At 37.3% G+C, this 144179-nt stretch overlaps 11 protein-coding genes across 15 annotated transcripts in view; 4 read left to right on the plus strand and 7 right to left on the minus strand.

Annotated features, from left to right (window-relative positions):
• The first annotated feature begins 1867 nt into the window (after positions 1 to 1867).
• Positions 1868 to 6395, plus strand: LOC141831735 (trihelix transcription factor GTL1-like). 3 transcript variants are annotated; one of them, XM_074719141.1, is made up of 4 exons: positions 1868 to 1907; positions 2383 to 2953; positions 3922 to 5473; positions 5559 to 6395. In XM_074719141.1, the coding sequence occupies exons 1-4, from the start codon at positions 1883 to 1885 to the stop codon at positions 5823 to 5825; spliced, it is 2415 nt and encodes an 804-aa protein (XP_074575242.1). In that variant the 5' UTR covers positions 1868 to 1882; the 3' UTR covers positions 5826 to 6395. The 3 variants fall into 3 exon arrangements, with proteins under 3 accessions (XP_074575242.1, XP_074575245.1, XP_074575251.1); XM_074719144.1 differs by having other exon boundaries at positions 5563 to 5710; XM_074719150.1 differs by having other exon boundaries at positions 5566 to 5701.
• A 3868-nt stretch (positions 6396 to 10263) lies between these two features.
• Positions 10264 to 29458, minus strand: LOC141827934 (uncharacterized). Its single transcript, XM_074715283.1, has 10 exons — positions 28773 to 29458; positions 28592 to 28671; positions 27167 to 27354; positions 22639 to 23545; positions 22437 to 22564; positions 17948 to 18007; positions 17809 to 17859; positions 17637 to 17707; positions 13593 to 13738; positions 10264 to 13489 (listed from the first exon to the last, which is right to left on the minus strand). The coding sequence occupies exons 1-10, from the start codon at positions 29276 to 29278 to the stop codon at positions 10512 to 10514; spliced, it is 5115 nt and encodes a 1704-aa protein (XP_074571384.1). The 5' UTR covers positions 29279 to 29458; the 3' UTR covers positions 10264 to 10511.
• An 861-nt stretch (positions 29459 to 30319) lies between these two features.
• On the minus strand, positions 30320 to 37012 carry LOC141847656 (hsp70-Hsp90 organizing protein 1-like). The gene is made up of 7 exons (XM_074735718.1): positions 36094 to 37012; positions 31644 to 31932; positions 31409 to 31494; positions 31028 to 31251; positions 30820 to 30886; positions 30691 to 30750; positions 30320 to 30606 (listed from the first exon to the last, which is right to left on the minus strand). Exons 1-7 carry the CDS (start codon positions 36979 to 36981, stop codon positions 30493 to 30495), a joined length of 1728 nt encoding a protein of 575 aa, XP_074591819.1. The 5' UTR covers positions 36982 to 37012; the 3' UTR covers positions 30320 to 30492.
• Positions 37013 to 51553: 14541 nt separating this feature from the next.
• On the plus strand, positions 51554 to 53548 carry LOC141836786 (axial regulator YABBY 1). The gene is made up of 7 exons (XM_074724298.1): positions 51554 to 51655; positions 51839 to 52000; positions 52104 to 52314; positions 52814 to 52862; positions 52940 to 53015; positions 53126 to 53203; positions 53459 to 53548. The coding sequence occupies exons 1-7, from the start codon at positions 51554 to 51556 to the stop codon at positions 53546 to 53548; spliced, it is 768 nt and encodes a 255-aa protein (XP_074580399.1).
• Positions 53549 to 63734: 10186 nt separating this feature from the next.
• Positions 63735 to 65538, minus strand: LOC141842406 (protein GRAVITROPIC IN THE LIGHT 1-like). Its single transcript, XM_074730616.1, has one exon. It carries the CDS (start codon positions 65412 to 65414, stop codon positions 64062 to 64064), a length of 1353 nt encoding a protein of 450 aa, XP_074586717.1. The 5' UTR covers positions 65415 to 65538; the 3' UTR covers positions 63735 to 64061.
• A 3012-nt stretch (positions 65539 to 68550) lies between these two features.
• LOC141826187 (uncharacterized) lies at positions 68551 to 70689 on the minus strand. The gene is made up of 3 exons (XM_074713437.1): positions 69967 to 70689; positions 68721 to 69300; positions 68551 to 68624 (listed from the first exon to the last, which is right to left on the minus strand). Exons 1-3 carry the CDS (start codon positions 70687 to 70689, stop codon positions 68551 to 68553), a joined length of 1377 nt encoding a protein of 458 aa, XP_074569538.1.
• Positions 70690 to 85562: 14873 nt separating this feature from the next.
• On the plus strand, positions 85563 to 90955 carry LOC141837807 (uncharacterized). 3 transcript variants are annotated; one of them, XM_074725184.1, is made up of 9 exons: positions 85563 to 85646; positions 85715 to 86013; positions 87178 to 87351; positions 87636 to 87694; positions 87903 to 89355; positions 89450 to 89509; positions 89580 to 89725; positions 89807 to 89996; positions 90076 to 90955. In XM_074725184.1, exons 3-9 carry the CDS (start codon positions 87201 to 87203, stop codon positions 90687 to 90689), a joined length of 2673 nt encoding a protein of 890 aa, XP_074581285.1. In that variant the 5' UTR covers positions 85563 to 85646; positions 85715 to 86013; positions 87178 to 87200; the 3' UTR covers positions 90690 to 90955. The 3 variants fall into 3 exon arrangements, with proteins under 3 accessions (XP_074581285.1, XP_074581290.1, XP_074581294.1); XM_074725189.1 differs by having other exon boundaries at positions 89583 to 89725; XM_074725193.1 differs by having other exon boundaries at positions 89592 to 89725.
• Positions 90956 to 93097: 2142 nt separating this feature from the next.
• On the minus strand, positions 93098 to 95467 carry LOC141811599 (subtilisin-like protease 3). Its single transcript, XM_074699621.1, has one exon. It carries the CDS (start codon positions 95465 to 95467, stop codon positions 93098 to 93100), a length of 2370 nt encoding a protein of 789 aa, XP_074555722.1.
• Positions 95468 to 96242: 775 nt separating this feature from the next.
• Positions 96243 to 103564, minus strand: LOC141841150 (uncharacterized). Its single transcript, XM_074729278.1, has 9 exons — positions 103233 to 103564; positions 100503 to 101734; positions 100237 to 100355; positions 100021 to 100145; positions 99368 to 99467; positions 99217 to 99294; positions 97193 to 97276; positions 96990 to 97075; positions 96243 to 96802 (listed from the first exon to the last, which is right to left on the minus strand). Exons 2-9 carry the CDS (start codon positions 101719 to 101721, stop codon positions 96628 to 96630), a joined length of 1986 nt encoding a protein of 661 aa, XP_074585379.1. The 5' UTR covers positions 101722 to 101734; positions 103233 to 103564; the 3' UTR covers positions 96243 to 96627.
• Positions 103565 to 105611: 2047 nt separating this feature from the next.
• Positions 105612 to 106602, plus strand: LOC141826198 (16 kDa phloem protein 1). Its single transcript, XM_074713445.1, has 5 exons — positions 105612 to 105678; positions 105774 to 105845; positions 105923 to 106055; positions 106171 to 106306; positions 106432 to 106602. Exons 1-5 carry the CDS (start codon positions 105612 to 105614, stop codon positions 106600 to 106602), a joined length of 579 nt encoding a protein of 192 aa, XP_074569546.1.
• A 202-nt stretch (positions 106603 to 106804) lies between these two features.
• Positions 106805 to 144179, minus strand: part of LOC141830986 (tripeptidyl-peptidase 2) — a 39159-nt gene continuing 1784 nt past the window's right edge. The window contains exons 7-25 of the mRNA XM_074718440.1: positions 142323 to 142477; positions 138508 to 138686; positions 133371 to 133483; positions 133133 to 133303; positions 129039 to 129167; positions 128815 to 128915; positions 123953 to 124070; positions 120070 to 120149; positions 119832 to 119904; positions 117219 to 117304; positions 117098 to 117149; positions 116882 to 117013; positions 116715 to 116783; positions 116221 to 116313; positions 111546 to 111641; positions 111311 to 111409; positions 110494 to 110586; positions 108207 to 108368; positions 106805 to 107142 (exon numbers count right to left, since the gene is read on the minus strand). Of these exons, the coding sequence (XP_074574541.1) occupies positions 106984 to 107142; positions 108207 to 108368; positions 110494 to 110586; positions 111311 to 111409; positions 111546 to 111641; positions 116221 to 116313; positions 116715 to 116783; positions 116882 to 117013; positions 117098 to 117149; positions 117219 to 117304; positions 119832 to 119904; positions 120070 to 120149; positions 123953 to 124070; positions 128815 to 128915; positions 129039 to 129167; positions 133133 to 133303; positions 133371 to 133483; positions 138508 to 138686; positions 142323 to 142477 (2160 nt within the window). The 3' untranslated portion in view covers positions 106805 to 106983. The remainder of the gene's footprint in view (positions 107143 to 108206; positions 108369 to 110493; positions 110587 to 111310; positions 111410 to 111545; positions 111642 to 116220; positions 116314 to 116714; positions 116784 to 116881; positions 117014 to 117097; positions 117150 to 117218; positions 117305 to 119831; positions 119905 to 120069; positions 120150 to 123952; positions 124071 to 128814; positions 128916 to 129038; positions 129168 to 133132; positions 133304 to 133370; positions 133484 to 138507; positions 138687 to 142322; positions 142478 to 144179) is intronic.

Here is a 144179-nt window from a genome sequence, read left to right on the forward strand (position 1 = left end):
ATGGCAACATATATATATATACAATGCATCGATCATCTTAAATGCCAAAATTAACCCACAATACTTGAAAATTTTGTAAAAGCAAGTCCAATCATAATAGGTCCCTCATAAATGCCTAAATTAATAATCAATCACATATCATAAAGGAAACCATTTGTGATGGTTGTTACTCATAATGTAACTTGAAACTATAGTAAATGTCATTGTAACTTGCCACTATAGATGCCTTTTTTTTTTAATGTCAGTGGTTGATTTGCCCATGCTCTGCAGCATTTTAACTAATCATTTGTCCAATTTGATTGTTGGTGCTCAATCCTCTCAGTTAAGCTTGTTAATTGATTTGACTAGCTCTCGAGACATGATTAAATTGGTTATTACATAATAAATTTATTGAAGTAAACAAAGGTCGAATCTCGACGAAACCGAGATAATATAATGTCCTTCCCATAGTAGTCAACTGTAACTTTCCCAATTTACTTGATCTTCACAGATGACCATGGGATCGATCGTGTAAAGCACTGGGATGATGAATTTCACATTTTACTTTTACTAAAGTTAATTAGTTTGACTAACTCATCTCACTAATTAATTAATTAGTTTGCCTACTTCAGTCCTATCATACATACTAAAATATATAATTTGTTGATATATGTTATATTTGATATATGAAATAAATGGCTCTTTAGAATGAATCTTTTCACAAATTTCATTTTGTTCCACCCTACCAAATGCACCCTAATTAATTAAATTGTCCATTAAATCATTCTCCTTTTCCCATTTTAGGACAACTACTTTCGATTATATATTTATTATTAGATTAGACTACAATCATTAAGAGTCATTGGTATTTTTTTCAAAAAAAAAAAGAATATCAATTATTTTACTTAAAAATAAAATATTAAACTTTTTTTAAAAAATATAAATCCATTTCCTCACACAAATCATCATGTCAAATGCTGGACGCCCGTCGGTAGAAAAATAAATAAATTTCCTTTTAATTTTCTTCTCTCCCAAAAAGGAATAAAAATAAGAAAAAGAAAAAAGAAAAAAAAAACAAAGCGGAGGAGGTAGAGCAGACAGGTGCCGTGGGGTCCCTCCGACCCCACCGTAATAACTCCATCCGTCTTCCTCTTCTTCTTCTTCTTCCTCCTCCTCACAACCTTTCTCATATTCAACCAAATCACCAATTATATATATTATTATCATTAACCCAACGTTACGGTGAGCTCTCATGCATCTCCCATTCTATTACGGCCTAATCGTGATTACAAGTCGTGATCAGTCGCTGTCGTCGTGGGGAAGAGGGAGTCGTGTGGCACATGAACAACAGATTCCTCTGCTTAACTGGATTCCACTGTTCCCATTATTCTTTATATGTCATGCACGGTAATCTTCAGCACCCTCATTAGCTCAAGATCGTCGCCATTTCCCTCTCTCGCAAGCAATTAAAGCCTAAATTCGGTGGAAGTTGGGGGAGAGAGAAAGAGCTGGGTATTTTGTTTTTGTTTAATTTTTTAAAATAAAATTCAATAGTTATATGGCACTGTGGGATCCGCGATAATCGCCCGTCACGTTCTACCCTACTCCGGTGGGGGCCCCTTCACGCCTGTCACAATGTGTTCTTGTCCCCCCTAATCTACTTCTTTTGTCTTTTCCCTTTCCCTGCAGGTAATAATAATACATGCGAGATTAAACTGGGTGAATTACGGGCGAGTCGTCTAGAACACTGTCTGGTGTATTTGCGTGCCCAAGGGATTCAATAATTCAGGGGATAAGTTAAGTGGGGAGGGGGAGGGAGAGGGAGAGGTGGTCGAGGTTCCAATATTCTGAAAGAGAGGAGCTAGGAAAAGAAGGAAATTCCGAAACTATACTTGAATTCTCCATGAAGCTGAAGCTCATCCATGGAGGTAGGGGAGGCCCCCTTGCGCCCTATTTCAAACTGTTAGCTGAGGGAATCAATAAGCGGCAAATAAATTGGACAACTCTCGCTTAATTGTCCAATTATTAATGCTGTTAACCACGGGTCAAGCTAGCTTTATGTGGTTGGACAGCGAGACCTGTAATTTATTTACTCGAAGATATTTGCAACGCCTGCCTGCCTGCCTGTCTGCCTGTACTGTTATTATTAATCTTCCTTCTCTCTCTCTCTCTGTCTCTCTCTCCAACTCATCCATTTGATCTGGTTTTCCACTTAATTGAGTTGCATACGCACACGGTAGAGATGGATAGATCTAATTAATATTGTGAAAAATAATTTTAATTAGTTTTTTTTTTGCCAGCATATATACTTTCTCTCTTTCCAGTTGTCCATGCTCCCAACTTTTTTATTCTTTCTTTTATTTTTCACTCCATGTACTGATTTCCTAGCTTTTACGATTTCAGATTGCTCCAATCCCCATTCGATCGGCCACCTCTCTCTCTCTCTCTTTCTCTCTCTCGCGCTCTCTCTCTCTCTCTCTTTCTCTTTCTCTCCCCCTACTCAGCGCAAGGGGAGGGGAGGAAGGAGGAACAGGAGGGGAGAATTCATCAATCCCGCTCCTTTTGTTGGTCGCCGAGATCGCCGAGGCAGGCGCGCGGCCACCATGCAGCAGAAGTCAGGAGAAGGCCTACAATTCCAGGCGGAGATGGCGGGTGCTCGACCTCCGGGGTTGGTCGACCCCGCACAGCCGCCGCCGCCGGCGGCGGCGGCGGCGGAGTCCCCCTCGCCGATCAGCTCCCGGCCTCCGCCGCCGCCGCCGGCGGCACCTCCGGGCGTGGTCAATTTCGACGAGCTGGGCTCGGCCGTAGCCGGAGCTGTGGGGTTCCTGGACGACGAGGAGGCGGAGCGCGGCGGGCCGTCCGGCAGCCGGTGGCCGAAGCAGGAGACGCTGGCGCTGCTCAAGATCAGGTCGGAGATGGACGCCGCCTTCCGGGACGCCACCTTCAAGGGCCCTCTCTGGGAGGAAATCTCCAGGTAGTTAATTAAGCCACACCCACATTACTCCCATCAAATTCTTCGCACGCAAAAAATGCGCAGCTCCGAAAACCTCCTCTTTCTCCCCCTGCTATCTCCTTCTTCCTCCCTCGCCGTAATAATTCTCCTTCCTCTGCTGCCATAATTGTGGTGTGAGAGAGACTCTTTAACGGTTTCCTTGGTATCTACTTCAAACAGCTGTGTTTACGCATGTAAAGAAAAACCAAACGACTTTGAGAATTTCTCAGAAAAACAGGTAGCAGCTGTGCGCCGATCTATGCTTGAATTCGTACCACGGAGTCCACAGCAGCGCCTGTAGCAGTGCGAGTAGAGCTTCAAACAGATCCCGAAAGCAGAAAGAAAAAAGCCATATTTATTATATATAAATTAAACGCGAAACACAGAGAGAGAGAGAAAGGAGGAGTAGCAGGAGGAGGAGGAAGAAGAAGAGGAGGGAGAATGTCCTTTTTCCCTTGCCGCTCCGCTGATAGCTCATCTATTATTGCCCCCTCTCCCAATGCTTTTTCATCCTTCAAGTTCATTTATTTTCTTCCCTGAATTCCATGGAACAGCTTCATCAATCCCAACCAAACTACAGTGGGAGAGATTTTCGGACGGACACGGAGGAGAAACAGTAATACAAAACGCATGCATACTCCTGATTAATGCACCTATCGAGGTGAATTTATTTTATGCTTAGTTTGCTTCCCCACCTTTCTCTCACCACTAGTCCTGAGTTTGTTTATTGTTTGAGGTCATAATCGACATATGATTCAGGTAGGTGCTCTTTGTCTGGATATATGCTCGGCATCACAGTCTCATCAAATTCTCTCTCTATCTCTCTTTCTCTCTCGCTCTCTCCTTCTTCTTCTTGCTAGCTAGTTCTCTGTTTAATGAGATTTGATAGTCTTTAATTTGTTCTTCTCATCGTGTAATTGAGGTTGGTTGTTGGCGGTGGTGGTGACCAGGAAGCTGGCAGAGTTGGGATACAAGAGGAGCGCAAAGAAGTGCAAGGAGAAATTTGAGAACGTGCACAAGTACTACAAGCGCACTAAAGAAGGCCGCGCCGGCCGCCAGGACGGGAAGACCTACCGCTTCTTCACCCAGCTCGAGGCTCTCCATGGCAGAAGTGGGGGAGGCGACGCCGCCACGGCCACCGCCATCGCCGCGCCGCCTATAACTGCCGAACCGCCGGCCACATTTAGCTTTACTACGCCCCTCATGTCGGCTCCGCCGCCAGCTGCTACAAGAATTCAACCATTTCCCTTCTCAGCCGCCGCCCCTCCGCTTGTCGCCACGCCGACCAGACTCGTCCCCGAGATTGGCCAGCAGCGACTCTCGAGCTCGGCCGGAATTAGCTTCTCGTCCAACTCTTCCTTCTCTTCTTCGTCGGACTCCGACTCGGAGGAGGAGATGGCGGAGGCCGGCGGCAACGCCGAGGAACGGAAGAGGAAGCGGGGAAGTATTGGCCGACCAGCCCGGCGGCAAATGAGGGCTTTCTTCGAGGGATTGATGAGACAGGTAATGGAGCGGCAGGAGGCCATGCAACAGCGCTTCCTGGAGGCGATCGAGAAAAGAGAACATGAAAGAATGAAGCGAGAAGAGGCATGGCTCCTGCAGGAGATGGCGCGGCTCAGCCGCGAGCAGGAGCTGCTGGTTCAGGAGCGCGCCATGGCGGCGTCTCGCGACGCGGCGGTTATATCCTACCTTCAGAAGATCACCGGCCAGCCCATTACGCTTCCCACCATGCCGTCGGCGCCGACCCTTCCGCTGGTCACCTCCGTGGTACCTCTAACTTCTCTCCCTTCACATAATCCTCCTCCGGCACCGCCTCCGCCATCGAATCCGCCACAGCCACCGCCATCTTTGCAGAAACATGAAGCGGCGCAGCGTCCTACTCCAATCACCATTCAGACCTCCCCGGCATCGCAGCTTACCCCCATTAGCTCTGAGCCGCAAGAGGGCCGCGGGCCAGGAAGCGGTGGCTTTGACGCGCCGTCATCGTCGTCGAGGTGGCCCAAGGCGGAGGTCCATGCGCTGATCAAGCTCCGGAGTGAGCTCGAATCGAGGTACCAAGAGGCCGGACCAAAAGGCCCTCTCTGGGAAGAGATCTCCGCCTCAATGCAGCGCCTCGGCTACAACCGCAACTCCAAGAGATGCAAGGAGAAGTGGGAGAACATCAACAAGTACTTCAAGAAGGTGAAGGAGAGCAACAAGAAGCGGCAGGAGGACTCTAAGACCTGCCCTTACTTCGACCAATTGGACGCTCTTTACCGCCGGAAGCAGATCGGCAGTGCTGCCGGCAGCAGCAGAAGCTTGGCAGCTCAACAGCAGCAGGAGCATTTGGATACCAATCCCACAAAAGAACACTCACCCCTACAATTACACTCTCCGGCGCCTCAGGATCACGGAAAGAATGAGAAAACAAACGATGGAAATTCAGACACCGGAGGAGCAGTACAAATTCCAACTAGTAATGGCGGGCACACACCCAGCTTCATCGAGGAAGGAATGAAGAAGGTAAGCAACTGCTTCACGGCCGCTTAATCATATATTTCTAAAATATATATACGCATATGATGCATTTAGATTCTTCCATTTGAAGCCAGAAGACATTGTGAAAGAGCTAATCATGGAGCAAAGGCAGCATCCAGGGATGGTGGATGTGGACTACGATAAGATGGACGACGACGAGACTGACAGTGAAAATCTTGACCAAGCTGACGACGACGACGACGACGAAGACGACGAGGACAGTAAGAAGCAGTACAAGATACAGTTTCAGCGTCCCAACGGCGGAAGCGGGACTGCGGCAACCACGACGACGACGACGGCGGCCGCAGCAAGTTCCTTCTTGGCTATGGTTCAGTAAATTTGGTACCTTCAACCAGTTCCCTTCCCCCATGTTACCCTCACTGTAGCATAAACTATACGTTTTCTTGCCCCAAACCCCAATCCATTCTTGCCTCACGACCTTGACTCTCGCGCTTGCATCTTCGTCCTTGATCGAAGCCAATATCCATCCTTTGCTATTCATTCATTTGTTATGTGCACGGAATAAGAATCCCCATTGAGCCAACGAAAGACGGCGGCGAACGTGGGTCAAACTGATGCATGCAATAAGCTCACAACATTTTCTCTCATCCCTTACAAACGGAAGCAGAAACAGAGAGACGCAAAGTGAACAGGTGAATACAGTGCGAGCACTCAAATCTGTTTTCTCAATCCGTAAGTACTCTGCTTTACAGAATGACGTTTGGTCTGGTGTTCTCATTCTGTTTCGCTACTTGTTCTTTCTGTTTCAATCAAATCGTCACAATCCACATTCCGGTCAGTGTATATCGTGGACGATGATATCAGTCTACATGTGTTCTCTGTTAAGCTGTACAAACCTCGCTCGCTCACATTTCTTGTTATTTATTTTCTTCCAGTGTTCTTTGCATCTGCGTCCTCTACCTTTTCTCTTTACTTTACTGCTCTCCTGTAAGCAGCAGATTGTGAAGTCAGCAAAGTATAAATCTGGGCAAGCGAGGCGAGACAGGCACGACGGTGAAGGAAGGCATGATTCCAACATGACCTCACTCACAGCCAGACACTGATGGCCATTAAATGGCGTGTTTTTCTTTCATGTTGGAGACCGTGAAGTGCAGGTCAGGGAGTGGGATGCCGATGGCAATGGCCAATTACGGATCGAGCCTTTTGCTTTCTTTTTGTGGGAATGAATATATTAATCTTGCTCTGAGAGCTTTGCTTTCTGTCATCGGCTGCGACCTGCAAGCTGCATGCTGCATCATGGCATATAAAATGAGGCGACAGGGAAATGGGGGGCGAATAAAGAAAAGAAATGGTGAAAAGCGACTGCGACAGAGACGTATGGCAATCGTTTCAGTGCCAGCACGTTGCCGGCGCTCCAGAGTTGCTCTCTTTCTTTCTTTCTTTCGTTCCAAATGCAGCGCCCTCGTCTCTCGTTTCCTCCTCCTTCGACCTCGTTCGTAATGAGGCTCCGTGGCTGCTCTCGCCTTGGTCTTTGACGTTGACCGATGAATTAATGGCTTAGGAATATCATTGAGAAAAAGTCAGTTTGGTCAAAATCAGCGTTGGACTTCTTGCTCTCTCCTCTTCTCTTCTCGAAGCAATTGTAGAGGGCATAAGGATGGCCTGTGCAGGGGCTTAAAGGGGTCCTGCATATTTCGACCAACGTAGCTACATGGTTTAATTTTGTGGGGCTTTTTAGGGTTTTATGGTGCTCGTGTTCTGGGGTTGTTCCCTTTGATTCTCAGATTGGCTCGGAGCAATTTTTAAGTTGATAAATCACACTTACTTTTTTAAGTTGATAAATCACACTTACTTCAACAATAAGGTGGTATCTGTCACCTCAACGGTCTTACACGATCAGTTCCATGATTATTTGTGAAGAGATAAATCGAGAAATTGCAATTGATCACGACGAAGGAAGATATTGTCTTGGCTTCGTCTGAGATTCAATCCTTATCCACTTCAGCAACTCTGTTTTGTCGTAACTAACTCAATTATGTCCCGAGGATGAATAAATCACACTTACACCTTTAGGGGTAGATCAACACGTACGTTGCTATTTTTGAGATTTCTAAAAGCAAATGCTTAATTCTGGGAGCTCTCTACTCCCAGTTCTCTATTCCAAACTTAATTACTCAAGTTCTTTAATTACTTGGAGCTCAATTTCGTAAGAGCCTCCACAATGTGTCAAATATAAGGAGCTCCGACTAGTAATGAGAGGGAGCTCCTTTCGGAAGCGGCTCTATTTTTTTATGTTTTTTTTTAAAAAAATTGATAATGAATAAATTAAATATAAAATATATTATGTACATTTCTTCCGTTAAAAAATTTGAAAGGTGATCTAAACCTTGACCACCTAGTCAAATCACACTGCCCACTTCGTTGACTATGATCATTCCATAGGTCAACGTTCACATTGATTCCATGAAGACGAACATAGCAGACAGGGATCCAAATCAAATTCTTCATCCTAAGAGACAGCTGACTTTTTTATTTTTTTTATTTTTTTAAAAAAAAAATCTCTAGAATTGTACAAGGAGCTAGTGGATGTGTTTTGCCGTGCAATAATAATTATGAGCTAAGGCGCCATCAATCTGAGTCAAATTGTCATGCTACAATTTAATTTAATTAGTGACAATTTTATTTTAATTTTTTCAAAAAAAATTATGTGGATTTTACACAATGACTTACATGTCAAAGTAGGTAAATGTATTTATATGAACTTGTATGAATGGCTTTCGTGCACGCAATAATATAATTAATTAATGATGAAGTTTGGAAGGCCATAATTTTTACAAATTAGGTTTCTTATTTGACCGGTTTAGTCGCAATATGAGCGATGTATTTCATGCATCTTAGCGTTGTAGGTCAAGTTATATTATAGTTTATTCGGGCGATCGAATCATATAGATGAGAGTTTGATTCGAGTCTTTTTTTGAATTGAGGCATTCGAGTTTGAGTTAGTTGTTGAAGCATCGATAAATAAATGAAGGTGTTGGCTTAGTTTGACAAATTCCGAGTGGATTCATGAAATCAAGTAGCAAGGGACTAAGTTAGGGGGCTTCATCTACAAATAAAGTCTTCCACAAGGTTAAGATAATCAAAAGTACAAACGAAAATGTTGAAATATACTGCAAAACAAGACAAAAGAAACCTTACGATCTTTGTTTTTAGTAAGTGATTTTATTGAACATTATTGCATCACATGAATATTAATTAATCCCAAAGGTTTCATTAGCACGCATCTAAAAGTTTTCTTTGTACTAAGCATCATAGTATATCAATAAATTGAATATTTATATGATACAATTCTCATCCATAAAATCACTTATGAGAAAGATCAAACTAATTGATTAAGCTAAGTTAAGCTAAGACAACCAAACAGGTCGATTACAGTATTCATTGTAGGAGTGTTTGATTGTTGCATATATGTCAATCATTAAGTGTTGATTGAAGTGGGAGAAGATAAGATCGAAAAGCCACAGGAAAACTTTGATGGGTGCAGCAATAAGACATTTGATGGATTGAGGGAGCATCATGGTTGAATAATTAATAAACATATGTAGTTCTACAGTAGGAGGAGGGTTGTGGAGGTCGGCCGTTTATCGCACTGTCATAAACGCTTTCGGAATTATCCGATGGAAGAATTAGAGGAGGATCATCCACCTTCAGAAATAATATCTGAATTTAAAAAAAATAATGTGCTTGGGAAGTTAATTCTTTATAAGAAGGTCGTTTTCATATAATTTGTTTAAGAAAAAAAAACAAAGGGGGAAAAATTCTTCAATGATGGGAATTTTTTTTTAAAAATATTAGTTATGTGCTAGGCCAAGGGGTATCTATATATATAGAAGGTATACTAAGATCACATGGATCTATAAAGGAAAGATTGGCTAAAAGAAAAGCCTAGCAAGTTAGAGTATTAAGCTCCTCACTTAATCATAGCAATGGAATCCAAGGCACACACTATTCCTTCTATTATGATGTTCTTCTAACAAATCCCTATATATCTTAATGTAAGGAGAATAATCTTTCCAAACTAATAATACATGAAAGTTTTTTTTAATATTGGATGTACCTATAGGGATGAAATGCACCAATTGAATTCTAACATTAGAATTATGTATATTCAATCCATCGAGAGCTATATCACCTGAATTGTTTTTAATTTAGAACATTCAAAACAAAGGTATATATGATCTCTTACAATGTTTTTGGCACTAAGAAATAACAAAAGTTGAAGCTAATTGTCCTCCCCATTTATCTGACTTTGCTCAACCTAATTGGTAAGCTTAATCAACTAACCTCACTAGATCCGTCTAGCTACCTTGACCCTTTTGTCTCTTTCCATCTAGTAGTTCTATATGATTTGCCCAATTTGTAACATTCAACCTACTCAACCCATTAATGACAATGGATAATTCAACTCATCTAATCTATCTACTTTGCATAATCTTACTTAGCTCATTTGACTCGCTAGACCTAATCGATCAGCCTATTCCACTCAATCAGTGTATTTTGCTTTAGCTCACCCAATTTGCTCAATTCATCAATCTCTTCGAATAAACCTAGCCTAGTCACTCAAACAGTCTAGTCCATTTGATTGACTTAAATCAACTTACCTAAAATGTCTATTCTTTGAAACAATAGAATAAGCTCAAACAATAGAATAATGCAGCAACTAAGGTGTTGTTGAAACCTAGGAATAGGATGACGAGTTGTGGATCGACCAACAAGGCAGAAAATTAAGACCCGCAAGTCATCCTGTTGGTTGGTCGTCATAACAAGAAGTTAAAATTATAGTGATCGTCTACAACATAAACAGAACATGGCTAGCTCATCCTAATCATGTGCCTAGCCAGCTAGATTACAAAGATCCAATACTCATATTGAACAGCTGCTGCTTCAAGAACTACTCTGGAAATTGAACTTGGTACGAGCAAGACTTTTGATGGTATACACCAGCATAGCGCCATTAGTTTAACTGTACAAAAACTGGAATGACAAGGTGGGAAGCAAAATTTTACTCTCCTGGATGCAGGTAATTGCACAATGCACCCTTCTTGCAATGCCCACTCTCATAGAACTTGCACACCCCTCTCTGCCCTTGTCCTCTCAGAGGTCGTACAGGCCCTCCAGCTCCACCAAAATAATTCCGAGTTTGTGAATTATATCTGCCACCATAACCTGAATCACTGCCTTCATGGTATCTATCCCCAACATATCTTTTCTGAAGGTCCACATTCTCATGGTATATGTTTGCTGAACTCCAGCTAGCACTCTTGCTTCCTTGTGACGTTCCCCAACTAGAGTTGGCATTTTCATTCTGGTTTATATATCCTGTTGCTGGCAGTACCCAGATAGATTCTGCACCAGAGCTTATCTTCATGGTTGGTTCCCACCCAGGATTGGTTTTTTGAGTTGCTCCCCAGCCAGTATTGATGTTTAGGTTGCCTTGAGTATTCAAGGTTTCTCTTGCATCCCTCATTGTCATTTTTTCCCGACGTGTACTTGTATCAGCAGCATTTTCCATTGTGGGCATAGTCCAACCTGTTTCAGTGCTTGTTTGTTCTGCAGTTCCCCAAGCCACGTTGGTTTTCTCTTGAACTATCACTCCACTGGCCACCATGCTAGGTCCAGCTCCATGAGTTGCTGCTCCAATTCTTGGGCACTGTGGGGCTATCTCCCAACTGTTGTCAGCAGAATCATCAGCCATCTCACAAACAGTGTTTCTTGATGACTTAGGTTCAGCAAACATATCTGTTATAGTTGGAGATAGTGGAGGAAGAAAATCAACCGAAGAAACCAATATGTCACTTTGGTTCTTCCCAGAGGCAGAATCAACAGCAGCATTCCATTCATATGGTCCAGAAGTTGGTGATGCCAACTCAATGCCCTTTGTATCAATATGGGCAAGGCCAGAGAAGTATTCTGGATTTCCAGTTTCCGTTTGATCCAATTTATTCCCTGAAAATGTAACATCTGTGCCAAAATAATCAAGATTATCCTGGTCTTTTCTCACTTCAGGTGCTAGTTTGGGATCTGTCAATGCTTCTGATTTCTGAACTGAATCATTGTCTAATGCATCAGGTTTATATCCAGTCGTAATTGGAGTGAGGTTTTGCACCTTGTCATCTGTCTGTGCAAGAGAAGGCTGTTTGTTCTCTGACTCACAAGACAGGGAAGCCAACCTTTCAATCTCAGTAATCTTATCTGTCATTTCAGCCTGGGATTTCATCGAGGCTTGTATGCCATCGACCTCAGCAGAAGGGCAAGGAGAAATTATATTTAATGATCCCGATGCAGGAACAGTAGTGACAGGACTCTGTACATCTGTATCTTCTGAGAGTCCATCCAAGACCTTGTGAGAATCAGAGTCATCTATTGGAAAAGAAGAGCCATGTTCCTCACTACTTGGAGTTGGGCTAGGACATGAACTTTCAAAAAATTGGCTGTTTTTCCTAAATGAAGCACTTGAAGAAATTGGATGAGATAAAGGCTTTTTCTGCTGATTGGCCAGTGATGAATTACTCAAATTATCCATTTTGCCAAAATCCAGGTTGGTATCAGCAGCTGATATTGCTGTAGCAGACTCTGAAACCCAGCCTTTGGGTTCTGCATATTGATCAAGGGCATTCGGTGATGACTTTGGACTCCATCCACCAACATCATCCACTAATGGAACACTAACCTTGGTGTCCATAGTGTTAGTGCCTAATTGATGCAACTGAGCACTTGGTATAGCATTCCAGCTATAGCGTACTGTATGAATAGAAGCAACAGATGCAGAAGGTGGCGTAGTATGTGCTTGATGACTTGTCCAGCTCATACTACTTGGCTGCAGAGTGGGAGTAGGTGGACTGTATCCATCATTTTCCCATTGACTTCTAGAATTATTGGGTGATTGAATTTGTTGGTAGAGTTGAGAAACCTGATGGGATTGTTGGCTTAAAGGGCTCTGACTAGGATATTGACCTTCATAACCCTGACCAGTAGGTATTATGGGCCTAGACCTAATTGAATTCCAGGAACTCCTGTTGTCCTGGTTCCTGCTCCATCTCACAGCATTTTCTACTTGCATTCCTATGCCTTGATAGGCTGGAGAATTGTATGAACTTCTACTTAAGGGAGGAGCAGAAAAACTTGGTTTTGGGTCTTGGATATTATAACTTGCATGTTGGTCAAACCAAGTATTTATACCTGCTGAAGATTCCCAGACACGTGTAGAGGCTCCGACCCTTCCTTGAGTAATGAGTTCCCTGTTTTGCTCACTGTAATTAGATACCTGAAGAACCTGTTTATCAACGTTTGTCACATTGTACCCAGCAGCAGATACAGATACAGTCGCATCATTCTGATTTGCATTCGAATGGTGATCATTTTGCTTGATATCTGCAAGTGGTGGATTATTATTGTCTCTCAAACCCATCTCCCAGTTATGTCCAGTATTAGCTGCACCTGAAAAACTTGGAGACTGGGTAAGATTAGCAGTTTGAGAATTTTGTTGTGAACAAGTCTGGAATTTCAGCAGTGCGTCAGTCAATAACATGGATTCTTGATTTTTGGATGCTAGCCATACCCTCAGATCTGGTGGGAAAAACCCAGTGGAGCTCCATTTGCGCAACTGCAAAATCGAAAAGGGTCCCTGGATTTTTCCAGATGGATCTTGATAATGCCACACTTTGTCGTGCTCACTGCCATATTGTGTCACAGAAACACCTGAAGATCTGATCACAGTTTCAGATGCAGCGTTATAAGAGTTTTCTACTTTAGTTTCAAGTTGGGTATTGTTCCAAACAGTGGCATCATGTTTCACTGCATGATTATATGCAATCTTATCTCCTGCATCTTCTGGTCTATGATTTTTGTTTGATATCCGATCCGTGCTTAAGGTTCTTGTCGCCTCATTCAATTGGTAACTTGAAATTGATTCTCTACCAGGAGATAATAAATTCCTTCCTCTCTTAAGAGATAAAGGAACACCTGACCTGTTAAAACTATCTGCATAATGGGCACATCAACAAATACTGAGGAATGTTATTGACCTAGCAGTTTAATAGGCTAAAAGCTGGTAAAAGTTCACCAATAATGCAGGAGAAAATACCTTCTTTCTTATCATCTGTTTCTTCAGGAGATTCATAAGTAGGATCCATATGTGGATCAGCATGTATTTCTGAAATTTCACCAAGTCGACGCTGGTGTTCCTCAGGTGTATCCAAAATCTGCAACTTCTCAATGCACTCTCTGAGCGTACAAATAGTTATGGATATTTCAACAAAATAATTGAAGGTGACTTTAGCAATGTAGTTTACGTTGACAAATATATCAACAACAATAAGATATTCCAAAGCAGAGGAGGAAATAATGACTAGGTCCATTTCTTCTTTTGAGAAAACCTCAAAAGCCAACCCCATTGTATATTTGAATTACTGTAGTGAGAAAAATATCTTATGTAGCAAAGAGATACCCTACCTCCAAGAAGGACTGTAAACCAAATGTTCCTTGCCAAGAACTTGTTTATCTTTGTTCAACATGCACAATATTAATTAAATGAACAAGCTAAAACATTTTACTAAGCAAATGAAGAATCTTGAATATATATATGTTCAACTCATTAATGCTTGTGAGAGGATATTGTGAACTATTTGTGAACATGTCCACGAGCAAAACTTGTTAATCATGTTCATCAACAAATTTCTTATAAAATAAATATACCTATAAATAAACAACGAACCTCTCACAAGCTTGTAATATGAAGCTCACTGACCAACTGAACATGCTTAACAATGTAATAATTTAACCAAGCTCAAATTAAGAGCTCGATAGCATCTAAATGAACCAAGTTTGAAATTAATAAAAATAAAACAAGTCAAACTTGAACAACTATTTCAACAGCTGGACAAATTTTAGACTTGACTCGACTCAGTTAGCTTACCAAACAATCTTGAGGAACAAACACAAAGCTTGGTTTGGCTTGACTCATTTACAACCCTACCTCCGAGCACCGTGGGCCTCGGGAAGAAATGGAACAAAGTTACTCAACACCAAACCATAAGAATGGGCCACATGACAAGCAAGGTTCAGAAGTAGTCATATATCCGTACCACCCTCAGTTACAAATCATGCCTAAGTACCAGATCAACAGACCCTACACTGATCCATGAAGACATAATAGATTGCCTCAGCCAAAATAAGAAGGTAGATATAACACCAATAAGAACTCATAACAACTAGACAGCCTCAGAACCAAAGGGTTTTAAAAGTCAGCCAGCATACTACTTCAAGTAGCCTCCATCCAACACCACACATCAGATGGTAGGTCATCAATGGCCTCCCAATCAACAAGTAGTTCAGCACCACCTCATCAAGTTGCAACTAGTGAGATTGGCACTCCACCTTAGGATCCTAGGGCAAGACCCAATTTGCATCGCTTCTTCGACCCTCATTGTTAGAACAGTTGAAAAAATGGCAAGATGGCTAAACAGTAAAAATAACTATCCGAATTGAAGTATCAAAGAAGTCACATGTCAGAGTAGTCTAAGTGTCAAAGCGAGTCAAGTTGTCCAAGGAGGCATAAAGGGGAATTGTCAATGCCTATCGAGTTGTTGGGTATGACACCCAAAGATGGTTGAATCTTGGACAACATCCCTCAAAATTCTATAGCCATCGTTGATTCTTTTCAGAAGCCCAATCACCACCATGAATTCCTCGCTCCTTGCCAAGCCCTACTAGCATTGTCAACCCCTCACCACCGCAAATACCTCGCACTTCTCCAAACCCTATCATCAACACCGCAAACTGATGTAAACCCCTCTCCCTCTCGTTATTGAGTTATATTTTAGCTGAGAGAAGATGTAGCAGCAATGATTCCCACTTTCAGTCTGTCTGTTCACTGAAATGTGTCCCAAGCTTCAGCATGATTCGTCAAGTCTCTAATTTGTTGGGTCCAGCATAATTCCTTCATGTAGTTGCAACCTTTGGATCTAGTAAATTCATTCTTACCATTCTAATTGATGATTTCTGATGTTTTGTATTAAAGGTAGGTTGACTATTGATGAAACTTTCTTACTTGACTTTGATTACCCCAAATGAATAGACTTTTGCTTTCATCATAATTTGATTGGATCCTAACCCAGAATTTGATACTCATAACTCATTTTTCTTTTGTTTATATTGATATTGAATTCTTGGTCTAGAAAATGCAATCCAATGAAAAGTTTTATGAGACCTAAATTTTTGGAAGGGTTCTAGTTTCGGAAAGTGAGGTTTGTCCATATAGTGCAGAGTGGATCCAGTTCATGACATTTATTGATCAAGATTAGTCCCCTTTTGCGTACATATATCCTCTCATTATCATTTACATTTAATCTCCATGATTTGTATATTTACAAATAAATACACAAATTGGTCCCTAACAAACTCTAATTGATTCACGATTTCTAACTATAGAACCTAATCATCTACTTTGAACATGTTCACGACATCTCTATCTATTTTTTTTTCATTTTATCATTATTAAAATAGCACTCAATTATTCTCGAATGTTAGTGTTTATTATTTTATCCTATGTAAGGACTTCACCATTCATCTAAGCATTTTTATCTATATTACATTAACCTTTTGCATATGTCACTTTTAATCTTCCAATACTCAATCCATAAAGTATGTCGTGTGACCTGGAAGTCACGGATTCGAGTCTTAGAAACAGCCTCTTGCAAAGCAGGTAAGACGCGTACAATCGACTCTTTCCCGAGACCCCACATTAGCAAGAGCTTCGTGCACTGGACTGCCCTTTATCTAGGGACGTCACCATCCACCTAAGCATTTTTATCTATATTACATTAACCTTTTGCAGATGTCTCCAATACTCGATCCATAAAGTATGGTAAATCATACCAGAGTATAATAAAATTTTCCTTAGCCTAAAAGGACAATGATCAACCAAAACATCAAATGAAAGGTTAGATACAAATACAACAAAAATAACATACTAAAAGTAGTTCAGAAACTAATGAGCTAAAATAAAATTAAACTAAAAGGGAGAATCAAATTGCAAGCTAAACCAAGCGAGCATGTACAAGGCGTTTGTAGCTACACCATAGAGCATAAACAAAAAATGATGTTACTGTCTTTATGCACAAGTTTATTTTGTTTTTTGGAAGAGACAAGTAGAAAGGCAATGAAAATAGCTTATCATCACTAACAATGAGAATGCTACATCAATCACATGATTCCACAAAAGCAAGAATCATATAGTACCACAAGACAAGAATCATGTAGTCCGATGAATATGTGCAATGCTGCAAGAAGCTGATGACACAGTCAAGAATATATTGGTGGTGGAGGCAACACTGCACAATAAATTATAGCTTAGAGGGCTATATGTGAATGACCTATGAAAGAAGCATAAGACACAAGAAGGAAAGAGGGGAGAGAGGGAAGGGTTATAAGAAAACAGGGCTTTTACATGGTTTTTATTTCAGTTGTCCCCAGTCACCAATTAATATTCCATCGTGAATCACAAATGAATGATCATTGACAATAAAGCACAAACTACTATATACCTCATATTTCACCTCTGTGAGTCATATTAAAGATATAATCTCCAAGCAATCAAATTACATATACAAGCAGAACCATTCTCATCATTGATTGGTGAGAAAAAATAATTCATAAATACAAAATTGAGTATAAGAGCAAGAACAAGCAAGCAGGTCATCAAAAAGAATCGCTTGCATAAAAAAAATATTGTTCACGGACTGAAATCACCAAAATTCAACATAGTTGAAACAAGAAATTCTAGCAAATAGTTCAACACAAAAGAATATAAAAATTGGTAAATTTCAGTTAATCTAGCAAAACCTTATCAGAACAACAACAACCACCACCACCATCAAGCCTAATCTTATTAGGTGGGGTCGGTTATATGGATCTTTCTACGCCATTAGACTCCATCCCCTACTATATCATCATCTATATTTAAATAAATTTTATCTTGTTTTATTGTTGCTAACAAATTTTTTTTTTATCTTCTTCTTCCTCGTTCGATATGTATATTTGTTATAGTTTCACATTACCTAACTAAAGCAAAAACTTATTAGGAGAGTAAAAATCCAAAACACCAAAAACATTTGATCTAAAAGGATATTCTTTTCTCCTGCCCAAATCACTTGCTCGATCACGAAGATGACTGAGTCGCAGTTTCTCACTTGCTAACCACTGCAGAACAACAATAAGATTCATGAACCATGCAAGTGCTCAGGAATCATCAACAGAAAACTATCAGTTAATATTTTTTTTTTTTTTGCTGATTTACCCACATCTTTAACTCTCACTTCTTGTATAGCTTCGGCTTTTGTTAAAAGATCCCCCTTTAGCATTGAAAATGGAAAAGACATTCAGAAATTGTATTCGGAAACCAAATGATCCTGAACTAATAGCCTAAATGACACATCTTACCACAGTCAATCTTCTAATCAAGCCACATTTTATGCTCTGCCTCAAACGTCTGCATTCCTCCTGAAAACATAAGAATACCATGAGAGTTTTAGAAGAAAAAATATCAAATTATGAACAGTAAATGACAAATGACTTTCGCAAGCTAAATGCATTATTCACCCTGATTACTCATTGCTCGATTTACAGAGGGAAAGGGCAGTATGTTTAGCATTACAATATGAAATAAAGCATCACCAAAAGAGATTCAAGACATTTCATATCACCAGATAGATAGATGTAGGGTTGATGAAATTTAACACAATCCATTTACATGATGGTTCAAAACACAACCTGCAAGACCATTTATGCCTTTTGCATATCTGCATAATATCTTTATTCATCTGATACCAACAATTTTAATATTATTAATTATTTAATTTACCTAAATACCTCTTGATTTCCTCAATCCTCAATTGCTTTGTGAATTAAGTGATAGAAATTGCTCACTTGCAGTTTCTTGTCCATTTCAAACTTGAGCAGAACAAAGGACACTATAAAAATGACTAAAATGTAAATGTAGCAGATAGAAAACATTTTGTCTCCCTACCCTCAGTAGTACTAGAACACCAAGACATTTCCTAGTCCTCAAAAGTAAATAGTTGTTAATTTGACCTTTTTTTAGGAAAACAATTTCAACAGGAGTGAGTTGTAAAACTAGTTATTTTTTATTCTAGAATCGCCTCATCAATAAATTTTCTCACTAATCATTGATGATTACAAATGAATTTTATTAACAATTACGTTTTTCACACCATCTTTTTGTGAATTAAGTGATATAAATTGCTCCTTGCAGTTTCTTGTCCATTTCAAACTTGAGCAGAACAAAGGACACTATAAAAATGACTAAAATGTAAATGTAGCAGATAGAATACATTTTGTCTCCCTACCCTCAGTAGTACTAGAACACCGAGACATTTCCTAGTCCTCAAAAGTAAATAGTTGTTAATTTGACCTTTTTTTAGGAAAACAATTTCAACAGGAGTGAGTTGTAAAACTAGTTATTTTTTATTCTAGAATCGCCTCATCAATAAATTTTCTCACTAATCATTGATGATTACAAATGAATTTTATTAACAATTATGTTTTTCACGCCATCTTTTTCACTTTATCAACTTTAGCATTGCCTGTCATAATTAAATCGATATAATGTGTTAAACATAGTGACTAGAACAATGTTTGATGTTCCTACACCATCAACTCTCTATCCCTCTTTAACTTGACACTGTTGTCAATATCCACCTGCACTATGTCTTCTGTACTTCTCTCAAACTACACTATCTGTTATGTTAAATATGTAAGATACATCATAATATTTTGCAATTGCATCAAAAGATTATAAAATATTAACTTTCTATTGCAGTATAATAGAAAGTTAATGATCCTTATCCGTGTTAGTCTTGTCAAGTTATTGCACATTAGCATAAGCCTTATATATGCTCCATTGCTTCTAACATCATAAGATGTCTTGATCTGCTCCACTTGTTCATCTAGATATGGACTAGAAATTTCATACACACTTAGGCGATGGATACCAAAACTAGACTTGAATATTGGACATCATGCTACGATGGTACATATTATTTGTTGCATTAGATGTAATTCAATTGAACTAGAAAAAATGAAGTAATGCTTTGAACAACGTGAATGATGGATTTCTTCTTCTTCTTTGTGTAAGCATCATTAATCTTGGTCAGCTTACTAGTCTAGTCTGAAGGTCATCAGATCAATAATCAATATCGACAATATTCCCATGACTCCTTCCCATAGAAGGAAAGAGATGCCCAATGTCACATTGCAGTGCAAGAACATGAACGCTTGCACTCCTCTCCGATATTAATGCGACAGCTGAACAAGTTCCACTAACACTCCTTGTGTCATAACTATGCTATATTTGTTACATTGTGTCTTAACTCAGAAGGTGCAAAGAGCAACTAGATATTATGATCATCTATGATATCATTGTCATATCCTTCAAATTCATAAGCTTGTCTATTAAACTTTTCATCTTGTTATTATTGTTTGCAATTGACATCTCTTTTGACATTAAATTCCTCCATTGCATGATAGATTTCTTAAAGGACTTTTGAACACATTGAAGCATCCAAGTATCCACTAGTAAAATATTGATTACGGCATGACTCCACTGTTGCATTCAATCGTGATATAATCATTGCTAGTGCCATTGATTCTTAAGGTGGTGTGCATGTCTCCAAGTAAGATAATAAGATCGTTGTGTAATTATATATCCACACATCATTTAAGAAACCAAATAATTAAGAAAAATAAATAAAGCTTCATTGTTTAATACAACCTATAATACCATTTGTACTAAGTAAACACACCAACAATTCTATTAGTTTAGAGGATAAACTGCAGCAAGATAAGTGATTTTCTTGCAGTAAACAATGTTGATTATAATTTTAATGTTGGAAAAATTCCATTTAAACAAAGCCAGAGCAAATTTTGCAGAGTGAAGCACCAGAAAGCTGATCAGTAGGCAGAACAGATTCTGATCTGATTTGTCTTCTGACTCAAGGATGATTCTGCAGAAAACAGATTCTGCGGAAAACAGATTTCTCTAAGCAAGTCGGTAGAAACTGATTCTGTTTTCAAGGAGAAACACAGTAGATTTCTGTACAGAGCTTCTGGATCAGTTCTGAACACATGAAATAAAAAAGGAAACAGAAATAAATTCTGCATATTTCTGGGAAACGCAGCAGATATTGGAAGTAAATGTGAGAAGCAGATTTGAGAATCTAGGAAAGATCCAGAACACATCTGAATCTGGAGATGCTTGAAATCTGGAAATCTTTTCATGGAAAACAGCTGGATTCTGTGGGGAAAGGATGAAATCCAGAAGAAAAGCTGCAGGAGATCAGCAGGTTGGGGATTTGTTCAGTAGCGGCAACCGAGAAAAAGGGCACGAGAAATCTGGAGAGAAGGAACAAGCAACGAAAACAACTTTCTGTTACAACGCCAAGAACATAGAGGCACATGTAATGAAGAAGAATGCAGTGAGTGGACCACATATCTAGAAGATGAACCCATGCACACAATCCCACTCGGATACCATTTTAAAGGGGGAAACTTGTCAGGATTCTTTGCCTAAAAAGAAGCTACTCCTCAGTAGATAGATTTATAATTAATCCTATTCTATTTGAAATTTGTTTTGCATCAAATTGAATGCGTTTAAACCTTGAAAGCATTGATACAAAAATCAGACCTGAAATTGAACCAGAAAAACTTTGGGTCATTGGCTCACTAGTTGAGCCAGTGGGCTAATTGATCAAACTGCATGTTGAACCAGGAATGGACCCAGGCAAGCTAACTGGTCAAACTGCCCCTGATTAACTGGTCCAATTGCATAATTTATTACAATAAATCCTAAATTTTAATAAAAGAAATCATGTCTAATACATTGATCAATATAAATAACTAATTTATTAGGAGTTAAGAACAAGTATTGATTAAAAAAACTAGAATAACCAAATTATAACAAAGGTCGCCAGAGATGGAGACATCTAGCCATTAAGGACTCAGGATCGGGAGTAGACAGAAGATGACTTACAACTGTAAAAACTAGGGATTTTTTTTTTTTTTTTTGTTTTTACTGATGTTGTGTTAGTGTTAGATTAAAATTGTAAAGTGAACTCTTTGCCTATCTAATATTATAGTAGATAAATGGATATTTTACGAATTTTAAGGGGAACGAAAACAATCATTCCAGTTCTCTCAGATTAGTGAAACTTGGCTGGTTGCCTAGTTTAACGGGTTTTTACTCAGGTAAATTGTAAATCCAATCTTATTACATACTAGGACCTCTGGTCCAATTTTTTCTGATTTGGCTGACCTGATCCAGTTTTTATAATGGTGCTTGAAAGTGTCTGCATCAAAGAGACAAACATCTTATCCATGTGGTCAATATTTACATCAAGTACCAGGAAAACTCCCATGCCAAGAAAATCATTTTTAAAAAAATTCAAGTATAGACCCAAATGATGCAGTAGTTTAGTTCTATTAACTTAAACAATCAGATATGTCACTATCCATACATTGAATTTGAATTGATACTATAAGGAACCAATTCACAGATGCACATATCATAAACCTAATAACAAGCCTTATTTTTTATAGCTGAGTAAATAACAACATTTTAAAAGTTTTATCTTTAATCCCTTTGTAAGCAATCCAAAACTCGAAAAGTAAATCAAAACTTTAGACCATAGCATAGGTCCTCTAGTGAAGTCTTCCTTTAAGAAATGGTATTTGTTGATGACAAATTTGCAATTTGTACAAACAACAAAACATAAAAAAGTTTTTATGAGTTCTTGAATGATGAATATAGCATAAAAAGGCTACTTCAAAATGCATATTTAGGCAAGCATAAAAAAGAAAATCAACTAGAAATAAGGAAAATCCAGGGAAATGTAGTTTTTTTTAAACTTCCAACCTCCGTAAAATCCTGGTTTGAGATGGCATCAATGGATGAAGACTCCATCTTGTCTAAATTTAAAATATCCAATGCGATGTCTGTTGATTTCTTGCCCACTTTGTATTTTTCAGAAACTAAATGTGTGCCTGTATATAGAAAACATGATTCTAAGGATAGAAGACTTTGAACTGAATGGAAGCTTTTGATCAATAAACGTTACCAGTAACTTGAACAAGCCTATACATCTCCTGCTTTTGACCTGCAGCTGAAATCCTTATTCTAACAAAAGAGCCAACAACCTTCTCAGTGAATTTGGCATCATCAATTAAATCCTCCATCAAATTTCGACGTAGATAAACAAGATTGATGTTATGGACATCTATTGCTGCATAATCATCAAGATTGGACTGATGTTCTCTCTCTCCAAATCTTCTACGGTTTTTCTGTCGTTTATCAGAACCAATATTTGTTAGATTACTGTATTCATCATCCATTTGACCACAATCAGAATCCATAACTCCTTGGTTGTCATCAGTACCAATCTGGTGAACCTCTTTAATTAAAAAGTGGGACTCCAAAAGCTTTAACATCTCAAAGTGTCCAACACGTTCTTTACCAAACAAATGTTTTAGTCTTTCATCACAAACAATTTGACTTTTTTTTCGAGGATCACGAAGGTTATTTTGCTTTATGTATTTCAGTAAAAGGGCTTGAACATCAAATTGAGAAAGAACAGAATCGTCACCATCCTTCATGTGTGCTACAAATTCTAAGAGTGCTGGCGAAGCCCATCTATTGTCTTCAGAAAAAGATTTCTTCTCCCTCTCAATGCCTTTGGCAGGATGGTCTTTATCGATGGACCTTTTAGAACCTCTCCCAACTCTTTTCCTTGGAGAAATGTTTTGGCAATGTTTGGAAGAGCCATCAGAGCAGGCTTCTTGGTCACCATTAGCATCATATAATTCGACAGATGTTTCATCTTTACACAAACAAGTACCAGATCCTTTCCATGAACTTCTAGCATTACTTAGCTCTTCTATTGTGAGTGATACTTTTCCTTTGAGAGTTAACCAATACACTTTGAACAAATATTCCCAGCTACTCTTGTCATCAAAGTCTACCCTGATCTGCCACAAAATAAAGAAAATACTTTAAACAAAATACTGGAGTAAAGAGATGATGTTTTCCACAAGTGCTCTAAATCATCGCTTTAAATGGCTGTAAAAACCGGTGCACATGTTTCATAACGTCATGTCATTGGCACAAGTTTTGTTCAGGATAATAACTTAAAGGAAATGAGCATTAACATTAGAATCTAAATGCAAATGATCCTAATTGTCTATATTGGAACCATTTTTGATATATAAGATGAGCTGCAGATTTGTTTCCATCTATCAAATATCCCTAAAAGAGTGATCTTCACATGGGATCATAGCTATGCATCCAAACCTATGATCCATAGTGCAACTTTGATCTGAGGTCATCCACACAGACAGGGCCTCAATCATTAGCCTAATCATCCAGATCACACATCCTTGTAGTCCAAATAATGGATATCCTAAGCTTCTCCGACCTAAGATCCTGACAACAAAAGGCCAATAGCACTCACCTCCCAATTTGTTTTCCTCCCCGTCTCATACATCATAAGCTTCCAATTGCCCAGGAAAATTTACTGGCTACACCTGCTAATGAAAACTGGCCCCATTATATCACTCAGACACAACTTTGATTTAATCATCCTTGCTCAACCACAGTACAACCAATCTGCCTCTCTGCACGGCCAAGCCAATGCACATTTCCTTGTCTCCACTTGCTTATTCCTAGAACTTCAAACCACCCCTGAAAAAGATGGTCTTAAACCTGACACAATGTGAAATGGTATTTGATTATCCTAGGAGAGTTGAAATTCCAACCCAGTGGAAAAATGGTATACTATGGGACCGTGACGCCACATTTTAGTCCCACTGGGACTCTTACTAATTCAAGCTTATGCATTTTTGAGCAGTTGTTAAGCCTAACAAAATTAATGGGTTAATTCTCTCAATTCGGTGGGTTGTTGAAATTTATTTTAATAAGGCCTAATATCCAAGGCAGGTGCAATGTTTAAAAAATATTGCCAATGTGACAACGAAACAATTACATACTACTGATTTTCACATCTTGCTGATTAGTGATGATTTAGGGTTGTTAGTTGGATTTGAATATTGACAAATGTCAAGAGGGGAAGATTCTAAGATCTTTTAGTAGGAGAAATTGTGACACCCTAGCTTCACATAAAGAATTGTGGGGTAATAAAAGAACTTTATAAGCTTAGATGAGTTAACTACTATTGTTTAATTTAGGCTAAATAATGCTCCTAAGATATCTAGTATTGGAACTAATTTATCCACATGTTCATAAATATATTTTGGTCAATCATTGAGAGTTAGAATTGAATTGAAATAATTGAAACAAACTCAATATAAGTACATCATAGTATAGGATATGGATACATTTTGATATAAGTATCCTTTGGTCAATCATTGAGAATTAGACTTGAATTGAAACAAACTCAACATACTTACACGATAGTAAAGGATATGGATACATTTTGATTTTTTCAATTTTGATATAGAGTTGGCAATATCATACATAATCCAATAAGATGATATGGCCAGAATTAACCCAAAATACAAAGAAAAAATCTAAAAGTGGAAGTGACATGACATAAATATATAAATTAATGACACAAATTGGCCTTTTACAACGTAAGCTATTTTTAAAAAATCCTCATTAAAAGTTTAATTAATCATAGACTATAAAATGAATTTTAAAAAATATGTAATTAGTTTTGTGTTGCCTTTTATATTTTTATATTGGCACAAGTTGCACAACCTATTTACGACACGAACTGTCACCTTACTTTGGCGTCATGTTACCCTTACTTTGGAGTCAGACCTCTTAGTTGCTATTTCTTCTCTTTTTCTTACTAGTTTTTTTATAGTATTTTATCTCCTACCCTAAATAGTAGACAAAAATCAAGGATGATATATGAAGAAAATTTTCTCATCTCGACATGTCATGGGTGGAACCATCCAAGACAGGCTATGCAGTGGTTAATACCATAAAAAATGTGACAGCAATGCTAATTGCAACAGCAAGGTGGATTGCCATAAAGTCCGTTGGGCTGCAACAAATTAAACAAAGATTAGGGACCTATAAAGACACTTCTTCTCATGTGACTCAGATTATATCTAATTAGTGATTAGCCCACTTGTCTTTGTTGGAATATACAATTAGCCTACATGAGATGGGAAAAATTCTTGATAAGGTATTGTTTTTTTTTTAAAGAAAACAGATTAAGTAAAAACATATCCAATTTAGACTAAGCAAGCAATAGAATATTGGCCTTTAAATTTGATTTTGTTTGTCACTAAGAAAAGAAAACATAGTTATATAAAGCATTCCATGTAAACAAAGACAAACTATTCTAAAAAATCCAAACCAAACTAAACTGATTTAGATAAGTTAGATTTTTTTGGTTTGGACCCAATATAATAGACACCAATATTTGTTGAACAACCACATGAGTTTGTCGTTCAAAAGAAATAATATGATGTGAAGATTAGAAAAGAACTTATAATGATTAGATACTCCTGTTAGGCATAGCTTGGTAGATTTAGAAAGCCACTCCATAGGGTCAGAGTGGCACAAATCACTTCTTTGGCCATCGACTTTCTAACTTTCTAAATCAGATTGAATTGTTTAATGGTGAAGAAGTCAGATGATATTTCACTAATTGATCATGACATGAATGTGGATAGCATTATGCAATTAAACCACAAATGCATTACCAATTACAAATCAGGACTTCGCACAGCCTAGCATGACACCCTCCCCATGAATTGGGTCAATCAAACACCACACTTCTATAACAAGTTTCATATTAATTATCACACGCAACGACAGGAGCATGATACATCGTACAAAAAGTAATGTACATATAGATTAGGAAGATGGTTGGCCCATCCATGAGCTTCAGCATTATTAGATTTGTGAATATTGATGCCTATTGTTAATTTGTACCAGTGATAGACCACTTTTGTGTTGTCTTAAACATTTCTCATATGGACTGGTAATGTTGTAATCTTCAATGTATATATCTAGTGCAAAATAGTTTTTTTTTTTCTGACTCAACGCCTTTCATAGAACAGCACCAAATACTCAAGAAATAAAGGGTGGTCTTTAGATTCAAAAGGAACTTGGAACACATAATGCTTTAGTAAATTAGATTAAGTTCACATGTATAGTCATCAACTGTATTGGTGAACAAACAAGATAAATCTAGCCATCATTTGTGTGCATGATATTGGTGCTGCACTAACAGCACATGGTGAGATTCCTATGCATTGAGGAACCAAGTAAAAGTTTCCTCCTTTAACTACCATATAATTTATTCTTTTTTCTTCGTGATCTAGTTTTCTGTATCCTTTCATACTAAAAACAAGATATTGCTCCAACATCAATATTCAACTGAAATCATCACGTTGTACAATCTTTAGAAAACTAACAATGCAAACCACTATCCCATACAACCTCAAGCCCAAACAACATTCGACATAATTGAAGATAAGGAGGAACAATCATGTTCCATAAACATCAGCCTGTGACCTGATGATTGCATCTAATTTGACTTAAAAACCGTAATATTGTTCACAAATTCAAACTCCAAAACGAAAAGAATGTGTGAGTGACGAAAGAAGGCAAACCTTTTCCTCATTAGCTTCTTCATTTGATTCTATTAGCATTATAGTCTTGTAGCAGGTCTCACAGAATCCCTTTTGGCCCCGAACACTAAAAAAATTAGCTCGAGTAATGCAAGCTTTGCAGACAGAATACGTGCAGGTATAGCACATGTAAGTGACAGCCTTTTGACAGATGCTGCATATATGCCACCCTACAAACCAAAAAAAGATCCAACAAGTTGTCAGAAGCAAGGAATTAATATTGCATATGGTAGTTACTGGAAAAGGTTCCATTACTTCAGGGAACTAACAAGAAATCTAGAACAATGAGGGCAACAAACAATCTCCCAAATATAAGAGATCAAACTTTTGATATGTAACAACCAGCATGGTGTGGGTTTAGCTTAATGGAATCCTCAACAATCAGAGGTATAAGTTAGCCATAAATAGAGCAATAAGTTGAAATTATGACATAAATAATGATCGCATAACCAAGGTTAGGTTCACCCTAAACTGATAGCAGAACTTATTAAAGTTTTGATTGTACTGCCAAAACTAAGGTGAGGTTCAACCTAAACTGATAGCAGAAACTTATTCGGCCTCAAATCAAATATTAACATTAGTGATAAATTAAAGATTGCCTATGTTCACTCACACCTTTGGTATAGTATTTATGAAGTCATTTGTCCCCGGGGCTATGGTGCCGCGGTAGGACAAGTTGTCACCCAACGCTCGATCCCCAGCTAGTGTATATCAAATGGAGATCGAAGCCAATCAAATAGTGATCCAATGTGTCATGGGTTCATAACAACCTAAAGTGTATATCAAACGAAGCCAATCAAAAGTGATCCAATGTGTCATGGGTTCAACGCCTATCAAAGAATAATGATCCTGAACACTGCCAAAAATTTTCACAAAAGCTACAAGCACAATTTCCTATCCCAAATTGCCACGTTCATGTTGGCATCCCCCTTGGTGAGAGAGTTGATTTACCTTGTTTTAGCATAAAGTTCGTTAGAAACAATAAACTCATAAGAATGTGGTATCAGAACTAAGCAGAGGTCTAGTGGTAGATACTCAACTTAGGTGAGTTCCTATAAGCACAAATAGCAGATCAACTTGGCACAATGACTTGTCAATGTTTGGGTGGTATATCGTTGATGGTGCAATCTGTTTCATTCAAGCATATATCTGCTACTGAAAAATTCAGTAAAGGTGGAAAAAACTTGAAATACAAAAAACAATGAGTTGAAGGTGAAGAAAATAAAGAACAAGAAACTGAATTGATGATATAAAGTGATAAAAGCGTGCTTGTCTAGAGTGATTTTAAATACTTATAAATCAAGGTGAAACCATAATGGAATGCCATCTTTCTAACAAGAAACACTTAGGAACTGAAAAGGAATATTCCACCTCCTGCATAACTTAACAGCACGCATGTAAACATACCACAATTCCAACGACTCCGTGGACGAAAGAAGGACTCATCCCGGTGGATGCAGGCGGGATGATATACTTTAGGACAGCCCCTAGTATAAAAGGAGTAATTCAGATCAAATAATAAGAACAACAACAAAACTTGAAGAATTTAGATAAAACACCAAGAGAGAGGATAACCAGGTAAACCCACCTACGATCACAGACCACGAGGTTACCACCATCAAAGCATATAAAACACACTTCCTCCTCGTCCTTCTTCTTTGGCACCGTAGCCTTCCTCCCGCCGCCGTGAACCTTCGGCGGACGCCCGCGCTTCCGCTTCACGGGAGCCGGAGCGGCGGCCGCCTCAACTCCCAACCCCACCGTGCCCTGATGGATCGGCTCAACCGAATCCACCGGCTCGAAAGCAGAAGCTTGCTCGACTGCAGAGCCATCGAGGTCAGGGGCCGTCTCTGCGCTGGTCGGCAGGGCATCTTCCCCATCGAAGGCGTCACAGCTCAACTCAGTCAGCTCGAAGGCGGGCGTACGGTTGAAGAGAGAGCCCAATAGGTGGGATTCGACCGTGTCATAGGCGTCGGAAGGCACCGCATCGCCACAGTCATCGCCCGGCACCAGTAGTGGGCGGCGCGGTGACAGTTCGTGGTGCTCGGGATCGAGGACTTCGGAGGCTGGGGCATCGCCGACCCCTGGCTCCATGGATGGAGACCGAGAGTTCGGGCGAGCCCTAACTGAGATTGCTTCGGTTGCTATGTCCGAGGGGGGAAGGGAGGACAAGTAGTTCGGATCATTGGGCGCCCAGAGACCGGAGATGAACCGAGCGGTGACTGTGGCGAGGTTAGATGAGTCTCCTCTCTCTCTCTCTCTCTCTCTCTCTCTCTCTCTCATACACACAGTTGATTTGTTAGTTTCGTCTGAGAAGTGCGAACTGTAACTTAACAAAGTGCGTACAAACCAAGCCCGCACCAGGCCCAGTTGTAGCCCATTTACCTGAAATATCTATATTATAGTTCATCTTTGCAAAAGAAAATTAAATAAATAAATAATATCGGTTCGACCTATTAGTTGTGTGAATGTTGGTCAGCGAAATTGAATTTTAAAAAATTATTTTATTCAGTATTTTAATCTACCTTAATAATAATATGTCTAAAACATTAAAAAAATTAAAATATAACTATAAGAAAATTGTTTTAAGTTTTATATCAATCTATTTCACGTGCATTTATATCAAATTGTTTACTGGTATTTTTTTTTCAACTGAGTTTGTTTAATTAAGTTTTTTAGTATAATGCACTATGTCAAATCCATTTTAAAAACCCATTTTCACTTCAATTTTTATAACTATGACTAGAATACTAGAGAATGACAAATTTTCTGGCTTTCTCAACTTCAACTCTCTGAAAATGTATTTCAGTCCAATCTCTTGTGTCCTTGATAATTTTGACCCTCGCTAGGAAATCTTTCGATGGATCTCGACTTCTATTGTTTGTCAACAACACTCTTCAAATAGCCAAAAAGATCATATGGCAATGCCTTTATATACAACTCATTACCTGAGAGTTTCATGCCGCCTATAAACTTTAGCTAAATTCATTTAGATGTTATCGAATGATCTTAATTTGAGTGTTTAGAACTTTTACATTTTTAAAGCATGATATTCTACTCAGTTTTTTAATTCAACACCTTGCATGCTTTCCGCTAAAGATCGTCGACACCATTTGTCTAAAAAAACAACTAAAACATTCCCAAGATAAATGAAATTAGATCACGAAAAATCACGACAGGCAGTAGCAGAAACAATAACTTGAAGGGGACCAAAAGCACATGTGACATACTATGTTCGCTACTGAGAAGCTCATCAAGAACTTTCACATCCTGTTGAAGCCAGAACAGAGTTTGCTGAAACTTCACTTCTACTTCATCTGGACGATTCCTGCGCTCACAAGCTTTTGTATCTTGTGCATCACCTGAGGGTTCTTAAGGTGATCCTGTGCTGCCTTTGGATTCTCCTGGAAGTCAATCAAGACCTAAAAGGCAGACAATAATTTAATAATTCCACGTGGAACTAAAAATACAAATGGTATGAATTAAATTCTGGAACTAAAAGGTACCTGTCGCATAACAGGGTCTGTTAGAATGCTCTGTATTTCTGGGTCCTGCATAGCCTTTGCCTGGAAACAGATTCGAGTAAATAACATATACAAAAGTGAAACATTTACGGCAATAGGTGACGTACTAACCTGTCTCTCTTTCAATTCCTCTGGACTAATTTCCCCCCTGTTGGTCTTATTGATCTGTTCAACGCACCTGAAACAAGATTATGAATATTGCTAGTATCAAGCAGAACATAAAAATGCATAGCCGAAGTAAGAACTTTGCTAGTATCAAGAAGAACAAAAATAGGGTAGCCGAAGTAAGAAGTTTGCGATAGCAAATGAAGCTCCCTACCTCCTGATGCCATCCATCAACTCCTGATTGTTTGGGTCATGTTTCAAGCCCTCCTGATAGGTCTCTAAGGCTTTGTCATACTCTTTCATAAGGAATTGGATTGCACCTTTCCTTGTGTATCCTTTAGAAAATGATGGATCCAGTTCAATACACTTCTCGGCATCTTTAAGACCTTCAGGCAAAGCACCCAACTTTGTGTAACATGCTGCCCTATTGCTGTAAACCTTTAAAAGCACGAGTCATCAAATGTCAAAATTCTATGAAAAAAGATGAGTAGGAGTTAGAATTCCTATTAGCGAGTGGGCGTTTTTGATTGCACAAGACAGAATTTCCTAAACCCTAAACCCATCTTTTAAGAAGCAAGCTAGGTAGGAAAAGTACCCTTTGGTCCTTCGGGTTCCTCCTAAGAGCTTCAGTATAGTGTTTCACTGCCTCTGGATACTTTTGCAGCTTGAAAAGTTCATTGCCTGGACAGTAAAAATATCAATAGCACATTGTTATTAAGCCACTTTAATGCAAAATGGTATAAGTTCATCAAACTTATTTAAAAAAAAACAGACAATTGCTGCACAAAAGAAATGGACAAAGGATAAGGATCAAAAACACGACACAGTACCTTTCTCGCGTTCTTCATCTGCTAATTTGGGATCAAAGTATTCTTGCTGTTCTAATTCTTTCTTCATCCTTTCAGCATCATTTAGTTTTTTCAAAGTGTCAGGGTTACGGTGCTCAGTTAGAGCTTTCTGGAAAGTTTCAATAGCAGGTTCATAGTCTTTGGAGGTTTTGGCAAGTTTTGTGAGTGCAGTTGCCTTCCTAGTCAATGCTCTAGCAATCATTTTGAAGTCAGAATGGAGTTCTCTTCCACGCTCAACAGCTTTATCACAATCTTGTATGCATTCTTCATACTGCAGAAAACAGACAAATGTTGGAAGTCTATTGAATATTAAGCCAGCAATTTGATCTAACAGGCTATTGAAGTAATTATAAGACAAAAAAATTGCATAAACTCACGCCTTTATTGAAGAAAAAAAAATATGAAAGTTGTGTGGACATCACTATTGCCAAATATGTCCCAGTATTGCATACATGATATTTATTATTGCTCATCAGTTCAAACAGAAGATAAGATGATTTGTTGACTGTTAACAATGTCCAGAAAGAGAAGATAAAGGCATTAAGAAGTATATCTAAATAGCAAGAAAAAAATAAACAAATCAGTATTTATAAGAAAGGTACTACTTAGCCCTCATTTATAAGAAAACGAACATCAATGGTTCTCAGATTCAGTGGCATCTATTTGCAAGGATAACTATAAACAATTAGATTTGTTACATGCACCGTGAGATTGTTATTTTAAATGCTCAATAAGATACTATGGAATTTCCAATAAGAAGCATTGCTAATTGAAGCAACAGAAGCACTAATTGAAGCAACTCTGCTATGTACAAAATAACCAACCTCAATACTTAAATCATTCAAAACAAGATCTATTTGTCCACAGAAAAAAAAATCCATTAGCAAGCTTCAGTAATCAAAAGCTGTAAAGCAAGCACTGAGATCATCTTGCATTATTCTGTATGGAGCATAATATTAACACGAGCAACAATCTAACACTAGAAATCCTATCTTGACTACGAACTTGAAGAAAAACATTCAAACCATTCCTTTTCATTACATAATCCAATAACTTCAGGGCAACACTCTTCTTTTTCATTGAGAAAAGTTTCCACTCATTATTTTGTCTATGCGGGCAAAATACATGGATTCTTAACTTGTCATCAATGTTGTCGACCGGGAGAATTGACTCAGACGTGTAGCTACTCATGACCAGATACTTGTGTACCAAGTAAAAATGGTTGTGGACATGCAAACCAGAGTGAATTCATGTAGACTATCAAACATCTGCGCAAACTCAGGTTGACTCATGCACAGAACATGAGTCAACTCATGTTTCATTTCTTTCACGTACATTCATCATTTCCTTTTCAGTGTTCTAGTTGTTCAACAACCACAATCACAGTCTTCTTCTCTTGACTTCTGCTCAACCTGTTCTCTGATGACACTTTTCACCCAATCTTTCATCTTATAAGTTCTATCAGGAGATTCAGGACTGTTGTCTTCTTTTCACCACCTGTCATCGACTTGCTTTTGTCAAGTAGCTACTTCTCCATCCCTGTTTGTTTGAAGGAATATCCCAGTTCCCAACACCAAATGCATATAGAAAATATTTTGGAAACATACACTATGATGAGCATGTTGTATGCTCTTCCCTGTTTTTCCTTGGGTAAGGGAAAGACGAAGAGATCAAGAGGAAAATTCCCCTTAGCTCTTCCCCATTTGGTGCTACAACCCAAACAAAATTACCCTCGCCTCTTTTCCATTCAGTGCTACACCCAAGCCTCTTAGCCCCAATATTTACTATAGCCTTTGCACCAACCTCAATTAAGCTGGTTGTACCCTATGCCTTGATTCCAAGTCAAACTTGCCACTACCTCTGCCTCAACCTCAATCAAACTCACCATCACCTTTGTTTAAACCTTAACCACTGCCTCTGTCCCACCTCAATCAAGTTCACCAACACTCCAACTCACCTAGATCTACAAGCTTGTCAAGGTTTTCTTGACTTTTTTTTTTTGCCACTTCAATCCTTTGGTTTTGCACAATTATAGGCACACATGTTTGGGGACAAACTGATTTTCCCAGGGAAAATTTAATCACCTTGAAAACTATATGCGAAAACCATTTCTATTATGGGAGTAAACAAAACCTAAGGCTGTGATTACTTTAAACGAAAGGAGGGAGAGGAAGGGAATTTAAGGAGAGAAGGGGGAGGGAGGATAGGAAGGCACAAAGTTGATGACTTTGTAATGGGAACAGAAAAGGAATGGATGTGGGAAGGGGAGGAAGTACCAAATTACTCGTGTCTCCATTCAATTCTCCACCACAAACTCCTCGCTTCAAGCTAGTGCCCTCCATTTCCTCCCAACCATCACTAATCACAAAGTTGATGCCAGCATGACCAATCATACTTAAGCCAACCTACACCACAATGCCTTTACACCAAGCTTTCAACACTCACAATCTCTGTTGCAAGCTCTTCTTGTAGATCAACAGCTAGTAACGCCTCAAGAAGGTGTTGGTTACCCACACTGAGGACAAGGATTTTAATGTACTCTAGCTCATGCACTATGTGAACAAACTCAGGTAAGTAAGGAGGTAAAGATTTCATACTGCAAGAGAAATCTAGGAATGGGAGTCCAATGAGTTCAACTGCTATGCACTAGTTGTACAAACTCAGGTGAGGTATGGAGCTCTTAGACAACCGTGGCCTTTAGATTGTGATACTAGTAGAGAAGCTCAGGAATAGGAGTTTAACGAGTTCAACTGCTAGGCAAGGACAATGATGTGTCTTTACTTCTTTTGGATCTTTTTGTTTGTTTCATTTCTTCCCATATCTTGATGTCCCCATTTGATGATTACTCTGTCAACTTGAGACAGAAAAGGAGCCTATAGATATTTCCATAGGAAGAATTTAAGTCATTAGTTCATACTGAAGTAAAAATAACCCAAATCCTTTCATTAAATTATTTATGGGTTTCCATCCATTCACAATTCGCTTGAGTTAACCATAGAAGAGAGCATCTAATTTCCTCCTTTTCCATAAAATCATTCCCACCTTCAAAGTAACCTCAACAAAAAAGATGAAGTATACGAGAAATAGAGTGGAAGGTAAAAGATTTGAGGTTAACGAGGATAGTGGAATTAATAAAACTTGCATCCGATGATCTAGAAATGAAAATTGAGTATAGTGATGAGGATGCAATTGTTGAGGAAGATAAGAATGCTATGCGCATAGTAACTTAATTAATTATTTTCAAAAATCTTTTAGAATTTTGATGCTTTGTAATGGGTTGATAGTAAAGGACTTACAAATATAATTGATGCCAAAGATTTACCTTTTTTATTTGAAATAAGAAACTCTAGACCTTTGACCTAAACTCATAAGTTGATTTTCTATCTTTAAACTTTGAAGTTGAGCTTCCTACTTTTCATTTTAACTATGGGAATGATATCAAAACTCATTAAAGAATAGACTTACTATTCCACATTTAGAGTCTACAAACTAAATCCATGGACACTCATCAAGCTACATAAGAAAAAATGACCTAGTTCATGAAACTAGGTTTCAAAAGTTAGACCATGTTATCAATCTCGCATGAGATATGCTTATGTAATAAAGCCAATTTAAGTGCAAGACATGATGTTGATACTATCGGCCTCCCCTACATAGACTATGGCTCTGATATCAATTGTTAAAATCGATGGAAATCAACATATCTCCACAATGATATGATATTGCCCATTTTGGATCTAAACACTTATGGTTTTGTTTTTGAACTCTACCGAAAAAGTCTCATACCAATAGAGATACATTCCATCTTATAAACTCATGATATGTTCCATGTACTTTAATGTAAGACTTTGATTGTATCCCAACAAATATGACTATCTACTAATTGGAACATCATTAAATAGCAAAGGCATTCTAGAAACAACAAAGGATGGTACAACATTTAACAAGGTTGTGGATTCATATCCCATATACCTTAATTTTGGAGTTATACCCACGTTTTGCCGATGAACTAAGCACTGAGAATCAACTAGCCTATTTAGACTATGGGCAAGTTATCAAGCATGGAAACACAATAGCTTGTGATTGTTGATTGACCTTCTATAGTTCTACATGACATATTTTGAATTCACCATGCTACATTCTATGAATATCTTAGTGAATATGGAACAGCTTAAAAAAGACCTCTGTTCTAACTAGACAATTTCAAGTCAACTATCAACATTCCCTCTGATCTGACCACTTTAAATTCGTGCATTTTCATCTATCTACTGTTTGCTCAACGTGCATCAGAAGAAAAAGGTTTGATTACTAACATATGATGGAAATTCAATTTAAGGTAAGGACCACTAGTTTGACCAAGATATAGTTGATAAAGATCATATTTCCCTGTTCCACGGGACAACCAATTAAGTTAATACGGTATTAGAGGTACCTTTCCCATCTCCAAGTAGACTGCAGCTCTGTTAGTGACGTAGGAAATGTCACTGTCATCAAGCTCCATAGCTCGGGTATAATGCTGAATCGCAGTTTCAAAGTCCTTTTTCTTGTAAGCAGCATTCCCTGCTTCTTTCTCCTTCTGGGCCTCCGCCTTTCTTTGCTTGGCTTCCTTCTCCTCCTCCGATAACTCCATGGGCTCCGGCTGTGGCTCAGGTTCTGATGCCTCCTTTGCTGGTTCAGGACGAGATTTCGCTTGTTCAGGCTCGGGAGACTCAGTTGCCATCTCATCCATGGGGCCCTTCATCTTCACATTGAGGAGAACCCCAATCACTTGCATCATCCTCGGATCAGAGAGATACATGTTGAGATTGTTAGGGTTCTTCTGGATATCCTGGATCATCCTGAGAAAATCTGGTTGCTGGAGGTAACCCCTGGTTGTCGGATCCGCTGTCAGTTTTGTCCAAATCTCAGGACCCTGAAATATCTTACCGAATGGCGAGGCCCCTTGTGGCGGCGAGCCCCTGGCCCTGGCCGAGGCGGCGCGGGCATCAGCAAGGCCAGACTTCAGGGCCTCACTTGCAGGATCAAGCTCCAGACCCTTCTCGTACGCGGCGACTGCCTGTTCGGCGTCTCCAAGCCCAAGATATGCGGCGCCTAGGCGGCCATAGCCCTTGGCCCAGTCGGGCTTGAGATCGACGGTCTTACGGGCGTCTGAGAGCGCAGCATCGTATTTCTTGATGGAGGCATACGCCGCCGAGCGGTTGGAGTAGAGGACGTGGTTGCCGGTAGCGAGGTCGATGGCCTCGGAAAAGTGAGCGATGGCGTCGTCGAAGCGGCCTTCGGCGAAGGCCTTGTTGCCCTTGGCTTTGGCGTCGTCGGCCATGACGAGGGATCGATCTCGCAGTCGCAGGAGTGGATTCGCACAGCGATCGAACTGTGGGGGACGGGTGGGGCTTATGAAGGCGTCGCGACTTGGAAGATGGTTCATCCTGCTTCCGGAATGTTCCTGAACCGCACCAGAAAAAGCCCACTCGCCATTCCTGTTGAACCCAAGACTCGGTGACCTTGGCCCAATTAGATAGTTAAAGGCCGCTATTTCTTTCGCGTGAGGTGAGACGCTTGTTGCGCAAGTAAATTATTTTACAGGAATTTTTTTTAATGATCGGTATCCGATTTTTAGAATCCATTAAATTCTAGAAGGATCTGCTTGGTCTCATGAAAATTCCTTATTAATCATCAGCGTAAATCGAAAAATATACAGTTGTTCTGTCAAGAGCGACTCCAACATTCTAAATTTGTCATTCTAGTGAAAGAAAATCTCTACAATGTATCGTAATTGAGAATCGAATCGTAAATTCTTAGATGATCGTTAAAGTATTTGGCCCATCAAAGACCCAAAGTACATGAATTTTACAGTTCGTTTGGGAGGAGGTGAGAGAAAGTGAGAGAAGGGTAAGGAAGAAGAAAGAGAATCTGGATCTTTATTTGGGATGGAGTGAGTTAAGAAGAGGAAGGGGAGAGAAGGGTAAGCTTTCCCCTTGCCATGAATCGACATAATTCCTTACACCCCAAATCGGGGTGTAAGAAAGGAGAAACAAAACTTAAAAAATATTTATTTCAATTTTATTCTTATGTTAAAATATTAATTATTAAAATAACTCATCTATTAGATTTTTACACCATTGCTCCTCATTACATAACACAGCCGTCACAGGATCTCATCACTTGCACTACTCAACGTCAACCTTTATCGTAAATTTCTCCGAAGATTCTGTATAAAAATATATACAAAAATGTTGATTTATCCTTTGTCATATCAAAGTGTACAGATTTTATATTTCACATATTTATTATATGTCTACTTATTATTTCTTTAAATTTTTTTATTATTTAAGTCATAAATATTAATTTTTATTGGTCTCATGAGGTATATATATATTTTTCACATATAGATTTATTTTAAAAAGTAAGGATATTTTTATAATTTTATATATTTAACCTTCACTCTTTTTCCTTTCCTCCCAAACAAAGTAACACATGTTATGTTAATGAACCTTACTTTCCTCCCAAACAAGGAGAATATAAATACTTCTCTTCCCCTCCCTTCACATCCCTTCCCCTTCCGTTAATGAACCTTCTCTCACCCCATCCAAACAGACCATTAAAGACACCACGAGTGGAGAAAGTAATAAAAAAGCTCTAATTAAAGAGTAAAGAGTAGTGTGTAATGTTGGTTTTAAACCCCTTCATGCAAATAAATGACTGTATTTCCAAATAAACCAACGCTATAATATTTTAAAATTTTTAAATCATTTTGAGTATTGTTGGGAGAGTTTTAAAATAGTAAATAAGGATTTATTTTGACTCATATTCACTTAATAAATATATAGGAGTTAGAACGAGTCTAATCAAAACTCTCTAAATTTATTAATGAGTTTTGATCCAAATCTATTTATAGACCTATATAACTTAATTTTTTAAAATTTTATAATAAAAGAAAAAATAAGTATAATTTACACATACGTTTCTTGAAAATCAAACATTAATACTATCCCAGCAATAAAGATAGAGTGTTGTTGAGAAAAACTATTGAAAATTCATTCAAGTTTCCAGACTTGGTGACTTATTTAATACCATCCATAAACCATAGTAGTGTTAACTGAGAATAAGTTCGTGATGGAAAATGAATACTAGAATATATAAAGTTTATAACAATTTGACTAATATGATAAGCAAAAGCACGTTATCTTGGAATAGTATATTTATAACAGATATATAAATCGATCAACAATCACATAGGATGAAGTAAATCGAACACATCGTATCTCGATTCTGCTCATGACGCTTCCTCGAATTTTAATGATGATAGTTATGTTAGAACCGATGGAATCAAAATATCTCCACAATGGTATGATATTGTCCACTTTGGGCCTAAGCCCTTATGACTTTGTTCTTGGGCTCTCCCCAAAAGGCCTCATTTCAATGGAGATATTTTACATCCTTTTAATCGCATGATCTTTTCCATGTACTTTAGATGTGGGACTATGTTTGCATCCTTACAACCCAACAATCCCCCCCTCAAACAAAGGACAACAGGCCCCCCTCAACGTCATTTTTGATGTCTGAATCCTCGACCCATCAGGACTTTTTGCCCCTCGGTCCACCCGACCTACTAGGACTTCTCACCTAGCCGCAGCTAGGACTTCCCACCTAGTCGCAACTAGGAATTTTTGCCCCTCGGTCCACTCGACCTACTAGAACTTCCCACCTAGTCGCAACTAGGATTTTTTGCCCCTCGATTCACCCGACCTACTAGGACTTCTCACCTGCTGTCTGGTCCTCTTGATTCAGACACGGGAGCACCCACTTCCTTTTTTTTAAGGTTCAAACCACATGGTTAGATCTGGATCATGGCTCATCCGGCGGTTAGTCCGGTGAAGAGCGGTCTCGCTCTGATACCACTTGTTAGAACCGATGGAATCAAAATATCTCCACAATAGTATGATATTGTCCACTTTGGGCCTAAGCCATGATGGTTTTGTTCTTGGGCTCTCCCCAAAAAGCCTCATTTTAATGGAGATACTTTCCATCCTTTTAACCCCATGATCTTTTCTATGTACTTTAGATGTGGGATTATATTTGCACCCTTGCAACCCAACAAGTTAAAACCATAGTGGCACTGTGTGACTAGAACTAACATTGGTGCAGGTTTTAAAGACTATGATATTGGTTTTTAAAGATCAATACTACTATAATGTTGGTTTTCGAAAATCAACACCACAGTTTGTGCTAGTTTGCACGTCATAACTCCGTCTACGTATATTGATCATTATTGAACATCATATATACCTTCTACACACTCATATCTTTCATCTCATTAAAAAATTTTAAAAATTTAACTCGTTTAGGTTCATCAATGAGTTTCAGTCAAAACTCATTGATGGACTTAGAGAGCTCTAATCGAGTTTATTCTAACTCTTTTAGATTTTTACAGTGCTCTGGAGTCTAAGAGTACCCTCCGTTATCATCGTAAATAATTCCCAACATTACTCAAATATTTTGTTTGGGAGGAGGTGAGGGAAGGGGAAGGAAGGGTAAATAAAGAGAAGAAAACTTTGAACCTTGTTTGGAAAGGAGTGAGGGAAGAGGATGGAAGGGTAGGGAAGAATAAATTTTAATCTTCCTTACTCATAAAAAAGGAGATTTTCTTACACTTCAATTTGGGGTGTAAGAAAGGGAAGACAACTCTAAATATTATTTGTTTCAATTTTATCCCTATTTTAAAATATTAATTCTTAAATAATTTATTTAATCTAAAATTTTTAAATTTTTCTAAAATTGAAAGGTCATTAAAGATTAACTGTGATAATAAAGCCGCAGAACTTTATGCCAAGAACAATCGCAGTTCATCGAAGTCTAAGCACATCGACATCAAGTTTTTAGCGGTTAAAGAAAGAGTTCAAAGTCGTCAGGTGATGATAGAGCACATCAGTACAGATTCCATGTTGGCAAATCCACTCACCAAAGGCTTGGTGCCTAAGGTGTTTCATGAGCATATTGTGGATATGGGAGTTCTTCTTATGGAAGAAGAATTTATCTAATAGGATCTATTGTACATTTTATTGCTCTATAAAGATAAATATTTTGTTTTGATTATTGTACGTACTTAAAGTTCAAAACATTAATGAATATTTAAATGTTTGTTTGACACTTTGAAATAAAGTATCATGATTTACTACTACAGTTTAACATTTGATGTTTGTAAATATGATACAGATTGATTTTGAATAATAAAATTTAGATCATGATTTGCTATTGCAGGTTAGCATAAAGTATTTGCAAATATGATCAGACCCTTTTGGGTCATTTGGACCAATTGAAAATTGACATGTACTGATCACATTTCATGTAATTTTCATACTACATATCCACATGTTGATCTATGTCATTAATGATGAGCACGATCTTTTCACTCCTTTCTTACATCAGTAAATTTTTATAGAAATACTGATTTATCCTTTGTCGTACCAATGTATACAGATTCTATATTTCACATGCTTATTGTATGTCTACTCATTATTTTTTTAAATTTTTATTTATTTAAATTATAAATATTAATTTTAGTTGATCTCATAAGGTGATTTTGGTAAGAAAAATCTTAAATCGATTTAATGGTTATACATATTTTTTCACATATAGATTTATTTTAAGAAATAAGGGTTTTTTTATAATTTTATATATTTGACTTTTATTCCCTTTCCTTTCCTTCCAAACAAGGTAACACACATGTTAAGTTAATAAACCTTCCCTCCTTTTCCTTTCTGTTAATGAACCTTCTCTCATCCCATTCGAACATAGCGAAAAGGTTTAAAAAATATCAAACTTTATGTCAATCGCGACACAAACTTATAATTTCATATAAGAGACTCGGAATTAAGATTTCTCACCATATCTACCTTTAAATACTCCACATTCCAATCTCATTGTAAGTTTTTAGAAATCTAAGTCGTTTAGATCTATCAATAAATTTTGATCAAAATTCATTAATAGACTTAAAGAGTTTCGATCGGACCCATTTCAACTTCTACGTGTTTATTAGACAAACCTGAGTCTTAATAAGTCATCGCTTACTATTTTAAAGTCTTCTCAATAATACTTAAAATGATTTGAAATTTTCAAAATACTATATTGCTAATCTTCAAAAACTAACACTACAATGATGTTGGTATTTAAGTGGTGGTATTAATTTTTAAAAATCAACACAAAAGTAATTTTTTTATTATTTTTATTAATAAAATTAGATTTATTAATTTTATTTTTTATTATTTTTATTTATAATTAGATATTAAAAAATAAGGAAATTATTTTTAATATTTCATTAGCCCTCTTTTATATTATATATTTTTTATTAAAGTTTTAAAATTAAAATAAAATAAATCTAGGATGATGTATTATGATTAAAATTTAAATTTATTTAAAAGGAAAAAAAAGAAAGAGGAAATATAGTAGGTAGAGGAGAGAGGAAAAAATATATTAAATGTTGTATGCAAATGAGAAAAAGGAGAAAAGAAAAGTCAATAGTTATCAGAAGGTGAGATAGGTGAAACGGTAATCAAATGTGTCTTTTGAAAAATAAAATAAAATTTTGATATGTCTTCTAGATATTCTCAAACTTTAAGTGAGTTTTTTGAGAATTTATTAAATTTTAAATAGAATGAATATGTTAGAGATTAATATATAAATTATACTTTGAATTTATTTGAAGAAGACAGCCTATCTCCAAATTAATCCGGACATCTAGATGATTTACGTAAAAAAAAAAAAATAAAAGGATGATCGATCATAAGTGATTTGTTGAGTTGACATTGTATTAAGTGGATGCTAAAGTGATGTTTTAAAAGCAACTGAATGAAAAACTTTCGTTTACTTAAGAGAAGCCTAAGTTGACTTAAACTGAGATGGATGCAAATGTCTGAAGGAGGAGATTAAGGTAAGGCCGGCGTGCCGGCGTAAAGTAGATGCCTGATGTCAACCCTTCAATGACATCGCTGGCCACGTCGAAGGCTTGGAAGAGCTAGGGCGCTAGCTAGCTAGCTAGCTAGCCATAGCTGCTGCGCGTACTGCAATGTGTGTTCTCTTCCGCCGGCCACGGCCCATCCCTCTGATCGCAGCTGTACCGTACGGAGGTCGCACACAAGACAGGGACATGATCAGTTTCAAATGAGTAGTTGGAATTTACTCAGCAGATAGCCAACGAGTGAATGAAATGGGGCACGTAAAACAAATTGCATATACACATGCATGCATGTAACTCAGGCAGCTGCATGCGTGGTGTGTTCTATTATATCGAACAAAGGCGCACACACAATCACCATTTTCACCTGTCACTACCTTCGCCCACCTCCTCCTTCCTTCCTCCCTTAATTGCATTGATCTATCGACCATACGGACAGCCACAGGGGCTTCATAGCTATAGCTCGCCCATGTCCTCGCCTAGGCACTGCAGTTGGAGAGAGAGAGAGAGCGAGAAGCAAGTACAGAAATGGCGGAAAGCAGCAGAGTACGCAGGGTCGACGGGAGGGGGAGGGGGCTTGGGACGGCGAGAGAGAGGACGAGTTGCTAAATCCTCGTATGTCTCACTCATGATGCAACACTTCATTCAATAGTGCAACTGCCCTCGATCTCAGCAGCGGCAATTAATGATGGATTATTGAAGACTTGGGTGGGGGCATCTATTCTCTCGTCCCCACTGCTGCATCTTTCCAGCTGCCACTTGGAGAGAATTACTGCGATCTCAATGCTTAGAAATATTTTCTCTAAGAGAATTAAAATAGAATAGAATTAAATAAGAATATATATATATATATTCTCCTTTGCCCTATTGAAGAAGACTAAAAATATATATTCTTTATAAGAGAAATGACATCCCTATGAATATGCTCAATGCTTAGAAGAATCGAGCTTCCTGATTATAAGAAGGCAAAGGAGAGTGATGATGCCCTCTTTATTATTATTGGTCATAATTAGAATGTCATTAATTCATATAAATAAGAACACATCTATCACAGAAACATTTCTGCACTTGTATAAGAGAGATGAGTCAATCTCAGAGCTAGAGAGATCTTGGATGTGTAGCCAATTCAATAAATGATCAAATCATATGAATGAGGAGCTTATTGTGGTTGCTTAATTTATAAATATAGTTTCTCCTAAACGACCATGTAGAATCATGTATGAATTAAAAGTGTCATTGAAGTCAATATCTAATTTTTGAGAAAATTCTTTGACCACAAGAGATGCTTTCTGACATCTAAAAGAATTATTAGTTTGATATTTAAAGTAGAAGATCTATTTGGAGCCCACAATGTTTATGGAGGCATGCAGTACCAAGAACTAATTAAAGTTCATGTTTCTTGTCATAAGATCATTAAATTCCACACCAATTTAAATCTTTAATTGCTTGGGCAAAGCATGTCAGACTTAGTGGTTGTTAAAGAGGTTGCTGGAGAGGATATCAACTGACAAACTTATGGATTTCAAATATAAATGTTGCTTAGGGGAGCATGCATTGAGGGAGAAGGCCGACAAGGTGGAACATTAATGGATAATAAAGCAAGATTTATAAAATATACTCAATATAAGTTAGAACAGTTTCTATATATCACACGATAATACTTAATTTCTCTCTGCGGAATTATTTATCTCAAGAGTGTGAGAAGAAACGACTTAATGATAGAAGAGTAGTCAAAGATGATAACGAAGAACCTAATGCTCTAGCTCCTTAATTCCCCATCTAAGTGAAAGAGTTTTTTGAGTTTTAAACAAAAAGATTCAATTTATCTCTAGTAACTGCTTGCTTTTGTTATACAATTAATTATTGTTATTAGACATTAGGCATGATGAACACACATCAATCAATCGGAGCACGGTGAATTTCATTTCGTATGAAAGAATATGTGGTAGGGTAAATCAATCTCGCAGCGCAGGGGCGGATCTACCAAGTTTGTCATCACCCACTTCATTTCTCAAAACAATGAATGAGGTAATGACACGGGTGCGGCAATGCATGATGACCCAATAATAACTCACAACCAGCCGCTTCAAGGATTTAATGCGCCTTGGGACGGTCCCCCGATGGAGTTAGAGAATGTTGATTCTGAATTCATAGCAGAGCCATGCGAAGCTAGAGACCTGCCTAGGCTTCCTGCTTCTTCTCTAAGCAACGGTGAAAACGAGCAATTGAAGAAGCGCACGGTGACACTCAGAATCTCCATGCGCGCGCAGTAAGAAAGGAAGCTAAGGGAATCGGCGAGGGTGGGCGAGCAGATTAAAGTTAAAGAGGAAGGAAGGAAGGAGAGAGCTAGCTAGCTCTTGCATGCATGCACTGCAGACGAAGCTAGCAGCAGCGCGTGTGTGGGCTTGGAGCCGTGCAGGCTTTAGTGTAAATGGAGAAAGGAGGGGAGGCCACAGTTAAAAAAGTTGCAGCACGAGTAAGGAATTAAGGGATGCTGATCGGATCCCATGCGAGGTGCTTGATTAGTTTTGAAGTTTTTGGCTTTGGCTCTGGGCGCATCTGTGTCTGAGTCAGTCAGGAGGGAGGGTTTTGGTCGGATCATATATCCCAAGTCCTAGTTTCGCCTCGACGTCTGTGTCTGTGGCGGAGAAGGGCAATGCGATGGTATATTATTACGGTTGCAGGAGGATTCAAACAGGTTCAGAAAGGGCAAAGAAAAAGGAAAAGGGAGAGAAAAGAATTTGGGAAAAGGACAAAGGTGGCAATAAAGAAGAGAGAGATTGAGATCTGTCTTCTGCTGCTGTCTGTCTGCTCCTTTGTCACTGATCAGCGAGGCGAGGTGGAGGTGTGAGGTCAAATCATAAAAGTGCAAAGCTTTTGTTTTGTTTTCATATACGAATTACTCACTCAATTCTGTGTTCTTCTTTCGAGACTGCAGGGCGAAGGTAAAAAAAATTAAAGGAAAAACAAAGAAGAAGACAGAGCTAGGCAGCACCAACACCCTAAGGAGGCGGAGACGGAGGCGAATGGAGGGGGGCTACGGCCAGCTCTACAGTGGTGGTACCACTCGCTAGCTAATAAGAATAATAATGCGACTGCTGCTGCTGCTGCTTCTGCTGCTGCATGCTGCTGCTCTACATCTGATCTGAGTTATTGACCAGGAGTCAGAAGAGTGAATCCAGGGACCGGCAGAGCTAGCTGTGATCTCTCTCTTGCTGTTCATTTTAAAGTTTCTCCTCGCAATTAATTACTGCATGCGAAAACAACAGTAGACTTGGGAGTGACCTAAGAGGTCTCATGCAAACGTCCCTTTCTCGCACCTCTCGATCCCCCACCTCTGCCGCCCCTCTCTCTCTCTCTCTCTCTCTCTCTCCCTCCCTAGATGTCTCATTGGAAATGACGACCACTCAACGCTCTCTCTTTCTCTTTTCTACGTTGCAAGTGGGGAAGAGAGGGAGAGGGATCCCAGTTACTTACATGCGCCAGGAATTCTCTGCATGCAACTTTGGCTGTCTGAGAAAACGACGTCGTCGAGATAGTCCTTATCTGCCCGAATCATCGATCTGCCTTTCCCTTTGTGTGTTTTTTGCTTTCCATACGTAAGACAATTCTCTAATTAATTGACCTCGATCGCTCAAGCTCAATTATTATCTGATGCCAAATGACACCATTAATGATGTTACTGTCTGGTCTCGGAAAATCTTAGGTTACGTGCGTCAGGATGGAGATGATCGGGATGCATGCTTGTCATCGGTCTCGGAATATGCCGGCCGGCGCCGGCCAGATGTCGTCAGCCAATTGATGTGAACACGAGATTGGATGTACACTCACATCTATATATATAAACTTGACCTTGTGACACCTTTTCCCTATGACATTTAATATATATTATATGTATTATTGGGTTTCTAATTAAGCAAAAGGAAAACACTGTTCATTGAGAAATTGCACAGAGAATTTCTACTAGCTAGAACTTGAACAATATAATTAGAAGAGTAGAGTTTAAATTCATTTAATTAATTTAAAAGGATTACATGACACAGTTAATTGTTGATTTATTGCTTAATGAACAACAACATATGTTTGTATTAATGGAGGAGAGAAAAAAATAGATTAGATCAAATTATAATTTGATTATCTTTACTACAATTACAAGGCCTCTATATTTTGGTAATTAACTAGTGTTCTCTTCTTCTTAAATGAGGCATAACTTTCTATTTTGATTGTATCACGATTGTGCAAAAAAGTCTTATGCAAATTATATTTTTTGAAATAGAGATAATGGCACTTCGAAGACTAATTGAGCTTCTTTGAATGTCTGACTTTAAATTTCTGATTATCAACTTTAAAGGGTAATTTCTGAAATTGATTATCACGGTAGCTTTTTCAGATGAATATTGTGCAAGAGCAATCATTTCCAACAATATTTTTATTTGAAGATGGATAACTTTGCGTTTAAAGAATGGATTCATTATGATCTATTCATAAATTGGGTTTGATTTTGCTATATGCAAGACACTTACTTGAAGAATTGATCTCATTAATAGAGATTTTGCTATTTTTTTCTCACTCCTAGCCCTTTTCTTCTTACTTATCCACATAAATTAAATGTAAAACAATGTTACATCATGATCACCTATAAATAATCATATAAATTTTATGATTTGCTTCATTTAATTCCATGTCGACTTATGCCTAACATCCATACCCTATATATCCATCAATCACTTTGCTTTAGAAATGTATCCTAAATTTTACTCATCTGTCTAAGTACATTTCTCAACTTTCTTGCATTTTCATTCGTGTATGGAGGGATGGATCTTCTTAAGGGTTGTCAAGGGTTCTGGTCCAGTCGAAAGATTTTTTATTACTTATTGTAAAAAAGTTTTGTAAAAAAATTTCACTATTAGATTTATTACACATTAGTTTTTTTTGTAAAAAAAAGTTTCTACTTAGTCTATCCCTTTCACACCCAAAGCTCAGCCATCTCTTTTTTCTGGATCTGTCCCGATGTGTATATGCAACACCTTAAAGAGATTGCCATGGATATATTTAGGTTAGTAGTTTTGTTTTCGTGGGTCTACCTATTCACTCGTTAGGTTTAATGTAATTGTGTTCATTTGAGCAAAGAACACACAACGCATGGTTTAGGAGAAATAATTTATTTCTCCATTTCACATATGCACATTAATACTTAAATTGACAACTAGAGTGAAAAATGTAGCCCTTGTGTGTTAATTTAAAATTTTAGCACATAAAATTTTTATTAAGTAAAAAAACTTCTAGAAAACTCGAGCCCTTTTCACTAGTCCTCATAAACTCTATGTTGGTATTATCGACCTCTGGTCAAGGTTGATCAAGTTTGGGTTAACTTGAGTTATATTTCGGTGTTTGATTTTGATGTTTGATCAATTTGTTAAGTGGTCGAGGTTAACACACAAGGGAAATAAAATACACAACAAAAGAAAATATAAGCATAAAATAAATTTGTTGGGTTGCAAGGGTGCAAACATAGTCCCACATCTAAAGTACATGGAAAAGATCATGGGGTTAAAAGGATGGAAAGTATCTCCATTGGTATGAGGCCTTTTGGGGAGAGTCTAAGAACAAAATCATGAGGGCTTAGGCCCAAAGTGGACAATATCATACCATTGTGGAGATATTTTGATTCCATCGGTACTAACAAGTGGTATCAGAGCGAGACCGCTCTTCACCGGACTAACCGCCGGATGAGCCATGATCCAAATCTAACCATGTGGTTTGAACCTTAAACAAAGGAAATGGGTGCTCCCGTGTCTGAATCAAGAGGACCAGACACCAGGTGAGAAGTCCTAGTAGGTCGGGTGAACCGAGGGGCAAAAAGTCCTAGTTGCGACTAGGTGGGAAGTCCTAATAATAGGTCGGGTGGACCGAGAGGCAAAAAGTCATAACTGCGGCTAGGTGGGAAGTCCTAGTAGATCGGGTGGACCGAAGGGCAAAAAGTCATGGTGGGTTAAGAATTCAAACATCAAAAACAATGTTGAGGGGGGTCTGTGGTCCTTTGTTTGAGGGGGGGATTGTTGGGTTGCAAGGGTGCAAACATAGTCCCACATCTAAAGTACATGGAAAATATCATGGGGTTAAAAGGATGGAAAGTATCTCCATTGATATGATGTCTTTTAAAAGGGGGAGAGCCCAAGAACAAAGCCATGAGGGCTTTGGCCCAAAGTGAACAATATCATGCCATTATGGAGATATTTTGATTCATCAGTTTTAACATCTATGACTTACTACTTAGTGTCAATAAAATATGTTGAGACATGTAGCCACTTTCCTTAGTTGTATTTTTATATTTCTTACCTATGATGGAACATTTAGTTTCTTATGAGTAAACTAATCAAGTATCTAGCACATTTTTAGGGTAAAAATGTATCTCCTAAGTGGGTTCTACTTTCACTTGAGGTAAATTATATTTATCCCCCAAAATGTCTTTTGCAAAAAAAAAAAAAAAGAGAAAAATAAAAGATAAAACTCAACTATGCTAAAACACATGAAGCCAAATTGAATAGTTTCTTTATAGGTTATTCTTGAAAAAAAAGTTAAGGACATGAACTTTTGTGGTGAAAACCCTAGCAAGCCCCAATTATGAGGGAGTCATAGTAGACTCATTATGGTTTCTCACTATCATGTCAATAAATTGTGTTGAAATAAGTAGACACTTTCCTTTGTCACACTTGATATGTTTCACTAATTGTGGCAGGATATTAAATTCCCCAAAGGTAGCTGATCAGGTGCTTCTGCATGATTTTTTTTAATATCAATACTCAACAGCTAGGTTACATATCCATATATAGTGATGAAGAATGGTCATTTGATTTTAATCCCTTCTCTTCGAGCTATATTTATGCACTATTATTGCACTTAAACTTTGATAATACAACATTGAAGTGACATATCTTGTTATAAATCCATTTTTTCATGCTTGCAAAAACATGTGAAAATTGATATATTTTTTTACTTTATTTAGGAATGTCTAGCGAATCAACAACTATTTATCTTCGGTGTCTCCATGCACGATCTGATTGTTTATATTTTCATCAAACTATTAACTAAATAATGCTTTATCAAGGCAAGTGTTATCATTCATTCTTTAAAACATTGGTGATATTGTCTAATTTCAAGAGAGTTTGTTCTTCGTGAGGCTTTGAAGTACATCAATTGATATAGAACACATGCTTAACTCTAGACTTGACTAGTGGGTGGAACTTAAATTTCGATCATGAAGAACAAGGCAAGTGTTCTAAATCACCTGGTCGATATTCTTAGTAGAAGACATTCTATACTTAATACGATGCACGAAAGTAGTGACATAACTTTACAAAAAAAACGGTACTTATTTTTAGTAAGATTTGACTAGTATATGTTATAATATGGTCCTTCTCAAAACTCTTGATCAAGTGTTTGATATATCATTTTACAATATAAAACATATAATTTGGACTTACTAAACATTTTGACCAATATAAAACTTTTATCAATTATATATATTTTTATGGTGCAAATGTACCTAAAGATCTCATTTTTATAGTTAAGAAGCGTCTTTAAATACCACTTTATGTGCCTAATAATAGATCCATGTCTTTGTGTACCTAATAATAACAAAGGGTTGTGATGATCCATGTGGAAATTAAATGATAGGAACTAATAAGAGTATCAACATTACTTTGAGGCACAATAAAGAGGGTATAATGGCATGAATGTCGACTCACAAGTAGTGACCCAATCTCATCACTTGTTAGGGAGAAGATAAAGATACAACTCAACTCTTTGGATGATTCGACTCTTATTTGTTATATCATTCTCAAACATTGGATGATTCAACTCAAGTTTGTCTAGTAATTTATAAAAATCTTATAAATGTAAGAGGATATATATCATGTATCATGGTTATTTTAATTCATTTCTCAATAAATTCCTTTTAAGAAAAGCAAAACATTCTCCACAAAATTACTTGATTTCAATGTTGGCAGAGGGCGGAGATAGGCACCATAAATTGTTCCCCAACTCTCTATGGGCTCACCAACAATCCTTGGCGAATTAAGAGTAGTCATTAATTGTTAGCTAGGGCTACCAATTGCATATATAAATGCAAGTCTGATCTCAAAAATTAGGTTGTAGATCGATCACAAAGATATGGCCAATATATATGGATCCTTACTCGAGACATACAGGAACTGAAATTTGATTAGCCTACATTCTTTGGCTGAAACAGTGCTTCAAAGGAGACCATTCCTTAACACTCCATCCACATACCTGAGTGTTCTTTAAACAGTGGCTGTGGCTTGTTGTGCTGCGGTGGCTGTACTGTGTTCATTTGTGAGAGAGGAGAGAGGAGGAGAGGAGAGAGGAGAGAAGAAGGAGAGAGGGAGGGAGGGGGGGTCTAAGTCTTTGCCTTGGTTTCTTTGGGCATATATGTTACCACTCTGTCTGTGTCACGCAGGCCTGAGCCATCATCTCATCACCTCCAGCATTTCCTTTCTTCGTTCGGATCTCTTTCTTATCTCCTTTCTTCTCTTTCTTCTTTCCACCATCTTTCCATTCATTCCTGATCTCCACCTCTTTCTCTCACTCGGCTCGCCTGGCCGCCTTCTTCTCTCCTCCCATTTTTCAAATCGGGGAACTACAGATCCGAGGAAATATAGAATCATCCATCAATCAAAGCATCAAATCAAAGCATCAAATCAAGAATCATAGCGAAAGCAGTTAGGAGGAGAATCTTATTCCTTTCTGAGTTCGCTCCCCAGTCTAGCTCTCTCGGGCGACAAACACTACTACTACTACCACAACAGCACCCGCGGCGGCTGCAGGAGGGCGAAGGATTCCATCCCCTCGCCTCCCGTTCCATCGATCGCGTCGGTTGGCCACCCACCCGACCATCCACCACCCGTCAAATCCCACCACCATGTCATCCTCCTCAGCCGCCTTTTCCTTGGACCACCTCTCCCCACCCCCTTCCGAGCACCTCTGCTACGTCCACTGCAACTTTTGCGACACCGTCCTCGCGGTACATATCATATGCATATGCATATGCATCTGCCTATCCATCTCACTTTCTGATTTATTCCATTCCTTCCTACCACTAGATTTTTCCTGCCCTTTTCCTCTCCTTGCATATCTTAGCCCCCTCTTCGATTTGCTGAGTTCCAGGTAATTGATTTCTTCCTGCTGATCGATGATCTCCGTGCAGGTGAGCGTTCCGTACACGAGCTTGTTCAAGACGGTGACGGTGAGGTGCGGCCACTGCACCAATCTCCTCTCGGTCAACATGAGAGGCCTTCTTCTCCCCGCCGCCAACCAGCTCCACCACCTCAGCCATGCCTGCTTCAACCCACCTCATCAAAACCTCCTGGTATGTGATATGCTTCCATAAATGCGTCTCCGTCAGCTCTTCGTGTGCTCGTGATTGTTAATTTGGTTCGCTGGCTTCATCTACTGCGCGGTTAACGGATCAGGATGAGCTGCAGTGCCAGCCGCCGAGCTTGCTTCTGGATCCCTCCCTGCTATGCAATACTAACAACAGCAACAGCTGCAACAGCGGCGGCAACAACGGCAGCAGCCTCATCGGCAACAACGCCGGCGGCGTTAACAACGGCAACGCCATGGCGTCTGCGGTGAAAGGGGTGGAAGACGACCAGTTCCCACGCGCCCCAGTGGTCAACAGACGTGAGCTTCTTTCTCATCTTAAAAACGCTTCCCTTTCCCTCTAATTACGATCGATATGCGCATTACACTTGCACTTGTAGTAACTTGAAACCCTATATTTATCTGCCCCTCCCACCACCACCACCATCATCTTCCTCCAGCCTGCAGCAAAAGGAATAATTGCGAGGGAGGCATAAGACTGTGCAATCGAGTAGAATGCAAACAAAATAGCGAGAATGTGTTGCAGAAGCTCATTGCATCGCCACACAGGAGCTTGTCTTCTGGTCTCTGGTCTACCAGAGGAAAGCCATCTGCTGCAATTACTGCACTGCGTACCTCGCCTTCAAACTCTTCCCTGTAGCAATAGTGCCTTCCCAGTTCCCTCCTCACTCTCTTCTCCATTTCTGTTCCCTTCATCGTCACTCGCTCGTCGTAATTGCTGTAGATTTACATTACTACGCTCGCAATTTAAAATTAACGAAAGGTGCATGTGAACTGATCATACACTAAACTTGCGCAGCTCCGGAGAAGAGGCAGAGAGTTCCATCTGCGTACAATCGCTTCATCAAGTAAGTGATCAGTTCTTGGCTAAATTACAAGCTTATATATCCATTAATAATTCTTGAACATGAATGGTTAAATGCAGGGACGAAATCCAACGCATTAAGGCTGGGAACCCCGACATCACTCACAGGGAAGCCTTCAGCGCCGCAGCGAAGAACGTAAGCTTGCTAAAACCTGACTGTGCATACGATCGAACCTTCATGGATGTTGATGGATGTTAATTAGTAGAAGAGATGAGCTAATTAGTGACCAATATTTGCTGTTTCAGTGGGCCCACTTTCCGCACATCCATTTCGGCCTGATGCCCGATCAGGGTCTGAAGAAGGCCACCCTGCGCCAGCTTCCGGTAAACAAGCGAAACTATGTTTTCTTTTGCTCTAAAAACCTAAAGTTAATCTCTTCCAGAGCTTGTCGATCCCCTGGTCACATCTCTTCCTCTCCCTCTTTACTTTTTCTGGGTTTTAGCTCGAATACACATGCAATGTAGATCAGAGCAGAAGAATCTTACAAGCCACTACTCTACCACTAATTCTACTACTACTACTACTACGACTACACCCTCAACTTTTTCTTTTCCTCTCTTGTATCTTTAAATTTGCAGGAAGGGGCTGAGGATGTTCTTCCCAAGGAGGGTTTCTACCCCACAGCCGCTGCCGCTGCTGCTGCAAACACGGGAGTCACTCCTTTCTAAGCACCAAGGACGACACACACAAACAAACACACCTTCTCTCTCCATCTCCCTCTGCTGCTACTGCCGCTACTGTTGCTGCTGTTGTTGTTCTTAGGGTTACTACTACCACCCTTACTTTGGGTTATTTTCTCTTCCTTTTTTTTTTTAAATTTCTTCACTTCTTTTTCTTTTCTTTTTTCTTTTTCCGAGTTGTTGTACTTTAAATGGATGTCGAGTTTGGGCCGGCATGGCCGCGGAGGGTGCAAACGCCTGAGGGACAAGGTCGGTGTGTGCTCGCCCGTGGCTAGCCAGCCGTGCCTTAATTTGTCTACCAACGCGTGCTCTCTCTCTCTCTCTCTCTCGCTATGTGGAAAGACTTTGAACTGTTTGGCAAGTGCTATATTTCTACTATTCCTATTTGCTTTAAGATGCTTGTCGTTGGGCTTTGCTCTTCAATGTTCGCCACCAGGTATGCATGCATGCATGCATATCCAGGCTCAAAAAGATCCTTCAGGTTTTATCATCCCTGTACGTGGTTGCTTTTGACTCCTGGTTCATACACCTGAATTCATAATTCAGTCAGTAATTTAACTGTATATACATGTGTATATATGTATTATACTAGTTAGAAATGCTTTGGAGCTAGCTAGTTAGAATCAATGCTATTGGAGTTTGATTAAAAGAATTGAAGAACTTGAATAATTGTTGATGTTTCCATATTAATTAATTAGTGAATTGTGTAAAAAGAATATAAATCCACCCTAATTAAATCAATGGAGTAATTAAATTAAAACATTCTATGTTGATCAAAAGTAAATGTAAATTAGACAAATTGATGCTCACCTCTTTGGACACTTCTCTTGGATGCCAAATTAGAATTCTCACAAAGGGAAAAACACTCTTCTTTAATTATAAAACATCATGTAAACCATGCTAAACAACATTCACCTTGATTAATCAGGTTCGACATTCTCCACCTTGATAATATATTGCTCTCTTACTCTATCTAAAACCCTAATATGATATATATCTAAGGTGGTCCTATACCATACCAAAGTCATATACTTCACTATTGGTATCCACCAAGACTATGTATGCATGTGTGTAGTTGATTTGGTTGATGACATAACTTGACCTTGCAGGGAGGTCCCCTACATCCGTAATTTCGACCATAGATAACTAGCAAAAATATTGCTCTTTTAATTTGTCTATTTGGTGCAATGAAATTCATTGTTCAATTTGTACGTATTACCTATCTTATGTGTCTTTAGGTTATCCCTAGATAGACAGTTAAAAACATTCTAAGATCCAATTATGTAGATCCACCTACCAAAGTCACTTTGTACTTGTCTAGCTAAAGTTAATTCGGTGCATGAAACTTTTGTCATTACGGGGCTCAGAAAAGAGTTCAATCACATTAGATTTATTATATGCAATCTTATAATTCGTAACTACAAAATCATGCGACAACAACTTTACCATTGCACCCCTTCTAAGAAAGTTTCACTATATCAACTAAGTAAGAAAGTTGTCACAAAAGTATGAAACGACTCAAATAGTTAAGTAAGCATTGTCCAACCTTAGCCAATTCATCCACAAGGCCTTGAAATGTGTCTAGGTGTTTCTTTAAGCCTCAGACATCTACCATGTATAACATGTACAACCTTTTTTTTTCATATGGAACTAGTTAATCATGCTACTCACCATCTAGATATGGCTTAAACCTTCTTTTTATTAAATCAAGATATATGAGATCTTCAATTAAACTATGAGCTCAAGTTACGTACTAATATTGGCTGCAAGTGAAATGAAGAAATGGCTATGTATGAGGTAGCCTTTACTAGCAAGAGGACAGCTAAAACACTGAATTAATTGCCTCCGAGAAAGAGGAAGAGAGATGAAATCGTAGAGCCTAGTGTAGTGTTGTGTAGACTCTTCAGTAGAATTAATTCTCAGCTGTCATATCAGGAATAATGGGAACACTCAGATAATTTTGAAGAAGGTAATTGTTGTGTTTTTATTTGTTCAGGATGTAAAATTTTCACGTACAAAAGCCAAATTGAAAATTTATTATTTTAAAAACAATTAATTATTATACAACAATATATATAAAAAATCATCACATCCAAGCTTATTCAATAGTTCATTATTCCTCCAACCAACCAACGAGGGTCCATTGAGATCCCTCAACCTCTTCTTTTAAATATGCAAAAAATTTAAATATGATTTAAATTAGAGATAATTAGACAACAATCTAACATAAACACGTAATTGTTAATTAAATAGAAAGGAAAAAATTCACATATTTGGAGTGCTAATTTCAGTGAAACACTGTCCCAAACAATAGATGCGCGCAGGGAGAAGGAAAGAGACCTCCAGTGTCCCACCTGTTGTCTTCAATCATTTGCAGGAACAAAGTCTTTGCTCGATAGGTTTGGTTAGGGACTGAGACTCCACGAAAAGACTGTTGATACAGAAACAGGATGAGGCATGGGAGAACGATGGGCCGTGCAATAATTGATACATCCGATCGACCCCATGCATGAGAGGTTGCACTCGAACCTGTCCACAACCCACCAGATATGTATACATGATTAAAGGAGGAGAGAGATGAATGAATAAGAAGACATGGCAGATGTGTTTAAATGAATACTTTACGCAGAGGTGGATGGATGGAGATGTACTGATCAGTTGTGCTGTAGCCAACCATGAGGAAAAAGATGCATGGCCGGGGGATTCGATGGGCGACGTCGACGATGACATGGTGATGTGATTGATCCGCGGCATGCATGGATCCCTTTGCAAAAGTCTAATCACCGTGTCCGCCACCGGAGATACTCTCTCTCTCTCTCGCCTTTTCCATGATGCCTGCTCTGCTTGCGTTCTAGCTAGCTTCGGGCAGCTGTTACTGCCTGCATCCCTTCGGGTTTCATATTCTTTCCAATACCGTTTGTGATTTTCTAGTGTGATCGATCTCATGATCATTTATAAAAAAGTAAATCAAAAAGTTGTAATTGATCACTATTAAGAAGAACATTATCTTAATTTCATTAAAATTTAACTTTTGTCTACTTCAACAACACCACGTCACATGACTCTTGCTTTTGCTTTTGTGCATCTTGGCATGCCATAAACTAAAAGGGGTCTTGAGATCCATCAATTGATGATAATAAAATGGGTCTTGAGACCAGATTGAAAATAAGCACCAAAAGCTATATCTAAAAGAGATTAACATGCGTCCCGGGGCCATGGTGCCGTAGAACATTCGGGTTGTTACCCAGACACTCGCGGTTTGATCCCCAACTACGGCGTATTTACAGAAATTTTTCTCCAAATGGAGATCGCAAATCAAAGGATGCTGAGCATCTGGGTTGGCCGCTGTGCGCTTCCCGATTTACCCTGGTAGCCGATGGAAAACTTTCATGGGACCGAACCGATCACCCCCAGGAATTGAGTCAATGTGACTTAACTGAGATTATCATTTTTTAAAAAAGAGATTAACATGCTAATAATCTATGTCTTTTTATTGAGATTGTACATGCATATGTTAAAATCTTACTTATTTGTATTCTTAACTTTCATAATAATACTCAAAACCGTATATATAGTATATTCCTGAAATGCCCTTTTTTTTCTTTTACGCTATTAGTCAATTTCATTTGAAATTGACTGATGGACTTAAAATTTTAAACTATTTTAAATCAAAATTAATGTGCTCCTAGAAGTTTTCTTAATATATTTATGATCATGGATCTGAATTCAATAACGTAAATTAAAAATAATAAATTTTTAAATTTATAAAGGTTTGATAAAATTCATCACAAACTTATTATAAGGTCTAGGATAATACTCATTAACCAATATTACTATTAGATTCCTAATCAAACTTTTAAATTTTTAAATAGTGTAGATTGATCAGTCAATTTCAAATAAAATTAACTAATTGTTATATCTTGAAGTAATTAAAAAAGTCTTAGTTAAAATTTTTAAAACTTGTTGGACCTTTATGTAAAAATATAAATAAAGGGTCTTTAAAACTTCTCAAAACCCAAAATCCTAATGCACCCTCAAACTCCTCACATCCCCGCCGTCGTCCTTGCTCCCTGTCGTCGTCATCATCGCCACCGCATGTCATCACAACCGTCACACGTCATCGTCGCCGTTGCATGTCGTCGCAGCCATCACACATCATTACAACACTGTCAAATTTAATTGAGGTGGAGTTTTCTTACTTGACTTCTTTCAATTTCCTTCGTGCATGATTAAACCTATGCTTTAAGAGATAATAATCTGGATCTCTTTCTGCTTGATTTTTTTGTTATTTTTATTTGGTTTGACAATTCACAGCCATCAAGAATTTCATAGCTTGGATTTTCCTTCATCTTTGTATGTCAGGAATCCATTATATGCAGTGTACAATACTTGTTGTTATTTTTATTAAGATTTTATTTTAGTTGGTAATTACTACCATAGGTCTACATCGATCGGTTAGAAAACAAGAATGATCTTATCAATGTTAAATTATGGTATGGAATAGAAAATATTAATAATGAATTATTTAACGTTTATATTCTATATGGTAGAAGAAAAATAAAATACATGCTCGTATATACTTCTATTCGCTTGATCATATCTTTATACTTGGGTTGTCCTTTTTTATACTTATTGTTTATCAAAATTTTGCACCCTATCAGATCAATGCCATTTAGATTAGACAATTGAGAGATATGGGGAATTTGAGATAATTTTCTAAAAGAGAATTCAAACCTCATGAGAATTTGAAGTGAATAAATAATATAAATGATATTATTATCAAAAATTGAATAATACTAGAGAAAGCTTCGACTCGGTGCTCGTAAGAAGTTATATACTTTTTTAACTAAGTTAATAAAGAAGTGAATGTAACTCATATTATGAAACTTCAGTTCTATTAGTTATAAAAGATATGAGATTAATTATATCATAGTATTAAGGAAATATCTTTCTATAAATATAAAGCTCTTGGCTCCGTGGTTTGAAAAGAGCTTTCGAGTCTTTCTGCGCATGTATAAACTTTGACCAAATGGAGATAAATTTTTTCTTACGGGGTGGATTACAAGGTCGTTCACTCTATTATTATGTGAGGCATCGTTCACGGAATGGATTGCAGGTCGTCCATCCTATTTTCATGTGAGATATTTGTCAAGTGGATTGCAAGTTGGTCACATGAGCTATGTATGTATAGATGCATACTTACGATGCAATTTCGTTATAGGTGGATTGTAAGTCGTTCACTCTGTTATACGATGCATCTTTTTCAAGTGGGTTGCAGGTCGCTCACTTTGATATTTTTGTTCATGTATACGTGATGTGTTTGTATTAGGTGGAAGGCAGGGTGTTCACCTTTACTTAAACAACACTTTCTGGACGAGTATATTGTATGTTGTTCACACACTCAATAAATTATATTGAGTTGTCGAATAACATAAGAAAATAATGAAAATTTATGATATTGATTAAGAAGGGAATAAAAGACAAATGACATGAAAAAAAAAATGATAAATGATGTTATTGCCTCTTTAATACTATTTTTCATGCACGTCTATCGTATCTCCACTTTGCACTTTGTGCTCACTCTCATTTTTCTTTGACCCCAGGTTAATTATTGAGATACATACATAACACTAATGGAGTTATCCCAGAGTTATGCATGTAGTCAGGTTATTTAGTTTTATTCTATATTTTACTCTGACATTGTTACAGTTCATGCACGGCGAGCGAAGCTAGCATTGCGGTAAGTCTAGTTCGTGTGGGGTGTGACACTAATAGACCTAGAGAACTTGAATCACTTCAAACCAAAATATTATACTTGTGGAAGCCTTCTTAATTAATGTATCAATGGCCTCATATCTGAATTCAACGATATCAATTGGGAGCGATGAATTTTCACACTTACAAAGGCTCGATAAAATTTATTACAAGCTCATTATAAGATCTAGGATAATGATATTCACTAACCAATGGATTTTTAAGACGTTCTCAATTCAAAGAATATCAAACTTTTAATTTTTGAATGGTATAGATCAATTAAATCACTTTAAATCAGTTTCGACCTAGAGAACTCTAAATCACTTTAAATCAAAATTAATGAACTCTTGAAAATCTCCTTAATGTATTTATATCATCAGATCTAAATTTGATACCGTAAATTGAAAGTAGTAAAATTTTAAATAGGTAGATTAAAAATATAAAGAAATCCCATGATTATTTAGTAAAAGAAACTATCAAATTTAAATTTGTGAGCATAAATACATTAAAGAGATTTCCAGGAGCACATTAATTTTGATTTGAAATGATTCTGTTAAAAAAAAGGAAGCAGAACCATGTCAACAAGTCAAGATCATATGGATTACCCCTTTTTCTTGCGCTAAAGATCTTACCATTTCTAAAGGAACTAGAGCTCTATTCCTTTTCAATTTCCATTCAAGAGTTCTTATGTGTTTTCACGTCATTTTTTGAGACCTCGAAAAAGAAAATGGACAAATTCCTTTTCAAAAAATTCTCTAAATCGTCTCATGACATGAAAGAAAGATGAGAAGCTTTTCTTGAATATACTATGTGATTTGAATATTATGAAAATTAGGTATGCAAAATTAGAAGGGTTAAAACCCACGTTCACAGTTCACGATTCAATAAATTGCATAATAATCTACCTTAAAACTATACTAATATCTTGATTCTAAACTTCTTAATTCGCTTATTCACGTGCGCTCATGAATTCTTTTATTTTCTTATTATTCACCAATGTGCGTGTCATGCTACATTCATGCTAGCATTCTTCATGCTATAAAAATCATTACTCCTATCTTTAATGATTCATAGCATGAAAAATGCCAGCATGAATGCAACATAACACTCACAACTGTATACAGTGAGTCTCATACTACATTCATGCTAGCATTCTTCATGCTATGAATCATTACTCCTATTCTTTAATGATTCATAGCATGAAAAATGCCAGCATGAATGCAGCATGACACTCACAACTGCATACAATGTGGGACTCACTGCCAATGTGAGTGTCATGCTACATTCATGCTAGCATTCTTCATGCTATGAATCATTACTCCTATTATTTAATGATTCATAGCATGAAAAATGCCAGCATGAATGCAGCATGACACTCACAACTGCATACAGTGGATCCCACTGACATGCAGTGGGACCCACTGCCAATGTGAGTGTCATGCTACATTCATGCTAGCATTCTTCATGCTATGAATCATTACTCCTATTTTTTAACATTACTCCTATTCTTTAATGATTCATAGCATGAAAAATACCAGCATGACACTCACAACTACATACAGTGGATCCCACTGACATGCAGTGGGACCCACTGCCAATGTGAGTGTCATGCTACATTCATGCTAGCATTCTTCATGCTATGAATCATTACTCCTATTCTTTAATGATTCATAGTATGAAAAATGCCAGCATGAATACAGCATGACACTCATAACTGCATACAGTGGGTCCCACTGTCAATGTGAGTGTCATGCTACATTCATGCTATGAATCATTACTCTTATTTATATTAGCTCCATTCGATAAAAAAAATAAAGATAAAAATTAGAAAGACAACTTTTTTTTTTATTAAAATCATGTATCGAATTATCCCTTTTTAACGTATTGAAATCCTATTAATTAAGTGAATATCATATTATAATAATTATAAATCATAATTAATATAATATGTATATAAGTAAAATTCTATTCAATTCAAATCAGCACTAATCATCTAGTATAATATAAATATAAATATAAATATAATATATTATAATATTTATGAATCATAACTATTATAATATTATAGATGTATAAATAATTTAATTTTCATAATCGGATAAGGAGACAAACAGCACTGAGAATGCTCATAACGGTAGATTGACCCTTCAAATAAGCGTCAAACCATATCAGCATTGACCTCCTCTCTTTTCAAGACGTGAATGATAAAATAAGCAAATTTGACAGTCTATATTACACTTATATAATTTAGAAATGAAGTGGGAAAAAAAATGATAAAATGAGAATTAAATCTGGAACACTAGCTAGAATCTGTAAGATTGAGACAATGAACCTAAGGTCAACAATGAATGAACCTAATCTATTTTTAATTTTGTAGATATTAGAAAGATTATAATATAAAAACAAATATTTATCAAATTACTTTATATATTTGATGATTGAGATTTATACCTATAAAAGATTTAAAAGCATGAAAGATGCTATATCAAGAAAGATCCATTCGATATCACACCTTGGAATTAATTATAAATTCTGAAAAAAAAACATAAAATAATCATACCGAATGTGTTGTTACATGTATTTCGGTATTGGCATACAGGATTCAATCTCCCACCTTTAGCATTGTTAAAATTGCCTGCACAAGTAGATATAAGAAAATAAAAATGTTATCAAATTCAAGTTGTTCTTACATCAGATCTACTACTAATAACCAAAAGATGCATGCGTATCTCTTATTTTTGCTTTTCATATTGTAACAAAGGCCATTTACTAAACAATGTATTGAGTCATCAACATTAACCCATGTTGCATACTCTCACAATTTGAACGAAAACCATACTAATTTGCATCACACATTATGTGAAATGCTGAGAAATGGAAAGAACTACTGCATCAGTTGGGCGATCAGAGCAAAGGCAACAAATACACTAACATATTTCCAAATATTACTTCTAGTTCTATATGGGATGGGTTAACCAATTGCTGCTGAAGCACCAGTGGAATTGAATGCTTTAAATGCTTCATTTTAAACTGATATGATACACTACAAATTGCTCTTCTTGATTCCTAGTCAGACGGTTTCAGATGCTGCTCTCTTTGGACAAGGATTAAATATTACCATTTGGGTTGGATGTCATAAAATTCGATGTTAAAGAGGAATTTTCCTAGCTGAATGCAGTTTAGATTTACCACAAATCAAATCCAGAGTCTAATTACTAAATTTGTAGATACAATCTAGACCAAAATGTTCCATATATTCTTGTAGGGGTTGGAGGATGAATAGCATCAATGGTTATTTCATCATATCACAATCAACATGTAAACTAAAATACAATATATGCACAAGTAGTTACAGAAAACACATCTATGATTACACATGTTTAGTCACTGTGAATTATTCCCGTACTGATTAAGAAATCTATAAGCCATCAATGACAAAGCCAGGTTTGACTATAGCAGGTAGACCTAATTGGTAGGCACGTTCCATAATGGTCCTTAAAATAAGATATAAGGAATAGGTAAGTGTAAAGGACGTGCAAATTCATCCTGTTTCTGAGTCGAGACATACTCCTAATGTATTTCCTGAAATCAGGTTATTCACCAAAATATTCTGATAAAGTTGTCAAAGCATTTCCAACACGGAAAAGTAAAGAGCAATGGAGTAAGTAGGTTCCTCTCTCACTGGTGTATCTCAGATATTTGTTGAAAGTTAACCACTGTTCAAAATTACCTTCATGTAAACAACTTCTGAACTTAATTAACAACAGGGTTCACTTGTCATTTCAGAAAAGGTTTAAAAAGAAAACTCAAAACCATGAACCTTATTTCTGAGCATCATCCTCCAACTTCAAAACAGGATACCTGCTTCACCTACATCCTCCAACTTGGTATAAGAAAGGAATCTACCCTCAATCTCAGCAAGCTGCCTTTCAACAACCTTTCTCAAACAAAAAGAGAGAGAGAGAGAGAGAGGAAATACCTGCTCCACCTCCATGCTGGCAGGTATAAGAAAGGTTATCTGGCCTCAATCTCAGAAAGGTGCGTTTCAACAACCTGTCTCAAGCTGCAAACAATGAATAGACATTTCAAATAAGTCAATTAACAACAAAACAGATGGAGACAAACTGTAGCTGTCTTGTAACTTAAAATTTATCATAAATGCAACATAAATATTTTTTACAAATTCAAGCCATAAATATTGATCCTATCTGCATATTTATATACATGCAGGAATAGTAGAGCCATAGTTCTGAAATATCAAACTATCGAAGTCCAAGCATTGTAGACTTGAGCATACCTGTACATCAATGTTCTCATTAAGTACCAAAGGGTGAAATAAAAGAGAAATAAGTGAAAAGGAAAGGCTTGCTTAATATGCTTGCAAAAACCAGATAAATCTACATAGATGAACAGAGTGGTATTTGACGTTCACTAATTCTGCAAACAAGTATTTGATCAACAAAATCAGACTGATCTCATATGTATCTAAAAACTGGCTAATAACCTACCAACCAAGGTTTGAAAAATAAACTCCGCTCACAATAACTTGCGGCACCTCTTAAATTTCCAGATCATAGAAGTTCTTTTTATTTATGGTAGATTCCATCAAATTGACTAGAAACTGAGAAATACATACAATTGTGTTCAAAAGAAACCACTAATCCATCTATCCACTAAGCACAGAGGTGGAATAGCTGAAATTTGACAAGACCAACAAATAGGATTTCCATTAGCAAAGAATATGGAACTATAATATATGCTTTGTGCCATCCAGGTAAACCCTGGACTGGATCACTGTTTTGCCAACTCGAAAACCAGGAACAACAGTAAAGCCGACCTTTGGTCGAGTAGTCCTCTGGCCATCAACGCACATCATGTTTACCTTACGGATAATGCTCTCCATGAAAACCATAGAGAACTCAGTCCCCCGCGCAACCTGAAAGATTTCCACCACGGGGTCGTATGCCCAGGCCAACTTGTGAAGCGTCCACATGGAGCTGGCCATGGTCGCAAACGGCTCGTACAGGGGACTCGACTGGCTCAGCAAACCCAGTGATAAGTCTTTTTTAGTTGAATTCCTCAAAAGAGATGAATCAATGCCTGAGTGGATGAGCTTTGCATACTTCTTCTGGCAGAAGTTTGCAAAATCACAACCTGGGAAATCTCGCATTGTCTCCATTGGATCAAGAGCGGAATGATCGATGAATTGCTGCAAAGAATCATTTCTTCGAATGGTAACATCAATGTCCCTCAATTCAACTCCGGTTCCATCTTCGCAGAAGTCATAGGAGTCGAAGCCTCCAAACATCCCCAAGCAGATGTAGGAGAGGAGGGCGAACCGGAAATGTCTTGGCTTCGCGTAGTTGACGTCCGGGTAGATGCAATTCGCTGCAGCACGCAGATCCCAACCGGAACTCTTCATCGAATCCACCCAGATGCGGGCGAAACGATGAGTGACGCGGCAGGTGTCCCTGAGCACGGAATCGAAGACCCCAACCGTGAGCAGTGCCTCGACCTTATCCTCCGCCGGCATACAGGCGCGCTCGAGTCGGTGAGCGAGACGCGCACAGTCCGCGTTGAGGTCCGCGAGCGTCTTCTCAAGCGCGCCAGTCTCAGCGTCCTTGCCGTCGATGTCGGACTGGAGGCGATTGACGAGGGCCTCGAAGGCGCGGAGTAGATCCTGGTTCTCCTGCACCTGCGCCTCCAAGTGGGAGGAAAGGGGGAGGAATGGAGTCGATCCGAGTTCAAGATAAGTGCGCCTGAGCTCCAACAGGCGGCGGAGATGGGAGACGGCGGCGCGGTCTGCGGCGCGCAGGTCGTCGGGGAGGAAGGGCGACTGCGCGGTCTGGAGGAGGAGGTAGGCGTCATGAAAAGAGGAGAAAGTGGCGAGTGCAGCGGCGACGAGAGCTTGGGGCCCAGGGCGGGGGGCAGGGTCGGGCTTCAGGACGACGACGCGCTGGCCGGTGATAATCTCCTCCGACTCAGGGTCGGCCGCCGCCACCGCCGCTGCTGCAGCCTCCTCCTCGTCCTCCGCTTCCTCATCCTCGGCGAAGAATTCGATGGTCTTAGACTTGAAGGCCAAAGCAAACTTCTGAAGCATCTCTCTCTCTTCTTCTTCTTCTTCTTCTTCGTCTTCGTCGGTAGAAATCGAATTGGATTGTTGAATGAAGGCGAAGTGGTCGTCCAAAATGTCTCCTCTTTCCTTGTCTCTTTCGCCTTTCGGTTAGAAGCAAGGGATAAAATGATTTATTTGTTCAACTATCTTATTATTATTATTATTATTATTATTATTATTATTATTTTTCAATGATAATGAGAAATTGAGAAGGTTGGTAAAATGCCTTTGAATATATTTTTAAAAATAGGATGACAAAGAAGAAGATTATTAAGAAAAATAATTCCTATGTTCTTTTGAAGGGTAACCTAAATCAAAGATGTTCTCAAGAAATTAAAATTCAAAAGTTTTATAGACTAAGGGGAGGTAACTTAGATCGAGGAATAAGATAATATAGCCCAAATTGAGTAGGAGCTTGAAGGCCTCAAGGCCAAGTAACTCAATTTGAGGATACACTTGAATGATTTGAGAACAAGTATCTCAAATGGAGGAGGAGATCGAACGCCTCGAGGGTAAGTAGGTTGGATCAAAGAGGTGCTCAGATAACTCAATCATAGTCCAAATTGAAAAGGAATTGAAATTTCAAAGACTATGAATCCTATATTGTAATTATGGTATTATAATCTTAGATTTATTTTTAGACTTGTAGATTGTATTGATGTATACTTGTTTAGATAATGAGTGAGCTACTTAAGACTTGATTAGTTATCCAAGTTATGTATGTTGACTCTCTCAAGTTTTAGGTCTTATAGTGACCATAAAACAGGTTGTAAGTATACATGGAGAGTTGTCCAATCATTTTAGATGACTAGAAGCATGTTAATTTGCTAGCAAGGATTTGAAGTAGAGACTAGATGCATGGTTTAGATAAATATAATATTTTTGTTTGAGCATTGGTCGACTTTTGACTATAAGGGTCTTTAATTGAACAAAAGGTTGAGCATTGGAGTGAAAGATGATCCTCCTCAATTAATAATATAATTATTAGCATCTAATTGACAAGATTAAGATTTTTATCAAATGAAGTCATCCAATAAGTGAATATTAGAGGGCCCAAGTACATAAGATCTTGACCAATATTATGGTGTCCCTAGGGGTAGCCGAATTGATTCTCAGATGATATATTTATCGCATTAAGCACAAATTGAATTGTGAGGTTGACAATTGCAGAATGCCCTCCCACTTGGGGGCATGCTCGGCATTTGATTTACCTGCATATATATATCTTATTGTGGGACCGGCGATATTGGGTTGTTGAGGGTGAGCGAAATTATTTTTTTATCCCATTCAAGAACTTTAGGGTACTGAAAACTCATTATAAACCGCTAAGTTTCCTATGCTCATCAAGATTAGCCGCCCAAAGGAATCAAATAGCTTGTACAAAAGTTGAAAGCTTCTAAACAAATAGCTTGTACTTGTGTAGCCATGGTGCATCTGAACATGTATTGAGTCATACTTTGCTCCTGGGGCATAGCTGAGTTGGTTACAACGAAACACACTTGTAGAAGAGCCATACTTAGCACCTACAGATACAAATTATCTTTAGGTGCATCTTAGAAATTATATATTGAAGTGTGCAACGAGTATCGTAACATTAAATTCATCAAGGACAAGGAGAAACTCTTTCTATAGGACTAGGAACCTCTGAATGATTTTTTAATTTCTTTATTTTGAAGGCTTCTTCAGTTTCTTCTTTTTCTTTTCTTTTCTAGTTGTTAATTCTTTTGAATGAATTGTTTCAGGGCTCATCCTTGTGCTGCTGACAAAAGTCAAATAATTTTTGCTAGGAAATATGGCTTTTCAAGCCATTTCTAGAACCTTTTGCTCAAGCATGAAATTGCTCATATATATAACGAGATGAAGTCGGCGACGTCCCCCTTCGTCTCCTTCAGTTTCAGAGACGAAGTCGGCGACGCCTCCCTTCTGCCCCTTCATCTGCTGAACGCTCAAGGAAGTTTAACATCTCCCACTCGTCCAAGTCAATCCCTAAAGGTAAATGATCACAAAGATCATTCAGTCACCAAGACTAGTAAGAGCATCCTATTCATACTTCAGGGAAAATGGTTCGTGCGACAGCAAGCACACTGAGCAATTATCGCTAAGAAAGCTGTTACACTTAACTTAGCTGCTCACATGATGACACTCAGTCTCATAATGACACATAGTCTATCTGATTGCTCACAGCCATTATCCAGGGCACATAGCCGTTCTCCAGAAAAAATATTTAATCTCCCAGTGGCACACAACCATTAATTTGGAGATATTCATGTCTTGCTATTTACCCAGATTAAACAATCTCAATTTACATTGATATGAACATCTCTAATCCCTCATCATGACTATATGTCAAGAGCATGTTCCATATTCAATATTCACAATCATTTCTATACATAACAGAAATGGGTCGACCAGTGAATAATATCAAAGAATGTAAATTTATTTAATCTTCCTTTTTAGCTAGAATCTATTCATTCTAATCAGTCGCTTTCCTAGTTATGTTCCATAGACCGAATCAACCATAGCCAATAGGATACATGCTAAAGTAGCAGACACTGATTAGAAGTTCAAGGAGACAGCTAAATAGTCACTAAGGGCAAATTCTGAGATTAATATATAATCTCAAGGTCTCACATAGTAGAGAAGCAGGGATCCATTCTCCTACTACCCTTATTGTCGCCATAGCACATGTGGTATGAATCACATGCTACGATGTTTTTCTCTTTACCAAAAAGAGTGCATGTTTTCTCATAACATCGTACAGATTTCGATCTAGACATACCTAATGTCTAATCCTAAATTCAACTCATGAATTTTAATCTGGCCAATAGCAGGTTAAGTAAATAATGGGTACATTTACTTCGATCATTATCAATTCACAAATGATCTCATCTTGATACGAAATCAAGGCGACCCCAACTTACAGATATGCCTTCATTCACAACTACACAAGTTGTCCCATAAGTAATGGTCTTACTTCTATTTATACTAAACAAATAGAAACGATTGTCCATGTGAGTGGACCAATCTCAACCTGCCAACATGCTCATCGAGACTTTACTCAAATGTAACAAATACATATACACTGAATAGATCATGACATTTTATTTATCTTTACAATATGTTACATTCTTCGAAGTCCCAAAGACTTCACATGTCCTTGAAATGACTCTTTAGTCAATGGCTTAGTAAAGGGATCTGCAAGCATATGACGTGTAGGGATATACTCAAGAACTATCTTTTTCTTGTCAACAATATCCCTTACAAAATTATATTTAATTTCTATATGCTTGCCTTTGCTGTGATATTTAGGATCTTTGGAGAAAGCTATAGCAGCTTGACTGTCACAATACACTGTAACAGGACTCCCACTGTCCTCAGTAATTTTCAAATGCTTCAGAAACCTTCTTAACCAGACAGCCTCTTGCACAGCCGCTGCACAAGCCACATACTCGGCTTCCATAGTCGACAGCGCTACACAAGCCTGTTTCTTGCTATTCCATGAGATGGCGCCACCATTTAGCAAGAAGGTATAGCCAGATGTGGATTTTCTGTCATCAAGGTCTCCTGCCCAATCTGCATCTGTGTAGCCACTCAGGCTCATATCAGCTCCATGAAAACAAAGACAATAGTTTGCTGTTCCTTTAAGATATCTGAAGATCCTCTTCACTGCTTTCCAGTGTCTCGATCCTGGGTTTGACTGGAAACGACTAACTAAGCCAACAGCATAGCTTATATCAGGACGAGTACACAACATAGTGTACATCAAACTACCAATAGCACTGGCATATGGTTTTTTCTTCATATCGGCTATTTCTTCAGGAGTCTTGGGACACATACTTTTGCTCAGAACAGTACCTTTCGCTGTCGGAGTCTGTTCAATGTTGCAATCTGTCATATTAAAGAGTTGTAGCATCTTAGTAATATAAGCCTCTTGGGACAAACCCAAAAGTCTTTTTGATCTATCTCTTATGATCTTCACTCCTAAGATGTACTCAGCTTCTCCCATATCTATTATGTCAAATTGTGATGAAAGCCATGATTTGACTTCTATCACACATTCTGTATCACTTCCAGCTATTAGCATATCATCAACATATAATGATAAAATGACAATCTTTCCTTTTTCTTTTCTTAGGTAAACACAATGATCCTCATTGATCATTTCGAAACCATAAGACAAAATGACTTCATTAAATCTTATGTTCCATTGTCTTGACGCTTGCTTTAGCCCATATATAGACTTCTTTAGTCTACATACTTTATTCTCTTGGCCTTCAGCAATGTAACCTTCTGGCTGTGCCATATAGATTTCCTCGTCAAGATTACCATTAAGGAAAGCTGTTTTTACATCCATCTGATGTAATTCCATGTCATAATGTGCTACTATAGCTAGGATGACACGTATTGACACAAACTTCACCACTGGGGAGAATGTCTCTTCAAAATCAATACCCTCCAATTGGGTATATCCTTTTGCAACCAGTCGAGCTTTGTATCGATTAATCGATCCATCTGCTTTCCTCTTAATTTTGAGAACCCACTTATTCCCAATAGCCCTTCGGCCCAGAGGAAGATCGACTAAATCCCAAACTTGATTTTTCCTCATTGACTCCATTTCCTCATCCATTGCAATTTTCCAATTTTCTCTAACTGAGCATCTCAATGCTTCCTCAACAGTTCGAGGTTCATCATCGTCAATTGGGAGTGTCATTAATGCCTCATCGTCAAACCATTTCCTAGGTTTAATCTTACGAACACTTTTCCGTAAATTGGACTGATGAGAAGTCAACTCATGACTTGGCAAATTCCTCCCACTCGATTGACTAGATTCAGGTATCTCTTGTGATTCCTGATTTGTTGATAAAGGAACAGTATCCTTTTCCTCAAATAAAGGAATTGTTTTATCAATTTCACCTCTTGTTGGGAACTCAGTTTCGATAAAAGTTGCATCTCTTGACTCTATTTCAGAGAAGCCTCCATCTTGTTGCTCACCAATGAATACATAACCCTTAGAGGTTTCAGAATACCTTATAAAGATACACTTCCTACCTCTGGGCCCTAATTTTCCATATTTGTGAGTCTTATCATGAACGTAGGCAGCTGACCCCCAAGGTCTCAGATTACTCAAATCTGGTTTTCTGCCTGTCCAACGTTCATATGGAGTAGATGGAACAGATTTTGAAGGCACTCGGTTAAGTATATAGGTCGCAACTAATAAAGCATCTCCCCAATAGGAGATCGGCAAATTAGCTTGAGCCATCATAGACCTAACCATGTCTAGAAGAGTTCGATTTCTTCTTTCAGCAACCCCATTTTGCTGTGGAGTTCCAGGGATAGTTAACTGTCTAATAATCCCTTTTTCATTACACATTGTCTTGAACTGATCAGACAAATATTCACCTCCACGGTCAGTGCGTAAAGTCTTAATTTTACGTTCTGTTTGATTCTCAACTTCGTTCATATAACGAATGAAGCAATCCAATGCTTCAGATTTATGAGAAATCAAATACACATGACCGAAACGAGAGTAATCATCAATAAATGTAATGAAATAGAAACTTCCTTTTCTTGCCTTCACATTCATTGGACCACAAATATCCGAATGAATTAACTGCAATGGTGAGTCAGCTCTAATAGCCTTACCAAATGGTTTCCTTGTTGATTTTTGTAACGCCCGCCCTTACCAGAGCCTTGACGGACGTTACAGTTAAAACTTTTTTTTTTTCTTTCTTACTTAAGATATCACATACGAAAAATCTAAAACTTTAAGCGGAATGTAATAAAAATTTCATATGTTATCTCAGCATGCATAAATTGTCTAGAATTAAAAATTCTAATCTTAGCCATAGAATGTTATAAGTCTTGAACTGACAATAAGGAAATACATCTTCAAGCATGCAATAATAAAATTCATCGTTCTTTTGTTATGGCACCACATCGCACACATCTTCTTGTTCAGCTTTATCCTGCTGCCCTTCCATTTCAGTGTCCCCGGTTTGGCTCTGTAACATAAGGAAAAAGAAACTATAAGCCAGAGCTTAGTAAATTCCTTTCCTAATCACCAAAACCGATCATCAAGTAGGTATAGCATTTACTTCAAATCACATTAATCCTTTAGTAATGAGTACAAGCATATTTCTTACCTCATTGTTACAATCATATGCATACTATGCTATACATGCTTTTGAAAATATATTATCATAGTAGATGAAAATACATTCTTATCATTCATTTGGGATCCCGGCTTGTACCCATTCATTACTTGCGCGCCATCCCAAATAGTACGAGGTTGCAAGTCTCGACTAATGGTTTTCTAGGTCTTTTGCCTTTCGACCTAGGGCCTTCTTTAGGTGGCCATCCCTTGAACCCCTTTCGGAATTCGGTACAAGCCATTCATAATAAAATAACTTAATGCATAGACTTTCATTTCTTTTCGTTTATCATCATAGGCTCATCATAGGGAAACATTTGTTATCGTTTAAATCTATCGAGTAGATTTATCATTATTCCCTTGAGCACCTTATATGGTCTAGCCAACCTTGTGGTTAGAACCCTTAGGTTAGCTTAATCAATTGATTCCCTACATGGGTTGGTCGAACCCCATAGGTTTGAAACATTTAAGTTATGTGCTTTATGAATAGACGGCTCCCCGGGGCTCAATCTACTCATCAAGCACTTAACCAAGCATAAAGAAAACATTAAAAGGTGGAAGGATAAAAGGGAATTTTTATCCTATAAGTCAATCAAAGTCCACCATATTTGTTAGGGCTTGAAAGGTATCGTTCTTTTGGTTGCGTATTAGCAAGAGTTTATGTAATTGTTTAACTCTAATCGCATAGGACTCTAGACCTTTATGGGAGTGTATAATACTTCATTTTCAAGCTTTGGTTAAGTTGGAAACTCAACCAAATCCTTGAAATCCCAATCTGGCCGAATCTTGTATTTATCACAATTCATGAAAAAAATTCAACCAAAAGCTCCCTAAACATGCTATAACTTCATTTATACATTTAAGCATTCATTGGTTCAACAAAACCTAACTTTTAGGTTCTATATTTGGGTTGGCCGAACCTTAGAGCATGAATTCTAGGTTTTAAAACAAATGAATCCTTGATCTATCAATTTTTTTTTTAAAACATGCAACCAACATATACTCAAGATTTACTACATAGGAGCAAAAGTTAACATTCTTTAAAGGTAATACTATTGTTTTCATCTTAAGTTAGAAATCTTTTATCATGAAAACATAGGTTTGTATCACATGGAATTTACATCATCTTAAAACTTATTTCATAATATTTGTTTGCAAATAAACCTAAAACAAAAAAAAAACATCATCATGGTAAGAAAACATAAAAACTTAGGAAATCCTTTAGTTAAGTATAACCCTTCTTTTTTTCTTTATTTTTAAACATTCTCAACTAAAACATAGGCATGTGATAACATAACTTTCCTAAACTTTATTTTCAAGAAAACAAATAAAGATCTTTACATGTTATCATATGATACAACATAAACTATTAACCACATACTTTAAAACATCATGCCTTGAACTTCAACATTAAAACATTTTAAATAACCTTCTTCTTATGTTGTTTTAAAAATACTTTTTAAAACATAAGGAACATGAAAAACATTCAAAACTACTTATGTTACAGGGTGAAGGAAATTTACCCTTGTTGTTCTTACGGTTTCCTTAGAATTTTCTCACCACAAAGAAAGGAGAGAAGAAGCCTTGTCTTGCTTCTTCCTTGAGATCCTTCCTTCTTCCTTCAAAAACCTTCCCTAGTCCTTGGTTAGATCTCTTTACTTGACAAAGATCATGATAAACCTTCCTTTAGGTTTCGGCCAAGTAAAAATCAAAGGAGAACAAAACCAAAAACAAACAACTAACCTATAAATACTTACCCTTTCCCTTCCTTTAGCCTTTTTCTTAACCTTCACTTGCACACTTGATTAGGATGAACACCTTCAAAGGGTTTCGGCCACACAAGAGAGCACCAAAGGGGAGGAATGGAAACCTTTCGGCAAGAGCAAAGAGAGGGGAAGAGAGCAAAGGGAGAGAGAGCAAATGAGAGAGAAGTAAGGAACCCCCCCCCCCCCCCCCCCCCCCCCTCTTAATACCTCTAATGTAACCCCCTCACATTTAATTCCCTAAGGTAACCTCCTTCCTCCTCTTTAATGGGTTTCGGCCACATCATGAAATCACAAATAAAATTTGAATTTCAAATTTTAATTTTCGGTGACAAAGAAAAGAGAAGAAAAATAATGGAAGAGAATTCAAAATTCAAAACTCATGCTTTAACTTCCCCTTAATACCTTCCTTATTTGAAATCTCCCACTTGTAACCCCCATGCCACCTCATTATTTTCGAAATTCATCATCCAAATCTCTCATTTTCGTTGGAGGATAAATGCAAAAGAGAAAAAGTCAACCCCTTCCTTAAATAGCACCAAACATTCAATGAAATGTTATAACTTCGCATTTAAATTTATCTCCTTCATGTTTCTAACAAGAAACACTTGATTGCTCCTATGGTTAACTCATGGCTTGCTATACATTAGGTTCTAGGTTCAATCCCTAGCCCCTATATATATATATTTTTTTTCATAGCAAAGCCTATAAGCAATTAACCCCTCAAGAAGCATTCTTTTATGCCTATTAAAATTTATAAAATCTAAATTGATAATTATTAATCATCCTATTTAACATAATTTAATCTATCATTTTTACACACAATTATCCAGAATTATCACAGAAATTACGGGTATTACATCTGTGTTGCGTTGTAGAACCATCAACTGGCTCTTCCATGAACTGATTTACAGCTTCAAGAACTTCTTGTTCCTCAAGAACGTATTGTATCTTAAGGTGCCATATTTTGTAGTTATCCCCATTGAGTTTTTCGCCCTTGTTAAGTTCAGCTATGATATTCTTAGTTGCCATGATCTACCATAAATAAACATATTATTTAGTAATTCAGTGTAACTCATATGTATGCAATTTATAATTGACTCAATATTAATTTGAGCTGGTCTACAAAATCAAGCGATAACCTTGTTATCACTCATCATTTGTATGATCAAATCAGAAAAATATTGATCAATTCAATTACATACATTCTATTAAATGTACCAAAATATGAACTAATCACATTCTTATGAACCAATCATAAACATTTCTTAATAGATAACATTGTATGTACATAACAACAGTTTCTATTATTATTTAAGTTTAAAACGATTAAACTCTAATACATAAGATAAGCTAACACTACTCCCACTAGGACAGACACTAGTATAGTAGTAAGCAATATTTGTCCTATCTGTCTAGGCTCAACTAGTGCACTTTCTGCTAGAGCACTCTGAGGTGGACCAATTGCGGATTCCTGTACCGAATGCACAACATGATCCTCTACAGGTTCTTCCTCTGGATCTTCATCAGAATCTTCTTCTGGGAACTCCATGTGAAGCAGTTCTACACACAATTGTGCATATGAGATTCTCCCTTCGGAGAGCCCCCATATCTGGTGTGCCATCACCTTTGGATTTCCTGGCAATGAACGCATCAAAGCCCAGATCCTATAATTATCGAGGATAGGAAAATCTGTTTGCTCTAGTTTCCAGAATAGCCGATCGAGTCTTCCAATATGACCTCGAACTCCGAGAGCATAATCATACTCTATATACTGAATCTCCTCCCTTAATTGGTTTTGTCGCACTTCGCGACGAGTTAAGGTGGTGATCATCCTTGGCATCTGGAATTGAAAATAATAATGTCAGTACAAAACTGACAAACCAGTACAAAACTGGTTAAATTCAATTCATATCTAAGCAAGATATATTAAGTAATAAAGAAAAACAAATTTTCTTTATTCAAGGAGTTTCAGTCAACAGACAGATTAATTCCCATGTTTTTATTAGAACTAATCTAATTAGAGAGCCCATATCCAATTATAATAGACAACCCATTTAAAATGTAAATAAAACAAATTTATTTACACATATGTATTTGGGAACTAGTGGTTAGTTTTTATCTTTGATGATGTAGAGGTCATCAGTTCAAATCCATGTGCCAACAAACCCAACTTCTTATATTTCCTATTTTTTAAATTTTAATTGGGCTGAAGTTTTGACCCAATTAAAAATAGGCTAAATGGATCTGCCGAGCCCAAATTAACAATTGAGTTAAGCCCAAGTAAAAAAAACTAACCCAAATCATATGTCCAATTAACAGATATCATTGGTGGATGGGACAGCTCAATTAAATGGGTTAATTTACAAATGAAACAGATTCATTTGTGTAAGAAAGTCTGGATCCTATGGTTTGTCATGGAACATGTAACTTTGCATGCTCGGGTTCAAATCCCGACAGCTCCAAATTTTTTTTTTTTTTTTTCACTTGTGGTCAGATTAAAAAAGAAAAGCTAAAAACAAAAATCACGTGAGTTAAAGAATTGGATTGGAGTTAAAAGAAAAATTCTTTGCCCTAAAACCAACTGCGATCCTCGAGAACAATTTTTTTTCTTCCGTTCCCAAACAAAGGAAAAAAAACGCCGCCGGTGCACGAAGCACTAATCTTGCCAGCGCCGGCCTTGCCGCCTCCGGCGTCGGGCCTTGCCTGCCAGCGGCGTCGGCCTCGCCCTGCACCAGCTTTGCCGGCGTTGCAGCAACCTTAGGTAATCTTAGCTCTGATACCAATGTAGGATTTACCTTTGTAGCGTGCCCTCGCTGCTGGTTTACTTGCGTCGGAGGAGCGATCACAACCGGAAAGCTTCTCTGGTTTCTCCACCAACCAAATCCCTCAGATGCCCTCACTTGCTTTGACTTGGACGCCACAACCTCTGCTCCACTCTCGTACCCATTATATAGCAGAGAATAGGAGGACGAAGGGGTGGATTTGCCCCTTCGTCTCCTTCAGTTTCAGAGATGAAGTCGGCGACGTCCCCCTTCGTCTCCTTCAGTTTCAGAGACGAAGTCGGCGACGCCTCCCTTCTGCCCCTTCATCTGCTGAACGCTCAAGGAAGTTTAACATGAACCGCAAGTACCTGGATGACAACCTGGATGTCCTACCGCGACACCATTGCCCCGGGATGCCCCTAACTAACACTAAAATCAATATCACTGTAGTGTTGATATTTAAAAATCAACACCAACTGTGGTGCTGAATTTTGAAATCCAACACTACAGTTTGCGATATTTGAAAATCAATACCACAGTGGTGTTGGATTTCAAAAATCAACACAACTTATATATATATATATATATATATATATATATATATAATTTAATCGGGTATTCGAATTGAATACGGATATTATTTTATTCGATCGACCTCTATACTCGAATTCAAAATCTTTCATTCTCAATTATTTAATCAGGTCTAAATTTTTTTAACATATCTTCCTTCATTCAAATCTAATATCAATTGAATTCAAAGGAAATTATACTGAGTGAGTGCTTTTTGCTAGTAGAGACTCCAACCTATTTGTATTTTGGGATAGAATTTGAGTGAACTATGTAAAAGGGAAATTCTTAAGGGAATATAAGTTTGTAACCAGGTGGATTCAAAGGTGAATAACTTGCAACATAAAAAGGGTCAAGAGTTTCTAATGTTGTGGATTCTAGTTCGATAATTTAATGACTTATTATGAGATGAGCTCCAAGATAATTTAATGATTAAAAATTACTATTGAGGTTAACTTTAGAATAATTAATATTTTATTATTTTAGAATGAAAGTTTATAAAATTAAAGAATACTAATTTCTACAATCTTAGATTGATTTTAAATTTTTTTATTAATTTAAAATTTTAAAAACTAAAAATCATTGTAGAACATTAAAAATTAAAATTTTCTAACAATATTCAAAATATTAAAAATTCATAAATAAAATATTTTAAGTCTAGAAAATAAAAAGAATAAAAAATTTAAAAACTTCTAAAAAAACTCAAAATATCTCAAAAAGTATGTAAATTCATATTTTTTTAAAATCCAAAAAATAAACAAATATAATTTTAAATAAATTTCAAGTCAATTTTAAATTATTTTATTATTTTAAATTTCAAATTCATTATCTCAAATTTCAACTCATCGAAAATCCTTAATAAAATCCAGAATGGAATCCCAAATATAATTTTAAAAAATCTAAATAAAATTTTACGAAGACTATCAAATTCTCAAATTGCACCCATACTTTGAGAATGATCAAAGGACGCATAAATTATAGTGGACTTCCCGTTCTACCTTTCCTGCCAAGATTATCTTTCTAGTATGATAGTACATATCGATTTCCAATGGATCCGAGCCACATTTGAAACATTTAAATTTTAAAATAATTTCAGTGGTTTGGATGGATACAACCTCAACATCTCTCTCCTCTCTATGTGTGTGTGTCAATCTAATATCTTCTCTGTTAAGTCACCGAAGGTAAAAATTTGACACTAGTCTATTTTAGTCAATGAGATCGTCTCACACTAAAAATGTTCGCAAGTGTTTTCTTGTATCCCTTTCAGGCAGTGGCAACTCACTTAAGGGGCGTTTGGTTGAGGCTTATCATTGATAACCTTGATTATTTGTTGAAGGTTATCAACGATAACCTTATTTGGTTTAGATTATCAATGATTTTCGAGTAATACAACATTACTGCCACACTAGCAAAATACGTTATAACCCCGTAATCTGATTACCTTGGTAGTGTAAAGTTTTCCATGATTCCAGAGTTAACAATAATTTTTTTTTTCAAAATTACCCTTCAACTTTTACCTTTTAGGATATAAATATCCTTGAACTTTTTATAAAATTTCAATTCGTCCTGACCTCAGTTTAGCCGACTCCCTTCGCACAACACGTCATTTCCCCATCGCGTCTTCTCTAAAACCCTAGTTGACTCCCCTTCTCACATATGTTCTCCCCTCACCAACGTTGGTAGTAGGTCAAAGGCGACGGATTTCCTCTTTCAAACTTGTGTACGCACAGCCAAGGGAGGGATAACAGGAGCTTTTACAATTTAGGTGAGAGATTTGTTTGTTTGCTTTTCTTGAAACAAAGGTTTTTGGGGTGATTTTCGTTTGATTTATTGAGGCATTGAATGTGATGCTTTTTTCATCTCTTGTTTGGACTTGTTTTATGCGATTTAGGTTCCTCCTTAGTCACCTTCTCCTTGTTGTCACCCCTAACATTCTCCTTCCAACATCCCTCTCTCTTCCCGACATTTTCCCTCCCCTCTCCATCTTGCATCTCTCTTCGCAAGTGATCAGTAGTTTTGCTAATGTTGCGACATTAGTGTTCCTTTATATATTTCATAATAGTGAAATCCACACCCTCAAGCAACTACTCTCCATGTACATAGTTGATTCAAGAAGACTGCATGTTTTAACTCTATTTATTCGAGTGTTAACTGGGTTATAACTAAGGAGGTACTTGGTAGGCGGGTTTAGGAGAAGGGAATGAGAATGAAATCTATTTCATTCCCATTCTTAATGCTTGGTAGACGGGAATGGAAATCAAAATAAGGATTTGATATCTCTGATTTCATAACCTACCCCTCCCTCGGTTATCGCTAAATCCATTCCCATCGCCGCGCAGTTTTTTTTCGGCCCCACGATCCGTGGACAGCGATACCCCACGCCCATCTCCTAGGTCGCAATTTCTTAGGATTCGCCGCGATGCGTCGTCTTCCTTTCTTCTTCCCCACCCGCGAGCCTCCCTTCCTCTTGACCGCCCCCCTTTTCTTCTCCCCCGTTCTTCCTTTCTCTTCCCCACCCACGAGCCTCCCTTCCTCTTGACCGCCCCCCCCCCCCCCCCCCCCCCCCCCCCCCCCCCCCCCCCCCCCCCCATCTTCCTCCTCTTCTTCTTTTCTCTGCCAACCGAGCTCCTCCACCCCTTCCCCTTTTCTTCCTCCTCCTCTTCTTCTTCCTTTCTCCTCATTTCTCCTAGTCTTCTTGTTTGAAGAATCTGCAAGGTGAAGCGCAATATTAGGTATGGATGTTCACCATGGTTGTTGAAGTAAGATTTCCTTGATAGTTTTTTATCTTCACGTCAATATATTGTCTTGTGATGATCTTCCCTAATGTGGTCCTCGATGGCCCTTTTTGATTGTTGTTTGCACTAATCTTGTTGGATTGTTATGTAGACCTTTGAGAAACAAATTGGACATGCTAAAGGGTTTTACCATCAATTCCTACTTTAGACCATTTAAAAAAAACAAATCTTGAGCTCTTTATTCAATGGATGAAGAGACAAGATATGTCTTCAATATTTAGTATTCAACAGATTTCCAAGTTCATATGTAACCCACAGATACTTTGCTTAGCTAAGTTCATATGTGCTAGAATTAGACTAGGCCTTGCTTGAAACATTTTGGACCTTGCTAGGCTACCAAGTTTATTTCAGTGGTTTTGTGATGACCTTGTAAAATTTTATGATGACATTTTGGACCTTGCTAGGCTTCCATTCTTATGAAATTTCTAAGGTTTCTTTGGACCTTGTTTGTTCTCAAATTATAATGTCGTTTGTTGTGGTAACTTCCTTGACTTTATTAAGTTGATTGTTATGCTTTTTTTGGACAGAATCACAATGATGCCAAAAGTCTCTATAATGTATCATTCCCTTATTATTCGGAGTTAGAGATGGCATATGGCAAAGACAGAGCAACAAGCCTTGTTGCGGAAGATCCTATGATGGTTGCACAAAATATCACTAATGTGGATGCTGAGTTGAGCATATCGAATGATAATTCACTTGCCAAAAAAGGAGTTGAAGTTGATTCGATGCCAAATCAACAACCTTATGTCACATCAAAGGCATCTCACTCGAAGGAGAAAAAGAAATCATCAGCTGATAATGTTAAAAAAGTTTCGAAGAGGGCAAAGACTTCAACTGTGCAAAATGTTGATTCTGACTTCAAGTTACTCAGTGATCGAGTTGAGGGATTTATACAAACTGTTAGCTCACACCTTGAGTCAATGTCATCTTGGGTTCAAGGTAAATCCTCAAAAATACCATAAGTTCTTAAGATATTGGATAAGTATGGGTTCGTTGGTAAGAACAAGTACAAGGATGCTCAAGTTATTTGTGAAGATTCTGTGAAAGTTGAGTTATTGTTCAGTTTGGATTCATCTGAAATTGAAGATTTTGTGCTCAGTTGTTTAGAATAGTATGCTTGTGATATTGTGTTTGATGATTACAGTTTTGCTTCTCTCACTTTTGGTATTGTGGTAGTTGTTTTGATCATGTAAGATAATTGTTTAGAAGATTCTGTGAAGGTTGAGTTCAGTTTGGATTCATTTAAAATTGAAGATTTTGTGCTCAGTTGTTTAGAATAGTATGCTTGTGATGTTGTGTTTGATGAAAATTTTCAAGTGTGCGGAACATGAAGTAAGATTTTTTATCGGTTCGATCGGTTCAAATTTTATAAAGAAATCGATGGATTCTTTATAATAAACCTTGGAATTGCTCAGTTGCTTATGTTTGTGATGTTGGGTTTGATGAATACATTTTTGCTTCTTTCACTTTTGATATTGTGGTAGTTATTTTGATTATGTAAGACGATTGTATTTTGGACGATGATTTATTATGGACAATTATGTCTTTTGTACGTTGGGATGAAAGAAAAATATCATCATATTATATTTTTTTAAAAATAAAATGGTTTTGTCTATGACTCTATATGATTACTTTTGTCTTTTACATATAAGGGTAAAATGGGAATTTTGACTGATTCTCATTCCATAATTTAAGCCAAATCAAACAACATTAATGGGAATAATATCCATTCCAGTATTTATACCAAGCACCAAAAATTCGGTAATCATTCCCATTGTCATTAACCCCTCAATCAAAATCATTACCATTCCCATTACTGAATGTATACCAAGCACCTCCTAATATTTTTACATGTGACATGCTTCACAAGTGCATTTTAAACTCTTGGACGAAAAAAATCTATCCAATAAAAAATTCATACTCATATGTTGCCTCCATTTTGTAACAATCGTGAATTCAGAACATATGGATCATCAACTATTGGGAACTCCTCTAAATCACTATACTGCTCTAGGGGAAATTCATATTATTAATATGCATATCATCAGCTAAAAATTCTTGTACATCTGTATTGCATTGTAATTCCTCTGTATTCCAAATAAGGTGCTCTTCCTCCTCACTCCAAGTAGTCTCAAAGTATTCTATGAGTGTCATACATGTATTCAAAGCCTTATCTTCTAGGTTACTTGCTGCCTCATTTAGATCAAAGGTCAAATTGCTTGCATTTCTATTTGTGTTCCCTACAATAGTATACCCAGAAGAAGATGGAATATTAGTTCTAGATACTTCTACTACATTGGTTGTCTGTCCCACAACAAAATTTGCATTAAGTATATTTCATATCTCATAGAGAAATTCTTTAGCAATATGATCATTTCTAAAAAATTAATTACAAACTAAGTTATCAAACTTACAATATCAAAATCTAGTGGTGTTGTAATTTAAAAAGCAAACAACAATATAATATATATGATGTGCATATTAGATTTTCATAATTAATTATTGAATTTTGATCGAAACTCATTGATGGACTTATGTTATTTGGATTTTTGTAAACTTGCAACCACTAGGAAGATCGTTTAGGGAGGAGAAGGTAGATATGATGTCAAACCTTAATTCTGATCAAGGAACAAGGTGAGTTTGATGTCGAGAGATCAATACTACCACGAGTCTGATTTGATCCGTGACCAAGCCAAATGTGGGCATGATCTCTAAGAGACTAGGGCCACGTTCTGACTAAGAGATTGTATAATAATGGAGCACCTGCGAAGAGCCATAAATAAGAAATGGAGGGTACCATCGGATTCCTTGCAACCTCAAGAACACAAAAGACCTGAAATGAGTCTGATCTGATATGTCTAGGTCGATTAATGGGTTTTTACTGAAATTCACCGATGAACCTAAGCTACTTGGATTTCTACAAGCTTGCAACTATTAGCAAATGTTGAGCAAGGAAAAGGTAGATATGGTGTCAAACCTAAGTTAAGAAACAACTTGGGCCTAGTGTCGGGAGATCAAATACTACCATGGACCTAGTCTGATCCCAGACCGGACCTAGTATGGGCTTGATCTCCGGAGACCAAGACCACGTTCTAGCTAAGAGATTGCATAACAGTGGAGCATATATATCCAGAGAACTAGAAATAGAAAATGGAGGGCATTGACCTAGTTTAGGTCTGATCTTAGGAAGACCAAGACCACGTTCTAGTTGAAAAATAGCATAACCGTGGAGCACTTTTGAATAACCCAAAATAAATAGTAGAGGACACCATATTGCTAGTGTTGTTCCATATAGCTTCATACTGATGGACAACAATATCATTTGTGTACACTGTATTTTTACACATTACAGATCAATTTTACAAATAGTAGCAAATACTATACATTCATCTTTGTATGACTACTTCTACAATATTCAATCTTGCTTCAAAATTTTCCTTCAACGTCGATGCTCTTCAATGCTGTCCTTCGATGCTGTTTCTTTAACGCCTTATGATAATACTTCCACTCTCTATTTTACTCACTTTTGCTTACTCTTTTGCAATCCCGCCAAATTCTACATTCGTGATGGAGTTGCATTTATAACAACAGAAAGAGGTATGATAAACACAGAGCTCAATGTCACACAACGGAGAGAGGGTGAAAGACACGATGAAATCACGTTCATCCAAACCACAGAATTTATTTTCAAATTATATTTTCTGATAATGCGGCTTTGATATTAGAAATCGACATGTGAAAAGATAATCTTGAGAGGAGTAGAACGGGAAATTCATCGCAAATTAATATGACTTTTGATCATTTAAAAAATATTATTACAACATGTTTAACATCTTTTTAATATATTATTTAGAATCAAAATTTGACCACTTGTATTTACATTTAATTACTTAAACTTTAGAGCCTGATTAATAAAAATAAAAATAAAAATAAAAATAAAATTCAGAACAATTGCATTTTCTACCCTTTCCATACGTACAGTCGTCTCTTCACACGCACCCCCTTCTTCCTTCTACCTTCTTCCTTCTTCCTCTCGTCCCTTTTACGCTGGGATGCAGCACGCGGAAGGAAAGCCCAAAAGTGTGCATCCGTTCGAGACAACTCGCCGTGCGTGGGGAAGGAAGAACAGAGTCTGCTTGCTACCCACCACATCCATTAATGTGTGGCCCTAAACCCCATAATTTCCCCTCAACGTACTGCACTTGCTCACGCCAACACGCTTGCCTTGCCTACCTCCACCTCCCGAAAAGCTGCATGCTTTCCCCTTCAATAATTTCTTCTCCCTTTCCACCTTACAAAAGGCAACAGTCATGTCGATCGATCGGTACCTTAATTCTGGGGCCTAGAAAACTGTTTCTGTACTAATTTCAGATTTCAATGTAGATATCTTTTGTTAAGTAAGCTACGTTTAATCAGTTTCATATTTCATGCCTTGCTTTGGCAGGTGGTCTTCTTCAGTAACCTTTTCTTCCTGCAAGTTAATCTTTTCTTCTTTTTCTCATCAGCTGCGTTGTGCCGACACTCTCTAGTTGCAGTAGGGTCCGTATGACGTCTACCCACCAGACTTGGCTTCTTCTTCTCCACTTTTGAATAGGTCGTTCCTGCCAAAGTTAACTGATCAATGAAATTAATTAACCAGAAGTAAAATAGGAAAACATATCACAGATGACTGACTGACGATGGTACGTGTGATACTGATTGATTGAGGCATTACAGTTCTTGGCGTACGTACTTACGTTGACAGTACTGCAGAATGGACGTCTACGCCTCTAGAATCCCATAAGCTGACCCCAGAAGCCTCCCTTGCTTCAGGATCAGGATCTTGTGGTGTCAGTTGGGAAGGAATCAACAGAGATCATCATGATCGATCGTTGCGTCAAGAGTTTCTAATCTCCTTCACTAGAGATCCATCCTCGTTTCCCCTTGAAGCAAAAATTGATCGTCCACCTAAAGCTGATTCAGCATTTAAAATATTGGAGATATGCCAAAATTGTCAAGCAGCTTTTCTGCACTGCTTGATCTTCCACCTAAACCTAGCACTTCAAACAGTGTTGTATAAGTTTTCTTGAAAGGACATTATGGATTTGTTTATTTTCATTGTATTAATGGATGGATGAATTCGGACTGAGCGTTGAGAGATCTTAGGCCGGCGACGGATAAGATAGAGACCACTTCCAGAAAGGCAAAAGCAGTGTCCATGTCCCACTGCTGGAGATCATCCATGGTCCATTCAGGGCCTCTCCCAGCTCACAACCTAAGGATTGCGAGCATCTTTTGCCAGAAATAGAGAAGACAAAATAGGACCTAAACCACACCCAAAGAACGCCATTAAACTAACCACGCCAAGGTCTTCTTCCTCAGCGACCTTCAAGCTTCCATTATTGTCGTCACACGCTCAACTTGCAGCATCGATCCCTAAAAACGAACTGGATGGCGAAATCTCACCAAATGAAGAAAGTCTTCCTCCACGGATGGCGACCGGTCTCGATTGTGAAAGGCCAGCCGACACTCTAAATTAACTAAGGTTGGGGGAGGCAACTGTCCCTTGGGTTTTAGGGCATGCAGGACGTAGAGCAAGCAATATCACCATCAACGAGATTAGCGTAAACTGTTTCAACCACTTGTAACTAAATTATCAATCAATGTTCTCAAAGTACCTACTGTTTCATAATTCTTATGGCTCATGGCTACTGTATCAGCTAGCTTTTAATGGGCCTTAGTTGCTTTCTTTTTCGATGCATATGAATAAAGATGGTCAATTTTAACTGTGCATTCTGTATCTCTGTTTAATGTTAAACAATTCTCCAAATCACAAGAAATAAGAGTTGATCATCAACGATAACTACGTATTTGAATTTTGATCATGCAATTATATTAACGTAAGCAGAGGCTGTGCTTGCGGAGTGACATGCCAAAATCTTTCGTCCCACTGTTACCAATTCTACGTTGACGAAGGGCAAGGCAAGCAATGGCAACAAGCCACCCACCAGTCACCACTGCTGTTGAGTGGGTAAAAAGCGCAAGGAAATAAAGCGGTAGAAGCTCAAGAACCTTTTCCACAATGCGGCCTATTCCTCCACTCCGCCATAGCGCTTGCTCCGCCTTCCTCATCCTTTCTCCTTCGCTTGATGGAGGCCGCGTGCCGCCATGAGACGTTCGCTTTGTGCAAGCCGGTGGAGCACCTTTTCTAGGCACTTTGCCTTTTTTTTGTTTTTTTTGCTGACTCTCTCCATCGCGTCAGACTGCAGAACAAGTCTAAAAAAATTGTTTTTGGGTGGAACTCAAGGATGCAACATGCAGGTTACGGAGAAATCCCCATCCAACAGCTATGCTTACTCTATATTGATTCTGCTGGCAGATTCCAGCTTCTTTAAGGCCATTGCATTCAAGTAGGAAAAGGGGTCGAGTTTGGCTCATCTAGCGCAGAGAGGAGGGAAAGTTGTTATTCCTTCCTTGGACATAGTAACCAAACTAGCCAGCTCATGTTCAACAATCTGAGGCTTTGAGAATAAGGAAGGTGGTCTAGAAATTAGAACTCAGGTACTTTCTTCTCCTGCCGGGCTTGCCCTTGTAATGGGGTTTTCCTTTTAGATTTGGTTCTTCCCTTGAGGTTTGTCTTCTCTGATCATCCTGTCGATGCTTTCGATGGATTTGATGTGTTTCTTCTTCTAAAGTGTGGGAATTAGTTGTCCTCAATATCGTGCCTGCAAAGTTGAATCGCTGTTTCATCAACTATTTTTGTTTTCATGCTTGCTTGTGAATGATCTTATGGAGTCATCGTTTTTGGTTAATTATTGAAAATATGTAAACACATCTAGATACCTCTCTGCAGTCTGCATCTTTATCCATGTTTATCTTACATCAATATTTACCTTAGCATCAAGAGTTTTCTGTTTGCCATTCTTTAAACAAACAGGCCAGTTATATGTTGTTAAAACCACAAATTTCTCTAAATAATTCAGATTTCTACCGACCAAAAAAGATACTTTGTGTTAGTTCAACTTTTAAAAAAACTGGAAAGTAGTATCAAACAAATAGAAAAAAAAAGTGAATTTGATGAAGTGGTTTGTTGTCATCTGGTTTTTCTCCCTTCAATTTCATTCTGAAAATTTTAAATCTTTGTAGAGATCCCTTTCATCCATAATCCACATCATCTCCAGTGACAGGAGAACATAGAGGAACAAAGATGAGAGCCATAAGATCTGCATCTTTATTGCTCTTGGTAACTTATAAGTGGTCATTACTATAAAAAATTGAAAGAAGCACAAACACTAGTTTGCGTAAATGTAACCTGTTGTAGAGATTTTACCGATGAATTTTTTCTGCAAACATGCTCAATCTGTAACTTAAGCTTGGAAGTGAACATATATAGTAGTTTACTTGAAACTAACTCAAACTTCAGTGAAACTGAACATCAAACTGACAACATAAATGGTTCCGAAGCAAATTGGCTAACAACTTATGGCTTCACTAAGCCTTTCATTTCTCATCTGCCTCTTTATTTCTGTCAATTAATTCAGTTGCTCGCCTCTTGATTGGGCATGAGAATTTACTAGTGCAAAGATTCCTCAGCGACAAGTTTCTGTTTTATGTTACTTTGATACAATTACTATTTTTTTTCTTAGGAAGATTGTCCAATCACATTCTGACTCTACTTTTTTCTTCAAACCCTTCTCATTCACTTCTTTCAACTTTGAACTCTAGACTGAGAACTCTGGGCTGAGATTATGGCAAAGAGATCGAAGAGACGTCCAGCACAACCTCAAAGGAACAATGTTGGATGTATGTGGGGTTTGATTAGCTTGTTTGATTTCCGTCGGGGCCATCCAACTCAGAAATTACTTTCAGATAAGAGGCATGGGAGCAGTAGACAAACTGGTAATATTTTCAGTTTTAAATCTGCTTTTTATGCAGTTAAAATGTGTAATTACTTTTTAAGTTATATAAATACATAACAATTATGTTGTTATGCATAAAACTTGCGTTTAATTTCCAGAAAACATACAAATTTTTACAGTAATAAGTGAACTTTTTGGCAGGAACTAGTCAATCTGTCATATTTATCATTTCTTAATTCCATAGCCTTATTTGTTCAAGTTCTTGTGTGTGGCATTTGATGGACAATTTAAAATCGAAACTTATAGATGTTGTATTTTATGCAGGTACTGGATACTCTAAAATTAAACTCGATTCACTCAGAAATTCACATGAAACTGGCAGTGTGAGTTATGAAAATTTTCACCATGCATTCCGAGAATGTCACTTTTGTATCATTTATCTAATTTAATGTTCTTGTCGCAAAAACTACTGGATGCATTTGATAATTTCACAGTCCTGATTGCCAAAAACTATTGAGCTTCCTCCTTTGTTTATCTACATTTCTCTCTTTGATGTTTTACATTTATCTCTTTGCTGTTTTATTCCATCAGCTTGTCGATGAAATTAGACAAGATCAGGCAAGTTTGGGTTTGGCTAGCGTAAAAGAATTGATAGAGGAAGAGATGTTTCTATCTCTCATAAAGAAAATTTCAATGGATGAAACTCAAAGGGAAGTACCCCTCAGGAGGAATTATAAGCCGAGAAGCCAAAAATCAAACTTAATTCATGGCAATCAGGGAAAAAATGTTATGGCTGTTTCAGGCAGCTTGGATGGGATTCATTCAGGTAGTATGGATCTAACAGAAACATCTTCTCTTACCTTTGACATACCGGCGATTCTATTAGACTTGGAAAGTTATACAGGCCAACAAGCCAATGTTGGTTCTAACGATGAGTTTGACTCACTCCCTTCCTTGGAAAGTACTAGTCTTGATGAAAAAATCTCTTTTGTTCAGCATACACTAGCTGATTTTGCTCAGATCATTGCTGGTCAGAAGTCAATTGTTGAGGGACAAAACCATGGACAATTGGTGGTGCAACCGAAAAAGCTAATTGATCAATTAGATGATACAAATTCAGATAAGGAGCTATTCATGAAGCTCCTCCAAGATCCAGATTCATTTTTGCTTAAATTTATTCAAAATCTTTATGATGTTCAGGTAAAGAAAACATCCAAACTAGGATCAGAAAGATATTCAGAGAATGTCGCATTGTTAGCAGAGGAGAATGGTAATTCAGGTAAGAGCAATGAATCTGACAGTAATCAATCGCTTCAAAAACAAAAGAGATACAACTTTTTCTGGAGAAAAGACAAGTTAAAGGCTACAGAGCAGAACTCAAGTTCTGAAGCTTCGAACAAAATTGTTGTTCTGAGACCAAACCGAGTACGATCTCTAAATTCTTCTTTTATTATTGCCCCGGGTTCTTCACCACAATCGCATCATGCGCTCAAGTATAATGAAACTGGTGAAAGAATTGCATCCAATTTTTCTATTAAAGAAATTAAGAGGAAAATCCAGCAAATATTTTGTGAGAGCAGGCAAACACATGCTATTTCCATGGATGGTGTTCTACACAGAATTCCAGTTAGATCCACTGACTATGGTGATTTATCTGAACTGATACATGGTGGAAGTGCAGCAGCAAGCTCAGTAAGTCATTGTTGTGATGTTAACAAGCTGCCTGGATCATTTGATCTTGACAATATAAGTAAGAAGATTAGTTCAGAGGAAAAATTTGAAGTCGATGGCAATAGTCATATTTCTCGATCTGCATCGAGATCTGAGTCTTTTATATACGAGGAAGCCAGGAAGCATCTTGCTGATCTGCTGGACACAAGAGTTGATGGTTCGCCGAGAGTCCAAGCTTCGGAACCTTTGGTTAAACTGCTTTCTCTTTTAAATTTCAATGAGTTATCTCCTGCATCCAGTCCTCAAAGAGATGAATTTGCAATGTCATCTAAAGAGACAGGAGATTTCTCATTACGACATTTAGATCAAGGAGGTGAAACCAATAAATCTAAAAATAAAATTTGTGTGAAGTTCCCCTTTCTGTGTGCATTCCAGGTGATGAAATTTAATTCTGACCTTAACTGCAGAAGTTGCTGAAACCAGTTCAATGGAGGTAACACACGTCGGTAAAGACTTGAACATGGAAGGTAACTTTTATAAGATAAGATCCTCCTCCTAATTTATTATGATCATATTATTAACTCTAAAATCTTTTAGCAGGAAATACAGAGATCATTGAAATGGTTGATACTGAGAGCATTGTGGATTCTAACGAGTTGGCCATACCGTTGGAATCAAGTGGAAGTGAACTAATAGTTGTCAATGAAATATACGAAGAGGAATCTATTACATCACCAGGCTCTGTAACTAATGTGAAATTAGTTTTATTTTTTTGTTTTTGTGGATGTTTTCTTGTTATTAAGAATACACCATTGTTCTTGTAGGATGCGTTTGGAGAACAATCATCGACACTGGTGCAGTCCTCCAAGCTCCGACCAAGTAACATAGCTGGGGAGAACTTGATAACTCTTGAAAGCATCAATGAAAAGCCAGAGCAACCAAGTCCAGTATCTGTTCTCGAACCATTCGTATCAGATGATATTAACAGTCCTGACTCTGCTGACTTTGATAATTGTATGATCAGGCAAAATAGAATAGCATCACTTAGCTTCTTCGGTTTCTATCCCAGCTGAATTTGTATCCCATTTTGCAGATGATAATCAAGTACGACATCAACAAGCTGTTCATGAAGAAGGAAACAACTTTGTGGGAATTGTCGAGTCTCCAGATTCAAATGTCAGGTTAAGAGACTATCTTCAAGACTATCAAGCAAGGTTTGACTATGTTGAAGCAGTTCTTGAAGCTTCTGGCCTAACCAATGAATTCCCAAGGCAATTGGATATGGAGGACCAGTTACTTGAACCGTCTTTGTTCAATGAAATCGGAATCTTTTTTTGCTTTCTGCAAGACGACCCTAAGCTTCTATTCGACTGCATGAATGAAGTCCTGTTAGAGATACATGAAAGGTTCTTGAAATGCACCCCATGGCTGTCTTTCATCAAGCAGAATGTCCTGCCTGTCCCTCTTGGTGGAAGCTTAATCCATGAAGTTAGAAGAGGACTCGAGTGGCATCTTCGAATACACTTGCCCAACACATTAGATCAAATAGTGAAAAAGGGCTTGGAGGGTCAGTGTTGGATAGACCTTCGGTTCGAAGCTGAGAACATCACCAATAAGTTGTGTGATGCCATCTTAGATGATGCAGTAAAAGAAATTGTTTGCGATTCTGTGTTGAGTTCTGAATACTTCGGGATTCATCATTTCTGAGTTTACAAGATAATCAGGATTGAATACTAACAGGGAAAGGTTCAAGAATCCTAGGATCAGTGAAGAGGATCAGTACCTTTTTCCAAAAAAAAATAAAATTCAAGACTTGCATTTACACAGCTAGTCTTAGTTTTCATCGATCATTTTTTTTCTTACTGTAAAGTGTTATGAAGTTTGAATGGACTTGATGTGTGTGCTATTTGTTTGATATCTTGTATTGTATTCAATAATCTGAAGAAGTGTGTAAATGAGGATGCTACTGGAGATCTTCCTGGTTTGAAGTGTTTTCTACTACTTTGATAAGAACAGAATACGAATAAATAATTATAAAACCAAGAGTGATATCTGAATTGATGAACATAATCTACTACTTTCCTAGAAACTCAACAATGCTAAAACTTATGGAGCTCCTACAATCCGACAGCTGCACTCCTCGATTAGATAGCATGGCCGTCGATGTACCAACTGGCGCCGGCCGTCCTTTCTTCTGCTCCATTTGATCTCGCCTTCCACTCCTTTCTCTTCCCATCTTCTGCAAAAAGTGGTTTCCACCCTAGCGATTTCATACGATCAGTTTCACGATCATTTATGAGGAGGTAAATCGAGAAATTGCAGTTGGTCACAACGGAGAGTATTGCTCGGCTTCGTCGAAATTTGAACCCTTGTCCTCTTCTGCAAGTTTACTCTATCATAATCAACTCAGCTATATCCCAGAAACTTTTTCTTTCTCTTCCCAACACTATACATTTGTTGCCTCCAATCCATGTAGAGCCATCAACAGAAGCATCAGTGATGTGGCAGATTTTGATTAGTAGATGACAAAAACAGTCGAGAAGTAAGTTGACGTGTTAAATAAAAAATTCATGGGCCATCACCTTGGGCCACTCGGTCGCTCGATCACTCCATTCCTCTTGGTTACTTGGTTGTTCGGCCGCTCGATCGCTCCATTCCTTTTGGTTACTCGGTTGTTCGGTTGATCATTCCAGTCGCTCCATCCCTCTTGGCTACTCGGCCACTCGATCACTCCGTCTCTCTCGACCACCACTCGATCGCTCGGCCGCTCAATCACTTCGTCCCATTCAGCCACTCGATCACTCTGTCCCATTCAGCCACTCAGTCATTCTGCCACACGACTATTCGGTCCCTCAGTCTCTCCACGGCCTAGCTCAGCTGCCGCCCTCCGCATTACACAAAAATGATCAAACTCTTTGAAGCGTGCGATGCCTATCAAGAGGTCAAGGCGGTTACGAAACTGTCAAACCTGATTTCCTGGATACTCTCATGGCTACGCATACAACCAAAAGATAAGAATAATCAACGATTGCCAAGCCTCAGGACAGTTACGAGATTGGCAGACTTGATCCCCCGGATGTCTCATATTGTGATCTCATGTCAACGATTGTCAAAATCGGTCTCCTCGGGCCCAACAGTGGTCTTTTTTCGAATCGACGTAGAGATGACTTTCTCGTAAATATATAAGCCCTCCAATAGGTATGAAAAATTAACGTAGGAGATGTCTTTCTCGACGTAGAGATGCCCTTCTTTTGACGACCATGAAGAAGAACAACGGAGGGCAGCAAGTTAATGATCAAGTAGCCATGACAAGGATTAAGATCATGCATGGGAGAGATATCATGTATGAGAAGTAATAAAATGAAATTTATATTTTATAATAATAAAAAGGACAAAGTAGCATCTTTGACATGACGATGACGAAAGGAGAAGAGATTAGAGTTTAGATGAGATGAGACGGTGGTGTTTATATATATATATATATATATATATATATATATATATATATATATATATATATATATATATATATATATATATATATATATAAAGAAACTAAGTTAATAAGTTATGCTTTTGCAAAAATATTCTTACATCTATAAAAATTATAAATGAACATTTTAAAATTTTTAATAATATAATAATTTTAGTCAAAATTATTTTAATATTAATTACCTACTTTAACATCTTGATCGAAACTATTTTGACTTAATCAAAACTTTCAATATTGTTATAATAGTTTTAGCTAAAACACTTCAACTTATTAAAACTTCTTCACTCAAATAAAAAAAGTAATTTAGAAAGAAAATTTAAAATAAAATACGATTTTAATATATTTGTTTATTAACGTAGGGAATGATCTTTTAAAATTTGTGTCACAATTAATTTCATATCATTCTTTTTTATATTAAAAGAGAGAATAAAAATAAACATTAATTAGAGAAGAGTAAAAGCCACATTAAGATTCTCATAGATATGCTTTAATAAATGAAGTATCACAAAACATCTTCGTGTCATCGAAGAACAACGTTACCAGACGCTTGAAGAAGTAGGCAATGGTGCACCACACACCGTTTTATTGTTGGACCAGCTCGCCGGAACCTGCTCGTCTCGTCCTAGTTAAAGGTAAAAGAGATCGGACTCCTCACTTCGATCTTGCCGTAAACCCATTTCAAATAGCCCTGCGCATAGCCCTGCGCGGCAACTGCACCGCCGCTGCCGCCGCCGCGCATCTGGAACGTCAAAAAGAACGTCGACTCATCGTTCTGGCCGGAGAAGCTCAAAACTCGCGGGTCGACACTTGCGTACACTCCCAACGGCACAGAGAGCTCGGCAATGAAGCTGGCCGGTCCGTCGAAAACGTTCTTCACCGTCCGCATCACTGACACCGTGGTTGCGTTGGCACTGAGAACCACTGAGATCGAAGGGTAGTTCAAGTCCTTTTCTGGGATGCTAGTAGTGTTTTGGCAAGAGACATCTCTGTCGGTGATCATCTTGACTTGAGCATCAGTGTAACCCAAGCCGCAAAGGTAAGCGACGTAGTCATCGGGAGAGAGGTCGTAGACTAGGCCGGGACTTCCAGCCTTGGCGGGGTTGACATGGCCGGCGCCGATTGTAAAAACATCGGCCGGGAGGTGCTGCTCGTTTAGGATGGGGTTTCCGGCGTTGTCGACCACGCTGGCGGTCGTCATGATCGCCGATTTGATGGCGGCCGGAGACCAGTCTGGATAAGTGCTTTTGATGAGAGCAGCAATGCCGCTGAGGTGAGGTGTGGACATGGATGTCCCTGATATCATATTAAATCCTGGGCCGGGAGCCGGCGCCGGAAGTAAATTGGGCGGCCAGGCCGCCAGGACATTGACGCCGGGCCCGGTGATGTCCGGCTTCAGAATTCCGGGACTAGCCAAGCTTGGGCCTCTTGAAGAGAAGAATGAGATGACCGGAGCAGGGGTTGTGCCCAGCACGGTGCCCTCAAACAGGAACGTCGCAGTGGCATTGGAGGTCGAGTTGATGTAGGCTCTGATTTGATCGCCGGCGGCGAAACTGACTTGCGATGCCGGGAGAACGTGCGCCCTGGGGAAGGTAGTGTATCCTTGATAGAATTCGTTCATGACGATCATGCCGACGCCGCCGGCGTCCTGCACGTAGACCCCCTTTTCAACGGCTGAGACCGCTCCGGATTCGCACAACACGATCTTTCCCTTGACGTCGATGCCGTCAAAGGAGCTAGTGGCGCAGTACTGGGAGAGTGGTGAAGTTCCTGTTGCGGCATCAACCAAAGGGTAGAGATCGGGGGCGAACTTCGGCTGGTAGAGCGACTCTCCGTTGAATGTTTGGCCACTGCCGAGCTTCACCGTCGACCGGATCTCCCTATCCATTGTGCTGGCAGCGACTGTGAGGATCCATGGCGCCTCGTTGGACAGAGAGCTCGGATCTGGTCCGGCATTGGCAGCCGCACAGCTCACGAACACTCCGTTCTGGATCGCTCCGAAGGCGCCCACAGCGATGGTATCATCGTCGAATGGTACCGAGGGACCGCCGAGAGAAAGAGAGAGCACGTCGACTCCGTCGGACACCGCCGCGTCCATTCCGGCCAATATGTCACTGCTGTAGCAACCAATATCAGCGCAAACTTTGTACATGGCGATGTGCGCGAGGGGCGCTACGCCAGTGGCCACGCCGTATGCGTTCCCTAGGACTTGAGCGCCGGGGACCCGTGCTCCGGCTGCCGTACTGGCCGTGTGGGTGCCGTGTCCCACGTCGTCTATCGGCGTCTCAGTCGCCGATCCGCCAATAAATGCTCTGGCGCCGATGAGCTTGTTGTTGCAGCTCGACACGTTGAAGCTGCATCGTCCTTTCCACTTCGCCGGTGGCGGAGGCATTCCGGAGCCGTCGAAGGAAGGGTGATCCGGGTAGATGCCGGTGTCGAGCAGTCCGATGATGATCCCCTGGCCGAAGTTGGATTGATTCCACAAGCCCCGCTGCAGGTTCAACCCCAAGAAGTCCGGGGTATGGGTGGTCGTGAGCTGGTATAGGCGGTCCGGGAAAGCGCGCACGAAGCCAGGCAACGCCGACATCGCCGCCAATTCGGGCTTCGTTAACTGAGCGGCGAAGCCGGTGAACACCTTGGTGTAAGCGTAGATCATTTTCAGCTCCGGATTGACCGCCGAGAGGAAAGACCTGTAAAAGGTCTCGAGGTCCGACGAGGTGCCCTCCGACTGCCGCACGCGGACTATGTAAGTCCGGCGCTGCGAGACGGCGGTTGGATCATACGAAGCCTGTGACAGAGCGAAGCAGAGTAGGAGCGAGAGAAGGCAGAGTGGGAAGCGAGTCTTTTTGAGGTCCGCCATTGCTGATGCGTTTGGCGATGGCTCTCTGCATGGGTAGGAGGCTGTATATGTAGTGTCGGAGTCGGAGGTGAGCTCGAATGGAACATAACAAATTGAGGAAGGCCGGCGACAGTTGGTGCATGCCTCGACGGGCATCCGAATCAATCGAGGAGCGACGTTGTCGGATTCACGATATTTCAACTTGGTTTAAATTTTGACGAAGTTCCTGAGGATGTGCTTGGCGGTTTGATATGGATCGTAACGAATTATATTGGTTCTTTAATTCTTTAACAACAACAGGATTTTTTTTTTTGACTTGACTTGATGCCGCCCGCCTAAGAAAAATCCCCCTGTTCTGCCGCTCGCTCCACCTTTATTCTTACGCCGGCGACTGTCACCGGATGCCGGACCACTGCCCGGCCGCAGCTCAGAGCAGGTGCCATGGCGCCCGCCAAGACCAATAGCCTCCAGCCGCCACCAGACGCCGGACCGCAATAAGTCTCTAAAGTGCATTTATTAAATTTAAAATTCAAGTGAAAAATGGTCATACCACATTTATATCAAAAAAACGTGAATTTTAACTAAAATTATTATTATTATTTCATTTATATTTTACTTTTTAAAAAAAATAAATAATGAACAATAAGCAACTAATTCATTGAGGAATGCATCTCTTATAGATTGCAAGAAGGAAGAACGAGTTATCAGGAAAGCAAGAATTAGTAGAGCCAAAAGTGAAATGCACCATATAATCTGATAAAATGCTCTTTATTTGTAACATGGAAATAAAATTCATGTACATCATCACTTTCCAATTTGACAGGAGATGGAACAAGAAAACAAAACAAATAAATAGACACTAGACTGGCATAGAAAAATAAGAACTGACCTCTCTCGAAGAATATATATATATCTTTATAAACTCAATTAATTCTGAAGATGGATGACTTTCCCTTCGATTCACCCACCGAATAAATCTGAAAGCATAAGTGGCTTCTCACCCAACAATCAAAGTCTTAGAGTTTTATCTCATCGGAGGAAATGACAATATACATGCCATAGGGGAAAGGATAATGTTAAAGCAGATGGAATTGTTTCCCCTAAAAAAGGGGGAATGAAAAGAACATCAAAACAAAGAGCTCTGATTGTGGCAATATTCTGAATCTCCTGCACTGAAAACAACACAGTTCCCAAAAATGTGCTCAGCAACTTGTGTTCCAAATAAATAAGGATTCCTTGGATCGCCAAAAACAAAATTCCTTGGTTCACCAAAAACTACACTATGCCTGGATAGTTGACAGATCATGTAGTTTGGTTTAAGAATGTAGTTTGCTCATTTCTGATGATGTGGAACAATTGGCATTTTGTTTGTTATGAATAGTCTGAACTGGTGACTTAGCTGTCATATCGAAAATTGATTTGAGAAACTCATATGATGCAAAGAAGATGGCTCCCTGAGACATATAGATAGCCAATCTTGGAGTCAAGCCCCTGTAGATGGAAGGTAAAGCTGATTAGATGCCAAAAGAAAAAAACCTAGTACACCCAAGCAATTTGCAGAAGCTATGGATTGAAAATCAGAACGTCAAAATACAAAGATATAGTGACAACGATTTACAACTGCCAGGACTAGGCAAATGTGTAACCAAACTACCACAGTCATAACAATATAGTATACCTGTGAAGTCCTTGCAAACCTTCTTGCTTGGTAATCTCTTGCAGTGCATGGAAAACTCCATTGTATTTCCCCCGAGTACCAGGAACCTGGTTAAAAAGAGAAATTACATTGTATGGAGTAAAATTGTAATAGAAGTTTGTCCATCCTCAATGTATACGTATTTAGACCATCCATTAAAGAAATATACACAATTAAAAACTCACTTGTGTCTGCAATTTAGTCTTGATCACATCAAAGGGTGTTGTAAAAAGGGCTGCAGTACATCCCGCAATACCACCACATAATAGCTATAAACATTAAAGATCTGTTAGTTGGATTAGCCAGAATTACTCTATAAATGCAATAAAGTGGAATACATATGCGAGAATGCATTAAAAATACCACTCAGACTGACATGGTTGAGCAGCACACATCGAGCATCTACGAATGAATCCATAAAATAGCATTCGAAATGTCATGGTAGAGCACAGCAAATGAAGCATCTATAAATAAATAGATGACACCAGAATTTGGTTCTTGTGATGAAATTTCAGATTAGCACTGTCTGTTTAACTACTATATGTTCCCCAGTAGTTAGCTAACCCAAGTGGACAGCTGGCACAGTCCAAGTAAAACCCACAGAATAGTCCACCTGATTAGAACCATACTCTAGAAACCACCATTGCTGAACAGAGAAATCTTTGAAACACTCTGAGCAGGCACGATATGTGTCACCAATGTAAAACCATTTTTACGTATTAACCTTACTTGGATAAGTTTTTAGCCTAGCCCGTCCAACTTCAAAATGGTATATTAGCTACAGAAGATTGGCATGCTCAAGAAATCTGACCTGTTGTTATTAAGATTTTGATTTGACAAAAGGCAAGGTCCACTGTACTCTTCTACTTGGGTACGAGATTTTAAGTAAGACATACTGGTATCTGCAATCATTTGAAATCGCATTTCTAACCCTTGGATTATGGCAAGTTAATTAATTTAAGTGTAACTATATCAGTGCCTCATTCAGAGACTGCTATATATCTATCTATAAAACAGAGGTAAATTGTGGCTATAAAGAGTGGCTCACCAACTCTTGGGCTTCTCAATCAGAATATGTTGCTATATCTCCCTCTGCCAATCGCATCGAACATAAAATTTAATTTCATGCAATTAACCTCTGATAAATAAAGTTAAATTTCAAGTAATATTTCACTAATTGTGTCAAAAGTTAACGTTTTGCATGGAGGCGTTCATTTCTCAACCTAGATAATTTGATTTTGCTGCAATGAATGTCCGCTTAATTTTAATTACATATGTTCTGAAGCTCAATTCTTTCTGCATGAATTAGGGGTCTTCCGGACCACATTGGCCTAGCCGAGCATCACAACTGAGCCGGTATAACGGGTTCTTCGTTATTTTCTATAACCGGCTACTGCAACATGTCCTAGATTGGCTTAGCCGAGCATGACCACTGAGCCGGTATGAGTTCTTTGAGAAGGAAGAAGCTTACAAGAAACAAGTCCGCCTCAATGCGAGATGGAGTTGGAGCCTAAACGCAAGGTAGGTCGCCACCTCTTTTCTTGTCTATAGAGTAGGTTTCACTCATAAGCTAAAAATGAAGCTCAAATGTCTGCCCTGGCTTCCTCTGAGTTCTCCTCAACAATGTGATGGTGAACAGAATTGAACGAAACCTTCATTCTAAGTGCTCAACTTCTTGTGGTCTTGATGTGGAACAGGAGGGCTTCTGTTGTTCTTGAAAACGAAAGAACTGGGCCAGATTCCTTTCTGCGGGTTCTTGTATGTCTTGACAAGTTCTTTACGCTTTCTCTGGGTTCTCTCCTCAATAATGCAATGGTGGGTGGATTCAAACAAAACCAACTTCCTAAGGAATGCTCAACTTCTTCTATCTCAATGTGGAATGAGAGGGCTTTGCTTCTTGAATGTCTCAACAAGGAATAGAGAGGGATCAGAGTGCTTTCTATGTGTCTCGGCAAGCTCTGTGTCGAACAGTGGGCAAAATGAAAATTTTCACTATGCAGGCTAGCAGGACAGTATTTTAGACCATGGTTAATGGTACCAATTATAATGTGCAAAATTTAACTGTGATAAAAATTTGATGTGTTTTCTACCCTGCCAATCTTTTTGGCAACGACTGCTTTGAAACAAAAAGTAACAGGAAAACATAATTTTTTAAGGCACGTGTATTATTGCTATTCATAATTATAGATTAGCACAAAATTAGACTTACAGTTTGTGAGGTATTGAGACCTGAAACAGGCTTTGTCGAGTTCAAAAAGCTTTGCTTCAAACTTTCATAGGTGTAAAACTGCAAGTTTAAATCTAACGAGTCACTTATCAGCTAGTAGAAACCATAAGAAAAAGTTAACACCGAGGCTTACCTTAATAATGGAATGCGGAATGTTCCTACAGAGAACTGCAGTCCATCCAGCATACAATGAAAGCATCCCACCCCTTTCAAGACATGCAATGAAGGCATTCCTGCAAAAGCATTTTCTACCTGATGTTGTTAGTGAGAAAACATGCAATTTCCCCCCCCCCCCCCCCAATTTTGTTGTAGAATAAAATTATTGAAGCTAAACCATCCTATTTTACCATAATAAAGTTCCATAGAATCCACTCAGAAGAAGTACCAAGCAATGAAAAAAATAAAAATAAAAATCTTTCTTTGGAATGAATTAAACTTATGTTTTGTTATAAAATCCAAGACAAATTGACAATAAACACTACTTCAACTGACCTTTTGGCATGCAAATCCACCCCATAAATAACATGAAGTGATAAAACTAGAGCCAAAAAATATAATCAAAATCACACATATGAATCATGACTAATGAAAAGTGGAAACAAAATCCATAACCTTCTATATGTTGCATGTCTATCATGGTCATTTGTTTGAAGAAAATGGAGGCATGTTTCATTGTTTCACATACTATCAAAAATTTGATTGCATAGTCTGACAGCATATATTTGGCTAACCGATATCAGTTTTATTTTTTCCCAACATAAAACTGAAAAATTAAATAAATTTTACCAGCAGTTCTGATATTGTAAACCAACTTGCATCTGTTGCTTTATCCGCTCACTAGGAGTGAAGACAACAGAAGTTGCTAGGCTTGAGCAAGCACCTGCAAAGCAGTGAGAAATGGAGTGGTATTCCTGTAATGGATAAATAGTCAAGAAATCGCAGAAAATAGACATTATAGCCCAATGAGAATAAAAAGCACAAATCAAATGGTGGCAGACTCACCTTTGGTAGAATAGGTAATAGACCTCCCTTAACTGATTCATATGTGAAGGTATAAATTGCAGAAATTGGTGCAGAGGAAGCAATATTTGTAGCAATCCCTCGATAAAGCCCTTGTATGCCTGTTAAGATGAATATCTCCTGTCTCAGAAATTCTGTCTACGTTCTCAACTCAACATAGACATAAATACATGGACACTCATAATCTACCTATTAGATACTGCAAGTTTAATTAGGCAGAGTAAATAAGATTTTGACTGTGATGATACCTTTTTCTAAAATGATTTTTCTGAAGGTGCAATAAATTGACTTTTGACTAATACCATCAGCCTGAATGATAGTCTTAATTGTATCAATTGGATGAAGGCAAAGACTAACAGTGGTTCCAGCCAATGCTCCAGCTATTGCATGTTTATTTTTCATAAGTGCCATTTGGAGTTTATCCTGCAGCTTGAACGAATTATTCTGTGAACATTGTCCTTCAAAAAGTAAATCTGGAGATGAGCTACTATAACTTTTGTGGATATTGCAATCCTTGGAGGTGCGAAGTTCCCCAGAATTCTCGGCAAATGAAGATGTCACTGACAAAGCTTGTTGACACTGATCATGCTTGCAATCAGTCAGTGTTACAAAATCAAAATTATACACAAAATGACGATAAGAATCATGCTTTCTGAATCCAACAATTGTCTCTTTTATAATCTTCATTTGTTTAAGCGAATCTGTTGTATATAGAGAAACAAGAGTTTGCAAATCCTTTCCTATTACATTCGTGGACTTGTCATGAGGATCATAAACCCCATCAGTAGCATCATTTCTTTTAGCATCAATAGCAGATACTTGAAATGGAACTTTCCTGCTAGTGCTAATAGACCTGTTAACAACTTTCAGATTATCCACAGCAGATTTATCATATATATTTTCACATGGGTTGTCTTGCACAGTAGAAGTCACTCTCCTAAGCACCTTATCATAGTCTAAAAGTGGATGGTAACCAGCTAATGATGCATGTTTCCAGACAAAAGGGTTATCTGCATATCCCTTGTAAGATGGAAAAGTTAGTTGTTTCTTGATATTTTTCAATTTCTCAAAGCTTGTAAGTGGTGATGCTGAAGATATTTTAGACTCGAGTCTATTAGTTAGGTTTGCAATTCTGGAACCTGCTGGTTTGGATCTTCTTTGGTCAGACCCACATGTGATATTCTCTTTCTGAAAAAAATCACAAATTTTCAAGTCCTCATCCTTGTGTAATACAGCTGGATTTTCAACATATTCCCAGAACGTGGAAACTACTGACAAAAACTTGGAAGTGCTTGCCCCTTGGATGGACGGTCTTGTCTCACAATGTGCACAACCTTTTGTATGAGCTTTGGAAGCTGCTTTGTGGTGAAATTTTGAATTTGGCCTACAAGGGTGCACATCCAATTGAAGCCACCGGTGTTTGTTTGAAGCTTTTTCATTCTTGGAACATGGATGATGAGAAGCCATTCTTAAAATTTAGCTGGGAGACATCCAGATAAATTTCAGGTAATACAATCAGATCAGATTAACTATTATTAACAGCTTTCAGGGAATGGAAGAACTAATGGCATAGATGCATTAAAATGTACTACCATATTAGCATACAGAAAATCTGAATTCTGGAAAACCCTCGTGCCTAAATATTTTAGAAAAGTATAGTCTTGCAGATGTTGATGCTAAAGTTCCACAAATGTTAATAATGATACAATATATTAGTAAACTTCCAAGAGAGTAAAGCACTCTAATAAAAACTAAATGGTGATTAACAGTTAGATTGGAACGGCAAAACCATACAAAAACTTGTCTATGTATAGACATGAGCAGGATGGCCAAAAATGGTATATGAAAATTGCAAAATAACGTTGAAAATACCTGACATCTAGTCCACGACAAGTTCTCAGGAAAAGGGAAAATAATCATTCATCACAGATCCATTTAAGTGATGTTTTATAGATATGTAAGGTTGTTGCATCTGAGTAACAATTTTCAAATGGAAGTATTTGCTTGGAAAAATAGAATGAAGTAGGATCTCACAGAAATCAGAATACCTAATTGGTAATAATAAAAATGAGAAAACAGAGGGGGAAAAACTCAAACGTTAGGAGTTGAACTACTTGGGTGCTTTTTCTGGTATGGTCAGCAAAACACCAGGTACATACAGGTTTAAATCCTTTCCTCTGCTTCATTTGGTGCACGACATGAATCAAGGTGCAGAAAATCAGCCAACCATACTAACGTTGCCTCCAATTCAACTTAGATTTCAGTTTGCACCAGCAAAACAGACTGGCAAAATAAATGATATAGCTGACTGATACATTTGTTAGAGGAACTTTGATTAGTTAACTACTTTCTAATCTGAGTGAAAACAAATTTTCTGGTTTTCTTTCATTCCCATCCTTCTGAACAGCTGAGGACAGCTGACCAATACTTTTTCACCAAAGAGAAATCTTAGCCTTTAGCAGTACACAACACACAAATTTAATGATATGAAACTGAATATATATAGTATTGATTACGGAACATTTGGAAAACAACATAAAAACCAAGGCATCAAATACCACATATAAGAGTCCTCAAACTTGTGCAGGAGAAACTATTTAGTGCAAAATAGATTCAAAAATTGAGATAATAAGTTCTTCCCTGAGCTTCAAATATAGACCGAGTTTAAAATTCCGAGAGTGATTAAACACTTACATCAACAAAAGTTTACTTAGGCTAACAAACAAAAAGGCAAAGACAACAACCGCAAGTTAACTAATCAATCTTTTCATCCAAACAGCTGGAAAGCACAATGATCGATCAACTATTGAGGACAAGTTGGTCAAAAAAATGGAATCAGCATGCATCAAGCAATGCACATTAGCCAGTAGTACCATCTCTTGTTCCTTCATCGAAATGATACAGTGTCAGCGGATGGTGTCAAATTGGAGATGGAGAGAACAAGAAGACGAAGAAGAAAAGAGAACACATCTACATACCGAAGGTGCATTGTTGTCGCAGAAGTGTTCCCAATGCCGAGATAAATTTGATAAGATGAGGGTTTTAGACAGGCTCAAAGTAGGGGGACAAGGAGAAGCTCGATGCTGAACTCATTGTGGCCGAGTTGGGGCTTGTATCTTGCGGATGAAGAAGCAAAGAAGTATCGCGCGTGGCTCACAGAAGAGGGATGACCGGGAGGCGCTGCTCACAGAGAGGGAGAGGGGCCGACGGCGCTCGGAGTCGCGACGGCAGCCTCGGATCGAGATCTTGCGCGCTCGTGTTGTCCAGGTCTAGCGGGGGTCGGCGAGGGCCTGCTCGGCGATGCGCTTGAGAGGGGCTGAGGGGGAAGATGAGAGACGGCGGCTTTGCGAGTTGATGCCGCCACGACCCGCGGAGAGAGAAGTGAAGAGAGTGGACAAATTTCCACTTCACGAAATTCTCAAAATACCCTCCAAAAGTGATTTATTCCTTCACCTACTCTTTTTTCCACAAAGATACTTGTAAGTTTACAAAATTATATCAAAATAATATCCCTACTAGAATGATCTATAGTAGTTTGTGGGATCGGACTACTTTTAAGATTAGTTAAATCACAAAAGTGAATACTTAAATTATATAAAAAATAGAATGATCTAGCCCTTGGGCATGGTATAGCGGCAAGACGTTTAATAGATTAATTAAGCATCCACGATTTAATCTCAACTATGGCACACTATAGGGCATTTTCCTCCGGTGGGATGAAAATATGATAGGCGAAGAGCCGTAGATTATCAAAAAAAAAAAATGATCTAGAATTTGATCACATTTGAAATTTATACCTAATCATTCGTTCATTCATTCCTTTATCAACTCATTTGAAATTATAGAAGAGAAACTAATCTTCCTCATGGGTGGAGCTTACATAGGCCCAGTGTGGGTAGCTGCCCACACTGGCCCAGACAAAATAAATCTACTAGATAGACAAACTCCAATGCTACATTCAATTGTATCAGTAAAAGTTCACTCTTTCTAAGGCTAACCCAATTCTCAATATCAAGGAACTATAAGATGTTTGAGGTAGGCAGACATACGTACCTTGGAAACCTCATTGAGTAGATCATGTGGGTTGGACTCTCCTCCTAAGGCCTAGATTAAATTTTCAAAAAGAACAGTTATAAGGGGAAGAGCAAGAGCATTCCCTACGGCACCCAACATTCTAACAAAGTATTTCAAGGATTGAAAGGTTTGACGAACAAAGAAAAGTATGATGTACCTGTTGATTTATAAGTTTTTGACATTGGCAATAATTCTACCGGTTGCGACTAGGGGTGCAAGTGAATTGAGTATGTTTGTGAGCTTTTTGATCCGTCTCAAAAAATATTTGATTCGTATTTGAAATTATCAAATTCGAGCAAAACTCGAACATGTTCAATAATTTTTTGAGTCGAATTCTAACCCATAATATTTTATTCGATTGTTCACGAGTCACTCACGAGCTGAACTCAAATTGAACTGTGGTTATTTTTATATAATTTTAATTTAAATATGCTCAAATTAAGATTTGAATAATTCGAATTGAACTCAAATTTAAGTCATTTCGAACTATAGTTTGATTATGTTCGAATCAAAGTTCGAATAATTCGAACTGAACTCAAGCTTGAATTTTATTTCAAACGGAGCTCGAGCCAAAATTATTTATATTTTTGAGCTTTGAATCAAATTCGACTATCACATATATTTTTCGAGCTCAAACTCAAAATATCAATATTTTCATATTATTCGACTCGATTCAATTAGTTTGCACCCCTAGTTGTGACTATGATCGTAAATAGAGTACTTTTTACCATAAGAATTATGAAAGATAAATTGTGTGATTGAATGAGTGATAATTGGATGAATAATAGTCTTACTGTCTATGTAAGGTAGTTATTTTGTGATGCTTTATGATTACAAGATTTTATATTTTTTACTTTAGTAATTATATTGTTGCCTATGGTGAACCAAGATCCTAACTCCGCCCCTGATCTTCCTAATACTTAGTTCCATTTTTATGATCAGCATTAGGACTCTTGATTCAAACAATCTTGTTTAGCTCAAATCTAGTAGCTTAGATTTTGTACTCATTGAATTGACTATTCGTCATCAAAACTGACTTCATGGAATTGAACTGACGTTCTAATTGACTTCATGTAACTGATCAGCATTCACAAACTTGAAACTCACAATGGATTAGTAACTCATTCAGAAGCCATCTTTAACACTTGTTTGATAGCTGAAAATCTGTGCTTGAAACTCCCCTTTTTCCACTATAAATTGATTCAGCTACCACACCTTCTCAATGTTTGGTCAAGAAAGATTTCCTCCAGGCTTCTCCTCATTGTGCTGTTCATTTGATCGAGATGAAAGGTGGTGTTTTAGAAGTTCTTTTGGTCAGTTCCGAAGATCTCAAACATGCTCACATACTAGGTTCACTCCTGGCAGCCGAAAACATGATCGATAACTTCCTGTAAGACAATCTTTTCCACAAAGCAATGTGATCTTCGAGCATTTTGAATGTGCAGGTTCATCGAAATACTATGTGATTCTACGCTATGGCAGAGAAGTTTTCACCAGCAAAATCACACAAGGTAACTGTAGCCTGTTTAAAACCATCCAATATGAACATCTGTGCTTTTAATTCCTCCTTTTCCTTGTGCTGTTACAGAAGGAGATAAAAAAGTTTGGTGGAACGAGAAATTCGTGTTTAAGCTATCACCTTCAGAATGGAAAGACGTTACCAAGCTGAGGTTGAGTATCATGGAAAAGGACAAGTTCCATGAGGATCACTTTGCTGGCGAAGCGACGTAATAGTTCACTTCTTCCATCTGTGCTAATTGTTAGAATTTCTGTTGTTAGATCACTTACTTCTCTAATGTTTCTGCATAAGTTTGGCTTATGGCTAACTCAATTATGGTGTAGAGTTTACTTGAGGGGTGTCCTCAAGGAAGGAAACCAAAAAGGCCAGATAGAGCTAAAGCCAGCTCCATACAATGTGGTGCTGAGAGATGGAACATACAAGGGCGAGGTGAAGGTCGGGCTAAAGTTCATTTCAAATGTAAGCAAGCATCGGTCTGTATATTTATTTAGAAGACAAGCATCAGTAAATAAAAATGTTTTCACTTATTTGAGTAGATTTATCAATGAATCATAGTCTGTGAATTGTTTATTTATGTTGGGCAGGTAGAGGTGGATATGGAAACAGAGAGAAGAGGGTGCAGTAGTGTACCTGAGAGACAACCTCTGTCGGTGTACAGAACCATCCTAAATTTCACTCTTCTGCGAATACCATGGCCGAGGTTCCTGTTTTTCCATGGCCGCTCAACTGATCAAAGCTCCAAGAAAAATAAATAGAAGATGAGAAATGACAGGATCATGGGAAACTGAAGCCCGTACAGACAGAACGTGAAGACGGAAGAAAAGGTAAAAAGTTGTTCAATTTTGTGTGAAAACGTTAGCTTCACCCATCTAGAATTTATGAAAAAGAAGTTATTTTAATATAAATTCAAACGCAAAGTTACCCTTGAAAGAGAGAAAAAAAAGACATGGTCAATAATATTTTATTTATTTAATTAATTCAATCAGACAACCAACCACAGTTGGATTCAAGGTTGATTTGGTCACAATTTTTGATGTTTCACAAATATTTTAAATAACAACCGATCAAGTTTTTTTATGGGAATCAGATCATTACAATGTTGCCAAATTACTTAAATAATCAAATGTGAACTAAAATCAAAAAAGAGGCAAGGTGGCAGGAAAACGGACATGCATCCACTCTCTCTCATAGGAAGCCACATGAGTCCATCCAATCTGATCAAGTAATTGAAGCTTCAGTTCATATTGCTTCTTCTTTGCTGGTTCTCCCTCAGCCTCAATCATGTCATTCAGATGCTGAAAATTAAGATTGAAATTCATGTCAGGTTCTTTAATTACCAAGCTCGGTCCTCTATAGTGTATATATGCAAATGTTAATTTTTACTTGGTGAAAGGAAAAAAAAGGAAGTCAAAATTTAGTCCATGAACTTGGTAAATATGATTCACATTAAATATTTCAAATGCATATCCAAAGAAAATTCTGTCATCCTAAATTGTAGCACCTCCAATAGATAATATCAACTTTTTTGAGGGAATAAATAATACTGTAAGCTTTAGTTAACAGAACAGTCATTGCAAGTGTAAAATGTTCCATATATGTCCTGGCCACTTAAAATGGAGGGATGTACCCATGCAATGATCCTCATGATAGATTCAACAAGAACTATAATTTTTCAATCTGGTAATGACCCGAATTTATCAAGAAAGTTTTTTGGAATCACAAAGCAAAAAATTTTCAAGTACAATTAGATGATGGATATAACTATTTGACCTTTTGTTCATGTCATAGCATTTCCTGCAATCACAAGTGAGCTTATAAATCAACAGTTCCGAATTTTAAATTCAAAGCTCAATGATTCTCTGCTGGTTGGTTGAGAAACAATATAGTGTTACGCCTCAACAATCAACATCAAAACTTTCTGTGACTGAGAGTCAAAAGCGCAATCAAGTAAATTTGTAGCATGTACATAATCAGAAATGCTTCAGTAAATCAATTGTGATTTTTGGACATTAAGTTCATAAGTGACACTTGTCAATCGATCTATCTGATACTCATTTTATATGAACCACTTCATGGTTTTTCTTCATTGAGATTCAAGTTCCAGTGAATCTATAATTCTCATATTGATAATTAGCCAACCAAACGTTTCTGAACATACAAGTTGTGTTAAAAATACGTTTGTTTCTTGTCATTTAAAGATATCCTCTTATCCTGTACATTAGAGCATATTGCTTGAAGCCAAGAACTTAAATCCTTGTGTAGCATATTATCAGCTTCATTATATTTATATATACACACATGACATTTTAGCTTGACACATTTGTGTAAAATAACTGAGAATAAATAACAAAAATAATACCTTTAAGGCAGTTCCATATCTTTCACAACGTCTCTCACGCACAACCAAAAGCATGCAGTATTTTATAGACTTAACATCCACCCACTTCTTTAGTTCTTTAAATGTTTCTTCAAAAAGATCTGGTTTATCACTCGTAACATCAGATGTGCTAGGCTGTTCAACCTAGACAGTCAGCAAAGTATAGAATGCTCTCAGCTATGTTTTAGGAATTCAAAGCAACAATTTGAAAAATAACTGGAGTTTCAAGAAAAATACATAGACATAGGAATAGTAATCAACAAAGAAAAGAACATATCTCTCAACAAATAAATAAACCACCAAATTTAAAACAAACAAAATAGGGATATGACAACAAATTGTATACATACCATTCAATCAGTTATTCCACAGTTCAGGAAAAGGTTAGTAACTTGAAATATATGAACACCATCATGAAAAGGATTAGACTATGCAGATATGATGGTTAAGAAAAAATAATATGGTTTCAAAAAGAGTGGTAAGAAAGAGCATTAGCAGAATAGGTGATACATGTTTCAAAATTTGATATACCGGAAAAGTTAAATATCAAAAAAAGTAGACATTATGGTAGATAAAAATCATTAGAATCCAGTGTACAGGAGTGGGAAATGGAACAGAGTAGTACAGCTTCTCGATTGTCATTTCATGATTTTATAAATGTAACTATTGGGAAAAATCAGCATTTGATTACTTTGTTAGAGAGTTATGTTTTTTAGGCTCAGGGTTAGCCATCTGCTCATCTCCGTGTTGTAGTGAGCTACTTAGAGTTGCTTCAACTTTCAATTGCTTGAGTTTGTAATTGCCATGGTTAGGACACAACTGATAATGGTAGTCTGTCATTTTTATCGATAAGGTTCACACCACCCAATGTGGGTAGTAGCTGGATGAGTATGAGTATGGCCTTGTCCTGAGGTTGATGTCATTTGATTAGCCTCAGCCTGACTATAGTAGCTTGGGTTAGACGAGAATTGGGGCTTGGTTCTTGGAGAGGACGGGGTCAAGAGGATTGCGCAGCAATAAATGAATCTCATATCATTCATTATGGTAAGAAACCATTTGAGTCATGACAAATTTAGTCTGTCATATTTATCAAGTGTCTTTCCTTTTTATATTTATGAAACTTTCTATAATTTATCAACAAGATGGGCATACAAAATATTTGTGCTCCACCTTGAGAGGGAGACTTAGAGTTATTAAAGTCGATAAGAGTTCGTTATAGGTTTAGTTCCTCATACACTAATTAATTACAAGATGCTAAATTTAAATATTAAATATATATACGTTGTAATAGTTCATGGATAATAATACTAATACTAATACTAAAATTACTGATAATAATACTTGCAAATTATCGTTTAATAAATTTAATAAAAGGAAGATAGAATTATATGTCAAATTGCAAATCCACATATAGGAAATGTTCTATTAATCAACAATTTCTAGATATAAATTAAAATTGTGATATCAACAACAATTTTTGGTTCTAGAGAAAAGTCATCAATATTGTGGTATCAACAATCATTTTAAAATTTATCAACACTAAATAGAATCATAAGGATAATAATATAAGAATCTTCAAAAATGAAAGAAAAATTAAAAAAGGTTGATATTATTAATTTTTATCAATGACAATGAATTGATCTGAGATGAGGGATGATAGAATGATGAATCATTGAGTCACTATTACAAGGGGATTTAGCGGGGCACAATTTGGTAGCAATGTTCCCAAGCTAACGAGCATTACAATGTTAGTTGATGAATAAACATGAATCGAATTTATGCAAATTTGCATATCTTATTAGAACGAAATTAGTTCATGTATGACATTCAAACTTTGGAGAGAATTTGCATACCTAAAGCATATATCATTTCTAACTTTAGTGCTAGGTACCTAGAGAATGCATAGTAATCCTCCTTTTTTTAAGTGATGATGTTATTCTTTTCTTGTAGAAGTGAAATGAATGATTTTCTTTGACATATATTTTCTTTCTGACTAGGAAAAAGAAAATAATAATTAATAAATTAATTATGGTCATTCTTTAAACCAAAAAGAAAAAGGGAGAAAGGAACCTGAAACCAACCTAACTTAAAATTTCAGGTTTAGATTTTTTTTTATAAAACCAAGAAGTTAGGGTTCAGAGATTTAACCCAACCAATGCGCACCCCTAGACAAGAGCATAGGATTTGTCAAAAAAACTACTGAGGGTGAACCCAGTTACAAGAGTTAATTAAGTAAATAAACCAAATGATGACTGCAAAAACATCATACCATATATGACTCTTCATCTGCAAGAGCTAATCCTTTCTGGTATAATGCCTCTGCCAATTGATCCCGAGTGGCTTCTCTTTTTTTCCTTAGTTTCTAAATGAAGATTCCAAAAATGACAAGTATTTTTCAAGACTTTTTCAAGGCACAAAAAAACTAAATTTTAATCAGCAAGAATTAATGGAAAAGTTAATAAGTGAATGTTTACCATTAAAGCGAAATATAATAATCCCTAGTAATACAATTGCCATTTTATAAGAGACTAAATGTACCAACTTCGGTATCGTGCAAACTTTTCTGATTGGCATGTGCCAAGGCAACACTAGGTTATTTAATTTTGTGATCATTGTGCAAAGAGAGCATATGAGATGCGCAAATGAAAATGTGATAATTTCAGTTTGCTATGCCAACATAAATCCAAACTGTAAATTATCAACAGTGCTGCGAATAAACCATGCCTCAAATGCAACTATTTCATTAATGCATATAATCCAATTGGCAACATAACATGAGATCTTCCAAGCATGTTAACAAAGAAAATCAATTACCAAGAATCGTAACACAGATACTGTTAAGAATATAAAAGGCATAGGTTGGGCTTCTGGGTTCATGGTTTGCTAATCAAACCTAACATGGGATTAAAGTAGGAGTTAGCGTGTGGCAAAATTTAGAAACAAATCTACAAGTCCATGCAAATGGAGAGGGGCTAGTTAAGTCTAGTCCTTCCACTCCATTTGAGGAGAAATTTTAAGAATACCTGTTAGATTTGGAAATAAGCAGTCACTTAGTTTATCTAACAGACATTTAAATGAATTATCACCTCAGCCTCTTCATCCTCACTATCAGACTTTAACGACAAAAACTTCAATAGCTCTTCTTTGTCAATGCTATCAATCACCTCATTAGCAGCATTAATAATCTGAAAATAGCAAAAACATATTAGCTTTCATTTTAAAAATTCTTGAACAATATAAAAAGTTATACAAAAATAGACTAGAGAACACTATAGAAGACAACAACATGATGATAACAGAATGTATAAACAAAATACTTACCTTTTTATTATGACAACTTTTGTCCTGTCCAGGGTTTCCAGAGACTAGGCATTCCAAGATTTTGGCAAGTAATGGCGTATAATTTGGATACTCCATCTACATTGAGATCAGAACAATATGGCAAAAACGTCCGTATTCATTCAAAAATATAGCAACCTTAAAACTTGCATATGCAGGATTGAGAAGACAAGATTCAGTGCAAACAAACAACTGTTGTCAAAATACATACCAACAATGGCATCGGATAATAAAAAATTTAAGCATCAGTAGTATGAAATTGGTAGGATTGATGAAATTGGAACGTCGAATAAGAAAGATATAATAAAAGTATTTCATATACGAGATTAAAAAGATGTTCTAACATCTTAAGGATAATTATTGTGTCACTACACATTAAATTACTAATAACACAATATACAAATAATGAGTCATATTTATTTACATAAAATTTAATGAATAATAAAAATAGATTATAACTAATAATAAAATGGTAGTTTAGTATAGATAACTCACTAACACCATTGGTACTTTTCACAATATCTTTTCAATAAAAGTATTTATTATGTAAAATTCATGGTATATGCTATACAGTATAGTAAGGACCTTAATTACATCTGATATATGCGTTGAATTTAAGTTTAAGTTTTAGCATTTTTGCTGATGGAGAGAGATTATTGTATTATCTCTCAATTCACTGATCTTTCTCGATCAATACTGACAGAGATGGGGTCAGATGTCAAGTTAATTGAGTAATAACAAAGGTGAATGAGGGTTCCCCAAGCCTAAGTGACACCTGAACTATGGTAAGGCTAAGTAATTTATGCAAGCACCAAAGTCTATCTCTATCCTCCCCATGTGAATTTTCTAGGCGTTCAGCAGGGATCAATGAGAAGGCTAGATTGGTGAAGCTTTTTAAAGCCATTCCAATTTGAACAAATTTTTAACTTATTTTGTTTATTTTTAACCTCAATTGACTAATCATTAAATTTCTATTCTAGCTATTTTCTTTGAATCTACAGTGTGTTTTTTTCTCTGAAGTTCTTTATCTTTGTGAGATGACAAGCAGACTTGCATTTGCCAATAATGATCTGTGATTCGTATCCGTATTAGCTGAATAACTGTGAAAACAACTACAAGATTCAGGGAAAAAATCAAGTACAACACACCTAAATAATATAAAAAGTCATGATTTATATATTATATATATTGGCAACAATATTGGAGTATAAAGTGGTAGTAGTTCCAATTGGATAATTTATTAATTTCATGTCTGAATATATTACATGAGGTGCAACCTGATCCCTCATTGAATAAGACTTTTTCCTTTTTCCTCCACCTTGGTATGACTATTTCTCTGTGGTTATCCTTCTGGGGAGCAAACACTTCTGATCACATATCTTGTAATTCTGAATGCATGCAACTTTCCCAACCTAATCACTACTTAACCTCCTGTCCTACACCTCCCCCACAATGTCCCCTCATCATCCTGATTCTTCGTTTAGATGACATTATAATGGGTTTGTTTAGGGTGTTAATGTCGATGATCCATTACATATTGAGTCAAAAGATCCATCACGACTATGATTTCTTACTCAATGGAAGGCGATAAACCCCAACTCCAATGATAGTTCTAGTTATCTGAAAGTCATCCTAATATTCATGATCCACCTGTCACAATCTCAACAACAAAATTCCCAGCACCATCCATAATTCAAGAATGTTGATAAAGTGAAAGATAAAAAGCTCCAACAATATTGATAGATATAAACGAAGTTCATATAACAAATAGCAAATGGAAATAGAGAAATATTGCAATTACAATTTTTTTTTCAAAAAATAGGTGACAGGATAAAGGGTGCATTATTGATTAGAGACGATCATCTAAATGCTATCAAAGAGAGGAGTTTGAAGAAGGCAAGTAGACTTCATCACCTTATGATATTGTTATTTGATGCAGTCCAAAAAGATGACAATGGTGTTGATAATAGTGCGATTGATAAGAAGAAAATGATGAGGGTACACAAGGTACTAGTGAGGTTGTGTGTTGGAATTTTATTAAGCATAATTAGCAGATTAAAGATTAAAGGGTTAGTTGAGGGTAACTAGATACATTTATGGCAGAACCAATTAGTTTTTTAGGCCTGATTTGAGGATATATGGTCTAAATTTGGGTTTCAATTTAGAGTTTGGTTGGTTGATTTAGGGATCTATTAGGTAAATTTTGATTTGGGTGTGCTTTGGGCTTTGACTGGACTTACTTCAGGCTCAAATTGGTTAGATTTTGGCTGAATCAGAGTTGAACTTGTTTGATTTGATTTAATCGAGTGGGTTTGTGGGTTAACTTACAAAGAAACCCTAATTTTTTCCTTCTCCTCACCTATGCACCCCCCCCCCCCCCCCCCCCCCCCCCCCCCTCCTCTCCTTCGTCACTCCTTGTCTATAGCAGCCTGTCACCATTCACTACCAGTTATCACTGCTCGTTGGCAGCCCAGGTCACAGCCCCCTCCTCCCTCTTTCCCTAGTTTCTCTCCCTCTCTTGTGTGCTCTACCCTTGACACCCCCACTTGGCCACATACAACCTCATCGTCTCTTGATGGTTGCCCTTGTTGCTACCAGATGCAGGCCATGCCAAACCACCGCCACACGCAGCCTGCAGTGTTGCTCATCATCCTCCCGTCATCCCAACACTGTTGTTGCCCAGCAGCTGCATCTCCAATTATACAATAGGAACAACTCCTCATTCCTTCTCTAAGCGATAGCCTTGGCTGCCCCCTTTCTCTGAGCATGAACAACCTTTTTCCTTTTGTGAATGACAGTAGTCCCTTAGTCATCTCCTACCCGAGTGAGCAGCAACCTTGCTTTTCCCTTGTGCGGTGACCGAGTAAGTTTGGTGGTTGTTGCACTTTTGAGGATTTCAAGTATATTTTATACCTATTATTGTCCATCTCTGACAACTGAGTGAATGTGGATCTTCTGTAGTAACAAGAAAAAGCTTTTCTTCCAACCATAGCAGTGGTTTTGGTATTTGATTGATGAATCACAGTGTAGGTTCTTCTTCTCTCCTTTGAATTGATTGGAACCATAAGAGGAGGTCACAAAATGGATTAACTGAATTTGTTAAGAAATCCTCGAAGTAGTGGCGGTGGTGGATTGAACAAGTGAAAATGTTTTGATGCAGAAGTGAACCAACATGGAGGTGTCATGGTGTATTTGAAGGTGATTTTTGAGAAGATGCCGCTTGGGCTTAAAAGCAGAGATTCAAGTGAGGATAAGTAGTAAGTATTAAGAGTGGAAGGTTTAGATGGAGGATTGTTGTTGTATGTGGTCATGGAATTTTTCTAGTGTAGCAGTTGTATCTTGGATTTCAAACCATGAGGTTGGATTGGGTTGGTTATAGGTAAGTGTGGATTGAGTGAGATCAGTGTGTTGATCCTTACAGGAAACTTCAATATTACTTGTTTTGACTCTTTTACTTATTGTGCTTGTATATTCGTGTAGGCTTCTAGAAGATTCTTTATTCATACACCATATTGGTTATCATGCATGTAGAGTATTTGTGAAGATTTATATGTTGGGTTACTCGTGTTTTAAATGTTGAATTCATGTCATGTGATATTCATATGCAACTTCACCTAATAGTTGATTAATTTGTTGTAAATCATGTTGTAATTTTCTCTCAACTGTTCGTTGATCGTGATGATGAGGAAGAACTCAGGCTACCTTAGATAGTTTGCATTCATATAGAATGTGCACATGGTGCCACTCCATATCTCAATATGATAATGTACAAGGGGTAGCACCTATAAGTGAGTGCAAATTATGCTAATTTAGTTGCATGAATTTAGAAGACAATAGTTAGATGATGTTATTTATACATGTTGGGTTTTATGTAGTATAGTATTTATACATGTGAACTTTACTATAATTGTACATTATCTTGCTTTCTGCATATTATCTTTTTCGGTTGCATTACTAACCTCCTTCTCTTGGCACTCTAGGTCTCAAGGAGAGGGTGTCTAATTCCTTAATAGGTCAGAGTCAAATTCGTTAGTATGGCTCCAAGGACATTTTGTGGGCTTTTGGGATTTTACTCATGCTACTTCTATCTTATTTTGCTATTTCATATAAGTTTAAAATTCTACGTTGTTGGACTTTATGGTTTTGTTTTGCTTATATTTGTTGTGTCCAACTTAACTACTTTTTATATCATGATTGCGTAAATGCGGTAGTATTTATTAGTTTGAATTTTGTATATTCTATTTTGGTTGTATGGATATTTCATGTTCATGAGGTACTGAAGAAATTGTCATACAAACATTATGAGTTGCATGCCATTCCAATGATCATGAAGACAAACTTGGAGCGTGAGAGGCAATAGATATGTTCCATCAACTTTAGCACCAATGCTATGCACACAAATAATATTTCATAACAATGACGATCTCCTTGACACTATGTTCCCACTTGATAATGAGATATAATTGAAACCTACATCCATACTCGTATGTTCAAACTAGTATGGCTATTTTTTCTTCCTTGGGAAAACTTATTTAACAATGAGTTTATTTATTTATTTTCTATTTGTGAAAATCTTAGTTAAATTCCAACATAAACTAACTGGACTAACAATATAAATGAATAGATTGAACTCAGAACAAAATGACAGAAAATCTACCTTAAGAGAATCAGCAAGTGCACTCCATGCAGATATTTCTTCATCAGTCTCTCTCTTTAAGCCCGCAAGAAACTTTATCTTATTATCTCGTAACTGTAGAAAATAGGAAGTTAGTGAGCAGCAATAAACACAATTTAACAATTCACATGAAATTAAAGAAACAGTAAAGATCAGCATACAAAATTTAAATTATAGAACTTGGCAAATTGGTATTCTTATATTCATTAACCAGATGTTAGTATGACTATAGCAAATGCATCACGTTAGAACTCCCGCCAGCAAATGCATCACGTTAGAACTTGATGTCTTAGAGTTAAAACATAAATGTAATATAGGCACAATGAAGCTAATAAATGGAATGAAAACAAGAACTAATGAAATGAATGTGGAAACACATTAGAGAATTCAAGAATGGGGGCAGTGGGGCAGTGTAGTGACATTACTGTTAGATAAATACTGTATAAAAGGAGAAATTTGGGTTAAGCTTAATTTACCTCTTCATCTAAGAGTTCGGACACACTTTTTGTGACCCCAGTTGTTTCCTTTCCCTTTTCCTCGTCAATCTGCAAAGTTTATTAGGTATTAGGTCTACTTATCTGAGGCTACAAATTCTACCAAGAAGTCCTCGTTGCTTTCAAGGTAACCAAGCACCAGAAATCACCTTAGATGGTGGGATAAGATAAGATATCCTATAAGATATCGGTGGTTGTTGATTCTGGTCACCTTTACCATTTTCCAGGTTTACAGAATCATATGATATCGATCCGAGCAACATGCTTCCAGGTAAAGAATTCTGAAAGAGAGACATCAGGAAGCAACCAAAAATAACATTAGGATAACATACTCCAATAAGAAAGTTTAAAACTTTCTAGCATACCTTAGGAAGCTTCTCCCTTAATGGGGGACCGATGTAAAAGGCTTCATCTTGTCTGGAAGTATATCCAACATCAATTCACATTATCTGAACAAGGTGAAAGACAAGTATAGATGGACTTTACCCTGGAACTAAAACAGAAGATTTGTAGGTGCCATTTCCGATAATAGGACCATCAGGTACAGAAAAGAAGCTCAGTTGAATGTAGTCCTGCATTACAACTTAGCTCTATCAGTATTTTCAAGAATTATACAAATAAATTACTAATAAACAGAGACATTCTATTATAGGTGAGCTTCAAGGTATTTAAGATTTAGATTTATTCAAGTCCAAAAAATGAATATGTATATGTAACAAGTACTAAACATGTCGATAAGAGAGACATTCTATCAGAATTCTCCTTAGCTAAATGAAAAAAATTATACTGTTTACTACAAGGATTATTCCATGCTGTTTTAAAACATGATGAAACCACGATCACTTTATGAGTGTTTATAATTATATGTTCCGAGTATTGGAAATGAGAAAAGTGGAATTTGAAAAATCCAATTCTTCTATTCCAAAATTACTTATACACTTAAAACAGATTCTATTAAATAAAAAAAATCAACAATATCAGTTTTGAATGAGACTACATGGAACAGTCCTTATTACTTTGCCTATGACCCTAGTCAACTCTAAAATTCCACAATGAATTTATTGACTTGGAATCATAGGAAAAGTCAATCTCATAGGGGATGAAGAATATTTTTCTAACAATTGGAGCTCTCCCTCGTCACCCCCATGAATATGCTCTACAAGGTTCATAACTGCTTTTATTTTAGGATGCTTACCTAGCCAAAACTTAGATTTGACTTTACCCAAACTTTTTTAGTTCACTCTGATATCACCCACTTGTTTGCCTATTGCTAAACAAAGTTTGGATACCAAACGAACCATCATAGATGGTAATTACGGTACATTGTGACTTCCGGCAGCAGAAGGCTAAGTACCAGCCAGATTCAATGGTCGGCCAATGCGGCTTCATGTAAAAGAACATTGAGGGTATGGGATTCATTAACAGTTCTTGTAATGAGTCACTAACAGTTGGAACCCTTTTCCTCAATACCCTTAAGAAAGTATTACCACCCCTTTCTGTCAGAACAGTTAGCAACGACCAGTCTAGCAACTACAACAGAGGTCTTGTACACCAGTTCTAAAACCCTAGGCATATGGGCTCAACATGCAGTATGCCGCTGGTAGATTTTCCCACTAATTGCAACTCCATATTGATGCCTCAGCTAATTTGTTAAACACCCTGATTAGCCATGACAGTCCAAGATTTCAACCTCTAGGCTTCTTTAATAGTCAAATTACCACCTATGGTTGTTCAAAACTTCTAAGATGAAGATTCATCTAGCATTTCTCTAGGTTATAGCAGGGGGTCTAGTTCCCCACAATCAAATAGATTCTTCTTGTAAGCCCTATCCTTATTGGCCTGTAGGCAAGAAAAACAACTGAAACTAGCTCACAAGGAAACTGCTTGAAAGGACTGAGTTGAGAGACAAGGCTGACAAGGGCAGAGCTGCTTCCATTGAGCCAGGGACAGACTATCAAATATCCCTGAAAATAGGAATTTCATTTACTTGCTTGACTCCTTTTACTGACTTTCAACTGCTTGAAAACAAACTTTTTTTGAAGAGATGATTGAAAATGAAAGCTACCACCTAAGCCAGTTATTCAAATGGAATATCTTAACTTCAACACGGACCCATTAAGAAAAGGAATGAGATAGTCCCTTGGGAGAGTCAGAAAAAAAATTGTTCTCACCAATAACCTATAATCACTGCCTCTTGCATCAGTCCTCAGGGAAAACAGAAGAAAAAAAATTAAGATAAGTTGTTCTCGCCAATAATCTATAATGGAGCAAATGAAGGAAAAAGTCCATCATGCATGCCATGAACACTAAGGTCAAAGTAAATGGCGCTACTGGAGTGTGCTAACACTTTCCAATTTCTGGTTTTGTTTCTTCCATTGGTTTCCTTTCTTTCATAAGAGGTCCTTTCACAAAGAAGCATTCCTCACTCAAGATTGGGTTTCTATGCTGGGTGTTATACCCTTGGCTTAAGGTGCAAATTGGTAGGCATAGTTGAAAAAGAAAAGTACAAGCTAGTAGAGTCAAAGTATAGGGAGAAAGCATGTGCTCAAAGGCCACCATACAATCGTAGAGATCATTCTGAATCAGCGTTGTCTATGAACAAATCATTATTATTATATGTATCATCTCAAGGTCAAATAACAGTGAGAAAGCATGTGTTCAAAGGCAACCATACAACCATGGAGATAATTCCAAATCAACTTTGTCTATGAACAACCCATTGCTATTACATGTATAGTCTCATGGCCTGATTCAGGAAAGGGAAAGAAAGGGATAATAGGAGTTAAGGATGAATGCGAGTGGTTTGGGATAGAGACACTACTCCTGAGGTTGAGCTTAAACCTTTAAGACTCTGTTGTCTCATAGGGTAACAACACAATCAAAAAGTTTATTACTAATAAATGACTCAAAAGTCAACCTTCCTTCCTAAAGATATAAAGTCATGGTAATACAAATAAACAATTTAAGCTGATACAAAAACTGTAACTACAAACAATCAAAAAATAATTTAAAAGAAGGTTATAGTAATACAGACTACTAATTTAAGAATATAATCAGCAATATGGAAGGGCAACTTTATTACTGCATTTTAATAATTACCTTTCTTTCTAATTTCCTTTTAATAAACAAGACCAATTGCTTTAGTTTCTCCAAAATATGAATACTCTCATGCCTGAGCATAATAGAAAATATAGTTAGTGCAAGACATTTAGAAAATCTCACAAGATATTATAAGGATAAATAGATTGTTACTGCAATCAAATAGTTATGTTTCACAATCAACATTTTGGAGCTTATTATTTCAGATTAAATGTATTTAAATAATCATCATAAGTACCTGGTATGAAGACGGAGAGTGAATTCACCTTTAGGAAGCTTCACATAATCCGGGTAGGCATCCCCAGATGCATAGACACGCTATGCAAGAAACAAGAAGAATTTTTTTTTCAATAGAAAAAAAAAAGATGATGAAAGAAGATATCAATAGAAAATGTGTGAACAAACAAGAAAAAAATGGAAAATTTGAGAATAGAGGTATCTTTTACAAATTTAATCCTTTCTAGGCAGTGTATAATAGTCATACTAAGAACAAACCCAACACACAACAAAAGAAGGAAAGCAAAAAATATCCAGTAAAAAAATAATATGTCTGTTTCAGTATGTTTCAGTATTTCAGCACGAACAACAACCCATTTGAATTTACCAGCCATTCTTATTTTATTGTCTAGATCCTCTCTGTATGCTTAATCAATTGCTGATTGGTGAAAAAAACTTTCAGAAATGTTTTCACTGGTCTGAAAATGCCAAAAACAAATCTAACAATGTAATCTTCTACAAGCAAACTTGATTATCTTCCATTTATGTATTATTTTTGAAGAATTTTGTGGTTACAAGGGCAACCTTATACAAAAATGCCATCTCCACAGTGCATATGCTTGCATATGAACATGCAATCACATATTACTTCAATCATTAATTGGTTCACATACACTAAGGTGAAATAAATTACCTATCCAGTTTATATTAATTTTAATATTAAAGAAGACATGATTAAAAGAAGGAGATCCCTTGGACAAAAGATGAATAGTGGAAATGAATGTCTAACTGATGAACAAAAGGAGGTCCCTTTTGCTTCTAGCAGAAGCTTCATGTTTAATTGAGTAAATTGGCCAACTCAACAGATAAGAAATAGCAAATTTATTTACCAAAAAAGGAAAACAAATTGCAATGAGAAGTGTCTTTGCTAAGAAAGATTGTCAATTTTAAGAATCGAATTTAGAAGCATCTTGCATTTTGTATACGGTAAGGGTTGGAATTTGGAAACTTAATCTCACTTGCATTTTGTCTACATTGTAGAGAAAAGCAGTTCTTATCGATATCCACTAACTTTTGCAGTTGTTTCAATTATATTTTATGAATATAATAATATGCACTAGGAGGTAGCTCCACTTCATTCTTCCATCATATACATCAGGGTTTTTTTTATATACACTACTCTAGCCTAAAAGTTTCTGTAAAGAAATACTACTAGAAGTATGATAATAATTCATGCTATCAGGTAAATTAATTAATTATTCTAACTTTACGTAGGTGGTTTCAGTGATTGGTTTAGTGCTTAGATCAGACTTTTAGGTATATGGTTCCTATTTATAATTATGGTGTCAAATGTTATTGAATCTGGTCCAGATCTGTATACTTTCAACCAAGATTTAAAATTTTGACTCGTACCATAGTTTTAGTACTGGACCATTCCATTTTGATTTGTTTTGGTGCGGTACCAGTCACTCGATGAGAAACAAGGGAAAGAAGAGAAGTGAAAGAGGAGTAAGATGTAAGATGAAGAGGTGTGGGAAGGAAACTTACCTAAGAAGGCATTGGCTGGCACTGAAGAAACATCAGTCACGAGCTTCTCAAGTTATAGAACTAGTGGAATATGCTCCTTGCAGCCATTCAAAGGTTTTGGATTGTGCAGGAGCTTGCAAGGTGTGGGTTGTGGAAGATATTAGGACTCGAGCAAAGGCTGCAGATGAATGGAGGAAGACCCTCAAGCTTAGAGGAGGGTTGGGACGGACAACAGAAAATGCTCGAGCCAAGGTTTAAAATATCGAGCCGTGCCGAGGTTTCAGTTCCGGACCGGAACAATACAGTTTCGATACCGTATCGTACCGTGCCGGTATAGTTTTGATGTTTTTAAAATATAAAATATATTAACTAAAATAAAAATTTTAATCTAAATATTTAAAAATAAAAAATAAAATATTTTTAAAAAATACTAAGATAATTTTATCGATTTTAATAAAGCCTATTTAAATTATCCCCAACTATAGTTAGGAATTGATTATTAAAACCTTAATTAAACCCAAAAAAATTCCAAAATCATGATTGCTCGCCCTCGGTCACGTGTAGCCTGCGCGCGGAGGCGTCGCCGGGATCAGGCGACGCCTCCGGAGGCACCTCCCAGCCAGAACCGTTGTGCTGGTGCTGTGTCGGTGCCGGTCTGTCAGCGGAACGTCGCTCGTATCGCGCGATACGGATCGAAATTTCAATCCTTGGCTCGAGCTCAAGGGAGATTGCAAAAGGAGCTCAGATTCATGGAAAATACTTACAATGATGATAGGACAATGAAAGGAGTCATCTGCTCATGTATTGGTTATCGAAGCTTCTCGTGTGTCAATCAATCATTGAAATGAAAATTTGACTGTGTTGACTGACATGACTCGATTTAAAGCAATGCTTTTGACTTTCAATTTAATGTGTGGCGTTTGGTCTACTAAGCTCACATAAGTTTATTCCAAGCTATTGTCGAGACTATTGAGACATTTTAAGCTAGATTTTAGGGTCATACAAAGATTGTTTAAACAAGCTCCTCATTATCAATTTTTTTTTTCTTTTTAGCATTATATACTTTTTATTGCATATAATCATATTGATTATACGCCATCCTCTACTCTTCATAGATAGGTTTCCTTCATAGCTCCTTTCTTCAAGATGCTTCATATACTCCTCCCACAAGTATTCAATTGAATTTGCCTTGGCTACTTTCGCCTCCAAAAGAGATACCATCACTACCCTCAAGCCATATTGTGTGTTTGTTTCTATTATGCCTATTCTGACCTTGAATTGACTCTCTTCTTTAATTCTTCCTCTCTATAATTCAGTAAAGAAGATAGTCCTTATTCCTCCACCATCACCATTTCTAAACCTCATTCCTGCGTGGTCTGCACCCTAAACAAACAACCTTTTGCAAGTGTATAGATGAAGGCTAAAGCCTAAGAATGCTCCAACACTTCCTCAAGACACTCCAACCCTCCCCTCTTGTTCCAACCATTGTCTCAAATCCTACCTATGGCTTGGTCCGTATTGTTGCTCTTTGTAAAGCACTCAACAACATTCTAACTCACCCTCTTAAAGGTACTGATCAATGTTCTATGAACATACTGTCTTGCTATTTAATATATACTCATTGTCACCCAAATTTTGCCTTTCTATCATCTTTAATTTTATGACCAATTTCTAAAAGTATCTCCAAGGCACCTTTCAATCCGATTGTGACAAGAAATGATCGATGATATAGATGGTCTCCATTCTAAAGGTACTTACCAGTTAGATCCTCCTCTATCTATTGTGAATTGCAAATAAATCTTTACTATTAAATGTCCACCCTAGACAAATTAACATACAAACACATTTAGATTTAATAGTTAAAGACAGAAATAGGACAGTCATATTAGCCTACGAAGTTGCACTGTGAAAATCATGTTAAATTGCATGAAGCATAACTCAATGTTATATGAAAGAATAAAACATATAAAGATTGATTATGACTTCTACAATAATAGACTAGGGAACCAGTTAACCAAATCCTTAAAGACTCATAAAATTGGATAGGCTTGCAAACCTAAGTTTCTATAATATATTTCAAAGTGTTATGCACTTAGCCTCCATTTACTTCAAAGGATGGGAAAATGAATGGAATGAAAAACTGAAAAAATACTGGATGTAAACTAATGGTAGTGAGTAGCAAAGGGACCCTTAGAGACTTCTTAATTGCAAATAATATATTGTATAAGGTGTTTATAATAACGAATTTAGATATATGTACAAGTCGTCCCCTAGGATGAGAAACCCTACAAATTTCCTTTACAAAGCAAAGTGAATACAACATAAAAGCATTCTAGTGCACAGAAACATTCAAAGAAAATTAATTTTAAAAAACAGACCTTGTTCGAATCTGATACAGTATAGAACTGAGACTCAAATTTGGTATCATAGATACGGTTGTTTAAAAGTGGAATGTGTGGTTTCACTTCAGCTCCTTCATCTAATTTGAATTTGTATCTGTAAATGCATAAACAAAAATAAGAAGTTTTGAATACACTATATAGAGGTTCCACAGTCTTTCAAAACATGGTGCAGATTCTGACCTATAGTTTAATTAGAGACTAATTGTTTTGAATTGAACTTAAATAAACTACTTATTTTATTTATATGGTTCAACACAATAATGTGTGATTGGTTAATCAAGTAGGCAATGATAAGCCAATCAATGAAGGACATTTAAGTGGTGATATAAGCAGGAGGCATGAGAACTAAGCAGCAGGGGAAGTGGCAAGAAAATAAATAACAGCAACTATCAGCAGTAAGAAAGCTAGTTAATTGTGTGTGTGTGTGTGTGTGTGTGTGTGTGTGTGTGTGTGTGTGTGTGTGTGTGTGGGGGGGGGGGGGGGGGGGGGGGGGGGGGGGGGGGGGGGGGGGGGGGGGGGGGTGTTGGAATCATAGTTACTTGTGATTGTTATGTCCTGTGATTGGCAGTGGTTGGGATAGTGAATATATTAGATGTAGTTTTTATATTGCGGTTGAAACTTAACCATGCTTCTGATGTGTAGATATCTTTATAAGTTTCTCCTTTTCCACAACTAGAAAGTCTAAGTCACCCCTTGCATAAACTTATTTAGATGCATTAGTGGCTTAGGTTAATGCTTTGTGAAACAATTTCCTTTTTCTGGAAAAATAACTCAAGAATATGAAGATTGTTGCTTGTCATTCTCCTCTAATTTCTTAATACAGTTTTGGTTAAAATTGATGATACAGTTGCTATTGTAATTATGCATGAAATATGGCTTCACACAAAAAATCATGCTATTACATAGTCTTTCGTAGTCAGGGAGACTTACTCTTCATCTTGTTGTTTACATGGACGACATTATGATTACTGTTAATGACTTGTAGGGAAAAAAGAACTATCTCACAGTCATATGTTTTGACATCCCATTTTTTGTTACTTGTGATAAGTTAATTTTTGAAAAATCTATGTCATGGCCATTAGGTAGCAGCTAAGAGGGTCCTAACTACCCAAAAAGTGCTCCAAGGGAAAGCTATTTTATTCCATAATCGAGGTTATTTTTAAATAGTGGAGTACTTTGATGTACACTAGATAAGCTTCCTTACAAATAGAGGATCTGCATTTGGTTATTGTGTTCTCTTAGGAGCTATCCTTACTTCCAAAAAGATCAAGATGTGAGCACAAAGGTGGAAAGATCAAATGTAATGGTAGAATATAGAAGCATAGCTTTTGAATTTGATGAAGCGATTGCAGAGCCAATGAAGATTTGAAATGACTATCAAGCTGCTATGCATTTACCTTCACGTTTCACGTTTCACATTTCACGAAAAGACAAAGCATATAGAGAGTAGGGAGAAAGTTCAATGTAATGAGATCAAGAACTCTAATTTTAACAGTCAGTTAGCATATTTGCTTGCTTAATTGTTAAAAGGGCCTAAAGTTGAATAAATATTTGTCACAAGTTAAGTTTTTTCCAAATATTTGAACCAATTTGAGGGGAAGTGGAAGTGTTATGGACAAACTGGGTTCATATAGAAGATGGAGAGGTGTATGTGTAATATTCCATATTGGCAATAATAAGTATATATAAGTGGGGGTCATGTGTTGGAATAAATCCCCTTATGTGACACATAAATGAATTTGGGTTTATGCCTGGTAGGTCGACAATAGAAGCTATACATCTTCTCAGGCAACTAATTGAAAAGTATCGGGGGCAAAAGCAAGATCTACATATGATATTTGTTGATTTAGAAAAAGCTTATGATAGAGTCCCAAGGGAAATTATATGGAGAATTCTAGAAAAGAGGGGTGTTAGCGTAGTATATATTGACCTAATTAAGGATATGTATGAGGAAGTAACGACTAGAGTGAAGACTTCAGGCGGATTAACTAAAGCATTTCCAATAAAGATAAGGTTACATCAAGGGTCAGCTCTAAGTCCTTATCTTTTTACACTAATCATGGATGAACTTACTGGACACATTCAAGATACCGTACCATGGTGCATGTTGTTTGCAGATGATATTGTATTGGTAGATGAGACACGTGAGGGAGTAAATGCTAAATTAGAATCTTGGCGAGAAACACTAGAAGAGAAAGGTTTTAGGCTTAGTAGAGTAAAAACAGAATATATGGAATTTAAGTTTAGCAATATTGAACGTAATGAGACAAGTATTAAAATAGGAGATGATGAGTTGTCTGGAACTGAGAGTTTTAAATATTTAGGATCATTTTTGCAAACCGATAGAGGGATTGAGAGAGATGTCTTACATAGAATACAAACAGGATGGTTGAAGTGGAGGAGAGCATCAGGTGTTTTATGTGATCGTAAAGTGCCTCTAAAACTTAAAGGAAAGTTCTATAAAACGGCAGTTAGACCTGCCATGTTATATGGCGCTGAATGTTGGGATATGACTCGAGCACATGAGCAAAAGATGAGAGTTGCGGAGATGAGGATGTTAAAATGGATGTGTGGACATACGAAGATGGACAAAATAAGAAATGAGAGCATTAGAGAGAAAGTTGGAGTTGCATCTATTGAGGAAAAACTCCGTGAAACACGTTTAAGGTGGTACGGACATGTACTTAGACGACCGATAAATGCTCCAGTTAGGCGGTGTGAAACTATGACAAATACGCATATCAAACGAGGGTGAGGTAGACCAAAAAAGACTTGGTTAGCAACAATAAAACAAGATAAAATTTATTTAAATATAAATGATGATATAATAGGAGATAGAGCTCAATGGCGTAAAAGGATCCATATAGCCGACCCCACTTAGTGGGATAAGACTTGATTGTTGTTGTTGTTGATGTGACACATAAATGAAATGATGTTGATCCTATTAGATAATATTAGAGAATTGTTATATAATGTTACATAGCATACATTTCAGTCATGGTTTAAAATTTCGAGCCATATCGAAATTTCGATTTATGACTGCAATGATAAGATTTTGGTATTGTATCGTGTCGTGCGGATATAGTATCGATATTCTTAAATATAAAAAAATATTAATTAAAAATAAAATAAATTTTTTAAAATAAGGGATTGTGGTGCCCCGTGAAAGTTGCTGCGGGATCGCTACGCCCCCACGACCCTGTGGAGGTCGTCGTGGGATTGCGACGCCCCCGCGGAGGCCTTCGGGGGATCACGGTAGCCCCATGACCTCGTGGAGGTCATTGTGGGGTCACAGGGTTTGTGATCGCGGTATCCCCATGACCTCGTGGAGGTTGTCACAGGATCACGACAACCCCACAACCCCGTGGAGGTTGCTAGGGGGTATCATGGTAGTCCCCCGACCTCACGAAGGTCGCCAGGGTGTTGCAGTGGCCAACAGTGTCGATGCTGATACCGATGTTAGACGGTAGACAGAACGATAAATTCTACTCATTTCGCCTAACACAGTACGAAATTTTAAACCATGATTTCAGTTGTTTGATTTAGCCAAACAATCATATTTATCTACCTTATATCAACAAAGTTGTAGCTAGTAGGTAATCCTTACAAGCATTGTACCTATGATGCATCCCATATGTTGATGCAAGGCATTAGTTGTGACACTATTTGAATTTTCACTAGATAATTAGTTAGTAGGCACACTTGTATCTAAATGGATATGTGGTACTACACTCAAGATGTATCTAAAGCACATGGAGTAACTAATTTGGTCCTTTATCCCTCACGGTCTTTGTAGTCATAGTATGATTATAGAAGTATATTACAACAACAACCAAGCATTTATCCCATTAAGTGGGATACATTATATAGATCCTCTAATGCCATTGGGCTCAATCCCCGACTATATCCTCATCTATATTTAAATAAATTTTATCCTGTTTTAGGTTAGAGAAGTACATTGTGGGTATAATTTCAAGCACTTATATTTTATAAGATGGTGAAAATTCTTAAATAGTGTTATTGCGGATGCACTAATCTAGGATGGATTCATTGTGGTTAGGATTACAATGCGCATATGTGTTGGTAGTAGCATCATGGTTTAATGTTATGATGCAAATATTAGGATTAATAATCATATTATGGTTAGTGGTGTTCTTGCACTTAATACTAGTTGTGAGGTTGTGTTAGTTGCATTGGCATTGCCTGCAGTAGTTTATTTGTTTTCTGCTGATGAATAGGTTGCTGTGCGGATATTTTTTAATGATGCACTTTAGCTGATAGACATGATTGTACTTATACTTGCATACCTTCTGCTTTTCTATATTTTTGTACTCTTCCTTTCCTCATCTCCATTTTCAGAAGTGAATGTTAAATTGTCTCCATTTTTATATACTTGCCTAATAGTTGTTTGATTAAGAGCCACACTACTAATAGGCGGATTGACTCTAAGCAAGGTGTACGTGTAACAGTCCAACTGTAAACAACATTCAAAGATTATATAAGGCCTTGTGACCCCTTTCACAGAAATTATCACTAGTTGACAACCTATATTGAACCTTCAAAATGTGGTTCCAATATCCAGAACATGGCAAATAATTTGCACAAAATTCAATCAAATTATTGTTCTTGTCTCATAGCATAGAAGGCTTCTTTGCCAAGGGATTTGTGTTGCTTAGTCAATTAAGAAGATAAGTCTAGGAACAGTTTCAATCAGTTTTGTACATGAAAAAACAGTTTATAAACTATTGTCCCCACATTTGCTCGTGTGATATAATTGTAAACCTGATAGAAAAGAGAATGGCAATTTAAAATTTATAAAAAAGGAAACAAAGTCTCACGTTAAAGTCAATGCAATAATCTGCTTGCCCGAGGGTAATTTGTCACGGTTTGTTAGAAGAGTTTTGAGGTTAGCATCAACAGGATGTAATGCAATTTTCATCTGCAGGACTCAAAGCCATCAAAAACAACAACTGTTGTTAAAAACATAGAAATATGGCAAGCATTTATCATGCATTTGGCTAGAGACTTTCATGGCTGACTACTTTTTTTCAGATGAACTTACCTTATTTAAAGTAGAAGCAGGAAGAAGTTTCTCAGCAGCCAGAAGAGATCTAGCAGTAACTCTAATAGGTGCCTCACTTCCATCAAGCATCAGTGACTCTTGATTGACAATTATTCCATGAAAAGCGATCTATAAGGTCAAGAAAAAACATCTATATTTAGCAAGGGAAGCAAACTATGGAATAAATTATCCTTCATCTATCTTTTCTTTTACAGTAGTACTACACAGCTCCCCAGCAAGAATTAAAACACAATTTAAGATGTATAGCATAAATTTGTGTTATAACATTGCTCCCATCTAAACCCAAGATGTGCATATTAACAAGGCTAAATTAAATGCAATTATAAAAAGATAGAATGTAAAAATATTGTGGTAATAGTAAAGCATAATCTTGCTTAGCTCATCAAGAATTTCATAGATCACACAAGTTTTTCCAAGAGAACCATAGACTTGAAACCATAAACAAACAAGTAGTACGCAATGACAAACTGAAAACTAGAATAATTATATTGAATGTGCATACAGCTAGGTTTAAACCTCATTTGGTGTCTAGACAAAATAAGCTTGTTTTGATGTCAACCTACATACCATGTGTTGAAACAAGTTGGTGTCAGTTAGCACTGGTTAGAAAGAGAGGAAGGATTAGAAGAAAAAAAAAAGGAAGAGGTAGAAGAATAAGAGTGGGTACCAGTCAAACAAGGGCTTACTATGATGTCAACTAATCATAAAATATATGTAGTGTATATATAAACCAAGATAATATGTGAATTCATATGTGGTCATTATTGAGAAATTAAGCCATGTTTTTCCTAATTATTTAGAGTTGACTACATAAATTTTCTCCCTCCATTGATCTCAATGGCTATATTACTAATATTCTTATACAATCATTTTTAACAAATTGACCAAAGTCTTCTTTGGTTTGTCTCCACCGGTACAACTTCCACGTTAATATATACAATTGTTTTAACACTAGAATCTATTGTTCACTTTTGAACATGTTTATATCATCTCTATCTAAACCTGATGGCTATCGAATAATAGTGGGTTTTTTATTTTAACTTTTCCAAAATCTTCAAACAACCATCTTAGCACTCTCATTTCAGTTAAATTAAGTTTTTTGTGTGTTGCTTCTCAACAGCAGTGAGAGGAAGCAAAAGCATCACTAAATTCCTCACAATCATCTTATCCCCCCCCCCCCCCCTCTCCATCTAAACCAACTGATGATTTATTAGTCTCAATTACGGTTAAAAAACCAACCTAGCTCTCAAAGCTTTTGCAACTATATCTCATAAGAAGCTCAATTCACTATCTTTTTTATTTAGGACCATCATAAGCATTTATTTATCATAAATCTTTGAACAAAAAGATCACTTTGTTCCTAATGTTGATAGTCTTTGTTTTCCCCATTCAATTTATTTCTATAGAAATTGAGTAGGACTAACTATCAAATTTTTCAGAAAACCAGAACCAAATTTCAACGAGTTGGCTTGAAGATGGGTTGAATATTACAGCAGTTAGGTTTCCTTTCCCTACCAGTGTCTATAAACTTAATGCCGATGGTTCCCAATCCACTAGCCCCTCAAGCTATTGAGTGAGAATCATATTAATATGCAAACAAAGTAGGTCTCCTTTCCCTCCTTTCCATAGCAGTATTTATAAGTGAGCTTCCGCACCCGTTGCTTTGCTTCATTTGAATAGTTAGGGTCCTAGTCAAATTAGCACTATTTTTGGTTTCAGATGTTTGTTACCTTTACTGATGATTCTCGAATGACCTCATATTTTCTAATGAAAGATACTTCTGAACTTTTCCCTATCTCTCTTTTCTATGTTGACATTAAATAACAACTTGGGATTTCTATGAAGTGCCTACACAGTGACAATACTATGGAATACTAGTCCCACTTTTTTCACTTAATTTATCAAGTTGTGAATAGTCCTCTTGTCCACATAAACCATAGCAATGGGGTAGCGGAACGAGAAAAAAAAAAAAAAGCTATCTTCTTAGTAGTATGCTTGGATTTTGCTCCTACTCAAGCATGTCTCCCTATTTTTAGTATGATGTATTCTCGCATATTATCTCACCAAAGGTATATCATCCTCCACCCTTCATGGTCAGATTCCTTTTGCTATCCCCTTTCCACAAAATGTTGTATATTTTGTTCTGCCATGGGTCTTTAAATGCACTTGTTTCATTAACCTAATGTCTCCTAGCCATGATAAGTTTTCTCTATGTTTTACCAAGTGCATTTTCTTCGGTTACTTCCATCTCTAAAAAACTATTGTTTAATCTCTGCTAAGACACAATGTGCCTTTATCTATCTCCAAATGTGACTTTTTCGAGTTAGCACCCTTCATTTCCACTACTCCATCACTATATGAGTATTCTTGTTTCTATTCTATTGTCCTTTGCACTGCCATCTATAGACCTCCATGTATTCTTTGTTGTTGTTGACCCACCACACAAGGCACCTCCCTTATAGGTATATAGTCGACAATCACAAAGAGAAGCCACTCCATCTTTAAAACTCTCCTATTCTTGAATCACTAATTATCATGCTTAATCCCCTACTATTCTGACACTGTTTTTCCACAAAGGTACTCATTAGTGTTACACTTCTTTATCCACTTTCTCATTTTATATCCTATGAAATTGTCACCCAAATACTCTTTCTTTGTGTCTTATTTATGTCTACGGTTAAATCTTAGAAATGTTTCAGAAGTACTTTAAAATCCAAGGTGGAAAAAAACTATGATCAATGAGATAAATCTCACAATTCTAATTGCTCTTTAGAGTTGGTCTCTCTTTATCTAGGGAAATCCACCATGGATAGCAAATATGTCTTCTTAATTAATATTCACCAAACAACATATTGTTGATCACCTCAAAACTTGTCTAGTAGCTAAGGGTTATATTCACGTCTATGGCATTAATTGAATTAATAAATTCTATCCGGTGGTCAAGATTCCTTCAGTCTAGCTCTTCCTCTCTCTAGGGTCTATCTGAAACATCTAAGATTTGTTGCCCATGGGAGATTGCCTCATGGAGAAGTCAATGATAAAAAATGATCTCTGGGAACTTGATTTGAAAATTTTTCCACTCTCTTTAATATAAGACTACAGAGCAGCACAAACAATTATAAAGATGTACTCTTTTTCATGGTTTAAAAAAATTTCGTTTAGTGTCCGGCGAAACGGACGAAAATTATCGTTCCGCCTATAGTCTGACACCGACACAGCGAGCTGCGGCAGAATCACAGTGATCTCCACGAGGTCGCGCTGGCATCGCGATCCCGCATTGACCTCTACGGGGTCACAAAGGCCCTCGCAATCCCGCACTTTTTTTCTTTTTTAAAAAATTATTTTATTTTTTTTATTTTTTATATCTTTAATTTTAATTAATATATTTTATATTTTAAAAATAACAAAACATATCGATACGATATGATACAGTATCGAAACTATATCGTTCTGATTATAAACCGAAACTCTGAAATGGGTCGATATTGTAAACCATGCTCTTTTATTATCTATATTGATATTAATTACAAGTGATGACTCCACTAGATTACACACTAAAAAGATTGTCATCATAAACACTTCTAGACTGAAGACTTTGTGATCTCAAATCCTTCCTTGGTAAAGTGGCTTGCTCCGAGGAAAATGTATATATTTCACAATGCAAGACCCAAATGAGTAGATACCCCAAAAAATATAGAAAAAATTGGCATGCTAGAACCAAATGAGTAGATACCTCTATAGATCTTAATGTTAAATTAGCATTAGCACAGTCAAAGCTATTAATTAACCCTGGGGAATAAAGAAAGGTAGTAAGAAAATTGAATTGCCCCACAATGACCAAGATATCTCATTTCCAGCACATGTTTACTCAAAATAGAATGGAAAGAAATTATTAGTATACAAGCAAAACAATGAATAAACTAAATGGCTCTTTAATCTGCAGCACCGACACCTGATGCAGCACACATTTGATGCACGCAAGCATGGATTTGACACCTCAGATCTTTCTATCAGTCCATTTTATTGATAAGATGCATGGCAAGAAAGAAATAGCTAGTTTCTTCATTGTTTACCTCAAAATCTACAAGAGTAGCTTCATGGCTACCAATTCCACTGGACCAAAACTGAGCAACAGTCAACTCCATTGCAAAACCACCTTTAACAGGAAAAGCAAATGATTTAACTGAAGGAGATGAGAACATCACCACGGATTCCCATTTCCTAGGCCTCTCCAAAGGACATATCTGTTAAGGAGCATATTACATAAAGTGCAAGTTCACAATATCATAATATGTCAACAAAGCATTGTACCTGAATTGTATCAATGAAAAACCTTCGAGCTGTATCAAATCCTGAAGCTCGCATTGTTGCCTGAACCCATGTAGCTCCAAGAGGCACCTCAATGAACCTTCTTTCGATATGGCCTATCATTTTAAGAGTACAACAGAGAGACACATGAACCAAAAGAATTGACAGACTCATTTAGCAACTGCTCATGAGCTAAAACTAATATAAACTAAACTTACACTAGCAAAAAAGAGAATGAAAACTGGTGAACAAGTTGTAAAGAAAAATCCATTGGCTGAAAATATGGTAACAACGAACTAATACTAGAAAATAGGTCAGAAGTGTTTGTCATATCAGAAGTTCCCAGGTGTAGTAGCCCTGGAGACTCAGAAGTAGGATTTAGGAAACAAATCCACAGATATATGCCATCCACCGAACTTGTCCAATAAGGCGTCCTTGATAGCATGTCACTCATATTCTCCTAAAAATCCATTCAACGTCATTGATGGCCTTATAATACATGTTTACATGTCTATATTAATCAAATCACAAAAAAAATACGTTCTACACAATCTGACACATCATCGCCAAATTGTCTTGCATTTGAACAACATCCAGAAGTGCTCCAGTTAGGTTATCTCAGCAGAACCAAAGTTGTCTTTCGCCTCCTCTAATATTGAATTGTTCCCTGTGCCTTTCAAAGTGGATTGTCTGCATGAGCAGCAAGCAAAAAATTAAACCTACTACCTATATTTGCATGTGCTGCTACCACAGTTTATTTTGGCAGCCAACCTTGTAGGGCACTAGTGGTAAAATCTGAGTAAACCAAGGTAAATACAGAAGGAATAGGGACCTAATTGTGATTAGGTAAAGGCACAAAGATGAAAAGTTATAGGTAGAGGAGAGTACCTAAAGAGATGAACCCCTGATTGCTAACTAGTTACTACTCTTTTGTAGCATTACTTGCAGATCTGACAGGTTTTTTGACTTGCCTATATGTACTCATAGTAGTCTATCACAAAATGTTTCGTGCAATGCATATCATAACTCATAAGTATGAAAGTTGTGTTATAAATTATTGAAATTCCGTAATACAAAAAGGCACAAATATTCTGAAACAAAGCAAATTACCAAACCTTCAGCCAGAAGCTAGGAGGAAAAATTGGGGAGCAAAAACAAAATTTGATAGAAATAGGAAATACCTCTCTGCCTACTACAGATTAAGAGGAAGATAAGAGATAGATTCCCAAACAAAATGCAGAGTAAAAGAAGATAAAAACATTGCGAGTATAGAGAGTAGCAATACCTAGAGAAACTTTGATAAACTTCAAAGGAGGAGAAGGCTCAACCTTCCTAGAGAAAGGAGATGAACAAAAGAAGTTCAGCCAAATACACATGATGGAAGATAGCCAAACACATGTGATGAAAGATAGTATAGTGGCATCAAGAGAAAAAAAAAAAAAGAATAAGAAGGGGTATTTATATATGTAAGATATGAGATGGTATGCTGTTTATGTGGTAGCAATCAATAAGAACAGCAATAAAACTTCAAAGGAACTTGCACACCAAGAAACAAGGTGTGAATTGTCTCAATCAAGTTTCTATTTTTACTCTCAACAACACCACACAATTTGAGGTCATCACTGGACCAGAAAGGATGAGAGCTTCTCTGGCCTGTGAGATAACAAGCAAAACAAAAGAGACAAATTTTAACATCGAGTAATTAGAATGAGATGGACCATAAAAGAGAAATGTACACTCTGATACTATGCAAATGAGATGGGAAAATTATTAGGGTTCCTCAGTCCCTTTACCACCATATATGCATTAATATTAATTGTATTTTACATTTACACTCACAGAAGTTATATCTACAACTAGGTTGTAATATATTTACATTTAAGTCCCAAACACGTGCACAACAAACTTACCCATCTAGACTCACCCAATAGAAGTTGTATGTAGACAAATAGATCCCTAAATATTTACATTTAAGTGACTAACATACACAGTTGTATATCTACAACTAGATCACAATTAGAACCCTCGCATGAGTGCATGTGCACATATCTTGTATGCAATTTTGAATTTAGTTTGTGATGATGACAATTATGAAGTAGATATTTGCATTTATTCACTTGTATGTTGTACTAAAATGATGGTGTACACCAAGCTTTAAGAAATTATTACACGGCAGTTAACATACAGAAACTTAATGTTCTGTACTAGTTGACATAGAAAAACTTATCATTCGGCAAGCCAATTGGCATGCAAAACAAATGGAGACTCCACAGTTCAAAGCACAGAGAAGTGAGAGCTATGAGTGTAAGCTTCATCATAAGGTGATGTAAGGCTTCACATAAGACGAGACAAAAGGGAGAGCTTTCATGATGGGTGACGCAAGGTTTCACATAAGACAAGATGCCAAATTTGAAATCCCAAGCTATGTCAAGATTTCAATATTTGACAAAAATGATGTTACTTCAGTATCGTGTTGATATTATAATGTATAGTGCCAGTGGAAGAAGAAGAAAAAAAAAACAACTATATATATATATATATATATATATATATATATATATATATATATATATAAAATTTAAGTTCATTGTTTGCCTTCTATCTTAAATACTACATTTTTGATATTATATTAACATTATCTTGTATAGAGACATGCTACACAAATTTCAGTAATTTATCATAGCGATATGTTTTGACTATTTTGCTCAGCATGATAGGAGATTTCAATCCATGCAAAATGCAACAATGAGCTTTCACAACAGGCACCATTGTTTGGCAATGTGAAGCAAGACCTGAAGCTATTACAAGTCTTCTTCTTCTTTAGCTATTACAATTGACATAAGGATTGACACCGGGCTTGACAAAACACTAGCACATCTCTTTTGACTGAGGGACAAATCCTCAGCATGGAACAACACTTCTAACCTTGGCATCAAACATTGTGTATCATTACCATCCAACTTACAATTGTCAAAAAGATTGTCAAGTCATCGATATAAAAACCATGTCAAGCTTACATGGAGGTTCCCATGGAGAGACATCTTGCTGAAAGAATATTGTAGGACATTCGAAAAACTCTCTCCTTTTTTAATAAGAAATATGATAATGAGATTAAATGAAAATACATAAATTCAAAACATTGGAAAGAGAGAAATGATAAATGGACATTTAAGTATTTAAACAACAGAATAGTTATTTGGCATGCAATATTTTTTTAGCGAGAAAGATGATAAATGAGTGTTGAAAAGAGAGAAGTCTGACTACTGTTGAAATGAGAGAAGTCTGACGTATGGGAGAGAGTAAAAAAACATTTGAAATTTTAATGAACCAATCAAAATAATAAAACACTGAGTTTGTTTTGATTAGTATGGCATACATGGTCCGGAAAATTTAAGAAAGCATGAGCAGATCCAGAAGGCGGCAAACCTTGAGGTACGATTCCATGAATGGTAAATCGTGAAGAGCACATCTAAGGAGGTATAGTCTATAAAGTTGGTTGATCCTATAAAAAACCAAATGTAGATGTAGTAGGCCCTGAGAGTGGTGGGTGGATGATGTGGTAGCCACTAATGATTGATTAATCCTTCTGGTGAAAGAATCTAAAGAGGGTCGACCTTGAGGTGGCAGACTTGAGAAGTGCTATGCGGTGCACCTCATATTGTCTCGTAGTACATATACATGATGTGGAACTATATTGGTATTAATTAATCAAACAATTACAAGGTTATATATAACAATATGAAGTTTGCTAGTAATGGCTGCTCACAACATATTAAAATACAATTGTATCATGAGAAATTACAGTTGATAGCATTATGGTTTTCAATATAAATGATTAAGGCAAACAATAGTCATGAAGTTCTTCAAGAAGCACCAACAGCACTGTAAGAGATGAAATTATAAAGAGTCTCATGAAGTTCCTCAAGAAACACCAACAGCACCATTAGATGAAATTATATAAAAACTAAGGGACAACTGCATAAATAAAGCATTCGATTTGTGAGATATTGGTGTGATGGATCTGATGACTTGCCCATCTCAGAAAATATAATGGTATAAATGTAAATATGTTATGAAAATTTACTTGAACACTTTGTGTTCCATTCTAAGGCTATGGCACAATTGTAAGCAAGTTTCGAAAGAGACATGGAAATCATTAGTAGATGAAGAAATTATATACAAGCATAGTGGTTAAATATTGAGAAAATGTGTTTATTCAACACTTGATGAAGGCAAACATATTCCTGGAAAGAGGTCAAAATTCATAGGAAAAATGGATATTAGGAAATTATTCAGCATTGCAGTGAGAGTGACCAATGAAGTCTAAGATCTACCATTATTAATATACCTACAAAAATATAATAAGTGCCTCAACTAACAAATATGTTTTCCTGATACCAAATTGAATAACATGTATGGAGGACCATTGGTTCTTATAGCATTCTACAATGATTGATTTATATTGAATAATGCTTTTAGGACAACTAGTGTTGAAAGTAATTTCACCACATGTTCACACATATATCTCAGTTAATTAATAAGAGTTGAACTCAGATTAGCACAATTGAGGTTAGGTAAGGAATAAGTTCGTGATATGAATGTCTTTTTTGTTTGACTCTAGAATCATTCCTCTTCACTACTACTAGTGCTCCAATTAATGAATCTTCACTTTATTTTTCACTTTCAAGAGTTATATCTTCACCGCCCTGACTGAAAGATGAATTTCGCAAGATGAGCCTGCCTCAATTGATACCATCTATTGGTCCATCTTCTCCTCCTACCTCATTTTAGTATTCTATCTTCTCCCCATGACCGACAAACAAAATTTAAAAAATATATCTATATATATGGTACCGCCAATGTGGCAGTGGCATAATAATATCTATTTGTGCTTTAAACTGTATCAATGGATATCAATTAACACATAAAACTATATTCATGCCGACAAGGTATTGAAATCAATCCATAACTGAAACAATATATTTCAACCATCCAAATGGATGATAGTTGACACTTGAAATCATGAAATGATGCTCATTTAGAAATTAAGTGATACAACACATAATACTAGATGAATATACATCTATCAGATTTTCTTTTACTTCCAAATGGAATTTTAAATTGGTCATTCTTAAGGTACCTGGACAAAAGGAGACATTTGAAAAGGTAACAATAGGAGGCCTGCCAATTGAAGCAAGAGGTTTTATTATAGTAATGGGAACCCGGAAGAGAGGACCACGCCAAGGAGCTCTACAATCTATGCCATAAACTTCATGATAGTGTAGACCATCGCCAAGACCAACAGGATCCACAACTATGCTGCACGAAAACAGAGATCATTCATATCATATTCCACTTCTCAAGCAAAGACTAACTAGAACTTATACTAGGTGTACAATTAACCTCATAGAACTATTAGCAATCGAGTGTTAGAAGCAGCATGATATAGTGGTAATGCAGCTATGTGTATAATCAATAAAACATTAAAGACAAGAAGAAACTTCTACCTCAAATAATACTTACAGTCTTTTCAGTATGCTTAATAAACTATGATACTGGAACCTAAGAATAAGATTTAACCAATAACACAGTAACCATAACAATGTGAAATCAAAAGAGGTGGCTTTTCATAAGGGTTTTCATTGCCAAATAGGAAAAACTTCTACAATAACCCATTATCATCTTATCCTCAATCAAGCTCAATGCAAAACTACACTTGAACCAAAAAATATGATTAACAATAACAAACTAACAATAAAAAGGAGCAGTCTAGTACACAAAGCTCTTGCCATTACAAAGTCTTGGGGAAGGGTCGGACCACATTGAGTCTATTAGACGCAACCTTACCTTGCATTGCAAGAGTCTATTTCCATGACTCCAACCCGTGACCACAAGGTCACATGGCAGCAACTTTATCATTGCGCCAAGGCTCCCCTTCAACAATAACAAACTAACAATATTAATGTTAAATCAAAATCGATGACTTTTAACAAGTGTTGCTACTGACAAACAAGAAAAACTTCAAAAATAAACCATTATCACCATCAATCAGTGCTAATCCAACTGTTTGAGATCAGCCACATCAACTTTATCCTAAATTAAACTCTATGTAAACTATATTGGTGGTAACATTTTAATCACTTATAACATTTTTCTAGAGTTCGTCAATAAAAATCACAAACTTATTACATGTTATTAGATTTATCACATTCTTTCAATTTAAAATATCAATCAAAGTTTATAACAAATCTTTCTATTAATTTCCGTCATGTATCCATTAAATTATGACATGGCAATCATGTTTGCATTAACTGAATGTAGCATGTTAATTCTCAAGTGCCTTGCTCATCTCCCACAGCAACTTCTTTGGTCATCGATCCCACAATTGCATGAAACGAGCAATATCCAAATGTTGGGTGCTTATGGCCACCCTGAAGACCAACAATAGTTCCCGCAGATGCAGTAGTTGCCCTAGCACTTCTATCTTTGCCATGTCCTTGCTCTACACACCTAATTGACTTTGTCAACCACAAGTTGTCAGGACATCCTTGAGAATTCAGTAATCCCAAAGCACTCAAACAAAATGTGAGAAGACTGGTGTGAACAACCAAGCATGCAATGGTGATTACAGTAACTCATCCTTGAATTCTCTCCAAGAGGATCAATGAAAAAGATATACTTTTTTACCCTACTTTACCAAGTCACGGTATTCCCCCATTGTATTGTTTAGATACATTGTTTTCATATTTTCTGCCTCCTGATTTTTTACCCCCTTAAAAGCATTAACCACGTGAGATTTCTTCAAGAATTTGGTTTGTTGTGTGTTTGCTAGATATTTTGAATACTTTTCATGTCATCATGTCAATTCTTGAGATTGCTGAGAAAGCTTTCTAGCTTCATGCATATGTTTGATGTGAATACCAGAACATAAAGCACAAATGTGGACAGAAGCTTTTGAGCTATACTTTGGGGCATAGAGAAAACTCAAAGGATTGACCAGGCCACTCATGGAACCACTTTGGATGACTTCTTTGTGTTTGTATCTTTCATTTGTCTAACGAAGACCAATTCTTCCTAAGGCCACGATCAAATCAGGATAAGCTAGATAAATAATGCTTGTTCGAGCAGTGATTCAAATTTGGTTTAGAGTTGATTGGGACGGGCAAAAGTTGTTGTATCGCCCCCCGATTGGCATGCCAGAAGTTGTGAAATCCACAAGTAAGCAAGCAGATCCATTATTGTGAGGTCATCCTTCAGTCGTGAGCTCATCCTACATCCCATGTTCATCCACAAGCTCATCCTTTGTCCGCAAGTTTGTCCAAATGAGACACAAGCCCATCATCATCCATGAGTTCATCAGCAAGCAAGCCACAAGCTCATCCTTCATCCACAAATGAGTTACGAGCTCATCTCCTTCATTTTTCTATGACAAGTTCATCCTTCTCCCCAACTAACAACACCCTTGCCCTGACACTTGTTCTGTAGCCGCAAACAATGTAAAGATGCAAACACAAACAACGAAACTACATAGCCACTAATGACAAAACGACTCTGGGCATCAAAATTATTCTTGTAATTGATTTAGCTTCAACAATAACATTAGAATCATTTGTGCAACTCTAGCATCATTTGTGGAACCATAGATCAACTCCAACTTCAACTAAAGGGAGAACGGAACAGCTTCAATTTTTCCAACATCATTTATAGAATAGCAGTAGGTATGTTCACAGGTAAGCACTATTTCTCCTAGTTTCCCCTTTCCTCCTCCTCCTCATCCCTCCTCTTCTCCCCTATCCTCTTCTCATCTTCCTTCTTCTTCTTGATGCCTTTGGCACGATGTGCCAACACACCACACCTTGGTATGGCACAACATTTTTCTAGTCCCAAGTGAGGACCAACCCTGTCTTGGAATGAGGTTCCAAACCTTGCGTTCAAGAACTTGGAAAACTCTCAAATGTTAATGAAAAAATCGAACATTGTTGTGAATGTGTACGAGAACAAAGCTTGAAAATTCCTATTAGTAGGAATCATTGACTAGTCCCATCTTCTCACTCTCAACTCAATAGTACAGATGCATAAGGCGGCCCTATGGATTTTATTTATTCTGTTTCTTCTGAACATAGATCCTTTCGTCATCATGTCTACATAGGCATATAGCTTTGAAAAGCAGCTACAAAATGAATGATTGAATATTAAAAGCTTTTCAATATTTAGATGCATATACCCCCCAGCATATGCCTTGTTGGCCTAACATTCATCCCTTTTGGCGGCCATCACCTCCAAATAAGATGCAAGCATACTCCAAATTAGATGCAAGCATGTGCATATGCTTGTATTTATATATAAATAGATAGATAGATAGAAATAGATATAGATAAATAGAGAGAGGAGGAAGAGAGTTCAAAGAGCAAAATATATATTACCACTGCTTCACTCTTTGAGTTGATAGTAAAAGAGATATACGTGAGGGAGGGTGATCCAAAATAAATGAAGTGCAGGTATGTATAATAATCATCTTCAAAAAGGAAAATAATCAATAAACTCCTCATAATGATCATTCTCCTCCTCTCTTCGTTTGAGCTAGGTTGTGAAAATTGTACTAGTTTTTATTAGGCAAATAGTGAATCTAGATCTCCTAAGCATTAATTGTAAATATTTATGTTTGCATGGATTAAACATAAACTAGATTAGTGAAACATACCATAAATTGGATTAAAGTGATCAATTAGCTTGGTACCCAGACCCAGTTAGAAACTAAAATATGTGAAAGTATATGCAGATGTGAGCACATGTGACAGGATGAAGCACTAGATATGCATATGTAGGTGCATTGATGGATGCATATACTACACAATACAATAGTACTAATATTTATTGATAATCTATATATGCAAATGAATGTGGGTAGTAATATATGTATTAGAAAAACAACAAAGGAAAGGTTCCGAGACAAACTTGAAGTTACGCCCATTGTGTGTCAACATCAGATATTCGGGAGCACGGACGACTACTTCATCACTTGAATATAACTGTACGCATTCCTCAAAAGGGACCAAATCCTCCAAATTACTTGCATCCTCATGAAACTTGGGTTCAACTTGAACAGTCCACTAGGCAAATAGAAATATTAACTTTGGCTTCTAAAACAAGGGGAAATGATTACAACAAAACTTCAAATTAAATAACACAAATAATAATCAACAGAAGAGTAACTTTGGTTCCAATTTCTCCTAAACTCATGTAAACAGAAACTAATCATGGTCGCGACACTTATTCTCTATGTGACATACATAACTGTCGAGATAACAACTGATACTTCTAGGTAATGTATTGTAGCAAAACGAGTAGCCATCTGTTTTACTGACCTACGAACATGAATACAGAGAAGGATCAAGGCTGGATGTGAATCTCAACTAGTTTGACATAATTAACCAATTTGATCTCACTCATATCTGTCACTCTGTCTTGACACAATATTTGAACACTACACAGTATACAGAAAGTATTTTCAAAATGTTTTTCTTTATTTTGGCCTGGTGTGACAACTGAGTTCGTACCGCTTCTAAATATTGTGACCATATTTTTAATAGATATATTCATGCAAATTCAACAGGGCATCATTTTGTTCAAGTGACTAGAATGTGAATGTTGAAGTGGAATGTGCTAATTAAACTACACGTCATGATGGGTTTCCACATCAAAGAGGCTCATCAATTGCAAGATCTAGAACTGCAGGAATAGATGGTTAGGTTTAGTTTAAATTGATTCATGTGCCTCCGTCACTGTCTAATTAACTAGGAAGTTGAATATAATTTCCTAACCTTCAAAAAAGAACTCAGCCAAAAATTTCATTCAGGTAAACGAAAGTTTGGCATCCTTCATGGTATCTATCCATAGTTTCATAGCAAGGAGTTCATCCTAGTCAAAAATATTTAACAAGCTTATATACCATTTTGCGTCTTTTATGTTTTTCAATGAGGTCTCAACTAATTAGCTCAACTATAATTTATGTCACGACACAGTTAAATTACATAAATATCCTAAAGTGATTTCCTTGTCAGCCAACAACATATGTCAGAATCAGTATCAAAACAGAGTATATTTGTCACATATGAAAAACATCATCATCATTTTCACATTTATCAGAGACAAACTTAATCCTTTATCTGAGCCAATTTTCATTTTCATCTTGTCATGTTCCATGAAGATTCATTTAATATGAAATTCATGTCCCTACTTATAGGAATGATGACTGTATTCGAACATGCCTGAACCATCTGTTTATTAACTGCTAAAGGCCAAACCTACCAAGTAGCCGTCAGTGAGAACCTACAAAGTAGCCCACGATCCAGGTTTTTCATAGCATTTAGTCACAGGTTATTGTGCCACCACAGTGATCAAACAAGGACTAGCATATTGGTCTATTTAGTGTTTTACATCATGTTCTATTCCTATTGAACCGATGTAACATCATTTCGCCCACAAACTGACACGTAAAACTCCTTCAAGACTCAAGATAAGGCAAGGGCGAGATTTCCAGACTTCCACAAGTTGTGAGACAATGGGAGGGCCACTTCTAGTCTTCCACAAGGCAACTAGAAGTGAAAACTAGAGTTTTGCAACAAGGCTTCCATGAAGAGCTTCTATGATCAGATGACTTGCAGATATAGAGCTTCCAGCCTCATCACCTCACTGATGACCAGACACTTCTGCTTGCCTAATGTAAGTAGCGGCGGGATGTGTGGGTTAAGCTTCTGCAATAGGATGACTCACAAAGCAAATGTGAGGATTGTTTCCATTGTGGTGTGTTTT

This window comes from Curcuma longa, chromosome 1, assembly GCF_044706935.1.
Source record: "Curcuma longa cultivar G26 ecotype Majalengka, Jawa Barat chromosome 1, ITB_CL_G26_1.1, whole genome shotgun sequence".
NCBI lineage: Eukaryota > Viridiplantae > Streptophyta > Magnoliopsida > Zingiberales > Zingiberaceae > Curcuma > Curcuma longa.

Coding starts and splice junctions, on each gene's coding strand:
- LOC141831735 (XM_074719141.1), top strand. CDS start 1,883: ATGAAGCTGAAGCTCATCCATGGAG. Junction 1,908..2,382: donor GCTGAAGCTCATCCATGGAG/GTAGGGGAGGCC, acceptor TTACGATTTCAG/ATTGCTCCAATCCCCATTCG. Junction 2,954..3,921: donor CTCTGGGAGGAAATCTCCAG/GTAGTTAATTAA, acceptor GGTGGTGACCAG/GAAGCTGGCAGAGTTGGGAT.
- LOC141827934 (XM_074715283.1), bottom strand. CDS start 29,278: ATGGAGCCAGGGGTCGGCGATGCCCCAGCCTCCGAAGTCCTCGATCCC. Junction 23,546..27,166: donor AAGAAGCTAATGAGGAAAAG/GTTTGCCTTCTT, acceptor ATTTTGTGGCAG/ATCAGGGTAGACTTTGATGA. Junction 18,008..22,436: donor CAAACCAGGATTTTACGGAG/GTTGGAAGTTTA, acceptor TTATGTTTTCAG/GAGGAATGCAGACGTTTGAG.
- LOC141847656 (XM_074735718.1), bottom strand. CDS start 36,981: ATGGCCGACGACGCCAAAGCCAAGGGCAACAAGGCCTTCGCCGAAGGC. Junction 31,495..31,643: donor AGATGAAGAACGCGAGAAAG/GTACTGTGTCGT, acceptor TTTACTGTCCAG/GCAATGAACTTTTCAAGCTG. Junction 30,887..31,027: donor TTGATGGATGGCATCAGGAG/GTAGGGAGCTTC, acceptor ATCTTGTTTCAG/GTGCGTTGAACAGATCAATA.
- LOC141836786 (XM_074724298.1), top strand. CDS start 51,554: ATGTCATCCTCCTCAGCCGCCTTTTCCTTGGACCACCTCTCCCCACCC. Junction 52,315..52,813: donor CGCCCCAGTGGTCAACAGAC/GTGAGCTTCTTT, acceptor AAACTTGCGCAG/CTCCGGAGAAGAGGCAGAGA. Junction 53,016..53,125: donor TCAGCGCCGCAGCGAAGAAC/GTAAGCTTGCTA, acceptor TTGCTGTTTCAG/TGGGCCCACTTTCCGCACAT.
- LOC141842406 (XM_074730616.1), bottom strand. CDS start 65,414: ATGCTTCAGAAGTTTGCTTTGGCCTTCAAGTCTAAGACCATCGAATTC.
- LOC141826187 (XM_074713437.1), bottom strand. CDS start 70,689: ATGGCTCAAGCTAATTTGCCGATCTCCTATTGGGGAGATGCTTTATTA. Junction 69,301..69,966: donor GGGCTATTGGGAATAAGTGG/GTTCTCAAAATT, acceptor AACATTGAACAG/ACTCCGACAGCGAAAGGTAC. Junction 68,625..68,720: donor TCCTAAATATCACAGCAAAG/GCAAGCATATAG, acceptor ATATGCTTGCAG/ATCCCTTTACTAAGCCATTG.
- LOC141837807 (XM_074725184.1), top strand. CDS start 87,201: ATGGCAAAGAGATCGAAGAGACGTCCAGCACAACCTCAAAGGAACAAT. Junction 89,726..89,806: donor CTATTACATCACCAGGCTCT/GTAACTAATGTG, acceptor TTGTTCTTGTAG/GATGCGTTTGGAGAACAATC. Junction 89,997..90,075: donor CTCTGCTGACTTTGATAATT/GTATGATCAGGC, acceptor CCCATTTTGCAG/ATGATAATCAAGTACGACAT.
- LOC141811599 (XM_074699621.1), bottom strand. CDS start 95,467: ATGCCCGTCGAGGCATGCACCAACTGTCGCCGGCCTTCCTCAATTTGT.
- LOC141841150 (XM_074729278.1), bottom strand. CDS start 101,721: ATGGCTTCTCATCATCCATGTTCCAAGAATGAAAAAGCTTCAAACAAA. Junction 99,295..99,367: donor TTCCGCATTCCATTATTAAG/GTAAGCCTCGGT, acceptor TTAAACTTGCAG/TTTTACACCTATGAAAGTTT. Junction 97,076..97,192: donor AGACTAAATTGCAGACACAA/GTGAGTTTTTAA, acceptor CTTTTTAACCAG/GTTCCTGGTACTCGGGGGAA.
- LOC141826198 (XM_074713445.1), top strand. CDS start 105,612: ATGAAAGGTGGTGTTTTAGAAGTTCTTTTGGTCAGTTCCGAAGATCTC. Junction 105,679..105,773: donor CAAACATGCTCACATACTAG/GTTCACTCCTGG, acceptor TTGAATGTGCAG/GTTCATCGAAATACTATGTG. Junction 106,307..106,431: donor GGCTAAAGTTCATTTCAAAT/GTAAGCAAGCAT, acceptor TATGTTGGGCAG/GTAGAGGTGGATATGGAAAC.